At 43.3% G+C, this 139427-nt stretch overlaps 1 protein-coding gene across 5 annotated transcripts; it reads left to right on the top strand.

Moving 5' to 3' along the window:
- The first annotated feature begins 69661 nt into the window (after window positions 1–69661).
- Window positions 69662–134437, top strand: GLS (glutaminase). 5 transcript variants are annotated; one of them, XM_054723271.1, is made up of 18 exons: window positions 69662–70290; window positions 81240–81336; window positions 81681–81802; window positions 85558–85687; window positions 87689–87768; window positions 90127–90290; window positions 93434–93492; window positions 101269–101301; window positions 101389–101447; window positions 106396–106462; window positions 107281–107331; window positions 108950–109126; window positions 110985–111116; window positions 112057–112149; window positions 129012–129073; window positions 130084–130160; window positions 130243–130306; window positions 134008–134437. In XM_054723271.1, exons 1-18 carry the CDS (start codon window positions 69887–69889, stop codon window positions 134162–134164), a joined length of 2028 nt encoding a protein of 675 aa, XP_054579246.1. In that variant the 5' UTR covers window positions 69662–69886; the 3' UTR covers window positions 134165–134437. The 5 variants fall into 5 exon arrangements, with proteins under 5 accessions (XP_054579246.1, XP_054579248.1, XP_054579247.1 ...); XM_054723273.1 differs by lacking the exons at window positions 129012–129073; window positions 130084–130160; window positions 130243–130306; window positions 134008–134437 and adding an exon at window positions 119571–119782; XM_054723272.1 differs by lacking the exons at window positions 129012–129073; window positions 130084–130160; window positions 130243–130306; window positions 134008–134437 and adding an exon at window positions 113192–115596.
- Window positions 134438–139427: the final 4990 nt, after the last annotated feature.

Raw genomic sequence — 139427 nt, 5'->3', positions numbered from 1 at the left:
AACTAGCTAAGGAAAGAGGAGCTAAAATGGGTAAATTGAATAAGAAGAATTTTATCTGAAGCCATAACAAGATGATTTCTGATATACTCACCTACATTCAGTAATTGGACAGTACAGAGACGGAAAAATATAGGGAACTGGTGGTGTAATTTCTTGTCTGGTTTTGCCTGGGAGAGTCATGATGCTGGTGAAGTGGGATCTATGCATAGAAACTCCATTTAACAAAAAATTAACCAAAGAACTTGTATGCATAACCCATGGACACAGACAACAGCGAGGTGAAGGCCTGAGGGGGTTGTGGGGTGGAGGGGTCAATGGGGAAAAGGGGGGACATGGAAATACTTTCAACAATAGAGGTAAGTGTTTAAAAACTCACAGGTTATTACTGTTTTGGGCAATCCCATTGTTGCATCCCTGGACCCTGCCAAGTGTGCATTTATGGGCAAGTCTAGAGCCCACAAAGGTACTGGGGATATCACTTAAAATGAAAGCAAGTAATCCCTGAGTGAAAGAGATGATGGATCCATAAGCACAGGGTATAGAATGTAACGCACAGAGATGAGCCTCTATGTGGGGCTTTCCTACTGTGCTTGCTTCTAGAGTCACAGCCCCGCACTGCCCTCAGGGAACTTAGCTCTGAGGCAAACAGTTCCGGAAGCTGACGAACACTGTTCGTGCCAGGTGCTATGACATGGGCCCCGGGAGGAGCTATTATTAACTCTCCATCGACCAACCGTGATTTTTTCCAAAAGAGAAATAACTTTTTCTAATTATAAAAATAATACATGCGCCATATTTTAAAAATTCAGATATAGTAGAAATCTGTGTTGCTGTAAGAATTCATTTAAAGCCATTGGATACTAAGGACCACATTCCATATTCCCTCTTTGTACACTGACTCCCACTCTTTGCCATACATCACCTTTCATTAGTAACTGGCCTAGCAGGGCAAGAGGCCCCACTCACTCTTTGTTGTCACACCATTATTGGTTCTCACATATCGCAAGCATAATATAAATTTATTTCACTAGCTACTTGGGACTGGGGAAATTTTTAGAAACTATATTTGCCCTCTTTTTTTTTGCGTTAGTAAAATCACTCTTTTAAAATATATTTTTTAAAATTTGATTTTAGAGAGGAAGGGAGAGGGATAGAGAGATAGAAACATCAATGATGAGAAAGGAAAATCATCAGTCGGCTGCCTCCTGCATGCTCCCCCCTGGGGATAGGGCATGTGCCCTTCCTGGGAATCAAACAGCCATCTCCTGGTTCATGGTCGACACTCAACCACTGAGCCACCCCGGCTGGGCAGTAAGATCACTCTTGTACTCACAAGAAGGAGCTCTGACCTCTCTCTATTCTAAAGCCCTGATTCTTTCCCTCCCCTCTACCCTTCATAGCTAGGAGCTCATTCCATGTGGCCGGAGTGAGGGTGACGAATGGTGGCTTTGAGCTTCTGTGAGTATGGAGCTGTTTGTGTGGAGGATGAACAAAGTACAGAGAATGCGTGAGGGAAAGACAGGCTTATGCTGCGGCGGCCCAGTTCCCCTGAGCTCAGTGACTTAGCACAGGAAGGTCCCATTCTTGCCGGTGCTACGCGTCCGGTACAGCTAGGGAGGGCAGGATGCTGGAGGCTCGCCATCCGTGGCCGCACCAGCTCCTCAGCATTGCTGCAGGGACGCAGAGACACGGAGTCTCAGGTGGGCCTGTCGCTACCTCGGCCCCAAAGCAGCGCCTGTGGCTTCTGCTCACATTTCATTGGCTCACAGCAATCACATGGTCTTCCTAATTTCAAAGCAGCTGAGGAATTTGGAGAACAGATAAAATGATTTGTTAGAACTGGTCTCTCCTTCAAACCTAAGTGTACATTCTCTGACCATAGACTGACATCATTCCAAATCACGTCATGTGATTTACTTATGTCAATTTTCTACTCCTTTGACATGAAGATTTCAGTGTGAGATGTATGTAGAGAAGAATGTACCTTACCCCATAGACAGTTTTCTATACGTAAGATAATTACTAGGTACATAATAGCTTATTATTTTCCACAGCCAGTATTCCAGAAGGAGGAAGGTGATTATGGAAGAGAAAAGAATACCCAACCCTCATTTTAAAAAGTATATATATTTTTACTGATTTCAGAGAGGAAGGTAGAGGGAGAGAGAGATAGAAACATCAACGATGAGAGAGAATCATTGATCGGTTGCCTCCTGCACACCCCTCCACTGGGGATCAAGCCTGCAACCCGGGCATGTGCTCTTGACTGGAACTGAACCCAGGACCCTTCAGTCCACAGGCCGACACTCTATCCACTGAGCCAAACCAGCTAGGGCCCAGCCCTCATTTTTTACCACAAATTCTGACTAAAAGCAGCAAAATGCCTGGGTTTGTCAGGGCAGACTAATTTCTGTAACAAGTAGTTATCTCTGGTCTTTGGAATTCTGTCTAATATGCTTCTTTTGTTTATCTGCTTCTATAGTTTTTGTATAATCTCAGTGATTTAAGACAATGGATTTTAATGGCTTGTGTAACCACAGTTCAGTGTGGGTATTTGACTAGCGGCTTTCCTTGAAGTGACTCAGCGACCTGAGCTCCTCCTTCCTGAGATTCTGGCCCTCCAAGTCTGAGTCCTCTGCAGAATCCCCTGGACCAGTCAGACACACAAAGGGAGAGAAGGGCGGGGAGGGTTGTGTGTGTGTGTGGCGGGGTGGTGGGGGTGGGGGGGGGGGGTGGGGGGGGGTTGGAAACAGCATCTATCTTTTCTACCCACATTCTGTTGGCCAGGCCTCCTGATCACTGTGAACCCCAGGGGAGCCTGGGAAATGTAGTCTGGCTGTGTGCACAGAAGGAAAAGAAATAGGTTTGGTGACTGTCTCTACCTCCATGTCCCTCACATGACATACATACATACATACATACATAGGAAAAAAACAAAGGAATCTGACTAGATTTGGATGTGTCTGGGGAAAGAAACTTTTTTTCTGTGGCCAGGTTCTTATTTCCTTCATTTATGCTTATATGTTGCTTCTCTTCACGTTCTTTGTTTTACTTTCTTTTAAAACCAGTTTTTTTAATCAACAAATCAACAAACGACAAGTGCTGGCAAGGATGCGGAGAAAAAGGAACCCTCGTGCACTGCTGGTGGGAATGCAGACTGGCGCAGCCACTGTGGAGAACAGTATGGAGTTTCCTCAAAAAATTAAAAATGGAACTCCCATTTGACCCAGTAATCCCACGTCTAGGCATATATCCCAAGAAACTAGAAACACCAATCAGAAAGGATATATGCACCCCTATATTCATAGCAGCACAATTTACCATAGCTAAGATTTGGAAACAGCCCGGGTGCCCATCAGCAGATGAGTGGATAAAAAAGCTGTGGTACATCTACACAACAGAATATTACATAGCTGTAAAAAAGAAAGAACTCTTACCATTTGCAACAGCATGGATGGAACTGGACAGTATTGTGTTAAGCAAAATAAGCCAATCAGAGAAAGATAAGTATCACATGATCTCACTCATTTGTGGAATCTGATGAACAAAATAGATCCAGAGACATAGAAGCATGGAACAGAGTGATGAATTTCAGAGGGAAGGCGGGATGTGGAGAGATTAACCAGGGAACTTATATGCATATATGCACAGCCCAGGAACACAGACGATAGAGTGGTGAAGGCCTAGGAGAGGCAGGTGCGGGATGGAGGGGGCAATGGAAAAACAAACAAACAAATAAAGGGGACATCTGTAATATTTTCAACAATAAAGAAAAGTAATAATAAATTTTAAAAGAATTTAAAAATAGCTTCTAACAATAAAATAAAACCAGTTTTTAAGAATGTCTATACCCTGCTTTGTGGAGAAAATACAGAAATAAACACGATGGCATGCAGCTGGTTGGATGTAAACTGATATGACCTCATGAAGGGAAATTTGCCTATATTCAAAAACCTTAAAAGGAGTACAGTCAACAATTCTACTTCTAGAATTTCATACTGGAGAAATAAACAGAAAATGTGAACAGTTGTATGTACAAGCGTGAAACACTTTCATGACGTAAGTGTCCAGGAATTGAAGGTAAATTAATAATGCTACTTTTTAATAAAATATTATGTGGCCATGAGTAATGCCATAGATGTCTATTTAGCAATATCGAATAATGTTCCTTAACATTAAACAAAATTATCAATTTACAAATCTGTCTAAATATCCCATTTTGATTTTTCAAAATATGTATATATATATATATATACAAAATATATATATCAAATCAAATAAAAATAGGATATTCTAGATATAGAAGGTTTGTAAACTGATATTATATATATATATATATATATATATAATTTTTGGCTTATCTGTGTTTTCTATATAAACAAGTATATTCTTCTTACAAATTATTTTTTATTTTAAATAAAAAAATGAAAAACTCTAATGTTGTTTTTTATTTTTTAATATATTTTATTGATATTTTACAGAGAGGAAAGGAGAGGGATAGAGAGTTAGAAACATCGATGAGAGAGAAACATCGATCAGCTGCCTCCTGCACACCCCCCACTGGGGATGTGCCTGCAACCAAGGTACATGCCCTTGACCAGAATCGAACCTGGGACCTTTCAGTCCGCAGGCCGACGCTCTATCCACTGAGCCAAACCGGTTAGGGCGAAAAATTCTAATGTTAAAAACAAAAGCACAGAGTTTTAATCCATGGGCACTCAAAGGAAAAGACAACGAACACAAGACCACCTGGTTACTCGCACTGGCTCTAGTTTCCAGTGGCCTGGCACCTGGAGGCGTCCCTGCCCCCGGGTGGGGTGGGAGGGTGGAGTTGGGGCAGAGGAGCCAAGTTCTTGGTAGGACCTCGTCTCAGAGCCAGGCTTAAGCACATTATAGAGTCCACGCATAGCTGCTGCTCTCCATTCCTCACCTCCCTCACTCTGACAATGGCCCGCTTTCTTTTCTTTGAGTAGGAAACCTGCAGAGGCAGCTGGCTTGGGATATGTTGTGTAGGCATGTGAGTTCGATGCAAATCACATGCAAAGACTCTCAGAGTTCTTTCTCAGACGGTCCAAGTTAGGAACATTTGTCTTCGGTTTGTATTACACCTAAAAGAGGGCACATACTTCTGATATTTCTCTTGGTTAATTTCTTCAGAATAAGTCAAGCTGCTGTCAGAAGAGGTTTCTGCTTTTTAAGTGCTCTATTAATCTTGGAGTGACCCATGCATGCATACTTACAAAAGGTAAATTATTTTCAAAGATAGAATAATTTTTCCAGAATAATTAAAATCAAAGTGAAGAGCCAGAACATGATCATTTTATATAAGAATCAATACCCTTTATAGTTCAAACAACTTATAGCATGGGTTTATAACAACTGGATAATGAAAACAGTTTTAGTTGCTTTTGCTATTAATAGTGATTTTATGAACTGCAGACTTCACTCAGCAAAATCAAACATCTCTGTCACACATACATACACACCTCTCAAATTTTATTAACACCTGTTAAAATTATAGCCATTTAAAAGTTAACTCAAAGTAGTGTACTTTTAAAGAGATATTACCAAGAGCAGATGTTTGTGGATGACCTGCTGTTCTCCCACACCGCCAGCAGTATCGGCATAAACGCTCATATATGATTCAACCGTCTCTACTCAATTGGCTCAAGTCGTGACAGGCAGCACGGACCCACTGACTGTCCAATTACATATTCTGGCGACCACGAAAGGACATAAGCAGGAGACTCCGCTGGGTTCTTTTCCTAGGAGGACCAGATCTGCAGAAGTGCCCTCCAGCAGGCTAGAAATAGCAGTGGGGGCCGCTCCCTTTTTTGTAAGGAAAAATAAAATAAAATAGTACTTTCACATTAAAGCCAGGGAAGGCTGGTGGCAAGCCCTGCTCTCACCTAGGGAATACCACCTCTAGGTGCCACTGCCACCTCTTTCTGTGCCCGGGCCTCATCTTCCCTCTGACAGAGAGCAAGGATCTCTTGGCTCTGAAAGACAACTTGGTCCCTCCTTAGCATGAAGCAGTTACAGAAGAGACCCTGTGCCCCTTTTCTCAAAGAATTCAGAGCCCAGATACTTGAGGGAGGATGTGGTAGGAAGTTAGGCAATAGCAGAGCAAGGAGGATGGGCCAACTGGAGGAGAAATGGGCGGGGCCTGAGAGGTGCTTCTCACCACTCCAACTGCTCTGAAGCTGGCCATGGAGGAACCTGTGCAGAACTGACCTTTCCATTTGCTGAGCAGGAGTTGGGACACCTATTGATAGCATATAGAAGTATTCCATTCATTTTGGAAAGTCATATACAGGGACCTTTATATGTTGGGTCCCACTGTCTGGGAAAAGGATGGAGGGATATTTCCTCTAAAGCAAGCATGTCAAACTCGTGGCCTGCGGGCTGCTTGCAGCCCACAACGAATATTTTTGCGGCCCAGCCAATATAACGGTATGTAAGAAACGTTTTAATAAAAATTTTCGTAACTTAATTTTTACAATATCCTGTTACACATAATTATTAATATCGAACTGCAACGTTCGCTAATGACTGATTACTATAGTCGTGTGCAATCATTTCCTTTATGTGCCTTACTCTCAGGTGCACCATTTCTCTCCACTAACACTAGCAGCAAATATTTTAGCAGCCGATGGCCACGTCATTAGTCTTGGACTGACTTGTTTGGTGTGTGCAACGGGAAATATTTCGCTCTTGGAGAACAAGAAAAATAGGTTTATTTGCATTACTCTTATTAATTTGGGCAGTTATTCATTGTCTGGTAAGAAACTGTTCAAGAAAAATATTAATTTTTATTAAAATGTTCTATTATTTTATGTTAATGATGACTCATTTATTTCAGGCCTTTGTATTCAGCATGTCTCTATCGAAATAAACCTATGTTTCTATGAAAATTGAAGCTTTTGTTTTTTTGCGGCCACATAAGCTTAAACCTTTTTATTCGGCCTGTGTTAGCCTTTGAGTTCGATATGCTTGCTCTAAAGGTTAATGCAGTAGTTCCCTGTGGTGAATGTCTGACTTTTACCAGGTGTTCTAGGTATTGTCTTTAAGTATCTAATAACTACACTATGAATTGTTCTGATAATTTTACCCTCCCTTATAGTAACGGACATATTAAGCCGCCGGGTGATTGGTTTCGGATATGTGGGGTAACTGTTTATTCATATGTCCCTGCCAACAGCACGGGGGCTGGGGGAGAGGAGCCTTGTTCCTTGGGATGACTGATATCTTTGAGCCCCAGAAACATCACAGGTTGGAACCGAAAGAGACTGTCTCACGGCTGTTGCACTGGACTGCAACGACATCTCCACCTGTGGAGCCCTGCTGAATACATTGTTTTATCCAGTTTTGTTCTGCTGGTACTGGTAGGCTCCCTTAAAGGAGAAGTGACCCAGCTGGCTTGGAGCATGGTAAAAGCCCTGAGCTATACATGGGATAAATTAAGAGCTGAGCCAGGTCAGGAAGGCAGTTCTAGAGAATCGGGCAGCAATAGATTGTTTGCTGTTTGTGGCATGACCACAGTTGTGAGGAATTCAAAGGAAAGTGCTGTTTTAATCTTCCTGACAATTCTCAGTAGATAGAAAACATATACAAGATCCTGCATTTGGTGTATTCCATCCCTGGGAACTGCTTTCAAGGCAGAAGCAAATGCAGTCCAGCAAGATGAGACTTTTCATGTAAAAGGAATCTATAGATATGAGATGATAGAAATAGCAGTGGGGAAATGTTAGGGGCAAAAATAGAATATTGGGGGCTAGCTATGGTTATGGGAAATATTAATCATGCTCTGTTATCCATGATTGCCTTGTGTTGGTTAAAGGACATTCTGGCCTGGCTGGGAGTTGTACGCCCCGGGGCCTGGGAGTCAACCTTGGAATATGGCCCATTCTCATTCAAGAGCTGCCTATTATCATGGAAAGATTAACAATCTTGTTGCCCAAACACGGAGCTCCACCCCAGACCACACTGCCCACTTCCCATGCCTGTAATCCCTACTCTCCGTGTAATCCTGGTCTTACCCTGCAGAAGCAGCTGGCGTATGGGGCGCTGCAGAGCAGATTTTTGTGGATGACCTGCTGCTCTCCCATACTGCCGGCAGTATTGGAATAAACACTCATATATGATTCAAATAAATAAATAAATAAATAAATAAATAGATATTACCTACAATTAAAAATCATAACCAATCTTGGTTCTCTATTAAAATACCGATTTTTAGTCAATAACTATACTTTCTTCAGGAAACTATTGTGAAACTCAGAGAAAAAACAGAACACACCAAGACAATTTATTTGCTAAATTATAAGACTCTATACTAGCGTAGGCTGCTGTTTGGATTTCCAAAGCAGGTTGAAAAGAGGAAATACCAGCAATGACATGTAACTCACTGTGATTTTACTGATTAGCAGTAAACTGAGAATTCTCTTGCTGACAGAAAAGGGTAAGATGTTAACTCTCAGTCATTCTGCCTATGGGGCCCTGATGGCTGCCGGTGGGCGTGGCACTTTTCCACAGCTGAACTCAGACTGTGTGTGAGGGGTTCACTGTGTTGGGCAGAAAGAAGCTACCATCTCACCTGAGGACTACCCTAGACTAACGTTGGGCCAGTGGGAGGGGCTAAGAAATTATAAAGGTAACTGCCCGTACAGCTTGTCCTCGGTTACCAGAGGTCAGAGAGTAACAGGTCAGATAAAAGAGTAAAATTTGGCAACTCAAGTTTATTTTGGTTTGAATCTCTTTGACAAAGAGGCTGTTTGATGGTTTCTGTATGATATGAACACCCACTCATCTTCCCACTCCCCCATCTGACCCATCCTTCAATCTCTCCTCCCTGTCCTCCAACATCTCAGTACCCTGATTCTCCCATCTACCAATCAGCGAACCCATGTCCATGGTCTAGAGCCCTTTCACTGTTATATCAGGCATCATGGTTCTCTGTGTGACGTGCAAGCATTGGTTACCTTCCACCTCTAGAACATGCTTTCTTTATAAGCAGGTCCTCTGGCTAACTTGTGTGCCTATACTGTGACATGACGTAATGAGGTGTGTGCACCCTATCGAGCAATGGGTGAATCCGGAAGGTGGTTTAAATCAACCATCCTTTTATACAAAGTACAGATTGCATGTATGTAGATATGTGCATACCAAGAGGTGTGTAACTCTTGTGTTTATCTGGGTACCTGGGTTGTTTTTTGTGTGCATAAATCTACATCTGTATACATCTGTATGTGTGTCACAAGGTGCAGCCAATAGCTTCCTATAAAGCATGACCATCTGTCTCCAAATCTCCCTGGCTCACAGTATATTTCTCATTTTGGGGGGGAAATGTGATAAAATATATGTAACATAAAATTTAACATTTTAACTGTACAATTCAGATGCATTAATTACATTCACAATATTGGGCAAACAATTACAACTATCTGTTCCCAAATTTTTTCAACACCAAACAGAAACTCTGTACCCATTAAGCCATAACTCCCTACTCCCCTCTTCTCTCAATTCCTCCTAACCTCTAATATACTTTCTGTCTCTATGAATTTTCCTATCTAGATAATTCATATAATAATTGTCCTTTTGGTGTCAGGCTTATTTCACTTAGCATGTGTTTAAGGTTCATCCATGTTGGAGCATGTAGCAGAATTTTATTCTTTTTCATGGCTGAATAATATTCCACTGTGTGTATATACCACATTTTATTTCTCCACTCATTTGTTGATGGACAATTGAGTTATTTCTACTTTTTAAACATTGTGAGTAATGCTTCAATAAATACTGGCATACAAGTATCTGCTCCAGTCCCTGTTTTAAATTCTTTTGTATATATACCTAGAAGTAGAATTACTGAGTCATATAGTCATTTTATGTTTAGCTTTTTGAAGAACCACTGGATTGTTTCCATGGTGGCTGCATCCGTTTAGCTGAGTTAATGATGATTTGGAGATGTGTACCTATGAGGGCATCATATATGCAATCTTCGTGTGTGTGTGTGTGTGTGTGTGTGTGTGTGTGTGTGTGTGTTAGATGAGATGCTGAGGGTCATTCTGAAAATCATTCAGCCCACTAGCTCTTCCCATGCTGAGAGCAGAAGGTCCTGCACTAGATTCTACCTCCTGAAGAACTCACTTCATGTAGAATTACTTCCATTTACACGAAGAGTGAGGAAAAGAGCAGAGAAGAGAATGGTGACCTTCTTTACAAACTGGGGGATTCCTAATGCGCTTTAGAAAGAGAATTGTTGTTTTTCGCTCCCTCTTGAGGTGAGGTCAATTGGCCCGGGACATTGTAGTGCTGCTTTATTTGGCCTTTTTCCATAGCTGCGCAGTCTCTCTGTCAGTCTCCTACCTTTCCTGATACAGGTTTCTCCCAAAGATGGTCCGTCCTCATGGGTCTGGGAATTGTCTGAGTCAACAGTGCCAGATCATCAGCTCTGGGGTTTGGGAGCTGTAGGGGAGAATTGCTAGTTGCTACTCAATACCCATTACTCTCCTTTCCCTTACTAATGGCTCCTCAATTTCATTGTAGGCAATAATCTACTTAAGAGAAACAAAACAAGAAAACCAACGAACAAAGACTACATTTCGCATTCGCCTTTGCAGCTACAAGTTGTCATTCACCCAGCTCTGGATAATCGGGGTGAGCAAACGTTTTTGGAGGAGGCTTTTAGGAAAAATCTTTAAAGTATAGCAGACAGCCGACAAGTGCCTTTTGCCCTTCACGCTCTGCCCTTCCTCATAGTTGGATTCTAGATGCAATGCTGGAGGTGGAGCAGCCTTTGGTAACTATGGTAACCATGAGGAAAGGTTTAAACAATAAAAAAGAAAAAAAATATTATCTCACTGGGAAAAAAAAGTCACAGAGATATCAACACTGACCTCACTATGCTACTGAATGGATGCCCACTACCACCTACCTCTCGTTACACAAGAAAAACACCCTCCTTTGTTTAAACCCCTATTTTCTGGGTCTCCTTAACCCATAGCTCAATTTCATTCTTAACTGACAGGAGCTTAAAGAACAAGGTGCAGTCATTTGAGTCAATGGACTCCAGGTGTCTTTTGGCAAAGGAGACAGGTTTAGGGTGACTATCAGGGAGGAATCCCAGGTAGCCAAGGTAATGGTGGGGCATCAATCGGAATCTCCCAACATACCCCCCCCCCCCAACAAACAATGTTGGCAACAACAACAACAAATCAAATAAAACTACATCAAACCCATGTCTTCAGCGTGAAAACAGAGGATGTCCCAGTTTCACATTCACTGGAAAGAGAAAACCACCCAACCCCAGCCAGCGGCCTCCGCCCAGTGACACAAGCCTCAGGAAACAGTCAGGTGGGGAGCCGCGGGGCGCAGACAAGGGGAGCTAGTGGTGAACTTGAGGAGACTGATTTCCAATCACGACCAGAAGGAGCAAGCTGCTGTGTTTGTGACAGTTGTCACACGGCAACAGACACCAACACAACGCTTTCCACGCACCTCTAAGCTGGCACTTGAAGCATCGCCTGTGACCGTGAAGGAAAGGCGCAGCCAGCCACAGCGGCCGGCCGACCTCTCCGCCTCCAAAGCGAGGCCGGCAGGCGCTTTTCCCCGAGCACGTTTCACACCAGGAGGAGAGACGTCTATTTGCACACGGCAATACCGACTAGCATGCTTTTCTTTTACTTGCGGTGAAAGCATTTCTAACTGATAAGCAGACCTCCAAAAGCAGCATGAACAAGTTCTTATTTATTCCCTGGCAAACATTTTTAAGGCATCTATAATGTTCCAGATAGGGAAAAACACCAACCCACCAAAAATAAAATGTTAAAATCTCTGCCCTCAATAAGCCTCGTGTTGGAAAGGGGCTGGGGGGACGGGAGCGGGAAGACGGGGCAATCAGGATACCCTTGCAGTAGAGCGGTTGGGCTGTGACAGGCATAAGCAGGTCTTGGGGAAGCTCAGAGAAAGGGCCCCGGTGCAGGCTTTAGGGCGGCCAGGACGGAAGACGGCTGGGTACGGAGGTTTGGTGTGGAACAGAATCACGAGGGAGGCGTGGGTCACTCAGGGGCAGTGGGGGAGGGAGCCCTGGCAGAGAGAGCAGAGGCCAGTCAGTAAGCCGTCGACAGCCACCACAGTGCCGAGAGCGAGGCCCGGGAACGTGCCAGATGCTCCAGGTGACAGAGCGGGGCAGGTTCTTATCATCACCCCACCCCCACCCCAGTGGAGCAACGCGAGTGCTCCCTGCCGGCTAGGCTAGGGAGATGCCACGGAACCAGCCACGCGGTTCTGAGGCCTGCTTTCCAGGTGAGCGCCTGGGCAGCTGCCCGACGGAACCACACCCAGAGAGCGGCTTCCCCACGGGACCATCTAGGCCGGATCCTCAGGGTCTTCAGGAATGTGCTGGGCACAGGAATTACAGAAAAGAGAAACAGACCTGACAGGGCAGACAAGCCCTTCGGCCTCTGAAGTAGAATCTTGAGGCCCTCCGGCTCTCCAACCATGGCATCTCTCCCCCGCCTTGTGAGTCTTAGAGCCTCGGATTTTGCTTGGAAATTGGAAAGCTCCTGTAAATCTCTTTTAAAGAAACAAAGAAACAAATACGTCAAAATGATAAACTGTGGCTTCTGAAGTAGGGCCTCGAGGAAAACCCTGGAGGTAAAAGACTGGGGCAGATGTGACTGCAGGAAGTTGAGAGCAACAACAAATCTTATTCCATCACTGACCTGTTTTGTCGTATTTGAGGAGTAAAGAATGTATGGAATGCTAAAAAGGGAGCGGTAGCTTAGGGCAGGGAACCCACACATCCTTCCTACCTCAGGGGCTTCTTATCCAGCCCCCTCGTTTCCCCAGAGGAGGCTGGGAACCTTTCTTCATGGCAGCCTGCAAGGAGCTTGCCCCAAAGCCTAGCGTTTTGTTTTGTTCTCCCCCCACCCCCCACCGCCGCCCCAATTTTTAAATATGTCGGTTTTACTGAGGTTGAATAAATAATACGGCGACATTCACCCTTTTTTAGTGTCCAATTTGATGAGGCCTGACAAATATGCCCAGCAGTGTAACGACACCAGGAGGAAGACGTGGGACACTGTCACCCCACAGCGCTCCCCCCCGCCCCTCTGTAAACTCAGCCCCAGCCCCACCCCCCAACACAGGGACTGACTTAATTTCTGCCTCTATCCTTTTGCCTTTTCCAGAATGTCCTATAAATGGGATCACACCGCAGATAGCCTCGTGTGTCTGCCTTCTTGCACTTAGTATAACACAAGGCCAATTTTTAAAAAATATGTTTTTATTGATTTCAGAGAGAGGAAGGGAAAGGGAGAGACAGAAACATCCATGATGAGAGAGAATCATTGATCAGCTGCCTCCTGCACTCCACTTGCCCCCCACACCCTCCCCGCCAGGGGATCCAGCCTGCAACCTGGGCATGTGCCCTGACGGAATCAAGCCATGACCTCCTGGTTCATACGTTGACGCTCAACCACTGAGCCATGCCAGCTGGGCACAAGGCCAATTTTTAAAAGCATTAATGTTGTCTGCCAAGGTCATCTTTCCTTGTGATCCAAGGCTAAGTGGGTGAGGATCAGTGTTCATGCTTGTCTTAACAAATCCTCTGGAGTGTGACTGTGGACCCTAAGTCAAACTCACTGAATATCAAGCAATTTCACTTTGTAATCTGTCCTGATATGCTGGCTCAAGTTACACTTGTACAGTGCAAACAATAGCATAGCGAATTTACACATGAATATAGTTGTATTTATTAGCATTTAGAAATGCATAATTGCATCTTAATCATCTAAGAGCATTTATAGGCCTATACTACTGCCCTCAAGGAAATTGCAAAGATAATTAAAAAGACAGCATACAATTAAATCATAAGGTTTTATTGCTGAAAGGGGTTTTAGGAAACCATCTAGTCATAGCATCATAGAATTTCAGAGCTGGCAGTGACCTTCAAAGATTATGGGACCTGCCTGTCATCTTAGATGTCAATTTCCTCCAGGCGTGGCAAACTTCAAGAGCAATGAGTGATGTGAGTGTGTGAAGCCTGCCAGTAGACAGTGATGGAGACATTGCATCCTGAAACCCTTGAGATTGTCTTGAGAAATCTCTGATCCATAGAAATATCTTTTCCTTACTGACATGAAAGTGTCTTTCTGGGTTGGTATCTAGAAGTTCCCTCTATGAGACCACATACTATTGTGTGAATTTGTCCAGAAATCTCCCTCTTTAGAAAGAACCATTCAACCCAATTCTTAAATTGCTTAATTATTCTTAAATATATCCTACATTTCACTCACATACTTATGCCCCCCAAAAATTGTTAGTTTGTACACAAAGCCAGTAGTGACAGTCTGGAGTTTAAAAAATGCCCAGGAGAAGAAAACCCCCCAGAAATGTGGGGGTTGGAGGGTGATACTGAAGTTCCTCATTATGTGAGATGGAAATGAGACCCATTTTTAGTTAAATGTTGAAAAAAGAAGGTTTCCTGGCCAGTGTAGCTCAGTGATTGAGCATGACCTATGAACCCGGAGGTCACAGTTCGATTACTAGTCAGGGTACATTCCCAGGTTTCGGGCTCGATCCCCAGTAGGGGGTGTGCAAGAGGTAGCCGATCAGTGATTCTCTCTCGTCATTGTTGTTTCTATCCCTCTCTCCCTCTTCCTTCCTCTTTGAAATCAATAAAAATATATTTTTTTAAAGAAGGGTCAATACAGAAGACTACAGAACATGGAATTATGTCGTTTACATCTATAATATATGTATTATCTGTATAATTTATGGTCTAAGTTTTTCACTTTGGGAAAGAACATGCAAAAATATGCTATGTCTTAGTTTCAGCTTGACAGTTTTCAAGGGGATTTTTTTGTTTCCCTGTCAAGTGTATAATATTTGTTCTAGTGTATACTACCTAATAGGGCTTCAAACACTTTGTAAGGGTGCTGGTAGGGTATTAAATTCTCAGCTTCTTTCCAAGACATGTATTTTGGGTATACTGCATACAAACTATACATAAATATTTTTTTAAAACACACAATAGAAAGGTTCTGAATGGTCTGATCAGTGTCCTGAGAGCATCTCCTACCTATCCCTCCCCATCTTAAGGAGAGTTTCAAGAGACCAAAAATTTGGGTAAAATGAAGCACAAACTAGAGTAAGGGTTAGATTTCCAAGGCGTTATGAACATGCCTTCTGACACTGAAATAAAGCACTTGTTGGGGACTTAGATGTACTGGTTTCTAAATTTTGAAAGCACTTTGAGGACATCTATGGCCATTTTTTACAATCTGTTTCTGGGACATGCTGAAAGAACTTATTACTTGCTAATATGCCATAGTGCCCTCTTGTGGACATTCTGAGAACAGCACCCTAGTAAGGGAGGAGTTGCAGTAGTGCCCTCTTGTGGACAGTCTCATGTGGACGAAAAGGGGCCACTTGCTAACCTAACTCAGGGAAGGCCCGCATTGCGGCTTTGCAAACTCAAAAGAGTCCTAAATGAACCACAAAGGATGGTCTGAAATCAAAACCTTTAGTTTAAAAAAGCAGTTTATAGTGGGTAGTTATGTCCTGTATCTTTCCTGACAAAGATCAACTTTGGTCTTTACTGAGCCTATTGTCTTTTTGCATCTAACATAACATACCTGTGAAATGTCAGCTTGCAACTTCCTTTTCTCTGGACCCCTAAAGGCACAATTAATGGCACCAGGGCAGAAACCACACATTCCCTCATCGTTATTGTTATCATGTTAATTGTCGCCTGTTAACTATCCTGTACCCACCTATGTAAAAGAAGCATATGTCCATCATTTCACTTTTTATCCAGTCGCAGAGGTTTCCCCGCTTTGCTTTCTCCCACCTCCCTAATTTATTACCAATGGATTTCATGTAACCCCCTTACGTCTCCTCCTTTGATGGAAATTTATAAAACAAAGTGAAAAGTCGCCATTTTTCAGAGCACTATCTCAATACATTGAGATTCTGCTTCCCAGCAATTGTTGACGGTTTGGCTCAAATAAACTCACAAAAATTCTTTACAGGTTTGAATGGGTTGTTTTGTTTTGTTTTTACCTTAACATTACTTAGCATAGTTGGCAGGATTCCAAAGCCGCTCACCCAGGACCACCCTCCCTATCCGGTCTTAGTGCTAGGATCCAGCAAAGGGCCCGTTGAGCCTGCCGATTCCCTGCCCATTGGGTGAACTTGGATGAGTTGTCTCTTGGATCCAGGACCTTCCCTTGCTTTTGGTAGAAGGTCTGACTTTATCTGAGCTGTATTTTAAAATCCTCAAGGTGGAACTAAGGTTAAGAGTTAACAGAAACCAGGCTATAAGGTGAGACTGGAGGGAAAAATGGGTGCCTGGTTTTGATTTAGGCTTTTCAATTGGAATTGCTTTCTGAGAATCTGAGCAAAAACCTCCGCCATTTGAAAGAGAGCTGAGCTCCTTCAGCTCCAAAGATAAAGGGGCACATCCTCCCTCCTGCCTGATTCTCGGGTGTTCTTAGGCAACTAAGAATCTTTGTGGAGGTGTCAGAGGTTATTCCTCATGACATGCAGGAGACCCATAGGGAAGTCCCAACTCAACTGTAATTAACAGACTGGCTTGTCCAGGGGGCCCCCATAAGGTTTGGTCTGCCAGGGCCCAAGCCCTTCTAGTTGTTTTAGACATCTGAGAGAGAAACTGATAAAAGGGTTGAATTGCAACTCAAAGGGTGAGAGCCTCATGGAGCTCAACCCATAAGCAGCACCCTTCAATGTACTACATAACACCCCTAGAAAATTTGCTCAGACTGTGCAGATATAAAAAAAAGAGTGAGAGAGAGAGAGAGATGGGAAATTGTACCTCTAAGGTTGATAAATCCCCAAGAATCCCAGCCCCCATTAATACTCCAGCAGGGTACATGTACAATTCATACAGAATTTCAACTTGAAAGTATCTACAAAAATGGGAAAATTTAAAAATGATATCAGCTTTAATGGCCAAAGTGGGGAACTTTTGACATCTCCAAACTGATTTTTCTGTGCGCTCAATTAGAAAAAGCCATTAGGACGAATCCCCTACTAAGGTACTGTTCTCAGAATGCCCACAAGAGGGCGCCATTGTGCCTAATCCCTTAATAAGGTGTTGTTCTCAGAATGCCCTCAAGACTGAATCCAGTCTGCAGGCAGAAGCGGTCTCTGGAGGCTTTGAGTCTTTGCCTGATCTAGTTAGTCAAAAACAGCGTTTGACATTGTCCTGCACTAGAGATTGAGAGATGTAGCAGATCTTTCTAATACACAGTCACTAATCCAAACAGTCAAAATGGGGAGACAAAAAAACAACCCCCAAATGAAAGAACCAGAGAATTCTCCAGAAGAGATTAATGAAATGGAGATAAGAAACTTATCTGATATAGAGTTCAGAATAATGACAGTAAATATGCTCAACAGCATGAGAAAAGATACAGTAACTATGAAAAAAAAGCAGTCGGAAATAAAGAATGACATAGCGCTAATAAAGAACACATTGGAAGGGATACATAGCCGATTAGGGGAAGCTGAGGATCAGATCAGTGAATTAGAAGACAGGGTAAAAAAAATCACTCAATCGGAGAACCCAAAAGAAAAAACAATTTAAAAACAGGAGGACAGCTTAAGGGAGCTGTGGGACAAGGTTTTATTTTCAGCCTCACCCAGCACCCTAACTCACCCACGTCCATCTCCCTTCCTTAATCATTAAGCTCTCAGGACAATGAGGTCTGGTCAGCATCCAATAGTCTTAGGAACAAGATCTTGGGTCTATCGACCATAGAGACAGAGTTTTCCATCAAACTAAGGATAATATCTCAGTTGTGTTTCAGCTCCAACGCAGGAAAGTGGAATGACCCCACTGAACAAATTCTTGTGAAATTAGACAGAACAATGCCATGGCCGACATCAGGACCAGATGCGATGGTCAATGACCCCCACCCTAGCACCCACCAGTCAGCAGAGACAATGACCCTAACTCCTTCAGGCATCATGAGTAATGCTTTCCCTATATAATCCATTCCCTGGAAGTCATCAGGGAGCCAGGTCTTTACGCATTAGCTCACCTGTGACCCAGGGCGTGGCCCCATCTCCTCCACTAACAAACCCTCTCTTTCCTGGTTGTAAACTCTTGTTTGTGTCTTACAGGGCTTTGGTGCACACAGGCAAATGGGCCTCTTCCGTCTGGTAATGATGCTCTAAACATGGTTTTCTCCGAGTGCATCGTCACTGAAGCACCAACTCAGATAACAGAATTAGTCATTAACTTTTCAGGCAGCCTTTACATTTTCTTTATGTAGTGTTTTCTATACTCATCGTAATATTGTGCCATTTTTATCAACTAGTTAAGATTTCATTGTATAAACAGTAGCTGAATATATTCTTGTCAAAGATAATCATTCCTTTAAAAGGTTTCTTTGTCAGGTATTCATTAAAGTAGGTTTCACATCAAAATGATAGTCACGAATAGAAGGCAAACATCTTACCCATCTGGCAGGCTTTTAAAAAAATTTTAATTTTATTAGCACTGTATCAAATCCTCAGCCTATATTATGTGTGCTTAACAGCACAAAGATGTGTTTTATGAATGCACACAATTGGTGGGCATGCAAAGTGAAATAATCTGTGTATCGTTTAAAAATATAGGAAACCACAATAGAGAAGATGTTCATGGATGCAGCAGAAATTAATTACTGCTCTTTGCACTGATGCTATGCTTTGTAAACAGTGCTTTTACTTTCTTAATATTGGTCTCCAGAAATTCACTGTGTGATGAAAAGGCTTCTTCCAGCTGATGTCCCCACCTCCAGGCTGCATGGAGCACTGGCAGCCTGCTTCAGGCGGGAGGCCACAGGAATAAATAAAGCGCGGCCACACTTCCTCCGGTCAGACCTGTGAACGCTGCGAGCGTTGTAATGGGGAGCGTGGGGGACACAGAACCTCACAGAAGCGCCCACACAAAGAGCGGCCCTTCTTCAGGGGCACGGCTGCCCCGTTTTGTCTCATGTCAGCCGAAACCGGTTTGGCTCAGTGGAGAGAGTGTCGGCCTGAGGACTGAAAGGTCCCAGGTTCGATTCCGGTCAAGGGCATGTACCTTGGTTGCAGGCACATCCCCAGTGGGAGGTGTGCAGGAGGCAGCTGGTCGATGTTTCTAACTCTCTATCCCTCTCAATTCCTCTCTGAAAAAAATCAATAAAATATATATTTTTTAAAAAAACAACAGTTCACAACCTTCTCTGGTTTTCCAGGCACAACGTTTTTAACCTAAACCTGATGGGATGGGATGATTTTTTTTTGGAGGGCCATTGGATTTCTGGACAGTGAGGGGGGAATAGAAAAGGGCACACGTTAAGGTCACAGCTGTAAATATCTGAGTTCTCAGGAGTAAAAGTGAGAATAGACACTGGCAGTCACTAAATTAATGCCAGTATAAAAAACCTACATTCCCAGTTACTTCATAGGAGAGACCCATATTTGTCCTGGGGGCTCAGTGGTCGGGGTCAGGGAGGGGTAAGTCATGAACCCCACATGCCATGCCTTATGCTTTCTGGGGAGTCCTGAGAGAAACCAGCGGGGGACTGCTGCTGAGGAAGCCCCGCCCACTGCGCTGACCTCTGGAGACCCCGACTGGCTTGACTGTGCGTGTATCAATCACAACTGTGTGTGCAGCGCTGCAGCTGTTTGTTGGGAGATGGTAAGTGAACTTTGGAGTTGTTTGCTTAAAACATTTTGGGGTATATCTTTCAGATTTCCATTCAACCCCAGTGGCATATTCTTTTCTATGTCCTGAGTACTATCAATCCTCATCCTTTGAGGGGAGATTTTGTTTCATTCTATTTTTTGTATGTAGTTTTTTTACTGTGGTAAAATACACGTAACCTAAAAACGCATACCATTGCCATTTCAAAGTGCACAATTCAGTGGTGTTTCGACATTCACAATGTTCTGCAGCCATCACCACGATCTAGTTCCAGAACATAGGCCCCACTCTAACAGGAAGCTCCCCACTCATTAAGCAGTCACTCCACAGGACCCTCCTCCAGCCCCTGGCAACCAATAATCTGCTTCCTGTTTCCATGGACATTTCACACAAAGGGAACCCTCCAATGTGTGTTGTTTCTATGTCTGGTTTCTTTCCCATCATGTTTTCAAGGGTCACCCACATTGACGGAAGCAACAGGAACTCATGGAGCCAGGCCCACCATGCACTGATCATTCTCGCTGGGTAAGTGGAATACCAGTTATGACTGCCAGGGGGCACTGCGGGTCAGGTAAGTGTTCTTTCCATTCTAGTGTTGCAAACTATAGAGGCTTATGAGGACCTTACTTCAGTGAAAGAGGTTATTGAAGGCGACATATTCCTGTCTCCTTACCTGCTGCCACCTTCTGGAGTCAGTGTCTCAGCTAGCTCAAGGGCCATCGGAGTGCTGCACAAAGAAGGCACCCAGTGCACGCGTGTGAACGGGAACCCTTGTGGTGTATACTCCCAGAGACATCAAGGACCAGGCTTTCATAGGAAGATGTATTCTCTTAGTTTGTATTCGTGATCACGCAGTCATTCCAAGCATTGGGCACCCATCCACTGCAGCTTTACTCCAGGACACTCAGAGCTACAGTTCTAGGAACCGTGAGTCCCGGTGTGCCGGAAAGGAAGGTGAACTTACTTATCAAGGTCACATAGTAGTTCCCCCTTCTAATCAGTAAAAACCAACTGCTTCCTTTTATTGCTTTGTAAGATCTGCAGGTGGTGTGTGACAGTGCCTGGTCTTCCAGGGTCACAGTAATACAGAATCAGTCACTTGTATTTTCCTTCCCAAGTCAGCAATCTGTGTGCTTCACATCACTCTAAACCCTGAGCTGGGCTCCCCAAGAACCCACTTGGAAAAATATTAGTCTAGGAAAATAAAGAATGAGTGAAAAAAACAGTTTGATGAAAAAAAGAATGGTCTTAATCTATTTTATGAAGAGTTTGATAAACGTTCACCATATTCTCCTATTTACAGTCCATTTTAAGGCACCATGAATTTTATTATCTACTAAAATAAACCACTGCTAAAGAAGACATATAATTACAGAGATATTATTTCTAGAGTTTTTGCTTTTAAAAGAAAATACTCAGAGTCATGTAACCAAAGAAGCAGAACCCTCTTTTTATCAAGCCTCGTGGGAATGCTGCCATCCTAGGTTCTTCTCATGCCATCCAGTGGGGGACTAAATGGCTTTATCAGTTTTGTGTCGATGATTTACCATCCATTTTTCCAGCGCCTCACCTGTAGCAAATCAACTACATTATACCTCGTACATGTTCACGTCAAATTATATGTCAAAAATACAACTGAAGCACAAAACAAAGTGCCAACCCTGCCTTACGTTACAAATAACTTTATGACAGGATATGCTCAAGTTTCCAACTCCCATCACTAGTAACACCAATGAAAGAGTTCATACCTAAACTATAGGCCATTTCTGCTATTGGTAAATTATTACATTATGGTATGATGACACATACTGATTTATTCCGTCAAGAATATCCTAAGGACAGATTTCTAGATTTTAAATAGAATGTAAGGCCTTTTCTCGTGCTGTTTCCCGTCATTCTTCTCCTCTGCCCTTTCCTCTTCTCTGTATGGTGAAATCATACTCATCTTTCCAGAGTCCTCTAATATGTCCTCTGTGAACCTTGCTTTTGTCACAGTCTGCCTGCATAACACACAAACACCACTAATTGGTCCCTCCTCATTGCATTTAGAGTGCTTTGCTCTCCACTTCAGTTAGCACATTAACTCACATGATGGTTTTCACAGAGCTGCTTGAGGACAAGTGCTGTGCCATCTTCACCTTTGGATAAGAAAGAAAGGAGAGAGAGAGAGAGAGAGAGAGAGAGAGAGAGAGAGAGAGAGAGAGAGAGAGAGAGAGAGAGAGAAAGGTCTCTATACAGTATATGATGAGCTTCCCCTTCCTGAGCTTCCCCTTCCTGATCCTTCCCCCCTTTGTCTGCAGCCCCTTCTCCCCAAAGGCTAGAGATAAAAAAAAAAAAAAACTAAAGAGACAAACCATCTCACAGCTGGGGATCTGGCTCAATCCCACTCATGCAGCTCATGGAGAGCAGGGATAGTCACAAAGGATTCAGGTGCTAATAGTGACAGCGCAGTTGGAAGTGAAGGGGAAAACTGTAGGGCTTCCCCTTTGCATGCATATTCATATGCAAAGCCTGTCCCTTGAGTCCAGCTCCAGGTACCTGACCTTACTGACCTCGGGTCAACACTAGGGCTCCTCCCATGATCATATTCCAGAAGAAATGGCCACCACCCCTGTGGACCATGGGAAGAACCATCAGCAACTGACCACTCCGCCTGAGAAAGCAGCTTCTCCAAACTACAGCACTGACAGGTGCTTGGTCCTGGTGGGAAACATTACAATAGCCCATTCTGTTAAAGGGGCACATCCAAGTGTCAGAACATTATATTAAGCAAAATCTGCCTCCCTCTAACTTTCCTTGGACCTACTATCCTCTTTTGAGCAATGTAGAGCCACTCGAGACCTTCCTTCCTCACGGCAGACCTACAGATATCTGAGGAGAGCCGCCGTTTCTCACACCCTGGAGTCATGAATGACCCATGGTTCATCAATTCTCCTATGCAAGTACAGTAACCAAAATGGTCCTAATACTGCAGGGAGACTCTTGTTTGGCATAGCCATACAACACTCAACTGAGTTGTACTCCTTCTACTTCCCGTCTCTCAACAAATATTTCTCTTATTTCTGAGACACATTTAAAATTAATCCTTTCTCTTCACACCCAGAACCGCCACCTCCTTTAACTACCCTAAAAGTACCTCTTACATTATTTCCTATTTAAAATGTCCCTTTTATAGCTACCTGTGATTTTTTCCACCGGGTTCAAGTTTCTTGATTTTACTGCTACCATCTGACCCCAATCATTATTTTTACTGCTTCCTGATTTTCTTGTTCACCTTTCTCCTCCACAACTTTGTTCCCGGTCACCTGTACTGAGTACACTGCTGATCTCACACTGAACTTTGAAATGTTCAGCCCATTTTCATTGTTTCCTCTTCTAGAAGTCCCTTTTATATAACCACTTTATATTTATACATGCACACATACACACACAATCCAAGTGATATTTTCTCCTTCAAAGTTCACAAGTATCCCCATTTTAGTGCTTTGGTCTCATTCTCTGACTTTCTCTGAATTAAGTACTAGTGTTAAGGATAAACTGTTAGTACCAAAATCATAGCTTACAATGTTTCATGAAAATGATATGCCCTGTATAATTATGTAAAATCTATAGAACTTGAAGTACATTGGAAATAACACTTGAAATAATATTGGTTGACAATCACTTCACTGAAAGATGTATCTTATCATGTTGATCATTCAAATGATGTGTAATGCTCTCATTAGAATATTTGTCACACGGGACTCACACTTAGCTCTACTCATTGTGAGGAAGCCTAAAATTCAGGTCTCTGAGCTTTGATGAAAATCTCCTGGAGCTCCGATTTTAAAAGATGATATCAAGTTAAATATGCAGTACTGAGTGAGCATTTTCTATCTATATCTGGACATAAGCCAAGTTAAAAAACAACAACTCACATTTACCCTGCCAGAGGGGCTCAGTTGGTTGAGCAGCATCCTGTGCACCAAAGGGTTGAGGGTTTGATTCCCAGTCAGGGCACATATCTGGGTTGTGATCCCTGGTTGGGGCACATACAGAAGGCAACCAATCAATGTTTCTCTCTCTCTCTCTCTCTCTCTCTCTCTCTCTCTCTCTCTCTCTCTCTCTCTCTCCCTCCCCCCTCAGGTGAGGATTAAAAACAACAGCAAAAACAATGAACAAAACATCTGAATGTAGATATAAATTCTGATATACAATATCATAATGTTGAGTCACCAGAATGCCTTTGCTTATATTTACACAACATTTCTACTGAAGAAGCTTCAAGTCCTCCTTAGATGCTATCTTTAGAGCCCTCACAGCATTCTCTTTAAGCACACAGAAACCAGAACAGTCCTTCAAGTGGAGGCAGCGGCGCCTTCCCCTGGGCCATTCCTCTTGACAGACTGATGGTTTGCCTTAGGTCAAGGTCACACATAAGGTATTAGTGTGCCAAGAAAAGAATTCTAGTTTAATGATCCACCCAGGAGACCTGGCTGACTTCCATAAGTACAAAGTCAGCCCTAAGACACTGCGGAGTAGGACACTGACTAAGGCACGGTCTACATAAACTCACTGTTTTCTGATAAAACATTTCTGGAAGAAGAATACCAACATACAAGTAACATATGAATGCATTCACATGGTCATGATCTCTCAGGCCCCATCCTTTCTTGATATCATGATAGAAGACTAGCTTGGCCAGCAAGCCCTAATGGATTTATTCCCTTGCCCCAACCTGCTTTTCAGTTCCTGCCCTAGACCCTGTCCTCATTCTTTTCTTTTTTTTAATTTACTCTTTATTGTTAATGTTTCTAATAGGCAACTAGTTAGCCTGCTGTTGCCCCTCTCCTGGAATAAAAAAAAAAAAAAAAGCCAGTAAATTTACACACTAAGCCTCTTTAACCCCACAAATCAGTGGGCTTTGAAAACAGTCATGCTAGACAGTGACTTTGTTGAGCAGCAGCCTTCACCTACCCTGACATCCCCACGGGAAGGGTAAGCCACCTCTTGGGCGTCTTCTGCAGGGTTTTCTCTGTCTTCCTTAAGGTCACAGGTAGGAAGGGGCCCTTTGTTTTTCTGAGTCCATTTCCCATTTCTGGTGCCTCTGGTTGGATCTTCCTCTTCTTCCCTCCTGTCCTGTATCCTCAGAGATTTCCTGGAAATACCCTGGATTGCTGGAACCTTCTACCCTCTCTGCTCTAGACTTCTGAAGAGGTACCCTCATCTTACCATTCCATCCATTTGGACTGAGCCTTTCCTTGGACTGCCAATGTTTACCCAGAGTGGGTCTCACTTTGCTCTGCTCTTATTAGAACTTGCTCTCCGAAAGCTAACCTTCTTTATACATACTGCAGCCACCATTCCCAGTTGCTCCAAGTTCCTATTAGTTTCTTACCAATCCCCTCTTTCTCTCAATTGACTGCCTCTTCCTCCTTGCTCCCCACATGCCTTGTGGCCATTGCCATAAACGGGTGTTCTATTCCCTGCTGATGACCACATTGACACTGCCTTCCTCTTCACATCCTTGCTTTCCTTTGAGATTGTCACCCGTCCTGTGCGCAGCGGGCTGTTCATGCACAGCAGGTGGTTCTTCCCTAACCAGAAGCATTAAAACCAAAACACAAACAAACAGCCATGGCTAGGACAGACCTTCTGCTTCAGGGTGAGGTTCATCATTCAGTTCTATCAGCCTGACATGTTGACCTGGGTCACTCAACTGCCTGCATTTAGGACACTGTCTCCCAGAACTTACAAGTTCCCTGCTTAAGAACTGCTTCTTAACTGGGAAAAACAATTTGCAAAATATATTTCTGATAAATGATTTTTATCCAGGACATACAAAGAATTACAGCTTAATAAGGCAAACAACCCAATTACAAAATGGACAAAAGAAATGAACAGATTTCACAAAAGAATATAATCAAATAGAATAGAAATAAATTTTTTTAAAAGATGCTACAGCATTAATCATTAGGGAAATGCAAATTAAAACCAAAATGAGATACCACTATACATGTGTCAGAATGCCCAAGTTAAAAGGACAACATCAGCCCTAACCGGTTTGGCTCAGTGGATAGAGCGTCGGCCTGGGAACTGAAAGGTCCCAGGTTCGATTCTGGTCAAGGGCATGTACCTTGGTTGCGGGCACATCCCAGGTAGGAGGTGTGCAGGAGGCAGCTGATCTATGTTTCTCTCTCATCAATGTTTCTAACTCTCTACCCCTCTCCCTTCCTCTCTGTAAAAAATCAATAAAATATATTTTAAAAAAAAGAAAGGACAACATCAGGTCTTGTCTGTTAGCATTCAGGCTAGTGTCACATGCATTCTGCTAAAAATCAATACTTAATTAAGGGTAGTTTCCTGACACCTAATGATGGAATAATGTTTAATTGTAAGCAATTCCTTAAAGTCACTCATTTTTTTTAAAAATATATTTTATTGATTTTCCACAGAGAGGAAGGAAGAGGGATAGAGAGCTAGAAACATTGATGAGAGAGAAACATCGACCAGCTGCCTCCTGCACACCCCCCACCGGGGATGTGCCCGCAACCAATGTACATGCCCTTGACCGGAATCGAACCTGGGACCTTTCAGTCTGCAGACCGACGCTCTATCCACTGAGCCAAACCGGTTTCGGCAGTCACTCATTTTTAAAATAAATTTTGTTGATTTTTAGGGAGAGAGAGGAAGGGAGAGAGAAACATCAATCTGCTGCCTCCTGCACACCCCCTACTGGGAATCGAGCCTGCACCCCGGGCATTTGCCCTGACCAGGAATCGAACCAGCAACCTTTCTGCACACCAGAAGACACCCAAACAACTGAGCCACACTGGCCAGGGCTGAAGTCACTCATTTCTAAGAGAACTTTAGTTATCTTTCTATTTTTCATATAACAATATTTCAGTTAATAGATCAAACAGCATTACGTTTCACCAGTTAAACCTTAAGCTCTTTTCATTAAAGACAAATTTGCACAGTATGATCCTGCTGTGGTTAAAAGATTTTGCTAATGCCTGAAGCGAAGGCACACCATAGTCTGTTGCGTAGTTAACTCTAGTGCGCAAGGCTGTAATGTCTTGTGTTTAAGCCTCATGGACTCTGGCTGCCTGTGGCCTGGGTTCACATCCGGTTCCCGGTCTCAGTTTTGCAAGCTTTATAGTCTACTTAGCTTCTCTGACTCAATTTCCTCCTGTTTAAAATAGACATAATAATAGCCCGTCACGTGCACTACAGATTAATGGAGTTTAGGTAGCTAAAGTTCCTGGAACAGTGCCTGGAGCACAGTAAACACCACGTGAGTTATTAAGGCAGATCAGTGGCTCAGCCCTGGGAAGTCTTATTGCAGTATCTCTCCCCTAAGTCCTTTTAATTCTTTATGACATCTCTGGTCAAAGCACTGTGCTCCCCCAAGATCAAGTTTCTGTCCAGAGAGAGCAGAACTGCAGTGTCAAATAACAGACGATAAGCCTCCCTGGCCTATCACCTTCCCGATCTCCGGTGACTTCCCATTGCAGTTATTTCTCCATTAGCAACATCCTTATGGTTTAAGTGTAATCGGCAGGATCTTATAATACCCCAAGCATCCCCTCTATATAGCATTTGGCATATAAAGAGAAGCAAATTAATAGCGATATTAACTAACTCCTAAAAGACCAAATAAAGAAAAAGGTTTAGTCCCAGATTTGGAGGAAGAAGCAGCAGATGGCACCTGAGCTCCTCAGGCACAGGAGGGAAGGAGAACCCCTGATTTCTCCCGGTGACTTGTTTCCAGAGATGCCTGCCAGTGTTTCTCCATTTCTTGGCGCGCTCCTGTAAAATGTCGATTCCTAGGGCTCACCCATGCAAAAAAGGTTTTGGGGGGTGGAGGAGACCTAGCATTTCCATTTATAACATGTTCCCCCCTCCCCCCATGTTATTCTAATGCCCTCAGCTCACCTGCTGCTGCCTCATTTCTCATAGAGCGATAAGCAGGACACAAGGTGTTGGTCCCAGAATTTGGGATAAGAGGAGGCCTTACAGGCTATCCAGGATGCCTCCCCTTCATCCACAGGACAAGGAGGTCCATCGGTAGAAGCCGAAGGACTAGCCCAGGGTCACTCGGATTGAATAATTGAATAACCTGCTGAGAGGTTCCGGATCTAAAGAATTGCTCACCCACAAAACCTGCCTAAAGTGCAAGTTATTTGTTTTGCTAACACACAGCATCTCCCAAAATATCAAGGCAAGACAATAATGTTGTTTTAAAAGACTGCCATTGGCACACATATATCTACATAATTCAAACATCCATAACTAGTATATCTTGGGAGTTTTCTAATTAGCTTTCTTTTCTTTTTAAAAATCAACATCATGTTATGCTCTCTTGGTTTCTGTATATTAGAATTTCAGGAAGACTCAGTTCAGGATTAGGGGTCTGTCTTTTTATTTTATTTTATTTTTAATATATTTTATTGATTTTTTTTTTTTTACAGAGAGGAAGGGAGAGGGATAGAGAGTTAGAAACATCAATGAGAGACAAACATTGATTAGCTGCCTCCTACACACCCCCTACTGGGGATGTGCCTACAGCCAAGATACATGCCCCGGACCGGAATCGAATCTGGGACCCTTCAGTCCGCAGGCTGCCGCTCTATCCACTGACCCAAACCGGTCAGGGCAGAGGTCTGTCTTTTTTTAAAAAATATCTTTGTTGAAATATGATTCACATATCATTAAATTCACCCATTAAAAAAATAAAATAAAATAATGAATTCGCCCATTAAAGTATACAATTCAATGATTTCTAGTGTATCCACAAAGTTGTGCAATAATTACAATATAAGTTGACAACATTTTCAACCTCTCAAAACGAAATCCCATATCCACTGTCACACCCCTTTCTCCCCAGCCTATCCCATGCTCCCAACCCTACCACTGCTACTATCTTCTAAGAAACCACTAATAATATGAAACATTTGTTCATGTGCTTATTGGCTATTTTATCTTCTCTGGAGAAATGTTTATTCAAGTCCTTTGCCCATTTTTAAATTGAGTGTATTATTCTTTTTTAAAAAAAATATATTTTATTGATTTTCCACAGAGAGGAAGAGAGAGAGGGATAGAGAGTTAGAAACATCGATGAGAGAGAAACATCGATCAGCTGCCTCTTGCACACCCCCCACTGGGGATGTGCCCGCAACCAAGGTACATGCCCCTGACCGGAATCGAACCCGGGACCCTTGAGTCCGCAGGCCGACGCTCTATCCACTGAGCCAAACCGGTTTCGGCTGTATTATTCTTTATATATTCTGGAAACTAACCTTTAGCAGATACAGAATGTTAAAACATTTCCTCTCATTCTGTAAGCTGTCCTTTTACTTTTTGTTAATAGTCATTGATGCATAAAAGGTTTTAATTTTGCTGAAGGCCAATTTACTTTTTTTCTTTTGTTGCCTGTGCCTTCGGTGTCATATTTAAGAAATTACTGCCTAATTCAAAGTCACAAAAAGTAAAGTACACTTATGCTTCCTCCTAAGAGTTTTATCATTCTAGTGCCTTTATTCATATCTTTGGTCCACTTGGAGTTAATTTTATAGATATGTGAGGAAAAGATCCATATTCATTCTTTTGTATGTGAATACTCAGGTGATCCCAATATCATTCATTGAACTCTGTGTATTCTAATTCAACATTTTGCCCAGATTATATCATAGGTGAGGTTAGTTATTCCATGTTGAATCCCATCAGAAGATATTATCTGGAAGAACCATCATTACAGATAAGAAACATAACTATGCATTTAGCATGATGATTACTGGATACCTCCAGTATACAGTATTTTTCTTTGTGACTAGAAAATCATCTGTGTGGTATTAATCTGGCATATAGGAATGGCTAGTTATGCAAGACTCTTCTCTTAAGGATTTTAGCAAATAGTAAGTTTACTACTTATCATCATCAAATCAGGCATATGTTGTCTGGTCTACAAAATGAATAACTAAGACCAGATAGTCCTAAAAATCACTTTCCGTTCTAATATTTTATTCTCTTAGTCTAAATGTTGACTTTTTTGAATCAAGCCATATGTTATTTTCTTCTCCAGTAATAAAACGAGACTATTACTTCAAATGACTAAGGGAGTGGTCATACAACCCCAGGAAGAAGGTGCAATCCTTTGGTGAAATTTTCTCTTCCTAATACAAGCAAAAGTTTATTTAGAAAGTCACAGACACAGAAGAAGTGAGCCGGTGAAGAAGTGAGCCAGTTGGGCTGCGTGGGCTCAGGAAACAAGTTACAGAGGCAAAAGAAGGGCCCTTGGAGCTTGGGAGAAAGAAAGCAAAGGTCTGCACCTTGAAAGAAGAAAAGGGGAAGGAAAGCACAGGTGTGCTCCAGAGAGAGAGCCAACCCTTTAGTGGATATTTTAAGGAGATGTACTATTTGCTCTCCAATATTTGTTTTGTCCTCCTGTTCTTTCATTGTGCTGCTCACGAGACTGACAGAACAGCCTCAGTTAGGGAGTTTCATATTTTAATGTCATGGCCCTAAACATTTGTGACACCAAGTCCAACCTCTGGAGAAATGTGAAAAGCTGCCTTTTACAGAAGTCAGCATTATGACTATGGAGATTTTGTTGGGATTTTCCTGAAGCCTTGGGAATGTATTAAGGGAAGAAGAATGGAGAAGACTAAAGAGAGACAAAACTGCGGTTTCTAAGAATCTAAACGGCTCAGATCTAAACGTAGGAAAGCAGAACTAGTCTTTGTAGAATTGAGACCAATGGATGGACTTATAAGGGCAGACAGACCTGAGGTCAATGTAAAGAAGCTCTCTCTCAAACCCAAGCTGTCCAGGAGAAAGCAGGCTGCTGCCTTGGGAAGCAGACAGCTCCCACCCTGGACGGGTCTCAACAGAGGCTAGTGGGCCACCATTTGGGAATGCTATGGACAATACTCCTGCATTGGGTCAAAAGTGGGACTAAATAATACCTACACTCCTCCCACACTTAGAGACCTGGGAGTCATCCATGCCTTGTTCTTCCACATTATTGAACTCTACTTGAATGAATTTCACACTCAAGGCCAACTTTACTCAAGTCGTCGCTCCTGCCTCCTTCTTCATTCTGAATGTCAACTCTCCTCCTCAGGAAAGCCTCTTCTTACCCAGCCAAGCAGAATTTTTAACTACCTCCATTGAAGAACAAAAACTTCCTCCATTGAAGAACAAAAAAGTACACACTTCCATTATGCACTTATCGTCCTATATTGCAGTTTTGTGTTTACACATCTGGCTCCCTACTTAGATGATAACCTCCACGAGGGCAAGGACCATGCTTTATCTTTGTATTAGCAGAATCTAGAGAAGCATTTCTTATAAACATTGCTCAACAAATATTTGGTAAGTAAATAAATCAATGAATGGAATGAATCACTGGGATTTCACTATTGCATTCAGCTGATTTTTTTGTAGCAAGACTTTCTTGATTTCTATTAACAGTTCTTTTAATCATATGACTGGCATCTTTGGGGATGAGACTGGAGTGCTTGGTGACTGATACCAGTATTTTTATATCTAGAGTAGTACTTCTTAGCTTTAAATTTTTATTTTTTATTGAATTTATTGGGGTGACATTGGTTAATAAAATTATATTGGTTTCGCCCTAACCGGTTTGGCTCAGTGGATAGAGCGTCGGTCTGTGGGTCCCAGGTTCGATTCCGGTCAAAGGCATGTACCTTGGTTGCAGGCACATCCCCAGTGGGGAGTGTGCAGGAGGCAGCTGATCAATGTTTCTCTCTCATCGATGTTTCTAACTCTCTATCCCTCTCCCTTCCTCTCTGTAAAAAAATCAATAAAAATATATTTTTTAAGAATTATATTGGTTTCAAGTGTACAGTTCTGTAATATATCATCTGTATATTGCATTGTGTGTTAACCAAAGTCAAGTCTCCTTCTGTCACCTTTTATCCCCCCTTCACCCTCTTCTACCTTCCCCCACCCCCTAGCTTTAAATTTTTTGTTCCCCATTTCTTCCTCTGAGAGGATGCTTTTACTACAGATGACTAAAAGTGTTGATTACAATAGTAAAAGGAAAGTGAAAAGTTATTGCCATCAGTTTTGGCTCTGAGAAGATCCCACCTGAACACTTCATTAATATTGATGAGAAAGAAGATAAAACAGGAAGTACAAAGGATACCATTTGATTGACAGGAGGGAGAATAGGAAAGCAGAAAAGAACACACATGGGCAGAAGAATGTAAACATCAGAGGAAAAAGTAGATGGACCACAATTTGGGGGGGAGGGGAAAATATATATATATATATATATATTCAGTGCCATTTTGACAATGTGATTAGAAAATGATGCTTAGAAGATCCTGGAAGTTTTCAATTTATGGTCAAGAATAGAGTACAAAGGGGCAGAGCACGGCTCCTGAAAAGGCTTTACGGAGATCAGCAGATAATGATCAGCCTAGAGATGTGTGTAAGGAAGGATGCTCAAACTGCTGACACAAGGTTTCTTCCCTTCCTGGCATAAGCAGAATCCCTTCACCCCTGTGCCAGGAGAGGTAATTTTAGGCTTTCTTGGCTAACACCAGCCTGAGGGAAATTTGAGAAGTAAACAAAGTTTAACATTTATTCATCCTTTTTGAACAGCTCCTTCCATTATCTCATTTTCTCTAATTTCCTCACCACCCCTTAATTTCGCTTGTTTTCCTGGCCCTCTCCCCAATCTGTGATAGCCCAGGGCATCCCAGCATTCCGTTCTCTGGGCTTATTCTCTCCTAACCTTCCTAGGTGACCACGGCACTCCATTCTTTCCGGCAAAAGTGCTTGGCCAGTCTCAGCTGAATTGTTAGGGACTGACTCTGGCTTTGGTTTCTACTGTGTTATTTTCACCACACATGCATCAGGCTAGAGATTTTCAGTGGCTTAATCAAAAGGTGGAATAATTGAATACTAAATAAAGGAAACCATTTGCAAAGCTAACACACACTAAACTTTTTATTTAAAATGGAAGTCTCATCTTTAAGGAGCTTAAGAGCCTTAAAAAATAGTTTCATATTTCATATTTTATTAAAATAAACAGGACACACAGTAGTTCATTTCTCTTTTTTGTTTCACTCTAAAAATTTTTATAGCAACTGTTGATAATTGGGGAGGAGTATATTTGTCAAAGCAGCTAATCATCTTGTATTAAAAAAACACAAGACAGAGTGTAATGGAAATTTGGAATCTGCCCAGGATGCCTTTTGAGAAGTGTTTGGCAATAGTTGACATCTTTTTTTTGTACCTCTTCCTGACACGCCCTCCCAGGGGCACACCCTTCCCATTCTCTGAGAAAATGTAAAGACGGATATTGTCTAATACTTCAATGACACAGAAATGTGTTGTCTTCAAGCTATACTGATGGAGCATCAAATGAGGCAACCATAAATTATTAACAGCTGCTCCTATAAACCTGCTCTTCAAGAATGTAATACTGGTTGTCTGGAAACTCTTTCCTGTGTGTTAAGAGAAAAAAAAATGCAAACAGGAAAAGAGGGAGAAAAAAAATGAGGGAAGTACCATCCCAGCTTCTTACTGTTAAGTAGTTCTGTATCTCTGAGATGTCAACATTTTGAGATGAAAGCTTCTTAGAATATTAATTTTTCCCAAGACTTAGCCAAAGTATTGATTAGCAATACTTGCTCACTGTATTTCTCATATATCTTTTAGTAATTATGTACATATTTCCATGTTTAATTTTATCCCTCAGAGTGACTCTGTGTTAAGACATTTGAAATCAGTATTTCAAGCATTTGTTTTTCCTCTCTCTAATGAAGGATATCTCCAATTCTCTTTTGCCTTTGCCTACATTCTTTTGACTTTAATTAAAAAAAGCATCTGGCCTGGCTGGTGTTGCTCAGTGGTTAAGCATCCACCTATGAACCAGGAGGTCATGGTTCGGTTCCTGGTCAGGGCACATGCCAGGTTGCAGGCTGGATCCCCAATAGGGGGCATGCAGGAGGCAGCTGATCAATGATTCTCCCTCATCATTGATGTTTCTCTCTCTCTCTCTTCCTTCCTCTCTCTCTGAAATCAATAATAAAAACAAACAAACCCAGAATTAAAAAAAATAGATCTGGCCCTGGCCCGTGTGGCTCAGTTGGTTGAGCACTGTCCCATGCACCAAGAGGTCGCCAATTCGATTTGGTGTGCAGGAGGCAGCTGATCAATTGTTTCTCTCTCATCAATGTTTCTCTCTTCTCTCTCTCTCTCTCTCTCTCTCTCTCTCTCTCTCTCTTCTCTCTCTCTCTCTCTTTCTCTCTTTCCCTCTCTTAAAATCAACTTTAAAAACATATTTAAAAAAAAATAGATCTGAGCCCTGGCTGATTTGGCTCAATGGATAGAGCAACAGCCTGTGAACTGAAGGGTCCTGGGTTTGATTCTGGTCAAGGGCTCATGCCCAGGTTTCGGGCTCTTTCCCCAGTGGGGGACGTGCGGGAGGCAGCTGATCAATGATTCTCTCTCATCATAATTGATGTTTCTATCTCTCTCTCCCTGTCCCTTCCTCCCTGAAATCAATAAAAAATATATTTTTTAAAAATAGATCTGATAATAAACTTTCCTGGGGATGAGCCTCAGAAATTGCTGAGGATTCGGGGGTCAGCATACTATGGCCCACAAACCACAGCATGTTTGCTGCCTGTTTTTAAAATAGTTTTATTGGAACACAGCCACACCCATTCATTTATATATTGTCTACAGCTGCTTCTTTGCTATAATGACAAAGTTGACAGAGATTGTATGGCCCTAACATTTTTACTATCTGGCTCTTAACAGAAAAAAAAGGTCATTGTCACCAAAAGCATGGTTTACAGACTATAATTGGTCTATGTACTATTTATTATCAAATTGTAGTAATATAAGGAGCTTTCATGAACAGTAAATAGAAACCAACTATATCATTATGCACACTATTGCATTCAGCTGATGTTTTCTGTAGTAAGACTTCCTTCCAGGACGCAGTGTATAGATTTACATTCTGTGGCAAAGTCTTTATCTCTCTGTTGATCAGCATTTTTAGTGCCAACAGGTTACAGGGCCTGCTTACACCTCCCCCCACATTGAGAGTTTTCTTTAGTACATTGCCCAAATGCCTAACGCCAAGAGAAAGACAACGTTTCTTCTTTATTATTTCCTAAAGAAATAATATTATTTCCTTTTCTTCTTTACTATAAAACTAGTAGCCCATATGCAGGAAGAATCCTACAAGCGGCCGCTGCGGCTGCGTGCGCTGCTGCGGCCACCGCCATTGTGGCCGCCGAGCCTGCACCCACGCGCCGCTGCCGCCTGCCCCGCCCCGCCCCGCCCAGGCTTTCCCTCTGGCAGCCACCTTGCTTTCCGTTTTTCCTCCCTCTTCCTTCTAAGTTGTCTTCAGTCTTCACTCCTCCCTCCCTCAGTGTATGCAAATTAACCACCATCTTTGTTGGGTAATTTGCATACTCGCCCTGATTGGCTGGTGGGTGTGGCTTTGGCTGGTGGGCGTGGCTTGGTCGTAGCGAAGGTGCGGTCAATTTGCATATTACTATTTTATTAGGTAGGATTCTCCAAAATTCCCTTTTCCCGTGATAGAACATTCAGGAGAGATGTATTAGCTTCAGAGGGCAGGGACTTTTTGTTATACATTTTGTCACTGACATATTCCAACTGTCTTAAATAATGCCTTGGCATACTAGGCCTTCAATAATAATTGGAGAATTGAATAACATGGCTTGCTTTTCTAAAAAAAATAATAATAATCAAGATGCAATAATGGGCACATTTCCAGAGTTCCGTTATTTCGGAACACCACCAGAAAACCCTGACCAGGAATCCAACCGTGACCTCCTGGTTCACAGGTTGATGCTCAACCTGAGCCATGCTGGCTGGGCTGTATTGAACTTCTTTGAGAGCAAAATTAAATATCTTAATGAGAGCACAACAATAAATGTAATGTTTTTAGGATTCTTTGATAAAATTCTAGACTAAAAATCACTATTAAAACCAAAGTCATCTCGGAAAATGACTTGTGAAAGAACTGCTCTAAAACCATTAACAAAGCATGAATAGAAGTGGGCAGGTGCACATTCAATCAGTGCACTGAACAAGCACTAACCTGTGGAATGTACTCAGAAAAACAACTTTATCTGTTCTCTTCCATTGTCCACTTACATCTGTCCAGTGGGTCTCATCCTTCCCCTGCTTGTCTGTAGAAACCTGGCTCTCCTTCCTGTCCTTAAACAATGAGTTCACAGTGCTTGTTCACTTTAGGACTCACTCTTTTTTTATTTTATTTTATTGATTTCTTACAGAGAGAAAGGGAGAGGGATAGAGAGTTAGAAACATCGATGAGAGAGAAACATCGGTCAGCTGCTTCCTGCACATCCCCCACTGGGGATGTGCCCGCAACCAAGGCACATGCCCTTGACTGGAATCGAACCTGGGACCTTTCAGTCCGCAGGCCGACGCTCTATCCACTGAGCCAAACCGGTTTCGGCTAGGACTCACTCTTGACTTGAGATAAAGTGGGAGGTGTTTTTTGTTTTTTAATCTCTCAAAAAAAATCAAAACACCTTACAAATGCCCAATAGAACTAACATTTATGCCCTTGATATAGGTAAGGGCTCTAAGAAGGTTGTAACTCTAAAATTCATTAATTCGTAATTCACTTAGGTATCTGATATGCTAGGATCTCGGCTGAAACTTCCACTTTAACATTCCATTCCACCTGAATAAGGAGGTTTAAACAGCAGGGTACACCAGGGATTGGCTCTAACACATTCTTATGAAATATTTGGTAAGTGATTCAGAGGTGAGTATGTGTGTGAAATATCCAAAGTGACATATGACATGAAACTTTCAGTTAGTAAAATGCCAAGTGCAGAATAAACTGCAGGAAGATGGTACCAGGCTGGATGAGTGGGCAGAGACATGGCAGATGAGTGTTCAAAGATACACTAGAAGATGCTTTCGGACAAATAATCCAAACACCGTTTTCAGGGTAATGGTCTCCAGGGCAGTAGTCATGACCACCTGAGAGGATGGGCCTCAGAAAGGTACAAAGCTGTTCACAAAATAAGGATCACTTGAGATACAATTAAAAGTCTTCAGGAGCCCAGCCAGTGTGGCTCAGTATTGACCTATGAACTAGGAGGTCATGGTTCAATTCCCAGTCAGGGCACATGCCCCGGTTGCGGGCTCCATCCCCAGTGTTCCTCTCTGAAATCAATAAAAATATATATTTTTTAAAAAGTCTTCAGGAGACTCTCAAGATTTTTTTTTCCCCATTGAAAAGATGAGCCATTGGATAGCTGGTACAATTCCCACTAATAAAAATAAATGCCCTTCAGACAGGAATCAGATAAGCAGCTTGTTTCTGCAAAAGCTGAACTGTAGCCAGTTCTCATACAAACTCATTTCATAAATACTTCCCTCTTCCAGAGAGAGAGAGAGAGAGAGAGAGAATAAATGGATTAAAAAATGTCCAGGAAGGTGCTGAGGATTCTGCTCAGGATTATCCCAGGGGGAAGGGTCCATCTGTTCCCTCTAATCATTTAACTTGCTCTACTCTCTTCCGTATTTCTTATTTATTTTTTTAATATATTTTATTGATTTTTTACAGAGAGGAAGGGAGAGGGATAGAGAGTTAGAAATATCGATCAGCTGCCTCCTGCACACCCCCTAACTGGGGATGTGCCTGCAACCAAGGTACATGCCCTTGACCGGAACCGAACCTGGGACCCTTTAGTCCACAGGTCAATGCTCTACCCACTGAGCCAAACCAGTTAGGGCTCTTCCGTATTTATTCATCAGGACTTTGGAGCTTCTGCATCTAAGTTCAAATATTTTTCTCACTTCCCCTTTTATATTATTAAAATACCACAATTATTTGAAAAATCATTACCCTGCTCTATTGTTTACAGTATTTATCTTAGGAGAGAGAAAATATTTTATCACAAAAGATTTCATGACATCTCTATAGCTAAATATTTATGTATCTTTGTAAATGCCTTGATTGATTGGTCTCATATTGTCTCAGATTCTATCTGATTTCAATCCCTGCTTCACTTCCTATTTAATCCTGCTTCCTAGGCCACAAAGGTCACCTTCAAAATATTATGACTTTTGCTTGACTGGTGTGGCTCAGTGGTTGAGCACTGACCTATGAACCAGAAGGTCATGGTTTGATTCCTGGTCAAGGCACATGCCCGGGATATGGGCTCGATCCCCAGTGTTGGGTGTGCAGGAGGCAGCCCATCAATGATTCTCTCTCATCATTGATGGTTCTCTCTTTCTCTTCCTCTCTGAAATCAATAAAAATATATATTTTTTAAATGTTATGACTTTTATGTCATGAAAACACAAAACATAACCATCACTTAAATGACTTCAATATGAGTAATTTTCAAGTAAATAGGACATAAAGATAATTCAAGAAGAGGAACTCCACAAATCTTAGCATTGGAACAAGCACATAACTTTTTTCTGCTGAATCTTTTCAATATATGTGCTGTAATATTTATTTACAAAATCATTAACACTTTTATATTCTCGCCTCATACTTGGTATTAATATGCTATACAGTATCTCATATTTGGAGTAAAACACTTACTTGTTTTAATGTATTCATGTAAATAGCACTCAGAAGAGGTAGATTTTAATTTTTAGTAGTGTCTTGTTTTTATTCATGACATTCTCAAATCTATAATAATAAAAGCATAATATGCTAATTAGACCAGATGTCCTTCCAGACATCCTTCTGGGACAAAGCCCAGGCTGCAGCCATAGGATTGAGGCAGCCGTTGTGGCTGTGAGGGAGGGATCAAGGCCTACTCTTGCATGAGTTTTGTGCATCGGGCCTCTAGTTTAATAATAAAATATATAAAAGTGGATGTCTATAAGATTTTTTTAATTGGAGGAGTTTCTTGTGTTATATTTGTTTCTTTAAAAACTCCTGGGGCCATTAATTCATGATTTTAAATTGTTTGTAACCTTAGGGACTTGTCTACTGCTTCATCTCTCAACTTAAAAAAAAAAAGTAAGCAAAGTCTACAGAAGGTACTTTCAACTCCCCGGTGAAGGGCAATACTTTGCAGTAACTCTTTTCTGGCAGGCTCCTGTAATTTTCCATCACAAATTAGTGCTCGCGCTTCTTTCAAGCAGACACACGTTCCATGTGCTCTAAATACGTGGTGACCTTGAAGTGGAAGTGGAAACCAGCCCAAATCACACTCTACTTTCCCCTTCCTGCTCCAAACATTTTTATGTGGGAACATCAGCTGAAGAGAAATCAACCTGGAACCAAAGAATGAGGAAGAGCCACACCCAGTCTGGGCAGAGGGTGTGCATGGGAGATAAGCCAGTCTGACCTGCCTGCCTTGCTGACCGAGGGGATGGCAGGAGGTTGGGCATTCATCAGTAAGAAATTTTCCCCCTAAAGGATGCTGAGGACATGGAGTTTTTATAGCCCTAGGAGACAGGTAGTATTCTTATCCTCATATTTTACAGATGGGAAAACTGTACTTCAGTTGTTTTTAGTACCATTTGGGGAATTGGCCAACTGCCTGAGTGAGTCAAGGTCCAGATGCTCAATCCTACAGCCATGAGGGCCTAATGTTCTTGGCACTACTTGCATTAGCTGTGCCCAGCACACACCCTGAATATTTGATAATATATGCTTAGAAAGTAACTCCATGTTGTACTGATTATCACACAAATATCAGTGTTCATGAATATTTATTTTCAGTATTTGAATCACTAACCCTCACTGCAGTACTGATTTTCACTTTGGCCGCTTGTGCCAATATAAGGAAGCATTGGCATGGATATTGGAAGTGGGCAATTCGCTCCCCCAGCAGGACCATGCTCCTCACACAAATGTGCCAAACTCTGAAATTTGCTGTCACCTCATTCCTCTACAATTCAAGCTAGAATGGAAGAAAACTACCACTAGGGGGCAATAAATATCTTATCATGTGGTCAGAACCAGAGATAAATTGGTGGCCAGCAGCCATATTTTGCTTGATTCAAATGGTTTGTTGGCTTGTTCACTTTAAATTTAAGTCCACATTTAATAATAAGGAGTGTTCACATAACAATAAAGATTTTTTTCAGTTTTTCTTGGAAAAAAAAAATCAGAAGATCTAGCAATTATTGGCTCTGCATTTCCTCACAATAACAATTGGCTGTCACCGAGTCCAACCGCCCCATTTAGACAGCGAGGCTGTCTCCAGTATTCCGTCATTCATATCATCCATGCACACGTGCTCCCCACAGCCTGCTACAGGTTACCTACCTGGCCTCTGTGGCATTTACGTTTGTGAACTTCTCATCCAAACAATTAGGCTAAGGCAGGAAGTATGGTTTTAAGAAAGATTGTATTCATTAAATTTTAGGCTTCCTTAAGTAAAATTTTAACTTGGTTTTAAAAACAACAACAACATTACATTATCAGGGATACAATAACTAAACATTACAGGGATCAACATGTTTGAAAATGACCAAATTTTAGGTATAATTGGATGTATTTATCACTAATGTTTAACTAGTTTATTCTAATTCTGTTCTTAAGCTCTGACTAAAACAGCAATTTGGAGAGTCATTTTAAATCCACACCTGGAGGCATCAGGACCCTGCTAGAGGGGCTATACATTTCGTTACTTCCAACCAATCTGGCATCTGGCCCTTCTCTTACTGCAGGAAAAAGCAAGACTTGCACAGCTGCATCAGCATCTTGCTTAGATGCAGCCTCCCAACTTCTCACCTATTTCACTCTCTCTCCAACAGGTAAGCTTACCCACAATCAGAACAGGCAGGGAGAGCAAGTGATGGCCTCCAAGGTCAAGAAGGGCTTTGGCAGGAATGTTTCTATTTCCAGACTCCTAGACTGTCCTCACTGTTTAGGGTCGAACTTTCTGGTTTCATGGAGAGATTTACTGAGGCACTTTGGAGTGGCAGGCAGAGATCTAGGTCTGAGAAAGGGGTGGTTTGAGTTCTGACTCTATCACTCACTGATGATCCATTTCTATTGTGCCCTGAGGCTCAATTTTCCTGACTATAAGGTGGATAATACTATTTGCCCTTACTATTTCCCCATGTTATTGTTAAAAATAAAATAATACAATGAAAACAAAGTGTAGAAATACAATGTATTAGAATTTGAAAAATGCTTGGGAGGCAAACTGACCTAAGATGCCTATTTTTCTTACCTAAAAGGTTTAACAATTAGGATGCAGGTGAGCAAGATCCTCATAGGGAAAGAGACTTTTAGGTCAGAGTGAGTGAGTCTTTGGGAAGGAGTAGGCAGAGGAGGCAGCACTAGGAGTCTGACTCCCCCTCAGGTAACACTTGTACTCAAATCTGCCTGACAGAACTATTGGAACTCTGGAGTCTATTAAAGGCTCCAAGCTTCCAGGAGAAGGCTTGGAGGGTAAATTGTGGTCATTTTTTACAATTTCAGCTCTGAGCATAGCAGCAACTACGCAGGCCCCCACCCCGTGGCAGGCAGCTGTGCTCTTGTTCCTGGGCAGCTTGCATGCAGCGTGTCAGAGCCAGCGGGGGCGGGAGAACACTGTCCTCCAAATACCCAGGATCTGCTCTCTGATTGCTGATTGCTGTTATGACCACGGAGGAGCAGACCAAGAGGCAGCTGCCATGTGGTACACCTGCCCTCATGCTGCAAGCCCCTCTGCCTCTGGCTTAGTTAACGTCCATGGGTTTAAAGGGCTTACCCTGCACTTTTCTCTTTTTTCCTTTCGGAAGGCATACATTAAAAACTAGGACATCAGAAGCAACCACATATTCAGGGGAAATTAATTAGAAAGTCACTGCACATATCCAGGCAAAGGCACAGGCTCAGAAAAGACCCGAGAAGACCTCAAGGTTACACCTCAGCCTGATTCTCAGTACAGAGACAGGCCTACAGCAATAAAAAAAACCAAACCCCAACATAAAAACAGAAAACCCTAGGGAAGGAAGAGAGTCTTATTTCCAGAGTTACCAAATTAATGGATTTAAATGTCCATTTTTTCAACAACAACAGCAAAAAATTACCAGGCATACAAAGAAACAGGAAAATATGGCCCATTCAAAGGAAAAACTAAACCAACAGAAACTGTCTAGGTGGTGAATCTACTTGACAAAGACATTGAAACAGCTGTCTTAAAGATGCTCAGAGAATTAAAGGAAGACATGGAAAAGATCAAGAAAATTATGTCTGAATAAAGAGTGTAGGCAAATATAAAGACTAACAGATAATGCAGGTGGACCTTAGAGGTGAGAAGTCTTGGACAATGAAATGCGAGTAGGGCTGCCACAGTCAGATTTATAGTCTGAGTGTTATGCAGACACTTGATGGAGCAATCAGGGGAACTGAAATTCAGACCCAATTTCACTTGTCAAACCTCATGCCCTGGGGAAGAGGGGAGAATAGACTTTACCCCTAAAAACGGGTACCTTTTTCTAATTCACAGAAAGACACTGCATAGGCTATCTGTGCCCCTGACTCCAAAGGTGTGCCTTTAAAACTGAAAATATTAAGGAGAGAGAGAGTTGGTGGTGCTGGTACTCTGTACTCAATCAAGGGTCTTCGTAACAATTTTCTCACATATTCGGAATTCAAGAGTATATTTTCAGGTATATATATCCTGGGCTTATAATAGTATGTAACAATAGATGTTTAAACGTGGTGCTTAAGTTCTTCCTCTATTTTAAGAGAATGCTTTAATACTATATGAGATAATCTATAATAATAAAAGCATAATATGCTAATTTGACCAGACAGCTGAACAACCTTCCAGACAAAGCCGGGCTGTGAAGGCTGAGGCAAGCTGCTGCAGCTGCGAGGGCTGAGCCCCTTGCACGAATTTTGTGCATTGGGCCTCTAGTATATTAAATAAAACAAAATACCAATGTCTTGTTTACCTTTATATTATGTTATAATGTTTTAAGAATCATCTTATTATTACCATTATCATAATACTTGAGAAAATCACCAGGCTCCAATGTAAAACATGGTCATTTATTATTTGAACAAGATTATTTTCATTTACATTGTTTCAAATCTTGAAGTTTGTGGCTCTACATAAAATAAAAGAAAGTGGCCTAATCTTTTCAAAATAGAGCGCTGATGTGGAGTTTAAAGTCCACTTCATTTTTATTCACTTTCATTTTCCTCTAAAACACCTGGAAGCATTCCTCATAATGAAAGAAAGCATCTGTGCATTCATGTTCATGCAAATTGTAGTGTGAATCTAAAACACAAAACCTTGTGTACATGTATATTTTATGAAACCTAAAGTTTTTTGTTTTTTGGGTTTTTTTAAATAAATATTTATTGTTCAGATTATTACAATTGTTCCTCTTTTTTTCCCCCCCATGGCTCCCCTCCACCCGGTTCCCACCCCACCCTCTGCCCTTACCACCCCCCACTGTCCTCATCCATAGGTGTATGATTTTTGTCCAGTCTCTTCCCGCACCTCCCACACCCCTTTCCCCCCCCGAGAATTGTCAGTCCACTCCTTCTATATCCCTGGTTCTATTATATTCACCAATTTATTCTGTTCATCAGATTTTTTTATTCACTTGATTTTTAGATTCACTTGTTGATAGATATGTATTTGTTGTTCATAATTTTTATCTTTACCTTTTTCTTCTCCTTCCTCTTCTTAAAGAATACCTTTCAGCATTTCATATAATACTGGTTTGATGTTGATGAACTCCTTTAGCTTTTTCTTATCTGTGAAACTCTTTACCTGACCTTCAATTCTGAATGATAGCTTTGCTGGGTAATCTTGGTTGTAGGTTCTTGCTATTCATCACTTTGAATATTTCTTGCCACTCCCATCTGGCCTGCATAGTTTCTGTTGAGAAATCAGCTGACAATCTTATGGGTGCTCCCTTGTAGGTAACTAACTGTTTTTCTCTTACTACTTTCAATATTCTCTCTTTGTCTTTTGCTCTTGGCATTTTAATTATGCTGTGTCTTGGTGTGGTCCTCTTTGGATTCCTCTTGTTTGGGGTTCTGTGTGCTTCCTGGACTTGTAAGTCTATTTCTTTCACCAGGTGGGGGAAGTTTTTGGGCATTATTTCTTCAAATAGGTTTTCAGCATCTTGCTCTCTCTCTTCTTCTGGCACCCCCATAATTCTGATGTTGGTAAGCTTGAAGTTGTCCCAGAGGCTTCTTACACTATCTTCATTTTTTTGGATTCTTTTTGCTTTTTGCTTTTCCAGTTGGGTGTTTTTTGCTTCTTCATATTTCAAATCTTTGACTTGATTCTTGCGATCCTCTAGTCTACTGTTGGATCTCTGTATATTATTTTTTATTTCAGTCAGTGTATGCTTAATTTCTAGTTGGTCCTTTTTCATATCCTCGAGGGTCTCGCTAAATTTATCGACCTTTTCTAGAAAATTATTGAAAAACCTTATAACTGTGGTTTTAAACTCTATATCCAGTCGTTTGCTTTCCTCCATTTCTTTCATTTGTGACCTGTTTCTTTGTCTCCGCATTTTGGCTGCTTCCCTGAGTTGACAGAGTGGCTTTGTGTGCTAGGTGTCCTATAGGACACTCTTGGTGCACCCCTTTGTGGGCTGTGTGCACAGTCTTGTTATAGTTAAGCCTTGATTGTTGTTGGTATCACTGGGAGGAATTGACCTCCAGGTCAATTGGCTGTGAGGTTTAGCTGTGTCTACGATGGGAGAACTTCTGTGCTGGAGACACCCTTATGAGGCAAGACTTGCTTCAGTGGGGCTTTGGTGCTCACTGAATCTGCCCCCTGAGTGTGTCCCTTATGGATCTGAGGAGTTGTAATCTGGATGGTCCCACTCTGACCTCTGGGTACATTGGCTCTTGGATCTCCAAGGAGGTGCTAATTTAGCCTCTGCCTGAGTCCACCCAGCAGGAGCTACAGAGAGATCTGCAGATTCCTCTTCTTTGTTTGGGTTTTGGAGGTGCCCAGATGAGGCCCAGCTGTGAAGCAAAGCAAGCTGCTGCGGGGCCTTGGGCCTTCTTTTGGATGTTCTGGGTCTCTCTGATTCAGCTGCAGTTTGTTAGGTAAGTTTAGAATTCAAAGGACCAAGCCATTCATATGCAAAAGCCTCTGCACTCAGCTTGGATGGGGCGGAATCTCAGGGCGGAGCAAGCAGCAATGGCTTCCTGTCAGTCCTGCCCTAAGAGGCCCCTGGGTCTCAGTGTCCCAAGGTAATTGCTGCAAGCACCTCTGAGAGAAAGCCGCCCTCGAGTTTCGCCCGCTGCCAGGCAGTCCAGTTTCTCCCCGTATGAGTCTGGGTCCCCAGAGTCTCGCCTGGAACTGGAGTTCAGCGTAGTCGGGAGCTTTTGTCTCCCTCCCGCTTGAGAAAGCCAGCCGTGTACTCAGTTTCCAGCCCTCTCCGCGTGCGCGTGCCTCCGTACCTCTGCCTTCTGCAGCTCCTGTGAGTCTCAGTGTGCTTTTCTCTTTCCTTCTAGTTGTAGAATTTCCACTCAGCCAGCCTTCCTGTGGCTCTGGATGATGTCCATTTTGTCTTTTAGTTGTAGTTTTGAAATTGTTGTGTAAGGCAGCAGTTCAGGTGTTTACCTATGCTGACATCTTGGTTTCTGACAGAAACCTAAAGTTTTATAGCTTTTTCATGTGCCTATCTAAGACATAGTGTTTTTGGTTCCATAAGTGTCAAAATTCATTAAGTGTGCAAAGGATTTCGGAATTAAGCAGAGAAATATACTATTTCTGCCTTAAAAGGGATAGGTTATTTTGGCATTAAAATACTACTTTTAATGAAGATTATAACACCAGGAAGATGGCTCGAATGTGGGCAAAACTGTACAGCTGTCGTCTACTGTTTTGATTTGTCTTTGAGGAAGGAAGAGGGGGAGAGAGAGGGGGAAAAGAGGAGAAAGAGAGAGGGAGAGAGGGGGAAAGGGAGAAGAGGAGGGAGAGGGAAAGGGAATTCTCCCCATGCCAGTTCCTTCTTCTATTAAGCCCATATCAAAATTACTTGCTTATATTTTCTTAGGGACTAGTTGCCAAGTGACAGCTAGCTAATCTGGGAAACGAATTCACACTAAGGTACATTCTAGTTTTATTCCTTTGAGCAATATACTTACACATTATGATCTTTTTAGAGGCAGTGTCTTAATGCATAATGGCTCCACATTTAGTGTCCCTCAAATAAATCATCTGAGGGGCTGCCAACATTGTTTCCCTGTCCTGAGACCGGGGGAGAATAGAAATGGGCCAAATAAGAGTTCCTAACAGCATCCTTGCCAAAGCCCACGAGGGGCTGGTGGTTTCATCCATACCTTTTCTAGGATCCTCCATTTCAATACGCCAAGCCAAATTTCCACAATTTCTATTAGAGGAAAATATACTTCTCACAAAGGTGGTATTTGGGGCAGGATAGTTTTTTGTTTTTTTAGAATGGTATTATACATGGCAGGAATTTTAGCATCCCTGGTCTCAACCAACTAAATTCTAATAGCACTTCCCCTGCACTATCACTGTGACAACCAACATTTTCAGATATAGAAGCTGGATCTTAAGAGAAATCAGTAGTCGCTTAGGATAGAAATGCAGATCCAGGTCTCTAAGACCTGGGTCTCTTTTGAGTGCCTGGTAGAGTAAGGCACTGTGCTAAGAGAGAAGGTCAGAGACTTCCATGACTCTCTCCCCTCCAGTGAGGGCCACGTACAGAAGTCATTGTGGGTGGTGGACACACAGGACAGCGTACAGACGATGTGTTATAGAATTGTGCACCTGAACCCTGTATAATTTTGTTAACCAATGTCATCCCAATAAATTCAATAAAAAGTGGAGGGGAAAGAAGTCATTGTGGCCCTGGCTGGGTAGCTCAGTTGGGTAGAGTGTTGTCCCAATACACCAGGGTTTGATCTCTGATCAGGGCACATACAAGAAATAAGCAATGAATGCATAAATAAGTGGAATAACAAATCGATGCCTCTCGCTGTGTCTCTCTCCCTCTCCCTCTCTCTCTCTCAAATAAAAATTTTAAAAAGTCATTGCATTCACTATTAAATGAGCTATAATGCAGGAAGTGACAAGGCAGCAGGGTAATATTTAAGGAGGGAGGAGCAATTACTGGCATGTAAGATATTGCTAATCCTCTGATGACAGGAGAATGACAGGAGTGGTATGCTGGCTCTCCAGATTCCCAGAGGCAAGCAATTTATGAAAGCTGAGCACACCATTGCCTTTGGGGGTCCAACCGTGCTGTGCCCAGGCCCCAGTTCTCTCCGCACAGCAGGCCGCCGGTGTATGCTGAGTAGTGCTGCGAGACCATACAATGCTCACTGAGAACGCTCCCCATACAGTTCTCCGTCATAGCTTGTTCCGTACACCACTCCCACCAACTTGAAAAGTGTCCCCTGTGGTTTCTGAGAGTCACCCAAAGGGTCCTCACATGCACAGAAAAACCAAGTCCTTCCTCTCCTGTTTGGGTTCCCGCTTGCCAGTGTCCACTGCACCTGACACTCAAGGACCCCGCTGCCCCCATGAAGGACTGTGAAGCAGCCTTGCTTGAGTCGGCCTGTACCCGGCAGAGCCTCGGAAGGGGAGCCGAAGCCCCTCTCTCCAGGCCGTGGGCTTCCAAGGCCCCCCGGCTGGCACCTAGTGTCTCTCAAAATAGAATGTCTTCCCTTCTTTACGCCTTTAAGCAAAAACCTGTCTCAACAAGAAGCAGTAACAGTTCTCTCTGTGTTCCCACTCCTGCAGACCTACATCCAAGAAAAATGTTTCCTTTCCCTACTACCGAAATGCAAGCAGACACGCACACACAGGCCGTCAGCACCAGAGACCTGGAGATGAAACCTCGCCCGCCACCCAGTCAGCCATTCCCTTCCCACCCCAGGGTGCTCACTACCCTGCTCAGGCGACTGGCACTTGCTTTATATTTGTGTAATTCTGGGCATGTTTTTTTTCTTTTAAACAGAGAAACAGTTTAAAGATGAATGAATATTTACTTGTGGAGACCAAAAACACACACACAAAAATTCACAAATTTTGAAGTTCAGTCTCAGCCAAGACCCTCTATTACTTGTAGGTGAAGAAATCAAGAGTCGGGAACATTAAGTTTGGTGGTTAAAGTCATCCAGGCAGCGGCCGAACCGGGTGAGAACCCAGGGTCTCTCACTCCCAGTCTAATGCTCTTCCTTGGGAGAGGGAGAGAAGGAGGCTAAGCGAGGTGTCGTTGGATACTTTTTCCTCTCAGGAGAAAGAAGAATGAATTTCTCTGTTCTCCTTCGCCTAGTTTTTTTTGGTCATCTGCTTGGTATGTGTCATTTCTGGCTCCTGCGTTTTCAACACAGCCGGCTCTTGTCTCCTGAGTGTGGCGGCTCGGTGGTTTTTCTGGAAAGCTCAGCCTGAGCCTCCTCCGAAGGGAGAGTGGGCACAGCCCTCCTCACCCTAAAAACACGCTCTCTGTTTCAGCTGAGGCGGTTAACATAAGATTAAGTCTCATTTTATTAGGACTTGAATTGTGTCTAAATTCCTTTCACTGGTTTTCTTTCCAACTTCCTGTGTTCTGGTCCACCGTTCCACTTTCCTATTTTTATCTTTTTAAATAAACTGATTGTGATGTGCTCCATGGAGCCTGGAATCATGGATTTGTGCCTCCTAATAAGTCAGTGTCTGCAGGCTGTCATTCACGTCCCAGCCTTCTCCTTCAGCATGGCTGCGTGGATGCGCTGCCAGAGGGCCCGATGGGGTCAGACCAGGTCCCAGGCCGGACTGACCTTCTGTGAGGCCCCCCTCCCTCTCCCTGGTCCAGGGAGGGGCTCCTTCCCTCAGCTTCACCAGGAACGTAGGCATGGGTCAGCTTCCTACCTCTCTAGGCTGCTCAGTGTCCTGGGAGAAAATATTGGGGGTAGGTTAGTGATGGCTGTTTCACCACATTCCTGTGAAAATGCCTGCAGACAGACGGCTCCACTCAAGGGCCAAAAAGCCTTCCTCCAGCCTGTCATCTGTGTGTGTGTGTGGGGGGGGGGGGGGGGGGGGGGGGGGGTAGGGATGTGGGGCCGGCCCTGCTAGAAGGCCTCAGTATCTAAAAGAAACCCCTGGGGGGGTGGGGGCGGCAAGATTCCTGGGACGTGTCTTTTTTGGGTAGAGCCCCAGGACCCTCCAGCAGCACCCACACCATCCTGTTGCAGGCTGTCTGCAGAGCATTCTTCGAGAAATGCTGATTACAGTTTCAGAATTAGGCTCCTTATTCTTTAAAAATAAAAATCCTCTTCTTTAAACTGTGGGTGGATAGTCAATTTTGAGGAATGCTAGAGGAGGTTAAAAAACAGATGGGGGAGCGGGCCAGATTCCTTCCTTCCCACCTCTACCATTCCATGCTTCTGCATTTTTTAGGCTGTTATAATACATCAGAACCCACGGAATTCAGGCTCAGTATGGAGAGCCATTGGCACCTTTTTTCCCTAACTGGAGAATCTGCCCGATGAAGGCTTACGTTAGTTAAACTGTAGATACTGTGTGTATAGAAGCAGCTTGGGTACCTTTCCGGAGTGACTCTGCTGATGAAATGAAACCCCAGACTGCAGTCCCCGGCCTGTCCCCATTCTCACCCTCTGGGCACAGTCGGCTTGGTCTTACAGGATTAGGACTAGAGTAAATAGTCTGTAAATAGGAGCAGAGGGGGAGTGCCCTGAGGAATTCGGTGAGCCTCAGAAGCTGAAAGGGCAGGCCGGAGCTTCGGGACAGGGCTGCTCACTCATGGTGGCACAGACAGGGCTCCAGTGGTGTGATTTTAGAGACCAGGACACTTGGGCATGTCACTTCTCTATAGGGGTTAAGGTGGCTGAGTGCCAAAGCCTCAATCTGTGTAAAGATAAAACTTAAAGGTATGTGCCTGGAAGATGATTTCTCATACTATTATAGATAAAGGATTTCCGTGAACTTTAAAGAAAGCTGTTTTGCCCTAGCCTGTTTGGCTCAGTGGATAGAGCATCAGCCTGTGAACTGAAAGAAAGCCTTTTCAATGTGGAGGGCGGAAATTGCCATAGTAAGTTGGAGTGGTGGGGGGAGGGAGGGTGGGGAAGGATGCAAATAAAAATAGATTATCACCATGACATGGTTCTTCTTTTTTTGTTCTGTTATAATGATGACTTATTTTATTTTATTTAAGATGGTTCAACTACTTTAATTTTTTTTTAATTTTTTGCATTTAAAAAAAATCATTATGGTTGAAAATAATATATATGTTCCCTTTTCCCCCTATTAATCCCCTCCAGCCCATCCCCACCCCCTGCCCCAGGCCCTCACCACCTACTGTCTGTGGCCATGGGCCATGCATCTTACCTTATAATAGACAAATATGAAAATTGACCGCACCTTCGATACGCCCAAGCCACGCCCACCAACCACGCCCACCAGGAAACCGTTGCAGGGACGTTGGGGTGCAGCGGAGCCCAAGGCCTTGGGCGCCAGCCGGGTGCCTGCTCCTTGGGCACCAGCCGGGTGCCTGCTCCGATCGGGTCGCAGGGACCCGGCTGGGGTGCGGCGGAGCCCAAGGCCCGGAAAGCCGCCCGGGGCTTTCCGGGCCTTGGGCACCAGCCGGGTGCCTGCTCCGATCGCAAGAGCGAGCTGACCTGGGGGGTGGGCTCGCTCCTTCGATCGGGTCACAGGGACACTGGGTGCAGCCGAGCCCAAGGCCACCGCCCAGGGCCAAGCCGGGACCCTGAAAGAAGGTAGAAGGCAGTGGCCACAGCCAAGGCCTGGGTCCCTGGTGCCGGCAGAAAACTGGTGCAGGCAGCCAGGTGAATGAAGGTCTATTGCACGAATCTTCGTGCAAACGGGCTACTAGTATATGCATACAAGGTCTTACCTCCCACTCACTGGCCCTCCCCTGCCTTCCCTCTGAGATTCAACACGCTGTTCCATGCTTCTAGGTCTCTGGATCCACTCCATTCATCAGTTTATTTTGTTCATTAGATTCTACATATGAGTGAGATCATGTGATACTTGTCTTTCTCTGACTGATTTATTTTACTTAGCATAATCTCTCCAGGTCCCTCCATGCTGTCTCAAAGGGTAAGAGATTCTTTTTTTACCGCTTCATAGTATTCCATGGTATAAATGTACCCCGGCTTTTTTATCCACTTTCATGGCGTGGTTCTTATTCTGTTAATGTTATCCAGTAGGCCAGGGGTCCTCAAACTTTTTAAACAGGGGCCAGTTCACTGTCCCTCAGACCATTGGAGGGCCGGACTATAGTTTAAAAAAAACTATGAACAAATTCCTATGCACACTGCACATATCTTATTTTGAAGTAAAAAAACAAAACGGCAAAAACACCCGCATGTGGCCCGCGGGCCGTAGTTTGAGGATGCCTTTAGTAGGCAATCCACAAAAGAGAATTCTGGAGAAAAATACCTGATTGTATGGCAACCTCAAATTGTTGTGGCAGAATGCACAGGAGAAGGATCAGCCAGCACTCTAAGGGAGGAAAGTTTAATCTTTATTTCGCAGATGGGCTAGTCCAGGGCAGTGGTTGGCAAACTCATTAGTCAACAGAGCCAAATATCAACAGTACAACGATTGAAATTTCTTTTGAGAGCCAAATTTTTTAAACTTAAACTTCTTCTAACGCCACTTCTTCAAAATAGACTCGCCCAGGCCGTGGTATTTTGTGGAAGAGCCACACTCAAGGGGCCAAAGAGCCGCATGTGGCTCGCGAGCCGAAGTTTGCCGACCACTGGCCCAGGGGATTCCGGATCCAAAGCCTGAACTGAACTCGTGGGGAGGCTCTGACCTATATATCTCCTCCTGTGGCGGCCCCTGAGGGTCCCCGAAGCTCCGCCTAAGTCAGTCAGAGTGGGGAAGTAAGACTGCAGTTTTAACCAGATACTGAACTAGAATGCAAGCCCCGGCCATTTTCTTTTTCAAAATAAGAGAGCAATAGAAATTCTAAGGAGCCCAAGCACAATGGGCCCTGACAAGGCAGATGCCATTGTGTTCTCCTACGTCAGAGGGAGGGCTTCAGGCCTGGCTGCTGCTGTGACGTGGTACATATACTCTGAGACACAGACATGGAAATCTCTCCAGGAGTTTCCCTATGAGCTGCCTTCCACATTGGGGGTTCCCAACAGAAATAATCCTGTGGACGAAAGGGGCCACATGCTAACCTGACAGCTCAGGGAAGGCCTGCATGGAAGTCTTGCAAAGTCAAAGACCTAAAGTCACCACAAGGATGGTCTGAAATTAAACTTTAACTAAAAGCAATTATGGGTCCCAGGTTCAATTCTAGTCAAGGGCACTTGCCCAGGTTGTGGGCTCAATCCCCAGTAGGGGGTGTGCAGGAGGCAGCCAATCAATGATTCTCTCTCATCATTGATGTTTCTCTCTCTCTTTCCCTCTCCCTTCCTCTCTGAAATCAATAAAAATTTATAAAATAAATAAATAAAATAAAAGCAATTATGGTGGGTAGTCACCTCCTAGGCGGGTCTTCCCTGACAAGGTCAACCTTTACCTTAACTGAGCCTATCTGTCTTTTTGTATCTACTTGTAACTTCCCTTTCTTCCGGACCCCTCAGGGCACAACCAAATGCCCTGGGCGCCAGGACAGAGACCACAAATTCCTTCATTGTTATTGTTATCGTGTTAATTGTTGACTTAATTGTCCTGTACCCACCTAAGTAAAAGAAGTGTCCATCATTCTAATCTTTATCCAACCCCAGAGGTTTCCCTGCTTTGCTTTCTCCGCCTCTCTTATCACCAGTGGACTTCATGTAACCCACCTACATCTCCTCCTTTGATTGCAATGCATAAAAATAGATGAAAACCCGCCAATCTGTTGAGATTCTGCTTCCTGGCAAGAGTCGACAGTTTAGCTCAAATACACTCACAAACTCTTTACAGGTTTGAATGTTTTTACATTAACATGTTAAGCGACTGACACTACTTTCCGTCCGACCTCGTCAGTCACTGGTGCCACCAGCGCATTGGTGAAATCGGATCTCTCGGGCTAAACGGAAAGGAAGACAAAACAGGCTTGGCGCTTAACGTGTTTAGTCTAAAGGATGATGCTCATGAGACCAGGATGGGAGAGGAACCTTAAAGAAAAATCAAAGCCTGATAGGGAGGAAGACTCAACGTGGCGGGGGCAGGCGGGGTGGGGTGGGGTGGAGAATGCAGGAAAGACTGTCAATCTAGACAGACAACCAGGCCAGAGAATGCAGAAGAGATGGTACCGAGCGTAGTGCTTGGCACTTAGGAACAGTCATAAATATTCATGAAGGAAGGGAGGAAAGACAGGCTTTCCCATAAAAGCTTCCTATATCATTGGAAGAGGTGATGGGCTATAAAATGTGCTGTCATGACTAAAACACAAATGGGACCAAGTCTAGAATCCAGCCAGAAAAGGGTATTAGTACTTCCTTTCGGAGACGGGTGCAGGAGCACAGCTCAGGAAACGAGAGCAGGTGACAGCCCACTGGTAAATGATTCAAAGGCTCATGTGATACAAACTAGAAGCGCGGTACAAAGATATGCTGCAGGGACATTTCCACCGAAAGCTCGGGAGAGGGAGTGCCTTGAGGTAGTACTTTTTGTTCATAGTTAGTGGCCCCTTCTCTTCCTCTTTATAAAGTCCCTCTTTTCACGTAAGTTTAGTTTTGCTCCAGAATCATTTGCAAATATTGAAATGCAGTGGCCGGGGTAAAAGCAAAGACGTTAGTTAAAGAGTAAGTAGGAGGAGGCCAACACACAAAGGCACAGTATTCGATGGAGGCATTTCCTTTCTCTTTTCCTCCTGGAGGTTGGCTCAAGAAGAACCCCCGAAGTCTGACATCAGGTTGCCTGGAGTACTGTTTTCCAATGTTTCATGGTATGGGAGGGAGATCTTTTGAAAGGGGCAGAAATAGAATATTGGGGACCAGTATAATTGTAAGAAATATTAATCAGACCCTGTGAACCGTGATGATTTTGTTCTGATTAAAGAAGGCACGTGCTAACCTGGCTGGGAGGTGCATGTGGGACCTGGGAGCTCACCTGGAAAGGCGGCCCATCCTGTCCATCAGGGAGTTGCCTATTATCATGGAAAGATGGACAACCTTGTTGCAGAAACCAGCGCTGCCAGCCCTTCGAAAGCCCCCAGCCCTTTTCATACCCACAGGCCTTTGCAAATCTCCAGCCCCATTACCTGTGAACTGCCCATTGGGCATTCCCTTTTGCCTACTTCCCCATGTAATCTTTGTCCTTCTACCTAATATAAACAGCTGGCTTATAGTGGGGGGCAGAGCAGATGTTTGTGGGTGACCTGCTGCTCTCCCATGCTGCTGGCAGTATTGGAATAAACGCGCATATGATTCAACCCTGTCTCTGCTTAAGTGGCTCAAGTAGCGACAGGCAGCACAGACCCATCGGTTGTCCAGTTACACTTTCACTACAGCCGCAGGTAGATTCTCCAGCAACAAGCACTCCCTGCACCCTTCCCTGGGCCAGCCTGTGGCCGTGAGAGAAGCAGGCCTACTATCCTGGCCTTCAGGCACCTCACAGTCCAGGAGGGGAGAAATGGTCACGTAGGATTATTCATTTGCTTGAAAGAAAAGAACAGGCGATAGAATTTTAACAGGGAAACACATTTGAGGAGGTGACATTTAAGCTGAGACCTGAAGAGTACGATTTTGCCAGCAACCAAAAGGTTAGATGAGGGTTCGGGCAAAGGGGACAGCGTGAGCAGAAGCAGTGACAGTCCCCAGTCACACTCAGAAGGGCCTCACCGGCAGCAATGTGGCTGAGCAGTGCAGTCAGGAGCTATTTTTGCATAGCATTTTACACAAGATTTATAGACTATCAATTGTGCATATTAAATGAGTTGGGGTTGATGCCTATTAGATAGGAGATAAAGCCCCCAAATCTCCCCTTGTGCTCCTACCATGCAGGAGCCATGAGGTAGGTCTGGGCCATCCGAAGACCTGGGAGAAGGCAATGCAGCCACAGCATAACCCTAAGGGGAGACTGGCTGACGCTGTAGCTCAGAATTTACTAGTAGGCAGAGCCCAGGAGGCCTTGTAGGGAAGGCTATGAATTTTTAACATTATCTCCACTGCAATGGGAAGCCATTAAGCCAGGGAGTAGTAACAAGATCTGACTTACAGCTTAAGAAGATCACCTGGGTTTCTTAATAGAAGTGGATTGCAAGGGACAAGGAGCTGACATCTGTTGAGCTCCTGGGCCTGTCCCTGAATAACACACACGCACTACTCATTTAATTCTCACCACAGTCCCCCAAAGAGGGTGCTATTATGTTTACCAGTGAAGAAACAGAGTCCCTTTGAGAAGCAAGGTAAGGATGCAATTTGTTTTATTATTGTGCAGTTAATGCATGGGGCAAACTATACACCCAATAAAATTATAATGATTGTTTTATCATAAAATTCTGTAGGTGGGTGATTATCATATCCAGAATGCAGTGACCATGGAAGGGTTAATATGTGTTTTTGCAGCAAGAAAGTACCTGACCCTGGCTGCTGATCTGAGAGATAATGAATACAGCCATGTTTGATTGAAGCTATTATAGCATTTTGCTCTTAAAACCTCCCTTATCATTGTTAAATGTGCAAAAGACCTCTTTTCACTGTTTTCATCTTTTTGTCAGGTTGTTTTCCAGGAAGTGGTTGCTAGGAGTGAAAGAGTTATTTAGAGATAAGTGGAGAATAGATATCCCACCCCCTTAAAAAGTACACCCCCCCCCCCAAATAAAAACCTACAGTAATTGACTTGAAAATGATTTTCCTGACACTGGTTTTACCAGTCCACCTGCTTTCTATTTACACTTGTGGTTATCTCCTTTTGCTAATGGCTCTCTAAAAGCACACACTAAGGTTTGCACCACTATACTGTGCTGGAGACTGTCAGAGGAGTCCGACTGTAGAGCTCTTTAGAGCCAACAGCTGCTTCTAAAGGCAGTGAGCATGTGCGTGCTGAGCGGCTACTGAGCCCCCTGTCGTGGGTCTGAGTGCCAGCGGCCAGTGTATGAATTACCCGCACACATGGTTGCCTTATATTCTGATCATGTCTACCCCCGGGGTAAACCCCACTGAGGCTGACATTATACCAACCAGGTTACAGTGATACTGTTCCACACACGGGGACAAGTTCCCACCCAGGCTCTGAGGTTCTTGGCTGTATATATCCCATTGCCATTTCTCGCATCATCCCTTAACAGTATCTTTAATTATTAATCTAAAGGTGCATGTACCCTTTATTGCTCTTGCAAAACTGCCATATGCTAGGCGTTTATAGCTTTTGTCTAGTCACTGGACTTACAACATTCTTTAACCTGTTTGATATTTATAGTGTGTCACCTGGAAAGTAATGCCATAGTATCTATTGGAAAAACAATAGACATGAGAATTCATCAGCAAGTGTCAACTAACCTCCAGACAAAAGCCACAACTGCATGTAACCCGTGCTCAGAATCACACTTGGGGCTCAGACAACACCTTTGAGGTCACTTAATTCAAGCCTCCATTTTAGAGGCGAGGGAACGGAGGCACTGACAAGTCAAGACCCTTGCCCAGGTCAACCTGCTAGGGCAGCGGCCGCCAACCGGTGGTCCGCAGACCACTGGTGGTCCGTGAGGTCCAAAAGGTTGGTGACCATTGTGCTGGGGAATGGCCAGCCTGGAGCTGGAACTCCAGTCGCCCGACTCTCAGTTCATAAAGCCTGTAGAGATCTATATATATTATTAAACTTTTTTTAAGTATATTTTTATTGATTTCAGAGAGGAAGAAAGAGGGAGAGATAGATAGAAACATCAATGATGAGAGAGAATCATTGATCAGCTGCCTCCTGCATGCCCCCCCACCCCCACTGGTGATCAAACCCACAACCTGGGCAATGTGCCCTGACTGGAAATTGAACTATGACCTCCTGGTTCATAGGTCGATGTTCAACCACTGAGCCATGCCAGCCGGGCTACATTCTTAAACATTTAAGTAAACAAATTTAGTCTTCAGAAATGGACTTAAAATTTATTTATTGGATTTCTCACTGTGCAAGGACTTGATTTTCCTCTCAACATCCGTGCAGACTCTAGAAAGTTACACACTTGAGGCACTTACCTTGGCCTACTTCACAACTTATTGAGAAAAAAACTACAATTATGAAGAGACAAAGTTTATCTCCATCTTTGTTCCACATCCCCTTGTCTTCTGTTGGTATTTCTTTCAGTGTTTCAGGTATCTTAAAATATGTATTCCAAGGTTCATAGACCCTTGACCTTACATGTTTACAATTTAGGACAACCCCTCGTGTCTAGACCTTTTCCTACCTCATTTCCTCCTCTGCCTACATAAGCTTACCTCTACGGAATCATCAAGCTCTTAGCTCCTCCTCTCAGGGAGGATGTTAGCAAAGCTCATGTGCTAATAATCAACACCAACGTTCTGTTTTCGCCTATCATGAGATGTCAAGTTCTTACCATTTCAGTCACATTCTCAGATTAAAACACTATTTCTAGAAACCCCGTTAAAATACAATGTTAGCTGGGAGGTAATAATCCATGAAGGAAAAAAAAAAAATCCATGAAGGCAGTACTGTGTGAAGGTAGTACAATCTACTGGAATTAAAATCTAAACCTGTCTCTCTCCAAATTGTAAGCATTTCCCTTTGTATCATGCCTCTTGCAGTAAAAATGTAATGACAGCTAGTGTTCAATACCAACGAGAGCTAATATAGACCAAGACTACAGATGTCTCTGGATACTTTTTTCTACCTGGAACACATGGGTCAGTGACTTTGTAATAAAGGTTGATTATGAAGACATCTTTTTCTTGACTTAAATTACATTGGTCAACTTTAGAGTTAGTTGTGCAATAAGAACAGCTAGTCAGAAATGGCATTCAATCGAAAAAGCATAAAATGTGTTTACTTGAATTCATGAATTCAAATATTTTGGCAACACACTTTTAGGTAAATGGTCATTTTATAAACTGACCTTTATATGCTGCCAATGGGACTGTCTCTCTCTATTCAATGATCTTCCTCCTACCTTCCTTGCATATTAGATGGGTCAATCAGAATAGAATGAGACAGTCCCCAAGTCACAGAAGTTTAAACTGACAAAGTTTCTCTCTCTGAACTTTAATACCCTGGTAGACAAAGCAGCCAACAGCTTTAAGCATTAACAATTATAGGGGCATAGGAAAAGAGAGATTAGGAAATTCTGCATTGCCCTAACCGGTTTGGCTCAGTGGATAGAGCGTCGGCCTGCAGACTTAAGGGTCCCAGGTTCAATTCTGGTTAAGGGCATGTACCTTGGTTGCAGTTACATACCCAGTGGGGAGTGTGCAGGAGGCAGCTGATCAATGTTTCTCTGTCATCGATGTTTCTAGCTCTCTATCCCTCTCCCTTCCTCTCTGTAAAAAATCAATAAAATATATTTCTAAAAAAATAAAATAAAATAAAATTCTGCATTGGCCTTTTAAGTTTATAATCATATTCCCCTGGCCAAAGCAAGTTGCTGGATCCATCCAACTTCAAGGGAGTATGGATGTGCAATCCTACACAGTAAGACACTGGAAATATTTAGTGGAGAGTACTAATAAAACTATACCAGATTATTTGTAGTTCCCTGAACCTACCATTTAACTTCATTCCTTTTTGTTCTTGAAAGAATGTCCTTGTCAATCTATACACTTGGATTTTTACCTACCAAATGCCACCTCCTTTCTAGATTATTCCATAATCTCCATCAAAAGAATTTATTTCTATATTATATTTATCCATCAAAATACATATATGTGTAAGGTTTATAGCATCCACAATACTGTATTTAATTAGGAGTTTATCTATCTGTGTTTTGTCTAACTCCTCAAAGCAAAACACAATGTTTTTTTAATTTATGTAATCTCCTTGGTGGTTGGCACAGGTAGACAGTCACTAAAAACAAGGGGTCCATAAAGCCCTTTTGCAATTTGATTTTTAAAATTTCCTCCTCTTTGTGAAATTTAATAAAGAATAAATTTACTCAAGATTCAAAAAATGTCTGAAAGGTTCATTTGTTCTTATATATTTCTTTTATTTTATAGTGAACTCCTATGTTACATTAAACAGCCTCAATTATGTGATTGAAAATGATGTTACTAAAAATGATGGTGGATATGTTTAAAGTTAAAAATACTAAATTCTCAAAAAAATCCAACAAACAAACAAACCAACACTAAATCCTCTTGTCTAGTTCGAAGACAGAGGCACACAGACTCCTGCAATAAATGAAGATATTACCAAGTGAACCCTGATACAGAGAGAAAGGACCCCTTAACTCTGCCTGGACAGGTCAGGGAAGACTTCTCAGAAGAAATGACATTTGAGCTGAATTCTTAGGAAAGAGGAATATCCAAATGGAAATGGTAAGGGACAATGGTAGTGGTAAAAGACATAAAGTCAAATATTTGGTACTTTTGAGGCAAGTTACTAAAATGTTGGACAGATTATTTAACATTTCTGTGTCAATTTTCACACCTGCAAAATGAGATGGTACCTACTGCCCATCTTAAAGGGCTGTTATGAGGGTACAGGCTGTTACCGGGTAAAGGGCTGTTACATAAGAAATTGCAGAGCACCGTGAAGATCTAGATGGGGACCTTGAAAGGTCAGAGGAATGTGATATGCAGAGAAAGGGGCTTAGGACGTACATGGTGATAAGAACGGCACAGCAAAGACTCCCAGGAGGCAAGGTGGTTAGGTAAAGAAAAATTGATCATTTTGGCAAGAATGAAGAATAGCAAGTTAAAGTCCAAACACTAACCAATCAGGCACAAGTATAGAATCTAGTTTAACAGAAGGGCAAAGCTGGTTGTCTCAATATGGCTTAATATTTTTTTTTGTTGGGAGAGAAGGGAAGCAAATCTAGAATTAAATGAAAAGGATTCTGGGTCCAAACTGAAGGTTAGGTGCTGGCTTCTTATGCTCACTATATCTCCAGCTCCATCATTTTAAAAAATATATTTTATTGATTTTTTTTTACAAAGAGGAAGGGAGCTGGAGAGAGTTAGAAACATTGATGAGAGAGAAACATCGATCAGCTGCCTCCTGCACCCCCCCTACTGGGGATGTGCCCGCAACCAAGGTACATTCCCTTGACCAGAATTGAACCTGGGACCCTTGAATCCGCAGGCTGATGCTCTATCCACTGAGCCAAACCAGCTAGGGCCCATCATTTTATTTTAAATCATGCAAGTCATATCATGTGTATATAGGTTAAAACATCTACACTAGTAAAAGAGAAACATGCAAATTACCATCACTCCACTACACCCAACAGCCAATCAGAGTGAGTATGCAAATTAACCTGAAAAGATGGCAGCAGCCCTGCCCCCCCAGCCACTCTGGGCCTGTGGGAGTCAGAGAAGTTGGGCGTCAGCGCCTGAGCCTGGCTGCAGCCAGGGAGACAAAGAAGCTGCCTGCCCCGTGATCCCAGGCCTCAGAAAGCAGCAGAAGCCTCACGTCCGCCTGCCCCACGACCTAGGGGAGACGGAGAAACCGGGCCCCAGCACCTGAGGCTGGGTGCAGCCCGGGAGATGAAGAAGCTGCCTGTCCCATGATCCCAGGCCGCAGCCAGCCGGAGAAGTCACCCACACTGCATCCCAGGGAAGACGGAGAAGTCACCCGCCTGCGGTCCAGGCGCCAGCACCTGCGGCTGGCTACAACCTGGTAGACGGAGAAGCTGCCCACCCCACAGTCCTGGGCACCAGTACCTGTGGCTGGCTGTGGCTCAGGAGATGGAGAAGCCGCCCACTCTGCGGTCCCGGGCACCAGCACTGTGGCTGCAGCCCAAGCGAAGCCACCTGCCCACCATCCCCTGAGGCTACAGCCGCCCTGGGCGCCTATGGCTGACCAGAGGGAGGGAAGCCCGGATCCCGGGTGCCTGTGGTCAGTTGGAGGAGGGAATCCTGGGTCCCGGATGCGGGGCCAAGGCAGAGGTGGTTAGGGGCAATCAGACTGGCAGGCAGAAGCAGTTAGGGGCAATCAGGCAGGCAGGTGAGCGGTTAGGAACCAGCAGTTCTGGATTGTGAGAGGGATGTCTGACTGCTGGTTATCCCCTGAGGGGTCCCAGATTGGAAAGAGTGCAGGCAGGGCTGAGGGACACCCTTCTCCCCTCCCCCCCCCCCACACAAATTTCATGCACCAGGCCACTAGTAGATATATAAGTAGGGTTAATAAATGAGAGTGAAAGTAGATGTCATAAATTGTTCTCAGGGCAATCAGTCAGAATGTCTTAATGGAAACCCAGATTCAAAATGATTTAAATATTAAAGAAATGTATCACATGTAACAAAGGAGAGCAGGCCCCTGAGTTGGTTGAGTAAGTAGCTCATGAATGTCATGGAGGTTACAGATTCCATCTCTCACTCCTTGTCCTGGGTGTGTTGGTTTGCTGGGAGACTAGTTCCTCTCCTGGTAGCCAGGTAGCTGCAGCAGTTTCACGGGGAATGGGATGTGCATGGCTGGCTGGGACTAAAGATCTGGAGTAGAATCTGTCAGGGAACAAACCTCATCATCTGACTGCTCAGTGCAGTCAAATTATTCTTGCAGATATTTTGTGTATAGTGTTTTAAAAATTGTAATGAGCTACTTATATTTAAAAATCAGCCATATAATTTTATTTATTCTTTAAAGTCATATTTCTTAATTGGATTATCTTAAAGAATCCAAGGGTCTGGTAACTGTGTCTATATTCCACGTAGCTAAAATGGGCCGGAATGGATTAGAAGGAGCATTCCAACTCCAACTTATTGGAGCCTCATCTTTCCCTAAAATATTACAACCTGTTCTTCTTTACTCAACTTGCCAATGGAGCCTCTCATTAGGGACATTACTCCCAGAGATTTTTATGACCCTTGTGGCATTTTTACATCCATAAACATGTCTCTTAAAGGCATTCGTCCAATGGTTCAAAAGAAATGAGGGCAAAGGCCACATTTAGCTTGAGGGTGTGTCATTGCCAACTTTATTATTAATTAGCTATGTGACCCTTATTAACTTATAATTTCTATAGCCATAAAGTTTAGCAATTGATACCATCCCTAACAGCAACATTACAAAGACAAATAGCTTCTTCTTTTTTTTTTAATCCTCACCTAAGGATATTTTTTTCATTGCTTTTTAGAGAGTGGAAGGGAGGGAGGCAGGAGAGAGGGGAAGAGAGGGAGGGAGAGAGAGGGATAAGGAAAAAGAGAGAAACATCAATGTCTCACATTGACTCATTAACTGGTTGCCTCCTGCACAAGGTCCGACTGGGAGTGGAGAGTGAACGTGCAACCCAGGTACATGCGCTTGATCAAGAATCAAACTCAAAACCCTTTGGTATGCGGGCTGATGCTTTACCACTGAGCCACACCGGCCAGGGCATAAACAGCTGTTTAACTTCAAAGGAAGGAAGGATATACATATAGATCCTCACTTGAGGATGTATTTTTATTAATTTTTGAGAGAGAGAGAGAGAGACATCAATGTGAGAGAGAAACATTGCTTGGTTGCCTCCCCCCATGCACCTTGACTGGGGATTGAAACAACCTAGGTACGTGCCCTGACCGGGAATTGAACCTGTAACCCTTTGGTGCACGGGTTGACACTCCAACCAACTGAGCAACCCAGCCAGGCCTGGAAGCATGTAATTTATGGTCATATTTGTTTAATGAAAGAATTACTTACATATTTATGCTTATAGCCAAGAACCAAGTAATCTTTTCTATAAGTTTCATTTAAATGTTAGTCATTCTTACCTTTTGTAAAGTCTTTAGTTCAAGGATAGTGTCTGTTGGTTGCACTCTTGAAATATATTTCTAGGGTAGCTACATTGCTTACTAGTTTTATCAACGAGTGTTGGTTAGGCAAAATTAAATAAAGTTTAAAAGGAAACTTAAAATTGAATATTGTATTTGTAATATTTTCTACACTTATATTAGAGAAAATTAGTGGCTTTCAACGTAATAGAACTTCTTCAAACATAGAGGAAAAGAGAAAATATAACGAACATCTATAATCAACTACCCAGGTGCCATATTTGCTTCAGATTGTGTTTTTAAAAATCAATCATTACAGATGAAGCTCTCTGTGTACATGTATGTCTTCAATCCCATTCGGCATTGTATATACACAGAGATAATAACCAAACACTGAATTTGATGTTTATCATTCCTTTGCACATTGGAAACTTTTAAACCATATGTGTATAAATCTATAAATAATATATTGTTTTGCATGCTTTACCATTTTATAATCATGGTATCATACTATACCCATCAATATTTAACTTTACTTTCTCCTTAACAGTGTTTTTGAGACTTATCTACTTTAATACTGGGGATCACTGATTCTAAATAAGTTATGTTATCCCACTCTATGGAAGTATCACATTATTTTATTCTATGCTCCTGCTCCACTTAGGCTGTTTCCACTACCTGGGCTGCATACGAATAAAATTCTGCCTTCCAACACACCACATGGCGTTGCTGCAGTGAGATGCAGCTCTATCATGAATCATGAGTCAACATTTCTGCTGTGGAGCTGCTTGTTGCGACTTATGACTGGACAGAGGGAATCACATGCTGACTATAAATGTCAGATGCTTGAAAAGTAAAGACAGAGTTTGAAGGAATCCAAGCTATACAGAGGATGGATATTGATTCCCTTTTACCCCAGAACATCAAAACACATTACTGTGGACTCGGGTGCTTTTTTTCAGATGTCTGAGTGTAGCTCTATAAATAATGGTTTCAGTGGAGTTTAGTAATTGGTTCCTGCATTGGTAATATGATCTTACCTTTGGATGAACATAAACAGCAAAAGTCCAGGCTCATTTTTCTTTTTCAGGGTTTAAAAATGTGACAAATGCCAGATGTTGAACCAACATTAGATTTCACAGCATAACGCCAACACAGCATAATTGATATAGAGCTCATACCTCAAACCATTGCAAATTTTCCCCAATTATAATGTCCAAATATGTATGACATGCTGAACTATCAATCAAACATCTCTTACCTAACCTTTGGTTTTAATCGATCCTGAAAGAGGTCTACTCTGACTTTCTCTCAGTGGTATTAAGATTCAACCGCTCTGGAGGTCTACTGCCTATCTTCCAGAGTTCTCTTTGTAACCCATACTGGTCTCAGGGCTGCTACGTCTTCTTCACTGAGTTGGATGATACATTGGTCAAGGTAAGTCAAGTCATCTGATGGTAATAACCCCCAAGTTAAAATTACTTACAGTCAGGTGTCTCTCTCTTCATGCTGTCAGTCGCAGTTATCTTCAGCTTTGTGCCATCATCCTGGGACCCAGCTGAAGGGCATCCTCTATGTGGGACATGCTGTTCTTGCCGCAAAAGAAAAATATGACAGAACCAAGCAATTACTCTTAAAGTTTACGCTCAGCAGTGGTATATATCACTTTCTTTCTCATTTCGTTGAACAAATGAAGGCATAAGGCCAACCCTGCCATTCAACAAGGTGGGGAGGTAAAATCCTACCACTGGGAGGGACAAAATTATTTGGGAACAGTAATACAATCTACCACAGAGGCTGTTTTCATTCTCAGACAGGTATGGTTTTAACTTTTGGATTATCCTATATAATCCTATATAATAAAAGCGTAATATGCTAAGTGTCCAATTGATCAGTCGACCATTCAGTCAACTGCTCGACCAGTCGCTATGATGTGCACTAACCACCAGGGGCCAGGCACTCTGACCAGTAGGTTAGCTTGCTGCTGGGGTCTGGTCAATCAGGACTGGGTGAGAGAGCTGGGCATGTCCTGGAACCCTCCCATGGTCCCTCCCCAGCCTGCTGGCTCCCATTGGCCCTGATCTGGACTGGGTGAGAGGGTCCCGATTGGCCCTGATCACCAGCCAGGCCAAGGGACCCCACTGGTGTACAAATTCATGCATTGGGCCTCTAGTTTACAAAATAAAAAATTTTTTTTTAAGTTTTGCTAATATACAAGTAAGACTTTCTTATCTCTGGGATGGGGGTTAATTCAATTTAATGCTTTCTATGAATTAAAAAAACACACACACCAAAAACAAGCCCTAGCCAGTTTGGCTCAGTGGATAGAGCCTTGGCCTGAGGACTGAAGGGTCCCAGGTTCAATTACAGTCAAGGGCACATGCCCCAGTTGTGTGCTCGATCCCCAGTGTGGGGCATGCAGGAGGCAGCCAATCCATGATTCTCTCCCATCATTGATGTTTCTATCTCTCTCTCCTTCTCCCTTCCTCTCTGAAATCAGTAAAGAAATATATTTAAAAAAAACCACACAAATAAAACACATCTAGAATTAAAATCATTTTGAAAAAATCAATAAGTATCTGGAGGCTCAATGCATATAATTTTGATCTAAGTATAAACAATATTAACATAAACTGAGCTAATTGAAATATTTACTGTATCACTCTGAATGAAGGAAAAATAACTGATTAACTGATTTCTACCCCACTCCTATTTCAGCTATGAGAGGATCCCTCAAAAAGAATTTAATGTATTTTATTTAAATATTTTTTTTTATTGATTTCAGAGAGTAAGGGAGGAAAGAGAGAGATAGAAAAATCAATAATGAAAGAATCATTAATTGGCTGCCTCCTGCACACCGACACTGGGGATCAAGCCCACAACCTGGCATGTACCCTGACCAGGAATCAAACCGTGACCTCCTGGTTCACAGGTCAACGCTCAACCACTGAGCCACGTCGGCTGGGCATAGTTAGTATTTTAAATGAGAACATTCAAATAGTTTCTTCAAATTTGATGAAAATTTCTCTCACCATTTTTGTGTAATGTCACAAGGAACAGAGGTTTAATTTATATAGGTCGCAAATGAAAATCTTTTTAGATTTAATGGTATATGACATATGTATCAAGGTCAGTTTTTGTTGTTGTTTGATTTTTGCTAGCAATTCTTTCTTTAGTACTTTTTAAAAGTTATTTGTCAATAGCTGGTACCTGGGCCAGCTTTGCTTAATCTGACTGCTTTTGCAGCAGTCTCTATTTCAAGATACTTTGGAAATTCTTTCTAAAAATGAAGTAAGTAATCTCATTTTGGGAAGCTAGCTTCTATTTAAGTGGTATTTCATGATTAGAGGTTTTAAAACAATTCCCAGTTTGGCTTTTCAGTAATAGACCTGACAACGAATCACATTGCACAACAAAATGTATTCACTCAGAGAATAATGAGAGTAATTATTATCATTGCTATTATTTTTTTAAAAAATATATATTTTATTGATTTTTTTTACAGACAGGAAGGGAGAGGGATAGAGAGTGAGAAACATCGATGAGAGAAACATCGATCAGCTGCCTCCTGCACACCCCCTACTGGGGATGTGCCCGCAACCAAGGTACATGCCCCTGACAGGAATCGAACCTGGGACCCTTCAGTCCGCAGGCCGACGCTCTATCCACTGAGCCAAACCAGTCAGGGCATCATTGCTATTAATTATTATTGCTGTTAATAATAATTATTATAGCAAACAGAGGGCTACTGCCATTGTTCTAAGTGCTTTACATGTGTTGCTTCATTTAATCTTCACAAGAATCCATGAGATGAGATACCAGTATTGTCCCCATCTTACAGAAGAGGGATTTATAATACTTACTTTAATGCAAATCTAAATTCAGCTTTGGAAAAATAAGTCACGTTTGGCAGGGCTTATCAGTGAGGCTAGGAAGTTGGCCAGTTCAAGTCGGAAACCAACAGAAGAAAGGGAAGTAGTAGCAGAAGCTTGTTTAGAGGTTTCCTGCTTACTCTTCTTTAAATAGAGGAATTTCAAACAAAAAATAAAAAACCTCAGGCAACTCTGATGGTAGTCAAAAGAGAATCATTGTCTATTTAGCTCTAGGTCAACAAATAGCCTTTTAGTTTTCGTGAAGGGCAAGATCTGGAACTTACATATAGGTTACATTATGATCTTGAGACATTGGCCATTTTTTAATCTTCAGAAGAACACAGAAGCTCAGGAGCGGTGCTTCTGGTTAGAAGAGAAACAAAGTGGGTGCATTCCAGCCTCTCCCGTGACGGCCAATTGCCTTCCCAATGGCTGCGAGCCCACAACCCGTTGCAGGTTAGCTGCCCTGAATCCAGTCGCAAAGAGGAAGTCTGAGAGTAGCTCTAAGGACCCAGCCACGTGCTAATCTGGAGAGCCACTTTCTGTTTGTTGATATCTTGGTGGACCATTGCACGTGTACCAAATGTTTTTATAGGGCTATCTTGTGTTTTATATGATGATACGATTGAGTAGGTGAATAATTAACCTCATGGAAATAGTAATTAACTGCAATTCATAGTTCCAAAGTTGTACTTATTAAAAAAACAATTAGTAAAGATTTAAAAAAAATTGTAGATGAAGAAAAGAATCAAATGAAAGCACTGAGTCACATTTTTATTCTATTTATGGTAATTTCAGTTTGCTGTCCATAACTTTTTCCTTGGTCTTCTCTAAGGAGGGGTTACATTTCATCAGACTCTTAAGTTTTTCTAAATGTTAGGAGTAATGTCTGTCTATTCTCACCAGTTTATTTTTGAAAGGAGAAACTCTAGAAAATAAGCTATTATAAGGTTTGCTTTTTATGTTTAAGTATCTATAAAGTATTTAAACCTTTAATCGTTGGAAAGCATTTTCATAGAAAAATTAGAGAAACTAAGAAAAAAGAACAGGGAGGAAAATAATAACTGGATTTGTCAGTAACCTGAATGTGGTTGAAAGGCATGCACCCACAAAATGCATTTAAAAAAGTTATACCTAAAAGATGGGAGAATATTCAGGTTTATGTCATTGATAAATCAGACAGGAAAGGTTAGGCAGAGGTAGTATTTATCTTTCTTACAAAATTTGATGTTCCTTTTCATGAGTATATTATTACTTTGATTCCTGTCAAATTTTAGTGACAGGTAACATGAAGTAGCAATAAAAGGCCTCTAAATAAATTGCAATTATCTTCACTTTTTTTTTTTTTTATGTGATTAAGTGCTTTACACAATAGCTTTTTCCACATTCTCTGGTTAAGGAGCAGGTGGAGCCCTGGCCGGTTTTGCTATGTGGTTAGAGGTCAGGCTCCCAGACTGAAGGGGGTGAGGTACCTTGATCCCGCCCGGATGGGGGTGCTTACAGGAGGCAGCCGCACTGATGTTTCCCTCTCGCTGTCTCTCCCTCCCTTCCATTCTCTCTCTCTAAAAAAAAAAAAAAAACATCAATGGAAAAAAATATCCTCGCCCAGCCGGGGTGGCTCGGCGGTTGAGCGCTGACCTATGAACCAGGAGGTCACAGGCCGATTCCCATCAGGGCCCATACCCAGGTTGCAGGCTCCATCCCCAGGGTGGGGCATGCAGGAGGCAGAAGATCAATGATTCTCTTTCATCATTGATGCTTCTATGTCTCTCTTCCTCTCTGAAATCAATAAAAACATATATATATATATATATATATACACACACACACATACACATATACATATATATACATACACACACACATATATACTGTATATATCCTCGGGTGAGGATTAACAACAGCAACAAAAAAAGAGCAGACAGAAAGAACTTAAACATGGCAAGCCTGTGACATGCCATAGGTTACTCATCCTGTAGGGACAGGCAGATTTCCTAATTATTAATCTGGTGCAATATTGTAAGATTCATTAGCTTTCTACGGTAAACCTGGTGATTAGTTCCTGACGCGCCTGACACACACCCTTCCTGTTTCATAAAAATCAGCCCATTAACCTTTGGGGAATCTGTGCATTTAAACCTACGGACTTGTTTCAAGAAATCATCTCTGGCCCTCGCCGGTGTGGCTCAGTGGATAGCGCAGGGGCCTGCGGACTGAGGGGTCCAGGGCACAGGCCCGGGTTGCGGGCTCGGTCCCCAGTAGGGACCATGCAGGAGGCAGCCCATCCATGAATTCTCTCTCATCGTTGAGGTTTCTCTCTCTCCCTCTCCCTTCCTCTCTGAAATCAATAAAAATATATTTTACAAAATTCATCTTAAAAAAAAAACAAGTCTAAACATATCTATTTTAGATGGTTGAGCGGAGTGAATGTGTAGGCTCAGAGAGGAACTCAGAGCTCCCGATCCCGGGCTGTTCGGCTGCAGGTCCAGGAGGGCGGGCGGATCAGCGGTACCGGGCTGAACCCCCGAGGGCCCCCGAACCGGAGGCGTCTGTTGGAAAGGGACGGGGCGGCTTTAAAACAGAAAAGCATCTCTCTCTCCAGCCAACGAGTGTCGAGGGGATCGCTGCTGTTCAGAAATTCTTTTTGGAGATACTGGTGTACATTCTTAAAAAAAAAAAGAAAAAAAAAGTCATTTTGGGCCAGGACAGCAGCCGCCTTCGGGGCCGGCCCCCCTCGCCGTCCGCCCGGCCCGACCGTCCGCCTAACAGAGGATTTGGCTCATTTTTTCCAAAACACTTCCCATCTGGGTAGGCGCCGGCCATGGAAACGTCCAAGTAAATGCCACACTGGGGAGAGGGACCAGGCTCGTCGGGGGCTGCCTTCGCGGGGCCGCGGCCCTCGGAGAGTCGCCGCACGCCCTTACCCGTCGCCGGGGTCCCGCCGCCAGCCCGGCCCGCCGGCCGCCGGCCCCTCGCGCCCGCCCGGTCTCCTCAGCAGCGGGAGTCCCCGAGCCCAGGAGCCTATCCGCTTCGTCCGTGACGACTCCTGGGCTCTCGGCTCCACAGCAGAGCAGCCTCGGGGTGCGCACAGTGAGAGCGGAGGGGGGCGGCTCCGGGGCCCGGCCGGGCTCCCCGCCTCACGCCTCCATTCCACTCCTCTCCCCGCCTCCGGCCGCTCCGCCGCCCGCCTCTGCGCGCACCCAACGCTGAGGGAAGTTTGACTGCTCCAGCCCCCAATCAGAAGAGAGGTCGGGAGCCTGAACCAATAGGAGCTGGCTAGGTGGGCGTGCCCTCGGCGCGGCCCCGCCCCCGGAGAGGGAGCGCGGTATGTCCCCGGCCCCCGCCTGCACTTCAGCCTCAGTGCGGAGCCCTCGCCGGCGGGAGCAGCGGCGGCGGAGTCGGAGGCGGCGGCGGAGTCGGGCTCGGAGGAGGCGGCGGCGGCTGCGGAGCGCCAACCCCACCCACACCCACGTCGCGGGCCCTGTCCTCACTTGTCCTCTCGCCGTCCCGCGGGAGGACGATCCCGGGAGGAGAGCGGCCGCCCACGCCCCGAGCATCTTTCCCCGTCGAGCCGGCGCGGGCTGAGCGGGCGGCATGATGCGGCTCCGAGGGTCGGCGCTGCTGCGGGACCTCCTGAGGCCGCCCGCCGCCGCCAGCGCGGCCCTGAGGCGGGCGCAGCCTCTCGCCACGTTCCGCCGGCGAGCCTGGGGCGGGGGGCCCGAGGCCGCGGGCCCCGCTGCCGCCGCGCGGCTCTGCCCGCGGTGGGGCGGGGGCGGCCGGCCGGCGGGGCCCGGCGCCCGGGGCCTGTCCAGCTCGCCCTCCGAGATCCTGCGGGAGCTGGGCAAGGCGGGCGCGCAGCAGCCGCAGGACCCGCAGGACCCGCAGCCCGGGGCGTCGCCGCCCGCGGCCCCGCCGGCGCCCAGCCCCAAGGACGGCCCCGCGGACACGGACGCGTTCGGCCACAGCGAGGGCAAGGAGCTGGCGGCCGCCGGCGAGAGGTGAGTGTCTCCGCGAGGCGGGGCCCGCTGCGGGGCGGGATGGGAGCGGAGGCTGGAGGAAGAGAAAGAAAGAGATGCCGGGCGGCCTGCGCCGTCTGCGCCATGTGATTAGGCCCGGCCGCGCCCCAGCCGTCGCCGCCGCCGGCGCCCCTTCGCCGGCCCCCACTTCCCTTCCCGGCCGGGGCGCGGGCCGCCCGCCCGCGTGGAGCCGCCGAGGGGCCGGGGGCCTGGCCTGGCGCTGCGTGTCCGCGCCCCGCGCCCCCCGCTCGGGCTGCGGCACCCGGGCTCCCGCCCAGCCCTCCGCGGGGGATGCCACCCGGACATCCCCGCCGACTGACGTGCCGGAGCCGGGCGTGGAGCGAAGCCTGCTCCTCCCTGACTCGTCGCTTTTCCAGGCTCGAGTGGCCGCCGTCTGCCCCCCTCCCATCCCCGCCACCGTCTCTCTGGAAACCTAACGTGGCCGAGGCTTCTCGCTGTTTCCAGAGTGGAAATATTCAGGGCTGCGTAGAGCCATCTGGGGCACCGGAAATAAGCTTTCCGAAAGGAGATGAGGGGCAAGAGGGTCACGTGGCCCAGGAGCCGGGGCTCGCGGTCCAGGCCACCTGTTCGCCCTGGGGACCACCGGCTTGGGCCTGTCGGTGTGCTGCGTGCGATGGGCGAGCTGTTTTTTTTGGAAAATAAAGGTTAGAGTAACGAAGATGAGATGTGGCCGGTAAAACGCTAACTGAAAAATGCGAGTTACAACAGGGATAGGATGTGAGCTCATCTCTGCCGCACAGCCGTTTAGTCTCCACATAAACCTGGTTTTCCTTCCCCAGTATGGGAAGCAGTTCCCTGGTGTTTTGTCCTGTGTAAGTGGACACAACCCATCTTTTCCCCGTGTGGTGACACATTTACCTGTCTGTTTTCTTCATGCCCTGCTGTCTTTCTGATACTGTACTGACATTCTCTCCAGCCCCATACTACCTTAAGTCAAACCGAAAGTGTGATTCTTAATACGTTCAATCTCAGGTCAGCTTAATGTTTCCTGTAATTGAAGCGGGCACCTTCTTAAAACATTCCAAGCTAAAGTTGTTTTCCCAGACTGGAAAAAAACACGTTATTTTTAAAAAAATCACTTGATGATGGGCAAAGTCTGGTATTTCGTGATGATGACGTGCTACAGAGTAGCCTTAGGCCCTTGGGCACATCATTTAATACCTTCAGTTAGATGACTCACTTCCCTTCAAGATCTAAAAAGCTAGACCTTTGTTAAATTTCCACCTCTTATGTTTTTTTAGGGACTAGAATGGGTATGCTTAATCTCATCTGATACCTTTGTCATCTGGTTTACCAGACGTGTAACTAGTTTAAATAGCTGTGCTCCAAGTCACAGAATTGCAAAATGCAATTACTGGCATTTAAAAGTTGTCCTTCAAGGCTATAGGACGGGACCTGCCTTCCATTGAAAACCCTTTTAGTCTGTCTCTTCAGTGGCTTTAGTATCCTTTTCCAGAAGCTTGTGCCTTCATTAAACCCTGGCAATGACTGAAACCCTATTTTGGCTAATTCTTACTGACAAACCTACACAAACAAATGTCCTCCTAGTCTCCCCAGACCTCAGAGAAAATCAGCCCAGGGATCCATCAAGATTATTTGCTCAGATGCCCAGGAGTTTGAGTGATCATTTGAGTGATCAGTAAGGTAGTCTCGTTTACCTCAATTAAAAGTTTGGAGAAATGGGCTAGACTGGTTCAGGTACTACAGTTACAGGCATACCTTGCAGACCACTGTAATAAAGCAAATATTGCAGTAACAAGCAAGTCATAATCTTTTTGTTGGGTGGAGAGTCTTGCCTTCAGTTTGTAAAAAACAACAACAAAAAAACACCTCAATACCTACCTAGTGCAATAAAGCTAAATGCAATAAAATGAGATATATATATATATATATATATATATATATATGATCCTGAGAGTTTTCCAATCAAGGATTTCAGGAGTGAACACCAGCTGTCTCCAGTTTTCATACAAAGTGAAGAGCACTGGCTTGAGATTGTGGAAAACATTTTTTTTATCTGGTGAAAGATCCTATTTTCTGAATGTTCTGGTTTCCAATTGTAGCTTTCCTCCTTTCCATTTGCCTTTATTCTGGGAGGTAAGCTTCCAGTTGATTTTGTTATTCTTTCTGTTGCTCAGCTTCCAAAGCATAGGTCATCCCTCCAGCCGCAAACCACCTGGAATGCCAGTCCTCACTCAGGACTGCCAGGTTTTATAGAGGGTTATTAAAAGAAATAGCCAAGTGAAAAGCGAGTTAACGTTTTGTCAAGGGCTTACTTAGAACAGTATTTGGCATGTGTTGTATACAACAACTGTTTATTAAACAGAATGAAATTGCTTGTTTATTGTAAAACCTGACAAGGACATTGGCCTTTGAATTTTAGGACTACTATTAAATATCTCATGGAAAAATGGAATGATCTTTGCGCAGTTTTCCATGTAGTGCTCTTATTTAATTTTGTTACTGTCATTCTCTCATTTTGAAAACCACTTTACTTGGCTCTCTCATTTTTTAAGTTGTTGTGTCTGCTTTCCTGACTCTCTTTGGGTTTGCTCACTGGGTAAACCCTGAGGCTGGGGCCTTTGCTGCTTTGCCATTTGTCTACCTTCTCAAGAACATACCTCTTTTCTCAGCTCTGACTCTCATCTTTGTGTAGGTAATATCTCTCCTCCAAGCTCTGTTCTCACATTTACCTCCACATAGCTGATGACTTCAGACTTAAAATCTGTACCCTCGTATCCATTCTTTTGTCTCATTTCAATCTGTTTTGCATACTGTTTTGAGATTAATTATAGACTTTTAATTTCAAAGAATCACTGTCCTTTCAGAAAACCAATATGGACTGGAATGAGCGTTACATAAAAGTCACAGAGCATGCTATCGCATTAATGATTCTTCATTAACCTTTATACCAGTGCTTGTCCAACATGGTCATTTTTATCACAGTGTTTCTTCCCTGTCAAGCATGCCATGCTTCGTTTCTATAAAGCCTGGAAGTGTGTATATTCTAGGTCCCTGGGAAGGATTTGCAGGTGGGAACAGGGCATTTTAAGTTACTTTTTGTTGAGCAATTTATTTTTTAATTAGAAAGGAAAAGAGATATAACAGAAGGACCAGGTTGGGAAAATATCACAAGTATGCTCTTTAGAAAATAGGTAATTCAGACAGGGTGCAACATTGAAAGTATTCCATTAAAATACCAGTGAGATCGTTTTTACTCTATCAGATTGGCAGACTTTGGTTAAATCAAGTGATGCAAAGGGTATGGGAAATGGGAACTCTTACGTTGCTGGTAGAAGTAAATTAATTCAGCTATTTAGGAGGGCAGTTTGGTAGTATCTGTTAAAAATTACGTACCCATGTGCAATAATTGCATGTTTGCTCATCTATACAAAGTCACGGCACTTGAAAAATATTTTTAAAATTAGAATAATTAAAAATACTAAGTTAAAAAGTGAAAATGACAGCAAAAGTGATTTCCTCTATCTTCAGATACTGTGATTTTGTTTTGGAAATTCATATTTTAAAAAAATATGTTGATTGATTTCAGAGAGAAAGCAACATCAATGATGAGGGAAAATCATTGATTGGCTGTCTCCTGCACGCCCCCTACTGGGGATCAAGCCAGCATCCTGGACTTGTGCCCTGACCAGAATCAAACAGATCTGGTTTATAGGTTGCCGCCACACCGGCCAGGCTGCAAGTTCATATTCTTAATAAATGGAAAGCAAAGGCCATAGAATCATTATATGCTATTGAGAATTGAATTTCGAAGTAAGGTTAAATACTTATGCATTGAATAAACATTGATTTAGGTCTATAGAACAGTACTGATAATAAAGTTGAGATGGTATTTAGCAGATATAGATAATATATTTTGGAATTTAAAAAACCCTCTGTTGACATAGATGACAAATTCTGTTATGATCTTTTAATTACTTGCTTTTTTGTAAAAGGGAACATATTTTCAGTTCACAAGCTAAAGTCAAATTGAAAGTACAGTTAATTTTGAGATAAAATATTTAATTTTTTTTCACTGAACCTCAGTCATTTTATTTGTGATTTACTCTACTAAAAATTTTTACTGGTATCAGTGAGTTTAAGTTTTGTTTTAATGGCATCATAACATTTTACATTTTTTGCTGCCTAATGTTTACATTAAACCACACATCCAGTTAGCCATGGATATGTCAGTATACAATCTGTAATTAACCAACTACATGTTACTAATTAATTTTTAGGTGAAGTTCACCGATAGAGCGTGAATTAGACCCTGAAATTTAGTCTCCTTGAGTTTTAACGTCTGGTTTCCAGGCTTGCTTTCCTGTTTTACAAAGAAGTCTGTGTACTTCAGAATCCAGTGATTCAGGATAGGGCTACCAAATAGCATTTAATCTTTTTTGTGTGTGAGGCAGTAGGTAGGGAAAGTAATGGGGAGTAGGGCATTATTTTAGTCTGGAAAAAATAGAGGTCACCTTGAAGGGAAATTTGTTGCAGATATTTGTGGGTTACTTTGAGATTTACAAAATTATTGGAAACCAGTAAAAAGCTTCACTACTACTTCCTTCTTACAGTATTGAGGTAAAGTAAAATTATATCTGTAGAAACTGAAAGTCTAATTGTAGAACTTGCATTCTTTAGGGAGCTCAATCTTTAAATCCTATATAAACCAAGGAGTTGCCTATCATTTTCTAAAAATTTATCTTTATTGTTGAAATTATTATAAATGTCCCTTTTTTCCCCAATGACCCCTTGTCTGTGTCTTTTCACCCTTTAAGTCATTTGCTATTAAGAGGAATGCTTACCCAGTCATCATGGCTTAGGGGTTGAGCCTATGAACCAGGAGGTCACAGTTCGATTCCTGGTTGGGGCACAGACCTACCTGGGTTGTGTACTGGATCCTCAGTGTGTGGCATGCAGGAGGCAGCTGATCAATGATTCTCTCTCATCATTGATGTTTTTATCTCTCTTTCCCTCTCTAAAATCAATAAAAATCTATTTTTTTTAAAAAGGAATTCTTAAGAAAGCCTAATGAAATTACATATTTACAAAAATAGTTAAAAATAATTGATATCTCTAAGTGAGGTAAAGCGCTTACAGGTAGAGAGACTGTTAGTACGATGTTATCCTGGAATCTACTAAGGTATAAAATTGCTTTGGTTATGAAACAGTGCATATGAGTCATCACTGCACTTGTGATTTTTCTGACCACCTACAATGTGGTAGAAGCAAAATGTTAATGTAAGTCTTGGCTTCCTTTGGGAAGTATCTCTGGTTGGTATGTAACATTATTGCTTACTAAAGAAATGTTTATAGTGAAAACGCTAATTTTAAAACAACTATTGATATTGCATAATGAACAAAAAGTTGGTAGCCTTCAGGATTTAGGAATATTTTTTGCATACTAATTTCTGGTGCGGGCCAAAGAAAATTTTAAAAGTTGTCATGTTGCTGAGGTTATTTTGAGTGACATAAATAGATTCTTCCTGGTTGGAGTTATTGAAAGAGTACAGACTTTCTGAACAATAGTTTTTAAACTGTATGAAGAACTTTAAATATATTCATACCTTTTTAGGAACTTATGGTAGCAAAGTAAGCTGAGGTATAGGAAGAATTATTTACTAATATTTTGGCACAGTATTATGCATATTAGAGAAATGCGGGGGGAAACCTGTGTTCAACGTTAGTGGAGTTAAATTATGGTACATCCACATGCCTTCCCTCTGCCCCTGCCACTGTTAGAGTTAAAGCTGTGCCGTTGGACAAATGGCCACCAGCTGATAGGAACAGCCTGGTTGGTTATGTCCTCACGGAAAGCTGGCTTTGGCGCTTCTTTGGCTTGCTCTTGAATACATTTCAGTAAAGTCCAATCAGAACAGCAGCTCTAATTGAATTTAATCTCATCCTCACTTTGTACAGGATGCAGTTTCAACAAGACAGAACAAAAATTTAATCATGTAACATTTCCAAGGGTAAAAATGGATTTTTGTCAAGGAAGCTGGAGGCTTAGGGTAGCTGCCCCCCATGGCCTGCTTTTCGTTAGGCCACCCCACGTGGTTCCTTCTGGACTGGCGAGGCCCACCTTGCGCCCCCCTGAGCCTGTCAGGCTTGGTGCGTGGCCCCTTTTTGTCCACACAGAGCAGGTAGAATCTAGGACTTTGAACCAAGGCCCCGCTTTGTAGGACTAATTCTGGCCGAACCACTTGAGGGTGTGATGTTGGACATGCTGCTTGACTTTGAGAGAGAGGAAAACATCAATGATGAGAGAGAATCATCAAACTGTTAATTGGGGACAGTTGTACCCAGCTTGCTTTACTGTTGAAGGGTTTTAAGATAAAATAACAGAGTCCTTTAAAAAAATCTATTGCATATTTATATTATTTTTTTTATCTCACCCAAGGATATGTTTTTATTGATTTTTAGAGAGAGGAAGGTGGAGAAATACCATCGGTTGTCTCCCATACATGCCCCAACCCGGGATTAAACCCGTAACCTTCTTTGGTGTACAGGACAGTACTCCACCAACTGAGCCCCTCTCTCTAAAATCAGTCAGTAAAAAAATTTTAAAATTAAATAAAGATCACTTGGGGGTGGTAGTTCCTTCTAACCCTGAAAATCAGGCATTTTAATGGACACAGATAGTGACAGCCACCGTAATTCATACATCCTATGCTCTGTTTGTTTACTGTTCTTTATAAACACCCAGTGAATGCTTACCTTCATTGCTTTGGTGATTCCATTTCCTTTGCCTGAAATTCCCATTTGTTGCCATGTTTCCAGCTGCTACCCATCTTGCAAGTGTAGCTCAAATTCCACGTCTTCTAAGAAAGCTTGACCTTACCAGGCCACAGTGAAGTACTTCTCAGTGATTCGATTCCGTAGTTTCTTTATTATAATTCCTCCGTATGTACGTGTTCTACTTCCCTTAGGTTGTAAGCAGCAATTAATAACACTGACATGTCATGGATGGCAGTTACATACATAGGGATTTTTTCACTTTTTAACAAAAATCATTTGTTATTTTAGGCAGGTATTTTGTGAGGGGAAAGTAGGGGAAGGAATGGGAAAAAGAAGGAGCAAAGGGATGGATGGTGAATGGATCTTAAAGGGAGTGAGGGAGAGTAGAAGAATAAAAAGGTATGAAACGGGCCTTTCTTTGGGTTTATTAATCTATGTATATCCTATTTTAGTTTCTGAGTATCATAACCATTTTATGTTTTTCCCTAGGGTATCTGGAGGGATCACTCGGGTTTATTAATAATTGATGTTAGTTTGAAAGCCTGCTATAATCTTTTTTTGTCATTAAAACTTAAAGAATTCTCAAGGATTTTCTACTTACTATATAAGTTACTGAAAACTATGTTTTTAACTTTTGAATTTTAATAGCAAAATATGTTATTATGAAGTGTTGCTACAAAGCCATGTTCAATTTGGGGAGAAAAAAGGGACAAGAAAGATATTTGTAGTAATTCAGTCTCTGATCAGAGTCTGAGCTTTTATTAGCACCACACTCTAACCAACTGAGCTAACCGGCCGCACAGAGTCTGAGCTTTTAAAGGCCTACGTAGATAATGAGGGAGAATAAAAGGAAAGGAATAAAAAGGTATGAAACAGGATTTTTCTTTGGATTTATTAATCTGTGTATCCTATTGTAGTTTCTGAGGGTCATAAACTAATTTTTATATTTTTATTAATTTTGACCATTTATTTTGTGAGAATATTTTTTAGAGTTGACAAATCTCTCCTGTGGATAAAAATTAGTCTCTTGTTCGAAAGCAAGTAAAAATTTACTTCTTTTGCTAGGGAATAACATGATCACACTAATTTTTTTGCACTATGGTACCATAAGGTAAGAAGTGTATTTCTATTTTATGTTATTTATGTAGCTTTTAGTGAAAGCAAAAAACCATTTACTGATGTGATAAATACATAGAAAGCTTATTCTGCAAGTTTTTTTTAAACTACCACTGTCATTTATTTGACAAACCATTTTCTGTAAATAATCGGTATGTTATTTTTCACTGACTTTTTTGACAGCTAGCTCAATTTTCCTTTAAATATTAAGTCATTAGTATTGTTGAACACTGTTTAATGGTTTTAGATCAGGCTAAGACCAAGAAACATTGTACCTTATAAAAGTAATAATAACTAGTAAGTTTGGTAGTCAGTATACTCTAGTGCAGTGATGGCGAACCTATGACACGCGTGTCAGCACTGACACGCGTAGCCATTTCTGATGACACGCGGCCGCATGCCGAGGATGAAACATTTGCGACTAGAGTCTTGGAGTTAGTTTTTTCCTCAAAGTGACACACTACCCGAGTTATGCTCAGTTTTTTGGCGAAGTTTGACACACCAAGCTCAAAAGGTTTGACACACCATCACTGCTCTAGTGGTTAATGGTTTGGAGTAAGAGAAACCCATCTCTGCCACTATGCAGTCTTGGGAAGTTTCATATGTCTGAGCCTCTATTTCCTCATCTGAAATGAGGGTAGAGCCATTCATCTTACCAACAAATAATAAATTTATTGAGCTTCTATGTACCCAGAACCATAATGTATTTTGGGTAATAATAGTACCTTCTGTCATAAAATTGTTGGAGGCATTCATTACATTAGACAGAATGCATGCTCTGAGAGTTTGTAACACAAAAGTGATTGGTAAATGTTAGCTCTTATTTTTAAAATATCGCAAATACATTTTTAAAAGTTCTCTAAGAGCCAAAATTGTTTCAGGGAATAATTATATATCCAGGATATGTCATTAAATTAGGGTATGTGTTAGGTTTCTTTTAAACATTGGCATGAAATTCGTATATTTTAAGGTTGACTTTAAAAACTAAAAGTTGTAACATCTTTGAACACAACTATAAATTAAAATCAACTTTAACATTTCAGGAAAAACTTTATAGTTGCATGTATAAATGTATATGCTATGTGGACCAACTCCATATTCTATTGTTTTTTAAGATAGAAATATGTGGATCACTAATAATAGGGAAGTAATTATGTTAAGTAATAACTAAATACATGTGGTCAGTCTTATTAAAGTATTGAGGACATATTTGGACACCTGGAAAAGCTCTTCTTCTTTTTTTAATATGTTTTTATTGGTTTTAGAGGGAGAGAGAAACATCGATGAGAGAGAACCATCAGTCGGCTGCCTCCGATATGCCCCCTACTGGAGGATGGAGCCCATAACCTGGGCATGTGCCCTGGAACGACGCTCAACCAACTGAGCCATAGCAGCCAGGGCGAAAAGCTCCTTTTAACAGTATAAAAACACAGTTTTAAACATCCTTATGCTGTGTGATAGTTTATTTTACAAATGTAATTATAGGATTTTCCTTTGAAAGTGGTCATTATACCATTGGCTAGTCCTGAACTGACTTAGTATTAAGGTCTGAATTTAAGAAAAGAACTATTCCCTCCTTCCTTTCTAATTTTCTCTCTTGCTTTCTTGAAATACAGGTAAAGTCCTTTCCAGAATATTTCATATATTCACACACACACACATATATGTATCTATACAAATGTATATGTTTCTCCCCCGTTTTGTTAAATAGTGATGGGTGGGGAATGGCTTAATCTGTCTTAGATCTATAATCCTTATAACATCACTATAATGCTTATGATAGTATTGTTGGACAGAATCATGAAACATGTTAATTTCAGTTTCAGGGCTCCCCCAAAAAGACATTTAATAGATTCATTGTAGTTTGTTTACTTGAAAGCTTTTCTTTTTTAACTTTATTATTGATTTGGGAGAGAGGGAGGGACACACACAGAGAGAAAACATCAGCTTGTTCCACTTATTGATGCACTGCTATGTTGCTTCTTGTATAGTTCCTGACGGGGACCAAACCTCAACCCTGGTGTATCAGGACAGTGTTCTAATCAACTGAGCTGCCCGGCCAAGGCCTACTTGAAAGCTTTTCAGTGATTAGGAAAAACTCCTTTCTTGTTTAAAAGTTTGATTAACCATAGCATCTTATTATACTAGCTAATTAGTTCATTAAGATTTTAATGTATATTTATGGGAAATTTTTATTCTAACAGTCTTTATGATTTGTGGCATTTGACCTGATATGTAAGCCTAGAACACTTTAGAACTAGTAACTGTAACTACTACCATCAGTTGAGTACTTACTCTCTGACAGGCAGTGTTCTAAAGGTATTGAATGGATGAGCCAACAATAACCCTGTGAGATCTCCTTTTCTCAGATGAGGAAACAGAATCACAGGAAGGTAACTCAGTTTAAGTATTATAGCCAGGATTCAAGAACTTTTGTGCTAATCTTTCCTATCCAATACATAATTTCTCTCCCTTAGATTTTACAATCAGGATAAATATTTGAATAACTAGTGGCCTGATGCACAAAATTCATGCAAGAGTAGGCCTTCCTTCCGCTGGCTGCCGCCACCGGCTTCCCTCTGGCACCCAGGACCTGGGCTTCACTCGCAGCCCCAGCTTCCTCTGGAAAGTTGTCCAGAAGGACGTCCGGTCTAATTAGCATATTACGCTTTTATTATAGATATGTAAATATAGTCATAATTTTTTAAAAAAGAGCCTGAACATTCGCTGAGCTCTGTAATTAATATTGGATGGTTGTATTAGATTGTGCAGGAAGGTACACCATAACAGATGGCTAGGCATTAGCACAACTAGGAATGGTCATCAAGATTTTAAAACCTGGGATTAAAAAGTATCTGTATTTAAGAATGAATAAATATTGTTTTTCAGTGTGGTTTCAGTAATACTGGTTTAATTTTGATAAATCGGCAGTTAATATTGTCTTGATGAGTAGATCAGTTCAGCCTGGTTCACTGAATATTTAATAATGGATGTAGCTAAAATCCTCTAGAATGTTCACATGAGGATTAATTTTCTCTTCTCTTTTTCCCCTTTAGTAAAATAAAACAGGGTCTGTTACCTAGCTTGGAAGACTTGCTGTTCTACACAATTGCAGAAGGACAAGAGAAAATACCTGTTCATAAATTTATTACAGTAAGTTTTTATACTTCTCTAAAACTTGTTAAAAATCAGCAGTACTGAATCAATACAGAAATATTGAAATGTAATCTTAAAGGTCATTTGACATTAGATTCTGACTGACACTATTTCTCTTATGTTTTCAAATTTTCATTATGCTCATTTCAAGGTAATCAGTGAAAGAAAAAGAATGAGAAACCTATCCACAAAGTGTGTAATAGTGACACTAAAATGTCGTATACTATATATTCAGGTCCTGGGTAGAAGTGTTTATGTACAGGAATAAAAACTTGTAGTTGGAAAAAGCATATACATTATTTGCACTATATATTTACAAACTCTTATTTTTTTAAAAACAGGCACTCAAATCTACAGGATTGCGAACATCTGATCCCAGGTTGAAAGAGTGTATGGATATGTTAAGATTAACTCTTCAAACAACATCAGATGGTGTCATGCTAGACAAAGATCTTTTTAAAAAGTAAAAATTTCTGCCAAACATTTAATGGTGATTGCTGTGCTATATGGTGATTTTTATTTTATAACAAAATTGCATCGTTTAAGGCCAGTGCTTCCTGTGTAATTGAAACAAAAAGGGGGGATTTATAAACATCAGTTGTTTGAAAAACTTGGTGCACATTAAGGTTTCCTAATACATTGGGGCTATTGTATACCTTCTGTGAAACTGCTCTAGAGAAATGTAGCCGTGGATGCTTCCAATGGATAGTACCTGGGGATTGCATTCACTTGACAGAGCCTCCGCTTTGTCCTGCTGTGGCTTACATTGATATCCACTTCACCTGATTGTCTTGAGGCTGTCTCAGCATGGTCTCTGCTTCCTTCTCACAAGGTGACTCAGAGGACATCATAAAATGAGAAGGCTTCAGACAGCCGGTATTCCTAAGGCTTACAGTTCTTCTTTGTCTGTTTCTCTCCTCTCTTCAGTTGTATTAATATATAGGCTTTTGACTATTTTCATTTTCCTCAAATATTTAAAAACTAAAGATGACTTTGGAGATGAATGCCTCCATTGGGTAGATTGAGCACATTTTTTGCTTCCCTATACATGCCTATGTATTATTTATCTTCATTAATGTGTCCCTACTAGTCTGGTTACTTAATGATTTAATGGACAGCATGGTGTAATAGTATTTTAAACTACTAATCAAGTGGAAAGCAGTATAAACTTGTCAACATTACTGTAAGACATTGGCTTTTTTTCAGACCATAGGATTAGGTTGAAATCCCAAAGAATTCCAGTATCGACCTTGAAAATTTATTTGTATGTCTATATGTATTTATCTTTTATTTTCTTATGGGGATTGGATGATTTGTTCTAGATGTCTCCTGGGAATATCCTGGAGTTTTAAGTTATCTAAAGGTGTGAGGATTTTTAACTGAGATCCTTCACAGTTTCCTGGCATGCTGTAAAGCATTGCTGACAGTTTGGGACTATCTTTTTACCACAAGGTTCATGATTCTATTAATTCAGCTGACCTAATAAAGTATAGACTTTGGCATATCTGAGAATGAAGTTGTCAGAGAGATGGTAGGTAGATCTATTGATAATAGCAATGAGGATTTGCTTTGAAATTTTAAGTGAAAGCAGCATTTCACACTTTTTTAGTACTGTTTAAAATTTTTTGTGCTCAATAAACATGTTGCTATGATTTAATCTGAAATTAAAAGTAATTTAACTACATTGATTATAAATCCAGGAAACATAATTATAAATTTTTCTGGCCGAAACCGGTTTGGCTCAGTGGATAGAGCGTCGGTCTGCGGACTGAAAGGTCCCAGGTTCGATTCCGGTCAAGGGCATGTACATTGGTTTCGGGCACATCCCCGGTGGGGGGTGTGCAGGAGGCAGCTGGTCGATGTTTCTCTCATCGATGTTTCTAGCTCTCTATCCTTCTCCCTTCCTCTCTGTAGAAAATCAATAAAATATATTTAAAAAAATAAAAAATAAAAAAATAAATAAATTTTTCTGCCCATAATTACATAAAAAACAACCACCATTATTTTAAACACTAATCCAATCATTTAACAAAATTGATTATTGTAATATAGGCAGTTCCCAATAGGACAAATGTGTACTAGTATGTAAGCAGGCAGGAAAGTCTTAAGTCTGTAGGCATAAGGGTTGCTCTTTCCAGCCCTAGAATGAGTTGATTTTAAACAGCTGAAAATTAACCTTTTCAAAAAAAGTTTTCTAGTTAGTGTTGCCAGAAATAAAACTACTTCACCTCCATGCAGGTAGAAATGAGATGGTATAGTGAAATTCATTTCCCCAGAAAATAATTTATAAAGATTTTATTGAAGTCAGTAATTTTGATGAAAATACATTTTTGGTTAACATATTTAGCCTTTGAGGATAATCTGAGAAACACCTATTATGTATGATTTTTTTTAAAAAAAATTGATTTCAGAGAAGAATGGAGAGGGAGAGAGTTAGAAACATCAATGATGAGAGAGTCATCAATCTGCTGCCTCCTGTACACTCCACACTGGGGATCAAGCCTGAAACCCAGGCATGTGCCCTGACTGGGAATCAAACCGTGATCTCCTGATTTATAGGACAATGCTTAATCACTGAGTTGTGCTGGCAGGCTGACTTTTTTTTTTAAATGGGAAAATTAGTTCTGAGCATATTGTTTGGAGTATAATCTATTTGAAAGTTGGAGACTGCCTGTTAAGTCAATTATTTTTAATGCTAATAACCCTTAAAATTAATAGAAGTAGGAAATTTATGTTGAAAATGAATGCCATATTCATGCATTTTTAACTATAAGTATTAGAATTAATTTTATGTGTAATAATTTTTGGTCTATTCTCTTTGGGGGGAAAATGAATGGTAATCTTTGCATTTGTATAATGTTTTAATTTTCTTTAAAAAATTCAGGGTTATTTTACTTTTGTAAAATACTGACTATACAGTTTTGTTAATTATAAAGCCTCCTTTTAAAAGTGCTGATAATTTTAAATAGTTAAAATAGTTGGTAGTAGGTTAATAATTTAAATTTGTTTGGCAGTTCTCATTTTCTCATGCATAATTTCTTAAAAATAAGGATGTGTATTTGTTTTGATACAGATACAGCGATTTAAGATCAGGAATTGTCTTAACTTTTCTGCGGAGTAATGTATTCAGTATATTTCTTGCAATTCTCATGTACAAATTGAATTGCTATTTGGAATATATTGCTTGTTACAAATGAATGCCAAAATTTAATATTTTTTTAGATTAACATTATGAAGGTATCAAAAAAATTTATCAAAATTTACTGAAGTAATGTTATCTCTGGAGTAGCAATTATTTCTACATATATAGGTTAATAATGGAAAATAGGACTAATTTTTTATGTTCTCATTGGGGCACATCATTATCACTGAAAACCTATTTTGTTTTATATCTTTTTAATTTTATGTTGATCAAGTGAGTATATATTCTGAGTTTGTATTAATAGTTAAAAGTGAGTAGAATAATGTAATTATTTTGGTGAGTCAAATAATATAAATCAAATTATACTACATTATGTATATAATTTCATTTAAAATTCATTATTTTTATAAGCATTTTAATGTTATTTAAGAGACATTAATCTGACTAAACAAAGTTGATTTTATCTACATTTTTTAGCTTAGAAATGCAAATTTTCCAAAGTGTAATTCAGGAAAAATATGTTAAAATACAAAACCAGCTTTTTGGAAATACTAGTAATAGTTTTATAGGAACTAAGAGATTAAAGTCTAATTATTGTTAACTAAATTCATCTTTAAAATAGTTTCATTCATTTTTAGAGAGAGAGGGAGAGAGAGAACATGGATGTGAGAGTGAAACATCAATTGGCTGCCTACTGCATGCCCCCTACCAGGGACTGAGCCTGAAACCAGGCCTGGGATAATGCCCAACCAACTGAGCCACACTGGCCAGGGCTAAAAACTTGTTTTTAGATGGTCTTGATATTTAACCTAATGAAATGTTCTGTTATTTTAATCTTTGATATAATTTTTTTGGCAATCTAATTTATTTTGTTATCTTGTTCAACAGCTTATAAGCAACTCCATGAAGGCTGCTTAAAGGAAAGAAACTATAGAAAGAATATAATTTCTAGAATTTAGTTTGTTGTATAAAATTATTAATTTCTCTGTTGTTTAAATATTCTCCTAATATTGTTATTACCAAGTACTCATATTTGAAGGGCATTCAGTCGACTTATTTTTTCTCACATTCCACAGATGTGTTCAAAGCAACATTGTTTTGTTGACGCAAGCCTTTAGAAGAAAGTTTGTCATTCCCGACTTTATGTCTTTTACTTCTCATATCGATGAGTTATATGAAAGCGCTAAAAAGCAGTCTGGAGGAAAGGTAACATTTTAATGTGAATATTTTCCTAAACCAATCACTTAATAAATTCAACTCAACTTGAGATATGGAGAGTCAAGTTGTTAGTTTTCTAGTGTTTTGCTAATTAACTTTAAATGAAGCCATTGGATAAAGTACTTTTAACATTTTAAATATTTGAGCTTGTTATTTTGGCTAACAAGTAATCTAAGTTTATGAATTCTTGATTTTCAAATGATTGAGATGGCTTTTAAATCTTTAATAAAAAGTAACTTTACTGGGAATTTCTGCAGATATGATATTCTCAAACATTAAATATTTTTAGTTTTAAAAATCCTCTAATACTAAGAGTTATTAATTTATTTCTTCATATTGAAAGGTTTTAGACAATGAAACTCTACTGGTATGACCCTGATTAAAGAAATTCTCTAGTTCTTTCCCATATTAAAAAATACTCAAATTCAAATTCCTCTTTTAGACTCTGTGCTTTCCTAGGAAGAGAGAGTACTTTGGAAAACAGACGGGATGGTGGAGACTGAGAGAAATGTAGATTTCACCTGTAATTCTCAAAGCTGTTGTGCCCTTAGTTATTATGAATCCTACCTAATAATAGACAAATATGCACATTGGCCATACCTCCGACACGCCCACCATCCAATCAGAGCGAGTATGCAAATTAACCCAACCAAGATGGCTATAGCCACAGAGACCAAGGTTTCCTAGGTAACAGAGGAAGCCAAGCTTTCTGCCTGCCCTTGCCAGGCCTAAGCCTCCACTCAAGCTACAAAGTTTCAATTATAGAAGGTAAACAAATTCAAACAGAAATGGCGGCAGAATGGAGCTTGAGAGAGCAGGCCAGGGTTGTCCCCGGCAACGGGAAGCAAAGCTTTCCGCACACCCTGGCCAGGCCCACCCGCTTAAGGCAACAAAGTTTCAATTATAACCCTGACAGAAATGGCTGCCGGCCGCGGAGGGAGCCCCAGGCTTGGCTCTGCTCCAGGCTACAAAGTTTCAATTGTAGAAGGAAAATAAATTCCAGATACCAGGGCCTCCGCTTGTGTTGCCAGGGGGCATGGCCTGCCTGCAAACCACCACAGGCCCCTCGCTCAGGCTGCCCCACGCCCCAAGGGAACCCCACCCTGATGAGGGACATCCTTCAGGGCAAACCAGCTGGCCCCCACCCCTGTACCAGGCCTCTATCCTATCTAATAAAAGAGTAATATGCAGATTGATCATCACTGCAACACACAATGTAGCTGCCCCCATGTGGTCAAAGATCCTGCCCCCAAGTGGACACAAGATGGCCTGCAAGGGAGGGCAGTTGGAGGCGATCAACCCTGCAGGAGAGGGCAGTTAGGGGTGACCAGGCTGGCAGAGGAGGGAAGTTGGGGGCAAACAGGCTGGCAGCAGAGTGGTTAGGGGGTGATTAGGCTGGCAGGCAGAAGCAGTTAGGGGCAATCAGGAAGGCAGGCAGGCAAGCAGTTGGGAGCCAGCAGTCCTGGATTGTGAGAGGGATGTCCGACTGCCCGTTAAGGCCCACTGGGATCGGGCCTAAACGGGCAGTCGGACATCCCTCGAGGGGTCCCAGATTGGAGCGGTTACAGGCTGGGCTGAGGGACAACCCCCCTTCCGTGCACGAATTTCGTGCACCGGGCCTCTAGTATTGTTACAAAAAACTACAAAGCCACTAAGTGCTATAAAATAAGTATTCATTGGTGGAAACTAAATTGAGATGAAATTTTTGGTAGACTAAAGCAGTGGTCGGCAAACTCGTCAACAGAGCCAAATATGAACAGAGCAACGATTGAAATTTCTTTTGAGAGCCAAAAACCGACTTCTGCGCATGGGCCACGAAGTTTCAATCGTACTGTATGTGCGCGCCCGCCCGCACGTGGCATTTTGTGGAAGAGCCACACTCAAGGGGCCAAAGAGTCACATGTGGCTCGTGAGCCGTAGTTTGCCGACCACGGGACTAAAGTATTATTTTCTTGTATTATATCTGTTAATTTCTAATATTTTGATTAGGTTGCAGACTATATTCCTCAACTAGCCAAGTTCAGTCCTGATTTGTGGGGTGTATCGGTTTGTACAGTAGATGGACAGAGGTAAGTTTCTTTCAAATCCATGAAAACCATCACTCATTTGTAAGTATGAAGTCATTTGCAAAACATGCAGGATTTCATGAAGTTTATGAAATTTGTCTTTGGGAAATGCTCACACTATAGGCACAGCCACTGACAGATGAGGGTCTAGCAGAATTATAGAAAGGATAATGATGTGAGGTTACTTCGGAGAGTGATTTGATTTTAAAAAACAAATGAATTAAGGAGAGGCCCTTGGAAAAATGGATGAAGTTGGCAATGTTTTTTTAAGAATGATTTTTTTATTGTGCTGTGAATCAGACATAAAGATTTAGTATCTTGTTGTAATTTGATTTTGTCAGTTAAAAAGAAAAACATTTTTTTCTTCATTTGAGGACTTAGCTCAGAGGTATCACCCAAGGTAATTCTTTTTTAAATTAAAATATAACATAAAATAAGGTATACAACACCTACGTGTATACAACTTTATTTATAGCATAGATGTAATTTACCCTAGATTTTGTGAAAACTGACAGGTCATTTAGCCTTATAATTTTAGGTTTATTTCTGAAGAAAATGTCCAATTAAAGCTTTCCTTTCCCATTTGTTAAATTCTGATCTGAAGTGCCTTTATTCTAATCTTTTCATTATTCTTATTTTCCTCAAGTATTTATAGTAAAAAAAAAAACACATAGTTTAGTTTATTCATTTTTGAGATAAGGAATCTCAAGCCCAGAGATCATATAATACTGGAAGAGCTGAAATTTGCACCTAGGTCTCTTATAGTGCATTTGAGTAAATGTTAATCTAGTCAAATAACATTTTATCCTCATTTGGGCCTGTAAAATATACTAAAATGCCATGAAAGGACACAAATCAAGGAGAAAATGTGGCTTTATCCTAATGGAGCACATTCCAGTAGGCAGTGAGGAAATGGTTTATCATGTAACGGAAATGTTTATATTTAGAGAATCATTACTATGTAATGCTTGCACATGGCTTTTCTTTTAAACATTGTGTGTAGAGGTGATTCTTTTAGTTTAGTTTTCTTATCTAGAGAATTTTAAAGACGACTTTGGACTATGTTTATTTTATTTTATTTATTTATTTTTTATTAATCCTCACCCAAGGATATTTTTCTATTGCTTTTTCTTTTCTTTGAGAGAGAGAGAGAGGAAGGCAAGGGGAGAGAGAGAAAGAGAGACATTGATGTGAGAGAGACACATCCATTGGTTGCCTTCTGCTCGTGAGCCTGCAACCATAGTATGTACCCTTGACTAGAATCTATATATGTAAAAGCCTAAGAGACAATTATGACTGTTTGCTATGACTCACACTGACCACCAGGGGGCAGATGCTCAAAGTAGGAACTGCCCCCTGGTAATCAGTGTGCTCCCACAGCCAATCTCTTGTGGTCTCTCCCCCCGGCCAGCCGGCCCCTGTAAGCCCTGATCGCCAGCCAGGCCGAGGGACACGACACGTGTACGAATTCGTGCACCGGAACTCTAGTCAAATATGATGCAAATATCTCTCTGTAATTAAGCTTATGTTATAATGGCGTCAGTGAGGATTTCTCTACTTCATGTGCATTCCAATTTGGTAATATATGAAGTTTTTTTTTTTTTTTTAAATATATTTTATTGATTTATTGCAGTGAGGAAGAGAGAGGGATAGAGAGTTAGAAACATCGATGAGAGAGAAACATCGATCAGCTGCCTTTTGCACGCCCCCTACTGGGGATGTGCCCGCAACCAAGGTACATGCCCTTGACCGGAATCGAACCTGGGACCTTTCAGTCCGCAGGCCGACCGACGCTCTATCTACTGAGCCAAACCGGTTTGGGCAATATATGAAGTTTTTTTTATTCGGTTTTTATCTACATGGTGATAAATGATTACTATTAGTGCTAGTTATACTGGATGCCATATATAATGGTGCTGGAATTGTAAGTAGATATGGTTGACAAGATGAAGCATTTATTGATAGGGTCTCAGAGAATGGTATTGAATCTAAATTGTGCTCCATTTAAAAATTAACCATGGTCTAGCCATGATTAAGGCTATGAGTAAAAAAACAAGTGACTAGTTTCTAAAAGGGCTAAGTGATTTTATATGATTGAATACAGGAGGGCCATACCTGCTTGCCCTGAGGAAAATTTTTACATTATTAAATTGTCTAATTTGGAATTATTTTATTACCCAAGTACTTTTAAGGTTTGGCTTTATTTGCACTGTTCCTCTTAAAATAAACATACATTTATTTTTTAATATCTAAACTTGTGGTTGAATTATGGGGAAACCATTGCAAATTAGCATTCACATGTAAAAATAACACCAGTGACTCCAGTTTATCCTAATTATTATTTAATCTTCTTTTAAATAGGCATTCTATTGGCGATACCAAAGTTCCATTTTGTCTTCAGTCCTGTGTAAAACCTTTGAAATACGCCATTGCAGTTAATGACCTTGGAACAGAATATGTGCATCGATATGTTGGGAAAGAGCCAAGTGGATTAAGATTCAACAAACTGTTTTTAAATGAAGATGGTAAGAATTATATAAAAGTTGGTCAGGAAAAAGATATCTTTACTATGTAAACCTAAGTGGGTCATTTTTTGGAGGAGAAAAGTAAAAGCATTCATAGTTTCATTTTTCATAGAATTCTGTGAAACCAGTGGAATGTTTTAATCACCTACTTTTTAAATGGTTATTTTAGGCATCTCATACCACTGGAAAGTGGAATAAGGATAAGGTAGGGGTGGGAGCAGGTTGAGATTTTTACTTTATAATCACATAGGGGAATAGCTTTATAGTAAAATCTCACACTATCTGGGATTTGCTATCAGAGAATTCATGGAGTGCAGATGGAGTGCTAGGTGTGACTGTTACTGTATGTTGGTAATTATTGAAGCTAAAGGATAGATATACATGGGTGTTCATATTTCTGCTTTTGTATATTGTACGAGGGGCCCAGTGCACGAATTCATGCACCTTGAAAGGAACTGTGGGCTCCGAGGCTGCAGTGGGCAAAGGGGCGGGTATCGGCCAATCCTCCGGGCCTCCCTGTCGCGGCTCCCCCTCCACCCCCCGTCCCCCGTCCCCTGTCTGCCTGCAGCCCCGCTCCTGCTGCCAGCCCCGCTTGCACCCACTGCTAGCGCAGAGCTGGCGCTGTCAGCAGGTACAAGTGGTGGCTGCTGCCCCCATCGCCCCGCAGGAGCCAGGGGGAGGTGGAGAAGACCTCAGCATGTGCGAGCGCCAGGTGGGACTGTGGCGCACGGGAGGAAAGAATTTTCAGTAACCCCCAGAGGCTCAACCCAATGACAGTGCCCCCCCCTGGTCTGGTGCCCCCACTCACCTGCAGCACCATCCCGCCGTGGCCGGCCATGTTCCGCGCCCGTCCCCTGGTTGTCAGCGCACGTCATAGTAACCAGTTGTTCAGTTGTTTGCCATTCAGTCTGTTTGCATATTAGCCTTTTATTATATAGGATAGGACAGGACAGGACAGGATAGGATATATTTGAAAACTTCCATATGTTTTAAGTGGTGGCCCTGATTGAGATAATGTTTTTGCTTTTTCTGTTTTGTAACATTTAATATTTGAAAGAAACATTTTACGTTAAATAGTTAGACAACTAACAAGCCTTATTACTTTGTAGGGATCCAAAAGAAAAGGGAAGACAAAGGTAGTTAGTACTTTTGATCCCTTAGCAGTTGGTGTTTTAAATCTACATATCAATGTGTAGATTTGTTTCTATCTTTCAGTCTTTCAGGCACATGCTAGGTTCCTCATTGTGTAAATTAAGATAATTGAAAAAAGTGAGAGTGAGGGAATTCAGTAGTTGCAGTAATGGTTTGGAGAAATACTTTTGTATTTTTTCTTTATTTTGGATAAAAATGAAATGTGATTTATAGTCATTGTTTTATTTTTTTTAGTGAAGTTAAAGGGTATTTTCTCAGGTTTCTTTTCCTATTTGAGAATGATTACATTTTATTCTTTTATCATAATCTTTCTAACCTGATGCTACATTTGACTTTATGGAGATTACCATAAACTCGTAACTTCAGTAAGGACAGTACATGCAGAAGTACTTTATTTATTAAATTCACTGAAATCAAGTTTTAATGTGGGGAAAAAGATTTAATACGGGAAGAAGAAAAATTAACATTTTTCTATGTAATGTAAAATAGAACAATCTAGGAGGTTCTGGTGAATTGATTGGTGGTGGTTGTTTTTTTAATCCTTACTTGAGGATTTGCTTTCATTGATTTGTCGAGAGAGGCGGGGAGAGAGAGAAAAATTGATCGGTTGCTTCCTGTACGTGCATGGGGCCTCGGGCAATCACCAGGGCGGGGTGAACAGTGATTGTCAGGTTGATGGGACTTGGATATGGTGCTTCCCTGCAGCAGCAGCAGCAGCAGGGCTCAGCAGTGAGAGCATGGCGCCTGCCAGCACTTGTGTCTGTGAGAAAGCTGCCCCAAAGCCAGACAACTCAGTTCCTCCCTGTAGGTCTTTCCCTGGTGCCTTTTGAGCTGCTGCCTCTGCCCTGGGGCTCGGAGTGAGTCCAATAAGTCCACATGCAGGCCCTTTCGTAGGAGTGCCCTCCCTCTTAACTATAATCCCTGCTGGTTTTCACAGCCAGAAGTTGTAGGGGTTTCTCTTCCTGGCACTGGAATCCTGGGCTGGGGAGCTTGGTGTGGGTCTGGGACCCCTCAGTTTTCAGGGGGCCTCTGAGCTGCGAGTTTCCCTCCTAATTTTTAACTTACACACACAAGCCTGTTCAAGTCTCTGCCCCTCCTACCAATCTCCATTTGGCTTCTTTATATTCTTAACTATAGAACTTCTGGTCAGTGTGAGCTCATGCTGTTCTCAGTTATGGCTGTAGTGTAGTTTAGTTTAATTTTGATGTGATCTTTGGAGGCTGCCAGTACCACCTTTACCTATTCTTCTGTCTTGACCAGAGTCCTCTATTTAAGCGTTATGACTTGCTGGGGTGCTGGTGCTATTGTTATCCTAGTTTACAGATGGGAAAACTGATGCAAGGTGAAGATCAGTCAGTTGTCCATAGTCAAATAGCTAGTAAATGGCAGAATTAGGACATTTGGATGCACTCTTAACACTACTAATCACTACCTTCTGTACATGAATTTTTGTTCACATATATAATTATTACTAGAGGCCCAGTGCGCGAAATTCGTGCACTCGGGGGCGGAGGGTCCCTCAGGTCGGGCCTGCGCCCTCTCGCAGTCCAGGAACCCTGAGGGGGGCGTGGAATGTCCAACTGATGGCTGGAGCAGGCCTAAGCACTGCTGTGGAGGCGGGAGAGGCTCCTGCCACTGCTGCTGTGCTTGCCAGCTGTGAGCCCAGCTTAGGGCTTCTGGCTGAGCGGCGCGCCCCCTGTGGGAGTGCCCTGACACCAGGGGGCAGCTCCTGTGTTGAACGTCTGCCCCCTGATGGTCAGTGCATGTCATAGCAACCGATCATTCCACAGTTCAGTTGATCTGCATCCTCTAGGATAGCAGCTTCCTAGAGGTGCATTACTAGTTTGATATGTAAGTGATTTTAAGTGCATTCCTCCACACTCCCCACCGTCCCCCCAAAGAAATAGATATATGTTCACAGGAAAAACCTATGCATTGCAGAAAATGATATCAGGTATTCGAAATAATGCTATTGCTTTTATGTGTTTCAGATAAGCCACATAATCCTATGGTAAATGCTGGAGCAATTGTTGTGACTTCATTAATTAAGGTAAAATGTTGACATTTCCTTTTTACCTAATACATTTTTTAAATAACTAAAGCATAATGTGAATTTTGGGTTATTTATGTAGAACTATATAAAAAGTTCTTTTGGTATAAAATTAGGATATCTATTAATGTAAAAATAAGTGATATAATTTGAAAACAGATGACTCATTATAAATTTCAACAGTTATTCTTGACCTGAAGATCTGGCAAAAATTCAAAAAGTCTCTGCTGAACAATAGGCACAAGTTTTTCTTAAAGTTTTGATATATTTTTCTTTCTGTTCCTTTTGGCTCTTTTAAAATGAACAGATGTAAACAGAGTTAAAAACATTTTATTGTTTAATGTTTGTCATCAACATATATAGGAACAAATGTTCTGGTACTTTGTGTTAAGGCAAAGTACGTTTACCCTTTAATCTCAAGTCTTTTACATTTTCATGAACTCTGATTATGATTTTCATTTGAACTTGTTTTATTTGGTTTACTTCAATCATACTAGTATAATAACTGAAATAATTAAGACTTATTCCAATTATTAAGTTACATTATTTTTATTATGCTTTGGTTTGCATTATATGTTTTAATTTTTTAAAAAAAATTTTAGTGTCTGGTTTGCCTTAATAATTGGAAGCTCTAATGTAATGCTTGAAATTAGTATTTGAAAATAGTTCTGTTGTGTGATATTGTTTAGATTTTAATTTTATAAATTTTATTTATATTCAAATAAATTTCATTTGTATTTGGAACATTTATGTGCTGTCTTAGTAAATCTGCCTGTGTGTTCCAAGCTTGAAAAAGTAAATGTCTGGCTTTGTAGGTGTGTGACTGAGGGTGGGCTATCTTGGCTAGACAAAGAATGTTTGAATGTAAATTATGCTCTTGGCCCAATTAATAAAAATTCATCTACTTTGTATGCTAGAAATCCTCTGTTTCATGAATTTTATATACTTATGAGAAGAGGCCTTTAAATTAGAAGACTAATCTTAAGAATATGTACGTTTAGCTGCTATTTTAGGGCAAATACTTTGAAACTATTGACCCACTTAATCCTTGTAACTCTAGTGAGGTAGCTACTATAGCCAAGTGTTATTTTTTAATGTAACTAATTCAGTAAGCTATGGAAATTTTCATTTTGTCCATTATCTAGTTATTTATGACTGTTTAGCATAAGAGAAAAGTTGTCATTTTGAGGCGAAAAGAAACTATTTGTCTGTTGTAGAAAAGTATAATATGAATATGTGCTAGGCACATCCCTGCCTTCAGGTGGCTTACATTATAGTGTGGAGTATACACAAATAAGTGGGCCCTTACCATGCAGTGCAGTAAGTACCGCAATGAGAGAAAAGCCTCATTAATAACAGTTAGATTTGAATAAGTAACTTGAATTAGAGGTGAGCAAATTTTTAATAATATATTATATGTGTTAATAATGCTTAATGAAAAAACTAGAATGGTTCTGAACCTTTTGTGAATCTTCCCAGAAAAAATGTTCACATGCCCTGATTTTATGTGACTTTTTGGGGAGTTCACAGACCCTTGAAGCTGATCCATGGATCCTAGTTTAAGAGCTCTAACAATAGTATCAAGAAAGGGCATATGCAGATGCCTTTCTTAACTGCATTCATCTTCTGTTTAATGATTCCTGGGTTTAATATACCACACTGCAAGGCCGCATGTGGGAAATGCATGTGTGGTCATACCATACCGTCACTTCATTAGTTTCACTTACCATGGTCATTCACAAGCCATGAACTTTACATTAAGCCATATTAATGTGAGCACTTAGAAACAGTTAAAACACACATACACAGTGTGGTTCAGCGTCCAACAGAGCAAAAATTTAACTGAGTCATCTTGTATTTGCAAATTTGATCAGTGATTTTAAACTTATAAAAGTTTCAAATTTACTGGAAATGAAGCATTAGGGTATGGTTTATATTTAAGTTCACTTTCTTTGAATTTTTATTTTGATTGGTTTTTAGAAAGTGTTTTACAAGGGTTTTTTTGTTGTTGTCGCTTTCTAAATGACCTTTATCTAAATCTAGAGGTACATCAGGGGTAAGCTTATAATACTTAGACTCTTCAAAAAAGGAATTGAAAACTCTTATGTTAATTGTATGTCATCTCTGCGAGTCATATGGTCATGTACTGTTTCTGAGTTGGTCATTGAAATTGGGGGAATGAAACCATAGCGGACAGGTTCTTCAAGCCCAGCCCTCGTCCTTGACATATGTGCAGCGAGGCAATGGCATGGGTTTTAACTGCAGCAGCATCGGGCTTGAGCTAAATCTCCTGATTTTTCTGTTTGCTGTTGCTCTTAATTACATCTGTTTCTTTACCTAACACAGTTATATTGTCCAAGAAGCAGACATTTTATTTTCTGAATTTTTATTTATACAAAAGATACAAATTTATTGGCTTAAAAGCACGTCTAATTTTCAGTGGTGCATAGTCATTCTTGAGACAGCAGTGTAGAGCTAGGCCTTTGCTCAAGGAGCACCAGAGTTTGGGTATTTTATCATGGCTACTAGATTAGTTAATGTCTTTCAAGCTATTTTTTTTTCTCGTTCAAATTCAAAACTGTATTATGATGCTATTAAAATAGTCTCTTCATGTTATTTCCATTCACACACACACACACACACACACACACACACACACACACACACTAAGTAGAGTCTTTAGTAAGACTCTTTATTTCATAATTTTGTAGTATTGATATTTTTTCCTTGTAGGATTGGTGGTGATCCTCAGGAAATGGGGCAAGAGGCAGAACAAGTGGTCAAAAGGATTAGCAGATTGTGGAAAAAGGAGGATTTGGACAGAAGGAACCTGTTGCATAAATTCTTAACTACTAAACTTTTAGGAAACCGCCAATATTTAACATTTTAAACAAAGCTATATAGGTAAATACCTTCATAAAAGAAATGTCATTTTGTACAGAAAAAGACCATAATAAATAAAACATAAAGGTATTATACCTCCTCTCTTTATTTCTATGTTAGCTACTAAATTTAAAGGAATACTTTTTGATATAGTTTGTTTTATTGGATGATGATGATGTGATCACTTGATTTAAAGAAAAGAGGAAAAGTAAATTTGAAAGGAGCACTGTTATTCTGGGTGGAATAGTAGTATTCTTATGTAATTTTTTTCTTTCCAGTGGTAAAAGTTTCGTGTAGTTGTAAAGTTAAGCCTGGAAATAATAACTTTTAATAAAGTTTTGAATTTGAAGGTTAGGGTACAAAAATGAGGATAACATATTACATGATTATTGCCACACTTCTGCTTTTTTATTTTAAAAGAGTTACATTGTCTTCTTTGTTTACGTATCTCTATTCTAGTGGTAGTTTCCTGTGTTTGTCATTTGAAGAAGCTGATTTTTAAAGTCAGAAGTATTTTCTAATTTAAAAAATCAGAAGTTGTTTTTCCTTCTTTCTCTTAAAAGGAGTTACTCATGCTCCATGAAAATCTGCCTGCTGTGAAGCTCGGTTTGCTTCTGTCAGCGATAACCTGTCAGGCTGGCTGGGAAGCCCCGTTTGTAAGGCAGTTTGTGGCTCTGGGGCGCAGTAGATGATGCCTTGGGCTTGCTGACATGCATAAGAAAGGGTGGTATTGGTTTATTACTCCATGTTTATATCAGTTGGTGTATTCAACGTTTCTTTTAAATGAAAAATAATTTATTGCCAAAGATTTCACTTTTTTTGTTGCTTTATTTTTAAGCAGATTTATTGGCTTAAGAGCACATCTAATTTTCAGTAGTGCATAGTCATTCTTGAGACAGCAGTTGGTGCTCACTTAGAGCTAGGCCTTTGCTCAAAGAGCACCAGAGTTTGGGTATTTTATCATGGCTACTAGGTGTGATTCTCTCTTTTAGCTTTTTAATTAATGTCCTTCAAGCTATGTTTTTTAATCTATGAAAAAAATAGTTTTTTAAAACATTATTTTTTTTATCTGTAACACCTATTAAAATACTCCATGTATTTAGCTTTTAAAGCATTCTCTATGGCAAGGTTAAACTTGAGAGTATTTTGTAAAATTTTTAGTTACTTTGTTTTGCCTTTCTTCCTGTTAACAGTGATATTTTCACCTGTTAAATTGTATAATACATGATTTAATTCATGAGTATGTTGTAAAAACAGGCTGTAAAAACACTCTTAAGTAATAATAGTTATATTTTATCAGCCAGTGTTAAAACTCACTGCCTCTTTATCAAATTTTCATTCATAAAATTTATTTAAAGGAATGTAAATTCTTTAATATCTTTGATAGGTATGTTTATAGAAAAATAAATATATATAATTTTCTAATCTCAGGGTCTGATTACTACCTTTTCAAACAAGCCATGTGGTTTGCTTTTTTAAAGTCATTTGGTCAGCCCTGGCTGGTTTGGCTCAGTGGATAGAGCGTCGGCCTTCGGGTCCCAGGTTCAATTCCTGGTCAGGACACATGCCCAGGTTGTGAGCTTGATCCCCAGCGTGGGGTGTGCACAAGGCAGCCAATCCACGATTCTCTCCCATCATTGATGTTTCTCTCGCTCCCTCTCCCTCCCTCTCTGAAATCAATAAAAACTTTTTTTTTTAAAGTCATTTGATCAGTGGATTAAGAATTTAGTGAATATATTTTGTCTAGTTTTTTTTTTTTTTTTTAAGTTTTCCTGCTATACTTAATGTAACTTTTCAAGATTAAAATAACACGATATCAGGCTGGTCCGAGTGCAGTGGTGTCTTACAAAAGAACACGATATCTCTAATAATGCTGCAGTGATTTAAAACTGGAATAAACATATTCCTGGTCATAGGGTTTTTTCCCCCAAGAGTAAAAGGCGTATTAATAGCTTTAGATTATTATCAGTTTTCAAATCTCAGTTTTCATATATGCTTTTTTAGAAGTTAATCTGCCTTTAATCCAGGTTTCCTCCCATTTTCCAAAAGAAAGGTATACTTCTCATGTGTCCCAAATGTTACTGTGGTGCACTGCTTCCGGTTCTGAAAACCTGCTGGGCACCAACAAAAGAGAACATTTTGAAATAACGGACTCGGCGGCAGTGAGGATGTGAAGCACTGTAGTGACTGGGAGCAGGTCCTCTTGTAATACCAGGTTGTTTCCCGCTCTTTGGTTTCAGCAAAATAGAAAGAGGATCTTAGTTTTTGTAGCAGCAATAAGCATAATTTTTGAGGATTACTGACTTTTGTATGTGATGAGATAGATGTGTAAAATTCTGTGACGTTGCTTTAAAACCTTTCCTGTTTTCTACCTACTCACTTGTTGTCAGGGATACTTCTCAACTTGTGCATCTATAAAAATTTAAAATAGTGAGAAAATTAAACTCGTCCTAGTAGTAGAAAATATCCACTGATACATGAACTAATTAAAAATCAAATACTATTTTAAGGGTAAAGAAAATATTCTCAAGGATGAATTTTGTAAATTAACATGAGAAATTATTCGCAAATAGTCTTTTTCCCTTTAATATTTAATGAGAATCCTCAAACATACACAAAATAAACAGAAGAGTCTAACCAGTCTCCCCCCCCGCACCCCGTATACCTATGACCATTTTTAATTTTCACACTGTTCCTCCACCGCGGTGCACTGCTTGATAACAATGATGGACTTTTTTAAAGTTCACGTTTGCTTATTTGTTTGGAGGTATTTACTCTATTTTGTATGTATTTTTTCTAATATCTTTACAAATAAATTTTACACAGTAATTTTTTCAAAAATAAAAATAACATAACATCTTACGATTGTTTGGGTTCATGAAGTCTTTCCAAGAGATACAGGGGCAAGTATATTTATTGAGTTAACATTAAATGCTATTTCCAGGATAGATCATAAGAATAAACATTAATTGAGTGCTTTTACATTTAAACAGAGAAGTTTTGGAAAGACTTTTTTGAGTCAACACCATCATTCAAATATTTTATTTTGATTTTTTGCATAATTTGTCTAGAATATTTCAAGTAGCTTACTCACATTTTTTATAATGATAGTCATTGGTAAATACCAAAGTTTCTTTAAAAAAGCATGGAGACCAAAGTCAGTCACACTTGATTTTGGTAAGCTACAAGAAGGTGGCCATAGTCTAGGATTGGAACGGTTTTTCTTTTTCTTTTTTCCTTCTATTAAATACAACAGCTAAATAAAGAAAATTTGTGTTAATTTCTTAGGGCACAGTTTAGGTGAGAGAATGAAAGTTCAATATAACTTGTTTCACATTGATTAATTGTATAACCAGTAATTATTCATGTGACATCACAATGCAAATGCTGACATCCAAAAGAGTTGTGGTTCTTTTTATTTGTTTTTTTTTTTTTTTTTTTGGTTGTTTTTATGCTTTTTCAAAGGTTAAAAAGGTTTTTGTGGTTTAAATGTTGTTACATATTTTACAGCATTAGGATCTATGGAATATTTTGACAACTGCAACAGTTCAATGAAGTTGGTAATTTCTTCTTTTAATTATTTTTTCATTGAACAGCTTTGGAGTTACAGTTCTACATTTTGATTTCTGGTGTCTTATAAGGAAAGAAAACTTAAAATATGTCAGAAGAACGCTATAGAGAAAAGACAGTGATTACAATATGGCTTTAGCTAAATTATTCTTGTTTAAGTTTGTTAATACCTAATTTGATGAATAAATATGTTGTTCTTTCTAGCTACTGATTGTATATGTGGATTGCACATCCTTTCTTAAATAAAGATTTTTAGGATTCCACAGATTGTCAGCCACATTCTAATCTGCTTATAAAGTGGAGAATGAACCTGGCTTTATTCAATTAAATAATACTCTCATATAGTCCCCCCCCCCCCCAATAATTTTAATTGTAATGTTTTGGATTTTTTTGAAGGTAAAATTAAAATTTTTCACTTTTGAAACTATAGTTGTCAAATTATTTTGAACCTGTTTTAAACTTAGAGATGTATTGTTTCTTTTGGGTGCACATCACCAATTAATACGTTTGATTTCAGATCTACAACTTACTGCTTTGTAAACTTCGCTGAGGTAAAATGCAACCGTTTGGCTACTTGAACTGATCTACATTACATAGGTTTTACCTATTGACATTTGCAGTAGCTAACATGTCAGAAATAGAAGCGATGAAACAATACATCTTCTATATTCTGAATTGGCACAATGCTAAATACAGACATAGCTAATTTTTTAGAGACTCTGAAATACGTTTTTTTAGTTCAGTGTTTATTATATAACAAGTGAGATATTAAAAGTAGAGCTTTCTCTACACTAGTAGAATCTATCCAGAATGTTTGCATATACTAGAATTAAAATATTAATTTTGCAACGTAACTCATTTTTCTAACTCTTATATATTGTTTTAAGGTTATTTTAAAAATATAAGTAGATTGTTCTTAATTTAAAACCATACTTACTTTTTCTCTAAGGGTGAAACTTTATTTTAAGTTTTTTAAAAATATGAAATTAACATTGTCTAGCAGATTATCTGTTGTCATGAAAGATATGGGATTTGGAGTAACTTGTATTTAAAATTCTATAACTTTGGGTTGGGTAAAGTTATACTTAAAATAAAGCATTCCCTTTGTAACTCAGATAATTTTCAACATATGGGTATTAATGAAAAAATATGTATATAATTTATGTAAATATTAGGTTATTTTAGAAGCATTTCCTAGATTTAAAAGTACTAATGCACAGTATATTAATTTTAGGATAGTTTGAAATTTTTATATTATATTCATTTAAAACTTAAATTGTGGTGGTACCTTCACTAATGTTTTCATGTCTCATTTCTTTGTAGCAAGGAGTGAATAATGCTGAAAAATTTGACTATGTAAGTGCAATATAGAATTTAGTTTTCATACTACATTCTTTATATGTTTGTTTTTTGATACTGATATTTTTAAATTTTGGTTTATAGGTGATGCAGTTTTTGAATAAGATGGCTGGTAATGAATATGTTGGATTCAGTAATGCAACGTGAGTCTGCTTTATGACTTAGGATTTTATAATGGGCCATTCCTCTTACATGCTTTTTATCAACCTCTCTCCTTAGTAAAAAATATATGTGTATACACACACACACACACACACACACACACACACACACATACATACTAGTGGCTTGGTGCATGAAATTCCTGCACGTGGGGGTCTGGGTGGAGGTTGGTTCCTCAGCCCTTCTGCACCCTCTCACAATCTGGGACCCCTCCGGGGGATGTCTGCCTGCTGGCTGGGGCCTTCCTTTATTCCGTGCCACCCTCTGGTGGTCAGCGCATGTCATAGTGAGTGATTGAACTACCAAGGAAACACTTTGCATATTAGCCTTTTATATATATATAGATATGTAAATGTACATTTATGTGGGTGGCTTTTATTCTGAACTGTTTGAAACATCACGACACTTCACTTTTAAATAACTTCGCCTGTGTATCCTAGGAATAAGGGCATTTTCCTACATAACTATAGTACCATCGACACTTGACATTAACATGTGATAGCCTATCTAATAAAAGAGTAATATGCAAATTGACCGTCACCCCAACACACAAGATGGCTGCCCCCATGTGGACACAAGATGGCCATGCCACAAGGTGGCCTGCAGGGGAGGGCAGTTGTGGGCATTTGGGCCAGCAGAGGAAGGCAGTTGGGGGAGATCAGGTCAGCAGGGGAAGGCAAGTTGGGAGGGACCACGCCTGCAGGGGAGGGCAGTTGGGGGGACCAGGCCTGCAAGGGAGGGCAGTTGGGGGTGACCAGGCTGGAAAGGGGGGGCAGTTAGGGGTTACCGGGCCAGCACCAGTCTTCTAGTTAATATATAAATGTCCTCTAAATGCCATAAACTAACCAAGGAACTAATTATGGTCTCTTGTCTTTTAAAAGTAAAACAGTCTACCTGCCTCAGGCTCTTGCTTTTAAAAATTTTATTAAATGGCTTTTTCTTTTTTTTTTAATGTGCCAATCACTTGCTTTCTCGTGCAGGAATTACCTAACTTTTTCTGTGGAGGACCAGGTAGTAAATATTTTAGACTAGTAGTCTCTGTTACAACTACTTAGTTCTACTCTGAATAGGAAAGTAGCCGTATAAATAAACCTTCTTTATAAAAACAAGAAGCAAGTTGGAACTAGCCCATGGGCTGTAGTGGATATTCCGTTTTTTATAGGTCTGGTTGTTTCCTTGTGATTAGATGAAGTTTAAATACTTTTAGCAGGAGTTCTAATTAGGTGATGGTTTGTATGTTTCAGAGGGCAAACATTTTCAGGTTGTCCGCCTTACCAACTTTTATTCATCAGCTTAAGTAACTTTCCCAGGAAGCTTTTTATTAATTTCATCTCATCCTTCTGTGCTCTCATATTTCATTGAACTATTTCTATATCTTGTCTTTGCCCCATTGTCACCATTAGACTCTGCCTTCCTTAAGACCTGGGTAGAGTGAATTCACACTATTTCTCTTTGTTCCTATCAAGTCTGAAGATTTGCACAACTGCTCTCATTTTTGGTCATACCTTTCCTTCCAGGTCTATCATCACTACCTCAATTTGGGCTTCCTGTACCTCTCATTACAGTAGTCACCTAATAACATCACTCATCCTTTCTTTTCCCCCTTTCCCAAACTGATGTCAGAGCCAGCCTTCTAAAATGTAGAGTTAACAAGGTAGCTTGTTTGAAAGCCTTTAAGCTTTCATTTTGTTGGCATTCAAGAGCTATTACATTTCTTAGCATTTATCAGTCTTGATAATTTGGTCCTAGTCTCCTTTGTTAAGTTTTTTTTAAAAATTAATCTTTATTGTTGAGATTATTTCAGAGGTTTCACCCCCATAGTTCCCCTCCACCCAGGCCCTTGCCACCTATTGTCTGTGTCCATAGGTAATGCATACATGCATATATAAGTTCTTTGTCTAATCTCTTTCCCCACACCCCCTTCCCTCTGAGAATCGTTAGTCTGTTCCATTTCCATGGCCCTGATTCTATTCCATTCACCAGTTTATTTTGTTCATATTTTTTATTCATTTGATTTTTTAGATTCAATTGTTGATAGATATGTATTTGTTGCTACTTTGTTCATATTTTTTATCTTTACCTTCTTCCTCTTCTTAAAGAATACCCTTCAGCATTTCATATAATCCTGGTTTGGTGGTGATGAACTTCTTTAGCCTTTTCTTGCTTTGCTGGGTAGAGTGATCTTGGTTGTAGGTTCTTGCTATTCATCACTTTGAATATTTCTTGCCACTCCCGTCTGGCCTGCATAGTTTCTGTTGAGAAATCAGCCGACAGTCGAATGGGCACTCCCTTGTAGGTAACTAACTGTTTTCCTCTTGCTGCTTTTAAGATTCTCTCTTTGTCTTTTGCTCTTGGCATTTTAATTATGATGTGTCTTGGTGTGGTCCTCTTTGGATGCCTCTTGTTTGGGGTTCTGTATGCTTCCTGGACTTGTAAGTCTATTTCTTTCACCAAGTAGGGGAAGTTTTCTGTCATTACTTCTTTATATAGGTTTTCAATATCTTTCTCTCTCTCTCTTCTTCTGGCACCCCATAATTCGGATGTTGGTAAGCTTGAAGTTGTCCCAGAGGCTGCTTACACTATCTTAATATTTTTGGATTATTTTTTCGTTTTGCTCTTCTGGTTGGGTGTTTTTTGCTTCCTCATATTTCAAATCATTGATTTGTTTCTTGGGATCCTCTAGTCCAGTGGTCGGCAAACTGCAGCTCGCGAGCCACATGCGGCTCTTTGGCCCCTTGAGTGTGGCTCTTCCACAAAATAACACGTGTGGGCGCACACGTACAGTGTGATGGAAACTTCATGGCCCATGCACAGAAGTCGGTTTTCGGCTCTCAAAAGAAATTTCAATCGTTGTACTGTTGATATTTGGCTCTGTTGACTAATGAGTTTGCCAAGCACTGCTGTAGTCTACTGTTGAATTCCTGTATATTATTCTTTATTTCAGTCAGTGTATGCTTAATTTCTGACTGGTCCTTTTCCATCTTCTTGGCATTCTCACAAAGATCCTTGAAAGTCTCACTAAGTCCCTTGGAGGTTTCTAGAAGATTCTTGAGTAACCTTACAACGTGGTTTTGAACTCTGTATCCAGTAGTTTGATTTCTTTCATTTGTGACATGTTTCTTTGTCTCTGCATTTTGGCTGCTTCCCTGTGTTTGTTTCTGTGTATTGGATAGAGCTGCTGTCTCCTTGAGTTGATCGAGTGGCCTTGTATAGTAGGTGTCCTATAGGGCCCAGTGGCTCAGCCTCCCCAGTCATCTGATGTGGACACTCTAGGTGCACCCCTTTGTGGGCTGTGTGCACAGTCTTGTTGTAGTTGAGCCCTGATTGCTGTTGGTGTCACTGGGAGGAATTGACCTCCAGGCCAATTGGCTGTGAGGACCAGCTGCAACTACAATGGGTGAGCTGCTGTGCAGGCGATACCCCTATGGAGCAGGACTTGCTGCAGTGGGGCTTTGGTGCTCACTGAATCTGCCCCTTGAGTGTGTCGCTTATAGATGTAAAAGTTGTAATCTGGTATGGTCTGACACTGACCACTGGGTACACTGGCTCTTGGGTCTCCAGAGGTGTAAAGTCAACCACTGCCTGGGGCCACCTAGCAGGAGCTACAGAGAGATATGCAGATTCCTCCTCTTTGTATGGGGTTTGGAAGTGCCCAGATGAGGCCCAGCTGTGAAGCAAGGCAGGCTGATACTTGTGCTGGGTCTTGGGCCTTTTGATAGGTTTGTGGCTCCCTTTCCCAGCTGCAGCTTTGTAGCCTGAGCAAGGACAGGCCATTCATATGCAAAAGCTGTGGGGTTGTAAAATGGGTGGGGTGGGGTCTCAGGGAATCACCAGGGCAGAGCAAACAGAAATGTCTGGCAGTCAGCCCTGCAATCGGGGAGGCATCTCCGCCTGGAAGATAGCCACCCTCATGTTCCTGCCCCGATGCAGACAGTCAAGTTTCTCCCCATATGTGTCTGGGTCCCCCAGAGTCTCGCCCGGCACTGGAGCTCAGAGCAAGCGGGAGCTTGTATGTAGTTCAGTTCAGGGTGCCAGCCTTTGAACCAGCCTGTAGTTCTTATTGCCCTTAGGGACACCCTTCCCCAGCTCTGGGGCCCTGGGCTGGGCTTGTGGTGTGGGCTTGGGACCCCTTGGTCCTCCCAGTGGCCTCCACGGAGGCTGTCTCCCTCCCGAGTACAGAAGCGCAGCCCACACGGGTGCTGGACCAGCCCATTCTGCGTCTCCACACCTACCAGTGTCAGTGCGCTTTCTTCTTGACTTCTCTCCCTGGATGATGGTGGTTCTGCAGTTTAGTTGTAATGTTGATGTGGTTGTGGGAGTACAGGCATTTCCCCACACCGCCATCTTGGTTCTCTCCTCCGTTGTTAGTTTGATGTTTCTCCACTCTTCTCCATAAATCCCATTCCCCAGATACGGCAGAATATTTGCTGTGTTTCAGTGAAATGCTGTATTTTATACCTTTATAACTTGGTTCGTGCTGCTGCCTGGGCTGCCACCTGAAATCCGTAATCCCGTGAATGCTGTAAGGCCCATTCCATGTCTCCCCTCCCCCTCAGTGTAATTTCCATGTGTTCCCTTAGTTGGAATTGACTGTTTATTGTACTTTCGAGGGAGCTAGAAAATTCTGCATTTTTTAGTATATTTTAGTGGTGGAATATTTGGTAATTAGCTTCTTTATTCAAAAAATATGAGGATTAGAAAGGGCCTAGCTCATTTTAACCTTTTTACAGTTGAGAAATTTAAGATAGGAGGTGTCACTGAAATGACTTGCCGAAGGCCACATAGCTAGCAAGCCTATACACAGAACTGGGACAGACCCAGCATCTTGACCATGAGGTCCATGTTCTTTATACTGCACTTGCGTATACAAATTAAGCTGCGGAACCATACTTTTACAGAAATAAAGCAAATGTTATTTTTTTCTTCTAGGTTTCAGTCTGAAAGAGAAAGTGGAGATCGAAATTTTGCAATAGGATATTACTTAAAAGAAAAAAAGGTTTTTAACTTTTTTGTTCTATTTCAAGTTATTCTTTTACTTAATAAAATGTATGAAGATACATGCTAAGAACTCAACAGTCGATTTTAAACAATTACTTACTATTTAAGATTCAGAAGTTTTTACAAAATAGCCTTGAGTTATGCTATCAAAGTGTTCATGTTATTAAATTGATTTGTATCTTAGTTGTCACGTTGTATTTGTGTTCACCTTCTGATTCAAGTATCTCAGGTGTATCAGCCACTAAAGCACTGTGGACTAATCGCTAAAGCGAAGCAACGGGGGCGGGGGAAGGGTGTGATCACGTGTACCCACTGTTTGGTCATAGCACTATGATTTGCTTTTGATGTTTGTCTCTAGTGGTGTGTTGTCTGTTGGCATGCTTAAGCACATGTCCATTAAAATTCATTTTGTTCCTTTAAAAAAAAAAATTTGGTTTGTATCTGGCAGTATTCAAATATTTGACTAGTTATGTTAATGCAAATTTTGTGTAAGGATTCACCCATTTACTTAAATGCCTGACTATTGTTGATTACACTTGATTTTTAAAATTTTAAGTGGCTCGTCCAGTAACTTGGCTTATGAATTATGAATCAGTTTATATTTTTCAGTTAAATTAGAATCTAGAAGTCTATACGTGATATAATTTTGTTTTATTGTTCTTTGTGATTTCATGTTTATACCCTTTTATAGGTAATGTGCTATTTTGTTTTCAATTAAAATAAAACATCATTGTACATTTTTAAAATTTAATCTTAATATCTGCATTTCCCCCCCTGTGTTTATATGTTTTTAATTGCCTTTCTATTTTTTTCCAGTGTTTTCCAGAAGGCACAGACATGGTTGGTATATTAGACTTCTATTTCCAGGTAATTTACTTTAAATATATGAATTGTGTATACAAATAAATGGGTATATCGTTTTGCACAATATAGATATATCTGAAATCTTGCCTTGGAGCCAAGAGAAAATACATTTCCCATTGACATTCGTAACAATATACTCATGAAAGACACTCTCGTGTGTGTATCTCCTACAAAGTCATGACTCGGGGTGTAATAGGGAAAATTCACTTCTGTAAATACATTCTTATTTAAGAGGTGTCAGAAACAATTGATGACTTCTTGTTAAAAATGGAACCCTGTTTTCTTAGCTTCTACATTTTGTTTGGAGGAGTTAACGGAGGGTTCATGGTGGCAGTTTCTCATTTCGTTTCTGCGGTCACATAGTGGGTTTTCTTTTTAAGTTAGAATAGCAAGCTCCACTCGCTTCAGACTCATCATCTGTTGTGGTATAGACTCCATTAAAGATAGTCTTCCTGGACATCCCTCCCCCCATGCTGTCAGCTCATATTAGGAGTGTATTGCCTTAGGACACACAACTCCAATTAATACTAAGTATAAATTAAGAAATGGCTGTTAGAATTTAAATTTCATGTATTTTAGAAAGGCTTTCATGATTACATCAACCTTTGTCAGTGTTGTAGTAACTAGATTCTGTAGTTTTGGGGGAATTGGGAAGAGGCTTTAATAGAAATAGGCAAAAGTGAAAGTCAGTAAAAAAGTGGCTTCCAGTCACTAAGTAATTACTCTTTTTGCGCCTCTTGCATGTAGATCTTGAGGTGTGAGTGAGAGGTTTCTAAGTGGAGAACTCAGTTTTTTTCTTTCTCTTCCCCAGGCCCTCTTTCCCCCGTTTTGTTTGCTGTTAATGAAAAATAAAATAGACCATATTTATTGTTTTAGTTTTATGGGTACATTTGGGTTTGGTATGGTAAACTTTTCCCATTAGTTTGATTATATTTAACTACAAAAAATTTACTCTACATTGTAACTGGGCTTTGCTTTTCTACATTCATTATAGTATATCCAGCACCCAGGGTCAATAGTAAATAAATGTTTGAATGTTAGTTGATGGTTAAAAGGAAGCACTTTGCTTTAGGCACACATGTATGCAGGCTAGACTGTCTTAGATTCTTCTTCACTGAGTCCTTTGCATGTTGCCATATGGGGATGCTGAGCTTTGTTATAGGCGAAACGTCAGGCAGTTAAGCATTTTTTCTCTAAAGCGGGGATTTCTCATACAGATGTACCTATTATTCTGCTTTATCTAAAAACTATGTCATGGCTCCTTTTTTCCTGTTGAGTTAATAATTATGTTTGTGTATCTTACAGAAGCATTAAATCCTAAGCAGTTCTGAACATCACATGGAGCAATTACAAATACTAGTGCTTAGGGCATGGCTCTTCCTAGCCTAGTTCTGCCATTAAAAGACTGAATAACTGGGGAAATCAGAATAACCTTAAAGGGGCTAGAACTTTGTCCAAATTAAAATCTTGAGAATGTCAAGCTATATTAAAATGACCCCTTTGGGATCATTTCAGATCTATATGAAATGCCAGATAAAATAGATTATCTTAGAAGTCAAATGCAATACTAAAAATAATGTGAACCTAGATTTTTCAGAATTCGTTTTTTGCTTCCTCTTAGTTATGCTCCATTGAGGTAACGTGTGAATCGGCTAGTGTGATGGCTGCAACACTGGCTAATGGCGGCTTCTGCCCAATTACTGGTGAACGAGTACTGAGCCCAGAAGCCGTTCGAAACACACTGAGCTTGATGCATTCCTGTGGCATGTATGACTTCTCGGGGCAGTTTGCTTTCCATGTAAGTTATTATTTAATCTTAATTTTCTGTCAAGAAACTAGTCTGGACTAGTTCTTTTAAAATGGCAGTTTGAACTTTGCTTCTCAAATTGTACATTAATTTTTAAGAGAGGCTTGTTTTCAAGGTTAATTTGTTACAGAATTGGTAAGGAATAGAGTTACTAGTAAGCAGTCTACCAGATGTTCTTTAGAACCTGAAGTTTTATTTATAGAACCTCATCACTTCTTTTAAGGCATCCCCAATATACAAGGTTAGTATAGACTACTTAAGTTTTAAAGAACTTAATCTTTAATATCATAAAAATATTTAATCACTGTTCAGTCATCTGGACTGTCTTATAAATTATTATTTTTCTCTTTGATTTGGGCTGCAAATAGTGCCTTACAATTATGATTGGTTGTATCCCCTTTATTTTTCTTTAATCTATAGTCTTCCACGCTGCCTTCTCTCTTTTTTCTTGTTATTTTGGGTTGAAAAAACTGGGTCATTTATCCTGTATAGTTTCTCACAGTTTAGATTTGGCTGATGCCTTCACTGTCCCTGTATTCCTTGTGAGTCGGTAGATCCCATTCAGGTGATTTTTGTTTGTTTGTTTAGTTTAATTTTATACAAGACTAGAGGCCTGGTGCACGAAATTCGTGCACAGGGGTCCCTCAGCCCAAACTGCACCCTCTACAATCCAGGAGCTCTCAGGGGATGTCCTACAGATGGCTTAGGCCCACTCCCTGTGGTTCTCTGCTCTCTGCGGGGCCTGGAGGTTTCGCTGCAGCCATGGAGATGAAGTCCCTATGCCCTGATGTCCGCTCTCTGCCTGCCGCCGCCATGCGCCATGCGAAGGAAGCCCCAATGCCCTGCAGTGTGCTCTGTCTGCCAGGCCTGGGGGCTTCGCTGACACCACCGCACTAAGAAAGCTCCCAAGCCCTGCTGTCCGGGCTCTGTCTGCTGTGTCTGGGGACTTCCCCGCTGCCACCGCGCTAAGGAAGCCCACAAGCCCTGCTGTCTGGGCTCTGTCTGCTGTGTCTGGGGGCGGATCCAGCCTCGCTGCTTGGTCCCCGCGAACCCCGGCGGGGCTGACGGGCCCAGACACTGCAGCAGCGGTGGAGCGGGGAGGCTGGATCCGCCCCCTCCAGAGGTGAATCCAGCCTCGCTGCTCTGGTGGACAGGCCTGGGCATCTTGTGGCTATGGGGGCCGCCATTTTGTCGTTGAGTGACAGTTAATTTGCATATTACTCTTTTATTAGATAGGATTACTTGTAGCAGGAGGAGCTCATTGTTTGAATGTTAGTAAGCCATTAAAGAACACTGTCCTGATGGTATTAACTTTGTCTTTTATCATAATTATTATCAAGTTTTGCATAATGTAAAGGTAAATGTCTTGAAGAGAATTAACTTGAATTACCACCTTATCTCTATTCCTCAAAATGTCTCTGACATTATACCACAGAGAATCTTTTTTTTTTCAGAGAATCTTTTAAGAAGATACAAGTTCTCATTATTTTCTAGTCAAAATATTTGTTGAAAATCATTTTTTGTACTTAAAAGCAATACATGTTTATAATAAAAACAATTAGAAAATATAGGCACAAAGAATAAAATAAAAATATAAGCCTAGGAATTAGAATATCTTTCAAAATTTTTCTATATTTAAATACATCCCAACTGTTGTATATATCTCTCTTTCATTTACCATATTATAAGCATGTTAGTAAATACCCTCAACATTTTTAAAGTTGGAATTCTGTATAGGAATAAATATGCCATGACTTTTAAGCCATTTATGCTATTGTTGGACATAATAACTTGTCTTATTTTAAAACGTTAACATAAATGTTTCTTTTTCTTTTCCAATTATTTTCAGGTTGGTCTTCCTGCAAAATCTGGAGTTGCTGGGGGCATTCTTTTAGTCGTCCCCAACGTCATGGGCATGATGTGCTGGTCTCCCCCTCTGGACAAGATGGGCAACAGTGTTAAGGGAATTCACTTCTGTCACGTAAGCATGCTTTCTCAACGAAAATAACGATCATATAACATGAGCCATCCAATGACTATTTTTTTTTTTTTTACTCATTTTCATAGTTTATTGGTTGTTGGCACTCTACTCATAGAGGGCTCTCATAGAAACATCCTCACAGAAAATTCCTTGTTTGATGCTTGTGTTTTCATATTTATGATTGTAATTACTTTTTGGTTTCCAAAAGCTCAGTAAAATATACTAACTTGGAGGAGTAATTTGAAATGCAATATAAATTAAGATTATTATAGTTCATTGTATCATCTTTAATCTTACATGGTTGAAAAACTTCATCCATAAAAGTTTTTTTTGTTGTTGTTTATTTGTTTGTTTTTGAGGAAACCAGCACTACAATTTAAAATTATCACACTTCTTGCCTAGATCAGAATTTTATGTTGTGACCCAACTCTTGCTAATACTTTAGCTTCTGGCTTATTTACATTTATTACTTCCCAGAGTCTTCATTTTTTCTCCACTTTATTAATTATCTGATTTATCTTCAGTTTTTTATTTTCTATAAAAATTAGAGAATGACACTAGATTGCTTGCAGGTTATAATAGACTGTAATCAGAATATTTATTTGTATTTTTGTGGTGTTTCATTTTATGGTTATTTGAAAGAATTCTTTCATATGCCCTGTTAGTATAATGCTCACTTTATAGGAAATGAAAGGTAAACAATTTGAGTTTCTGAGTCCTAAGATCATGCTAGTAAGCAGTGATCTCAAAACGTGTATCCATATCTTCTTCTTTAGGTTCCAGTCCTCTTCCTGATGGGTCGTGTTGCTTTAGCAACATGCATAAGTGCTTTGTATGAGATAGTAGTTAAATGGGGCTGCATCGTATAATTTATTCAGTTATGAAGAAACAGTTGCCAATGAATAGCTAATTTCTTATACCTGACTCTGTTTATTTACAGGATCTTGTTTCTCTGTGTAATTTCCATAACTATGATAATTTGAGACACTTTGCAAAAAAACTTGATCCTCGAAGAGAAGGTGGAGATCAAAGGGTAAGCTAAATTCTTATTTCGATTGTTATGCAATATTTTTTTTAAGAGAGAGAAAATGAGATTCACCAGTTTAAATAAAAATCAGTTTAATTGGCAATGGCCTCATATCTATACTGATCGCAAATGAGTGTAAAACAAGTTGTTCACATTTTTATCCTAGACCAGTACTTCATAGATACTAAGTAATTTATTTATTTAAATTGAAACTGGTTAGCCCAACAGCAGGGTTTCCTCTCCCATTTTTTCCTATTTTAAGCAATATTTTAAAGAATTGATTCTGTTAAGACACATTAGAAAGCTGTACATGCTGTAAAAAGAAAGCCTGTTTTTACTCTTAATACTTGTCTAGAATTCTATAGTCTTGGAATGAAGTTTACTTTGACGTGGATGGATATGTAAATGGAAAGGGATTATGTATGGTATTATAGTATTAGTGAGACACCAACAAAGCCTCATAAGTTTTATGACCCACTATTTGTTGAAATATTTTTCTACATGAAGTGTTTAATGCAGTGTCCCTGGTACTCGTAAGTACCATTTTCTTATTAGTGTGCTTGGCTTCATGTCCCACACACACACTAGTTGTGTAGAGTTAGTATTAGGAGTCAGGACTTATATTTCAGGAACAAGATATGTTTTGTTTTCATTGTTGTTCACTGAACTAAGGAACTTGTTTTGAGTTTTAATTAAATTCCTTTACAACCCTATGGAAAATGTATGTGATAGAATTACCTAATTAGACTTGAAGCTCATATGAAGCACTTATAGGTAGAAAGAAAATATTTTAATGCATAAACGAAGTAAATTTTCATGTCATTAGTTCCAATCAAAGTCACTTACAATAATAGGAAAATTATGCAGAGCCAACCCAGTAGAAACTCCCATGAGAGTCAACATGAGCAACATGGAGCTAACATCAAATGGTGGTGGGTGAAAATGTGAGCAGATTTTAATAACATTCACTGAAAAATACCATTTTATAGCTCGGACCTTTCTTCACTCAAGTGCACTAATAAATTATGTATGTTGCTTGAACAACTAGCATTCCTTGGGACCATTGGACTGTGAAAGTCTCCAACAAGAACTTGCTTTAAAAGAGACAGTGTGGAAAAAAGTGTCACCTGAGTCCAATGAGGACATCTCGACAACTGTAGTGTATAGAATGGAGAGTCTGGGCGAGAAAAGCTAAAGCAGTGGCGCTAGTTTCAGAGTTCTTCAGTACCTTCCACACATTGTTAGTGTTTTTACATACTATAAATATTTATTTGAGTTTTTTCTGTTCTCAACCTTTGCTGCTGGAGCCATAAAGCTTTTCCTCTTTTTATTCTTTGTGTAAAGATAATCAATTAAAAAGTAGATTTTGCCAGTTTTTAAAAAGTGATTTATAAGTAAGTAAAGCAAATTTGCTTTATTTTAAAAAATGCTTAAAAGGATTTAAAATTTTTCCTGGTGTAATTAAAAATTTAATTATAGAGTCAACCCCATTTAAAATAGTAATAGAAATTTGTAATTTGTTGGTTCTAAAACCCACACATTGAACTTACAAGTTTCATTACATTTTGTTCTTTTCCAGTTTTAAAATTGACATGATGTCTTTAGTGGCAATAAAAAGTATTTCTAAGCTAAAAAGAAAACTTAAAAAGGTAAAATAATGAATCCCAAATTATTTAATATAGCAGATTATAAAATTAGCTTGTGTTTACACGTCATGCCATTTTTAGTGATAGATTGGCTTTAAATTTTTAAAAATTCATTTAAAATTTTATCAAACACTTTATAAGTCATGTCTTTGCTTTTTTACTTTGCAACTCCTATGTTCTGTCAGAATTGTCATGTACAGGAGTGTCTTATGTTACTAAACATTCCAGCCAAAGAATTGCAGGTACAAGATAGTGGCATGCCCTCTGCTAAGAAGCTGTGGTCACCAGAAGCAGCGGTAGTGAGTGTCTTCAAGTGAAATGTTTACCTAAACAGTTTTATTTTCTATTATACACGTAGCCTTTTCTGTTATATTTAAATAAAATTGGTGAATCTTGGTTTAACTTTTAGTAATTTTATTCTTAGAGTTTTACAAATGCTAATGAATCTTTTATGACAAATTATAGCATCTCATAAAGTTTGTTCTATTGGAACTCTTTTAGAGTACTTGGGACATTGAGTTTGAAGGTAGTGAGTATTCTACTAAAATACCTATTAGATCTGAATCCTTTTGTTTGGTTATAAAAATGGAATATTGAGAATCAAAACTTGTTTTTAAGAGAAGAACTATAGGTTCTACACAGTCTGATTTCAAAGAATTCAAAGTGTTTAAAGTCTGTCTTGGCAAAGTGATGATAACATTCTGTAGGACCTATTCACTCTCCCTCCTTCCTCCATGCACCTCTGTTCTCTCCACAGTTTCTCACAGCTTCCAGGTGCTTCTTGTTAATTCATTTTTAAACTTGTAGATTTTGAAGGTGCCAGGGTGGGATCTAGAAGGAGAACTTGATAGTTTTCTTGTGTCATGGCATATATTTATATGTTATGTGAAGTTTTAGAGGATTTTGCCAAGGGCTTTATGGTGGTTTGAATGTTCCTCTAATGTACAGATGCATATTCTAACCGGATGCTTCTGGTGTGGCCGTCCACAGGAGAGTAGTGTGTGTGAAGGCCTCACCTCTGCTGGACCTTGGGACAGTATACATTTCACCAGAGCCATTTGTGGTTTGGGGAACTGAATGCCTTAATTCACAGTTTGCAAAAAAGGCGTTATCTCCCTCCCCCCCCATGTCCTCTAAATTCTTACATTTTACTATTTTATTTGTAGGTTAGTTTTACTTTGTAAATGGAAATTTAGTGTTTCATACTGTTTTCATATTTGTATAGATTTCAAAATGGGTAATTTGTGGCACCTTTTTATGTTGGTAAGGCTAAATACACACTTACCAGCAGAGTAGGCTCTGTCCTCTGCTGTATTTATAGACTCTTGTTAAGGAAGGGCATCCAGAGATTTGTAGGAAGGCATAAATGGAAGACAGGGAGGGGTATTGTGAATAGGCCCTCCAACTTTACTTTGCAAAAAAGGGGGAAATCTTTGCCAGATTTAACGACATTATTTTAATCCCTTCTGTGTTTTAACACCTTTTCAAATATAGTTCTTGAAAAGTCCCCAGTACTGTACTGTTGGATTTAATGTTTCATTCCATTACTGATTCTTGATATTCAAGCACTTAAAGTCAACGTATTTGTTTTTCTTTTCATTCATCATTAACATTTCATTTGAAATGTATATCCTTCTTGAAATACTTTATTTTTAGCATAAATGTTGTGCATTTTAATCTTCATGTTTGGATTAAAACATTTGTGTTATTTAGCTTTCTTTCATTTGCTTTGTATATTTAAGAATGTATCTTTTATTTTCTAGTATGCTTACTTTTTGTATTGTACAATAAATTTATTTTAAGCTGATTTTATTGGTTTTTTTTTTTTTTAATGACAACAACTCCAGCATTTATATACAACTAATATTTGGAATTTTAACTTCAAAAAATTATCCTTTATGAAGATACTATTGAAATGTTTTATATTCTTAATTATTTCTGAGGCTGCTGTGAAGAAAAAATTAGAAATACTCCAAAAGGGATTCTTCCTTTTCTTTCTCTCTCTCTTCACAGCACAGTTAAAATTATATTTTAACAAGTTTCCGTGCATTGTGGAACAAATACAGCACTTAAAATTTTCCTGTTTGATGAAATTTGCCATTCATGTAACAGCTTATGATCACTTGTTCTAAAAGATCCATTGGTTTTTGTTTGTGTGTTTAACTCATTTGATGCAAAGGAAAAGGTAACCCAAAGAGCTTAATTGTCTTGGCTCACAATGTAGAGTCTCATAGGCATGTATGTATGTGGAAAGAATCATTGATATAGACTGATATGTCAATCTATATCATGTTAATCTATATACGATGTATGTGTTATACGTGCAAGTGTTTATGTGTATATCTGTATGAACGTCTATCTTGCCAGCCAGCCATCTCTCCACATTCTGAAACCAGCAGCAGTTCTTTCCACGTCGTTTGTTGTGTATAAATGATTCATTGAGCTCTTCCGATTCCAAGTTTTGTCATAAAAGAAACTCTAATACTTTTGCTGCCCCAGAATTTATTTATTGTTCAGTGTAACTTGTTGAAGGCTCCGTGGTTTCTGCTGCTCCCATTCACTGCCACGCTATCGGGGTGAGAGCCACCCGTATCGGGGAGTCCACAGCAGGGAGCAGGGCCATCAGCGTGCAGCCGTCTGCAGGGCTTGTGACACAGGAAGATTGCTTTCAACCTAAATAGTGTGCTTCTCAGTTTGGGCAGATCACTTTATGGAACAGTTGTTTAAAAATTATGCACTATTTTTAGTTTCAAGACTGTTTTACTATTCATTTGTAAAAATTTGGTTTTTCTCCTAGAGGTCTTGAAGATGCTAGAATGCATTTTTTTAAAACCAAGTAATGTAATTTCTGCTCAGCATCTTCGCCATTTTATATTAAGTGTAATACTTATATTGTATAATAAAAACCAAATCCAGATCTTGGAGATGCAACTAGCTCTGCTGCATCATGGCACGTCCCTCAGTTGTTCACTTAGATTTACTCAGAATAAACTGGACCCGAAGACCATGTTCTGTCATGGCAAAACCATACATGAGCATATATCCAAGCATGTCAGTTCAACCACATTTATTTCAAATGGTAACACAGGTACAGTCTTTGTTTCTTACACTGCTTAGAAACGGAAGCAATATATTGGACTGGGGAGGTTCTTTATTCCCTCTTCTCCCAGGCCCCACAGAAAGTTTACTAATGAGAATACCATACATTGCCCATGACTTGAAGAAATTTAGAAATTATAATCTTAGTCTGGACTTAGGTTTTTAAAACTACCATAAGGCATTTAGGGCAAAAATCTATCCAACAGATGATTAAAATTATCTTGGAAAGCTTAACTTTGGAAAGGCAAAATTCTTACCTGAAACAATTTTAAAACTTTTGTTTTCATATTCCACTCTTGGGCAACTTTTGTCTCTATAATGAAAATCTCCTCTGCCAAGCAATTCCACTTGGAAGGAACCCTGAGTTATAATTTTAAGTCATATTCTGTAAACAGCTGAAGAATTTGTTTTATTTCTAAAATATAGTTCAATCTTCCTAGATCTTTGATCTCCTGTTTACCGTAATCTTATAGTTTATTAGAATCACATAATTGGGCTTGAAAATAATCTTAAAGGCTATCTGCTATAAACTCCCACTCCATTCAACCCCCTTTTCCAGGTTTCTCTCACCTTCCTTTCTCAGTTAACATCTTCATCATCTTCTTTATGGGTCGGTCTGTTTTATGTGTTGTTGGGACAGCCTGCTGCGTGTGGGCTGCTCATTTTTGATGAGAAGTGGTGGGCAGTATTGAGTGGACTGTTATCCGGCAGACGGATTGTCCCATCCGTGTTCACTTAAACTGCTTGTGTTTTGCTAGTGAGCAGTCGTCTACCGCAGTGTATACAGACGGGTCAAGTTAGAAGTGAATGTTACACTTCTACAGAAGTCCTAAAAATAAACATTACCCGGAACCTTTGAAAGTGAGTGTAGCAGAAATGTGACTCTAAAAATAAATGCACCATTGGCTTTTAAAACAAACTCCTTTGGAGTTAGGCTAAATGCGCAAGTAACGATTTTAAACAAGCAAAGGCTGTTAAAGTTCTAGACAGATATTTCTGTAAAAGATTTTTTTTCCTTTTTCTTTACAAGTTAGCTCTTCCAGCATCTACTATGCAAAACATATAGCTACTTCCCCGTTTTTACTTTAGCTATTTGGATCTCATAGTGTCTTCAGAGCAAGGGCCCTGTTTTCTGTTTATTACTCCACTGTGTTAATTGTCCTCAGTACCAATCTGATTCAGAATTCTGGGCTTCTTATTTTTTACTCGTGAAGGAAATGTATATTGCTTTTGTTAAAATGCATTAATTTTTTTTTAAAAAATTGGTTGATTTGATTAATTTTTTAATCAATTGGTTGATTAAATGCTAAAACGTAAATCCTGTTACTCTAAAAAAAAGTCCTGTTCCTTAACTCTCAAAACTGAACCTGGTCTAGGGAGCTCTTCTCCCCGCAGGTTCATGCCGGGAGCCTGAGCATGCAGCAGCCTGGCACCGAGCCGGCGGGGGCTCCACTTCCCAGAGAGCCCTGTTACAGTTAGAATGACGCGGAAGCCGTAGCTAGCATCAGTGATGAAAGTGTACTCAGATTCGGACCATACCATTGTGAAATCCAAACTAAAATGATTTTTAGCCTATTAGACTTCCTTATGTTAAAGTTAGTAGTTTTCATTATTTTGTGTGTGCTTCACAAATTATCATGAAGGGACACTTACAAATAGTCCTTTGAGAGGATAGCATAAAACATAAGTCTTTCCTTCATTAAATGAGATTGATGGTATATTAGTAATCGAACTACATTCGAGATCTGTTGTTTTATTCTTTCGGTCATTCAAAATTAAAAGTTCTAATTGGAAATCTTGAAATATGTTTATTTCAAGTAGTCTTTTTCATCTTTTCCTATCATGATTCATTTTTGGCTGAAAAATCAGGTATTTTAAAAAATTATATCAAAGTTGTTCATAAAATGGGTTTTCATTTTCAGATCGTCATATTGCTTGTATATTTGCTACCAAATTTTTTAGTATTATTGACACTTGGCATTCTAGTTTTATTTTCTTTCTTTAAAAACATTTTTTATTGATTTTTAGAGAGGAAGGGAGAGGGAGAGAATTAGAAACCAACTGGTGAGAGGAATCATTGATTGGCTGCCCCTGCACGCCCCACACCAGGAATCAAGCCCGCAACCCAGGCATGTACCCTGACTAGGAATTGAACCATGACCTCCTGGTTCATGGGTTGAAGCTCAACCACTGAGCCACACTGGCTGGGCTAGTTTTATTTTCTTTCAAAAGTTTTTAAAAAGTGTCAAAATCCAAACTTCTTGATTGGTCTTTGAGATGGGAGTCTGCCATCTTCCTAGGTTGTGTGATTGACTCCTGAATAAAACCTCTTTCCTTTCACACCAAAAAATAAAAATAAAGAAATGCAAACTTTTTTCAATATACTACAGCTTACTGTTGATCATTTATTTTACACTCAACTTCAAATACATGCATCTGTGGGTTTGATTATATGCACAAGATTTATGATTTTAAATCATCTAAATCATTGCTTCTGCTTTGAATTGAGAAATAAATGTCACATTTTCTGCATTATGAAACTCCATTAACATCTCCATGAAATACAGAAGTGATTTTGTTAAAATTTGGTGGTAACTAATACTATTTAACCCTCTTTGATCATGCCAATAAAATATTTCTTTCTTAATGTCTCTCTTTTGTTTTTTGTTTTTTACCTGAAAGACAACTAGAGAAGGAACGGTTTTAAGGAGTGGAATAAGAGCTTAACTTTCTATTTGCCTGTTGGTGAAGTGTTTCAGCTAAAATGCTATTACAGCCGAGTTTGGAGCATGAGTGACTTCTCTTTCACCTTAAGGAGAAACAGGAGCACAAAAACTCATTTGCTATGTTTTTAAGCCAAGAAATAAAAACCTGAGAAACTTTAATTTTGATTTGGTCACGGTTGTGCGATTTTGTTTCACTTCCACTGTGTGTGTCTGCCACAGATGGCCCCTCCCCTGCCGGCTCGGCCCTGGAGAGGCCTCCTGCTCACGGGCTCACTCAGCTCGCGCTCGGCTCTGGCTGGAGGCTGATGCGCTGCGGCTTGTCTTTGCAGTGATCCGTATGCAGCGCCCTGTGAGGCTGGAGTTCTGTGTTCAGAACCTGGTATCTTTCGCAAAAGTTCTGAATGGATTGGAACTTTGTTTCATCTTTGTTTTGCATTTTGGGTTTAAATAGCAACTGTGCGTGCTGGGCGCTTGCGCGTAAGATCTGGATGGGTAGCCCGATGTGAGTTACCAGAGACATGAACTTCCGAGGTTTGTTAAAGTCCGTGTAATTTTTTTAAATGTCCCAATACCCGGTTTAATGTTTGATAACAATGATACCAGTTCTATGACTAACCTTTCCTTCTCCAGAGGTGGAGTGAGGATTGTCTTCAGGAAGATGTGCCATTCTAGTTCATTCTGACAGGACAGCAAACCATAAGAATTAATCCCTTAAAAACCGGCCTCGGGTGGGAATGACCACACAGACCTAAGCTGACCGCGATCTAAAGTGGAGGGGAGTGCCCGTCGGCTGCTCCCTGGGGGCCTGGGCTGCTTGGTCAGCCCCTGGCGCAGGAGGCGCAGTGTGTGGCCTGGAACCGAGGTACAGGGGCGAGTCCTCCAGAGCGTGGCCCTCAGCCCAGGCAGGCAGGCTTGCCAACAAAAGCCTGACACTTTTTGTACATTTCTACCCAGTCTCGACAATTTCAGTTCACTCCAGCAACAATGCATGCCCAGTACACCATCTTCAGAAACTGAGTGACATCAAAATTTGAATAGCACGGCTTTTAGGGTCATTGGTAACAACTAGGACTTCCTGTGGGCCAGCCATGAGGGCAAAGCATGCTTTGTTGGGCCTTAAGATCTTCATAAAGTCTGCGAAACGTACCCCCCAACCGCCCTCCCGGCCCCAGGGCTGCCCCGGAGCTCGGGTCTAGGAGCTGCTGGGGGGCCAGGCAGGGGGTCCGAGCACTTGGCGGAAACTGCTTTTAACGGGGCTTTGGAGTCTACTGCAGACCCAACCTACGGGGAAGAACCCTGTTGGTTTTTCCTTTCAGAGTGGTTCTGCTCAGAGTCTCCCACTCACTGAGCATTGCACCAGGGATGAAGTGCGTCTTGTGTAGAATTCCGGGTCTCCATCCTTGCTTCTCGGAATGAGCCCTGATGGGAATGACAGAGGTTAGCGGCAGGTGTGAGCAGTCCAGTGCGAAGGCCCTGGGGATGGGCTGAGTGCGTTCCTTCAATAGTTCCCTCAGATGTCACAGTGCTTCATGTGAAGGGTCTTAAAAGACCCTGCTCTCCACCTGCTGCCTGCATCCTGGGCGGGAGGGACGGCTGTAACGTGAGCAGCAGTCACCTGGGCCGTCCAGGAGGGCACAGCGCAGAGGCGGCCGCTCCGGGCCGCTGGGGGTGGGGGGGCTGAAGCACACACCTCGACTTCCCAGTGCACGTGCGGGACAAACGGCGCGTAGGCCCCGGACACCAGTGGGAATGGGGGTTCTTTCCTGAATCAGTCGGGACGTGCTCAGATGCCGTGCGCGATGGCCGTGCTGGTGTTCAGGGCGGCCAGAGAGGGGCCCTTAAGTGAGACCGGGGTTCGGCCTCTCAGTGTCCAAACTGGTTTGTTTCCCGGCGGCAAGGGAGCCCACCTCTTCAGGGAACTTGCTCGTGTTAAGTTTTCACCAGACTCGGAATCTCTGTTCCTGTGGCCCTGCTCCTGGTTTTTTATTTTATTTTTTGAAGTAATACAGGCCTTTGGTGACCCGTTAGTGCTTGTAAACAAACGTGACGTTCCATCATGACGGCGGGCGCCTCGTTCTCTTGAGCGCTGATGTTTGGCGGGCGCCTGTGGGGGAGGAGGGCCGGGAAGATGGGGCGCGGGAGGGCAGCTGTGGGTGGACACCAGCCCCGCTGCGCTGGGGGAGCGCTGGTCCTGGGGCAGCCGGCCTGCTCGCTCCTGTTTGCCCGTCGGCTGGGAGCACTGGCCACACAAAGACGTGGCTGTTCCCTCTGACACTCGTGCCTCCAGCCCCGGGTGTCCTTGGAGACGGTCCACTGGCGTTGACGGGACAGGAGGCTCGGATCGGTGGTTCGCCTGCTGCCAGGCCCAGCACGTGCCGTTCGCCTTGACCCCAAGCTCCCGTCCCACCGAGGCGAGGCGCCAGCGCGGGAGCCACCTTCCTGTCCCCTTCGTCCTCGTCAGTGAGAACACGCACGCCCTGGTTCGCAGCTCAGGAGGAAGCGGGTGTCTGGTTTTTCTGTGCGTTCTTTCTTTGTGGCTTCTGTTTCCCACCACAAGGTTCAGCCTTGGCATGGGATGGAGGTCCCAGCTCGGGTTTTCTTAGGCGTCTCGGCCCGGTAGATCCTGGATCCTGGTGGGAGCCCGCGCCCCGCCTCCCAGCCGCGTCGCCTGGCTCGGGTGCTGAGCGTGCTGTCCTCCCGTGTCGACCTTTTATGATGGAACCAGGGATGACAGTTCTAAAGCACGGTGCTTAGCGCAGGCAGGGCAGTGCTTCCTGTTAACCACCTTGTCAATAAAAGACCACTTTTGTCAACATGGGTTGTCATGTTTCTTTGATGTAATTGTGACTTAGTTTAAGAAAAGTTATTTTCGTTGAGAAATGTTGAAAATGGTATGCTTACGAGATTTATCACTTAGCTGATCGAGAGCAGAATCGAGTGTTGGGGCTGACCCTTGGAAGGTGGTTTTGTAAATGAAGTCTCTGCACTCCTGTTCAGAGTACAATTGACGCATCCGCTCTCTTAAAACGACCATCTGAGAGCCTGCATTGGTGCAGAAATTCTGAAATGTGGTCATGAAATTGCCGAGCTGGTATTCCCACAACGGGGTTTCTCTAATCCTCGGGTCATGTGTGTGGATTAATGTCGGCTGCAGCATATCAATTACTGTGTCTGAATGAGTCACCAGAAAGCGTGGGGACGTGGCCTCGTGCCGATCTTAGACCGTGGGACCGTGAAAGCACGCTAGTCCTGCTTTACACGCCCCGTGAGCAGGGAGAGGAAACACCTGTGGTCACATGCACATTCTCGGGCTTATGGTTACACCCTGGCCGTTGGCTGGCAGTGAACATGACCTTGGGCTGTGCGGCAGCAGGCTCGCCCTTTTAACCGGCCTGTGAGCAGTTTGTGAGAGAAGGCTCTGCAAGGGCCAAGTGGCAGTGTAGCTTCTTAAACAGCGATCTGGGGAGACGACGGTTCATTGAACAGATGGGTATCTATTCCCCGGCAACAGATACGCCCGAGCTGGAAACCGGAGCCGCCAGGGCAGCCTGGAGAAGGCGGTTCTGCTGGTCGGTGCCAGGGCAGCGACCTCGTGAACTGTGACCCTGTTGTCCTCCGTTCAGACTGCAGATCAGTTCAGGCCGTCGGTCCGGGCTGAGGGAGAGCTGATGGGAGGCAGCAGCGCTGGAAAGGGCCGCAGCCGGAGAGCTGCACTGCGTTTATAGGCCGCAGTCCCCCTGCCCAAGTGCAGTTCCTCTCCTGTGCAGGGGCACCCATGAGCGGAGGGGCACCCATGAGGGGAGGGGCACCCAGGAGGGGAGGGGCACCCATGAGCGGAGGGGCACCCATCAGCGGAGGGGCACCCATGAGCGGAGGGGCACCCATGAGCGGAGGGGCACCCATCAGCGGAGGGGCACCCATGAGGGGAGGGGCACCCATGAGCGGAGGGGCACCCATGAGGGGAGGGGCTCCCATGAGCGGAGGGGCACCCATGAGGGGAGGGCACCCATGAGGGGAGGGGCTCCCATGAGGGGAGGGGCTCCCATGAGCGGAGGGGCACCCATGAGGGGAGGGGCACCCATGAGGGGAGGGGCACCCATGAGCGGAGGGGCACCCATGAGCGGAGGGGCTCCCATGAGCGGAGGGGCTCCCATGAGCGGAGGGGCACCCATGAGGGGAGGGGCACCCATGAGCGGAGGGGCACCCATGAGCGGAGGGGCACCCATGAGCGGAGGGGCACCCATGAGCGGAGGGGCACCCATCAGGGGAGGGGCACCCATGAGCGGAGGGGCACCCATGAGCGGAGGGGCACCCATGAGCGGAGGGGCTCCCAGGAGCGGAGGGGCACCCATGAGCGGAGGGGCACCCATGAGGGGAGGGGCACCCATGAGCGGAGGGGCACCCATGAGGGGAGGGCACCCATGAGGGGAGGGGCACCCATGAGCGGAGGGGCTCCCATGAGCGGAGGGGCACCCATGAGCGGAGGGGCTCCCATGAGCGGAGGGGCTCCCATGAGCGGAGGGGCTCCCATGAGCGGAGGGGCTCCCATGAGCGGAGGGGCTCCCATGAGCGGAGGGGCACCCATGAGGGGAGGGGCACCCATGAGGGGAGGGGCACCCATGAGCGGAGGGGCACCCATGAGGGGAGGGGCACCCATGAGGGGAGGGGCACCCATGAGGGGAGGGGCACCCATGAGCGGAGGGGCACCCATGAGGGGAGGGGCACCCATGAGGGGAGGGGCACCCATGAGCGGAGGGGCTAAGAGCACGCACTCGCAGGCTGCGGCCCACGCCTGCCCTTCCACGGGAGTGAGTCATCGGAACTGGCTCGCCTGCTGGCAGCTGCTGTTCGCTCGTGGCTTGCCAGGCCCTGGCCTTGACAGGTGTTTTAAACTCACCTGACTCAAGTGAGCACTGGGGAGTGGGGACGGGCGGGCAGTGGTTAGTGCACTCCCTCCTTTGCCAGTCGGCTTGGCGCTGGGTGAGTCCTCTTCAGGGTGTCTCCCCCCCCCCCCACCATGTGGTTTGCGTGGGCCTCGTGGCAGAGGGCGTGCCCCGGCACGGGGATCCCTGTGGAACTCGGCAGAGCAGGAGGCGGCCTGAGTGCGGGGCCTCACTGCTGTCCCAGCCCCGCTCAGTTCCCTGGCCCCGGCCGCCACGCCTGGCGCACCCCTCGACGTGCGCAAACCTTCGGAGGGGGCTGTGCCCGCCTCCCTGGGCGTCTGATTGGGACTAAATGCACCCGTGGCAGCCTTGTGTTCTCACGGGGAGAATCCCAACCCCCGAGTTACGTTTTAGTGTGTGTGTGTGCGTGCGTGTGTGTGTGTGTACGTGTGTGTAGTGTGTGTGTGCGTGTGTGTGTGTGTGTGTGTGTGTGTGTGTGTACGTGTGTGTGTGTGTGTGTGTGTGCGTGTGTGTGCGTGTATGTGTGAGTGTGTGTGTGTGTGTGTGTGTGTGTGTGTGTGTGTGTAGACAAGCTCGTGGTTTCCCCCACCCCCGGTTAGCCGCTGACCCTTCTAAAGTGCAGTGTATTTTTCTGACATCCTCCTCTTACATTTATCTCTCGGAACGGAAGCGTGCTTATGAATAAAGTATTAGCATACTCTCAGTGACCCGATTATATTCCCAAATCAGCCTTTCATGGGCTTTATTGATAAGAATGTACTCTTAGATTTGGAAATATTGAATAATTGGTGATACATACTATATGTAATAAAATCTCTTGGAACTAGCGTGGTCTAAATTCGGAATTTGAAAAAAGGGGTAGGTGTACATACAGTCACAAACAGGCCGAGGGCTTACTGCTGATCACGCTGTGAAGAATGGGAACCGGGTTTAAGGTTAACATTCATGTTGCGCCCGTCGGAAGTCAGGGAGGAGATGCACGCGTGGGAGCAAGGCATGGCTTCTGATGTGGGAGATGGCGTACGGCTCACGGGAGGCGCTGAGAACAGCATTGCAGTGGGAGAGGGGGGAGAAACGGTCATTTTAGGGAATAATTAGCACGTTCTGGGCCTGGGAGGAGCGGAAGGTACACTCAGGGTCGTCCTGGGAAGAAGGGGTCTCCTTGAGGGCCCTGAGCACCACGGGGACAACGGGGATTGTGAGTGCTGGGTGAGGCGTTGGAGGCGTGGCAGCCAGGGGACTCGGCCGGAGGGGATGGAGAGAGCGGACCGGAACCCAGGTGCTCCCAGAGGAGAGGAAGGGGCACAGCCGAGAGCAAGGGCGGGAGGACCAGTGCTGCCGTCGGGGTTGAGAGGGTGGCAGGCTGAGGAGTCCGATCAGGAAGGACTCGGGATGTGCTGACACTCCCTTGTGAGAATCGGTGACCCGAGCACTGCTTTGTGGAGACGGTGAGAGGATGTGGAAGGTTCTGGAGGGTGGGAGGAGGACGGACATGGCCCCAGTGAGGAGAAGCGGACGAGTTGGGTAACGCTGTTGGAAGAAGTTCAGGGAGGGAGAACCAATCATGATGCTAACGGAACCCCCACATGGTGCTGACAATTGAGTATTTGATGGCTTGGGAGAAAGGACTTAGTGAACACTTGTTTTAATTGAGATGTAGTCGACAAAGAACTAAGCGTAAGGCGCACAGTGTGTTAATATGAGTCATTTAATGAGCATCGGTTAGAACGGGAGCCACGCGGTCAGGGGAGAGCGAGGCCCAGTCTGCCCACACGGGGTAACTACCTCCCAAGTGCCTGGAGCCCGAGGGGGGAGAGCGAGGCAGGGGATGAAGAAGAGGGCAGTGCTTCAGAGCTGCCTGGGCGTGAGACCGGGCCGAGGGACGGGGCGCCCCTCACGGCTGGGGGACAGCGCCCGGCAGCAGGGCAGCCCTGGGTGCCGGGACCACAGGACAACTGCCTGGCTGGGCAGAGCCGCACGGGCAGAGGGTGAGGACGGAGACAGGGTGACGGCGTGGGCAGTCGGTGTCCTGAAGGCCACGGTGGACGGTTCCCCTTTAGTCCGGGTGTGAGGGAGCCCCCGGGAGCGCCAGGATGCACGTTTTAAAGAGATGCTTGTAAGCCCGGCCGGCGTGGCTCCGTGGTTGAGCATCGGCCTATGAACCAGGGGGCCCTGGTGCCATTCCCGGGCAGGGCACAGGCCCGGGTTGTGGGCTCCATCCCTGGTGTGGTACATGCAGGAGGCAGCCGAGCCATGATTCTCTCTCATCATTGAGGTCCCTGTCCCTCTCCCTCTCCCTTCCTCTCTGAAATAAACAAAAATATATTTAAAAAATAGAAATAACAAGCTGTCTGCGGCAGCGGAATCGATCAGAGGAACACAGCCATGCGCCACCTCACCAGGGCAATGTGTCGTCGGGTGACCTCATTGTGCAAATGTCACAGCGCACACCTGTGCACACCTAGCCGGCAGGCCGTCGCCCCTGGGCTCTGGGACCCCCCCTGGGCCACAGCCCCTCGGACCCACACGTCGTGATGCGAGCGTGAGGTAGCCGGAGGCTGTCGCAGGCCCCCGGGTGGAGGGGGCGCAGTCCGAGGGGGTGAGAAGTGGGCGCTGACCACCCTGGAGGTGGAGCCTCTTTGTTGACTTGGCGTTCGGCCTGCGCCACCGCCACCGGGGGAGCCAGCCGTGCCCTTCCACATGGGGCGCTGGGAGAGGAGCTGCGAGGTGGGGGTGGGGTGGGGGAGGCGGTGGAGACGGAGATTCCTGTTAAACATCTGGAGGCAGCGGCCAGCAGGGGGTCGGATATGGGCTTTCGGAGCCTGGGTGGGGAGCCCTAGCCTATGGAGAGCTGTGCTGTTTTTAAATAGATTAAATAAATAAATATAATTTCATTGATTTCAGAGAGAGGAAGGGAGAGAGAGATTGTAACACCCATGATGAGAGAGAATCATGGACCGGCTGCCTCCTGCACGCCCCACATTGGGGATCGAGCCCATAACCCGGGCATGTGCCCTGAGCGGGAATCAAGCCCTGACCTGGTTCATAGGTCAATGCCCAACCCCTGAGCCACACTGGCCAGGCTCAGGTTAAAATCTTGGAAGAGTCCCCAGGGCTGTGGCTTTGTCTGTGGACAGCTGGGTTACTTTCCACCGCTCCACTTCAACTTCTCTCTTCCACCAGTAAGTCCAATGTCAGTGGCTGAAGTTGCAAAATAGAAGATAGGGGATTGACGAAGTGTTTACAGATCGTGTATGTTCAGTAATTTAGCTTCTCAAAAGCGGGGCTGGCTGATGGCTTCGTGACGGCTGCCGGAACCCGGTGGCCTTTGGGATAAGCCAGCCTGTCCTCATCGTAAGGCTGGACGGTGGGTGTTGTCAGTAGCAGGGACCTACTGTGTGGGGAGGGTCCCGCCACCTGAGAGCAGTGTTGGGGGCTGAGCCGCTGGGCTCGCGTGGAAGATGGTCTTCCCGTGAAACAGCCTCGTCCCGGCTCCAGGTGCCCGTGCTGAGCGCGGCCTCGGGAGGTCTGAGAGGAGCCGTGGTGGTGGTGGTGGTGGTGGTGGTGATGGTGGTGGTGGTGATGGTGATGGTGGTGATGGTGGAGGTGATGGTGATGGTGGTGATGGTGGTGGTGATGGTGATGGTGGTGATGGTGGTGGTGGTGATGGTGATGGTGGTGATGGTGGTGGTGATGGTGGTGGTGATGGTGATGGTGGTGGTGGTGGTGATGGTGGTGATAGTGATGATGGTGATGGTGGTGATGGTGATGGTGATAATGGTGGTGATGGTGATGGTGGTGGTGGTGATGGTGGTGGTGGTGGTGGTGGTGATGGTGGTGGTGGTGATGGTTGTGGTGGTGGTGGTGGTGGTGATGGTGGTAGTGGTGGTGATGGTGGTGGTGGTGGTGGTGATGATGATGGTGGTGGAGGTGATGGTGATGGTGGTGGTGGTGGTGGTGATGGTGATGGTGGTGGTGGTGATGGTAATGGTGGTGATGGTGGTGATGGTGGTGGTGGTGGTAGTGGTGGTGGTGGTGATGGTGATGGTAATGGTGGTGATGGTGGTGATAGTGATGATGGTGATGGTGAGGACGGTGACAGGCAGGGCCTCGGCGCTGGTACGGCATGACTTCGTTTCCAGTAATGATGAGACGTGCATGCTGTGAGCACACAGTCAGCTCACAGCCCAGGGGGAAGGCTCTGAACACGTCTCCGAGGCCCCGCCCTGTGTCTCGCGCACACGTTACAGGTGCCCATCCCTTCGGGCCGGTGGCATCATTCCCTTCCTCCCTCCCGCGTCTCATCTTCAGGTTGGATTTCCCAGAATCCTCTGGGGAGACAGGAAAAGAGCACCCATATGCCCGCCTCAGGGTGGACGTGCATGCAGGTGGGGTAACTGCGCGACCGGCTGAGGCGTCCCCCGCTCACGGGAGCCCCGGTGCCGGTTCCGCTCTGTGTCTCCCCGTGAAGCCTGACTTTCCTTGTCTTCCAGGTGAAGTCGGTGATTAACCTCCTGTTTGCGGCCTACACTGGAGACGTGTCTGCACTTCGGAGGTACGTTCCCGGCGGTTAGCGAGTGGCTCACAGGTGTTCACGAAGTAGCTCCTGGGCAAACGGCCATCTCAAGGCTAAAACCCCACTTGCATTTCCCTCCGATAACAAGGACCCAAACAATGCATATCAGTGTCCCCTGCCAGGGCGCCAGGCTTGCGGTGCCGTCTCGTCCCTTCCTGCCTCCAGCAAAGCCCAGGCCCGTTTTCCTAAGGGTGGCGGTCCAAACGCCTTCTCCACCCCCTGGCACCCTCCACTGCCCTCTCTGGGCGGAGGGGGAGGGGGAGAGGGGGGGGGAGGGGCCGCAGAGGCCGCATGGCGCTGTGCACTTCACGTCAGGCCTTTGTGTAGAGCTGCAGCTCCAGTGTGATCGAGTCTGTGCTAACTCCATCTTTCACGTCTGTCGGTCCTCGTGTCCGTGCTGTGCCGTGCACTTGAGAGCTGCTGAGCGGCTGGCTCTTCATGGCTCTCACCACAAAAACAGTTACGCGGGCCGACAGAGGTGTTGGCTCACCAGCACTTGGCTGGTCGTTCTATTGCAATGTATCAGTGTGTGCAGTCAACACACTGCACACCTGAAACATGCATCAACTCACAGGTACTTATATCTCAATGAACTTGTGCTCTTCAAAGACCTTGAAGGAAAGGAAAGTCCGACTGGTTCTCGTACACGGCGGCCTGTAGCCTGCCTGGGGGACACCTGAGTGAGGTGCTAGCTGCTCGCTCTGACGCACACATTCGTCGGGTGGGGTCCTGCTCCTGAGTTGGAGTAACAAGGGAACGACGCCACATCCTGTGCGAGAGGGCGGACGCTGCCTCTTACCCAACAAGAGCCAAGCTGAGGAGGGGGCGAGGTGGCCGTGGCCCAGACGCTGGTCCCGGCTGGACCGGGCCTCGAGCTCCCGGTGCGGAGCCTGGTGGAGGCCCTGCCTCCGGACCTTAGCCGGAACCCGGCGGTGCCGGGAGTGTGAGTTTAATGTTTTGTAAACACAGATGTGCCTCCACATTTTCAGGTTTGCCCTGTCGGCCATGGACATGGAGCAGCGAGACTACGACTCGAGGACGGCCCTCCACGTGGCGGCTGCTGAGGGTGAGGACGGTCCCGCGCCCGCTTCCTTTTCAGGCTTGATCTCCACTCGGCACTGAACCTGCCTGCTCTGTGTTGGCTACAGGTCACGTCGAAGTCGTGAAGTTTTTGCTGGAGGCCTGCAAAGTCAACCCTTTCCCCAAGGACAGGTGAGCCCAGCGCGGCCTCTGCATACCGTGCAGGTTGGGGTTTGATCACGCAGGTCAAGGGCAGGCCAGCTGAGGGGGGCACCCCTTCGCCCACCACGTTTATGTGGGAGACGTTCTTGAACTGGGTGTGGTGCCTGCTGGGGCGGGTCCTCTCTGCCTATTCTATTTCTTTTTTTTTTAAATTTCTTTATTGATTAAGGTGTCACATATTTGTCCTCATCCCCCCATTCCCATCCCACACCCCTCCCCACGCATGCCCCCACCCCCCTGTTGTCCTTAACCATTGGTTAGGCTCATATGCATGCACACAAGTCCTTTGGTTGATCTCTCCCCTTTACCCCCATCCTCCCCTACCCTCCCTCTGAGGCCTGACAGTCCGATCGATGCTTCCTTGTTTCTGGTTCTGTTCTTGTTCATCAGTCTCTGTTGTTCATCATTTCCCCTAGATGAGTGCGATCATGTGTCACTAGATATATACTTATAAGAACCGAATGTGAGATGAGCAATAATAGTTATGCTGACAGGCAAATGAATCAGTCTGTAGTGAGTTTCTTTCTGGACCAACAGTTCTTTTGAGACCCAATTTCAATGTCCACCAGTTCCTTATGTGTACATGTTGGCACTGACCCCTCAGCTCTGGATGGTGGACAAAAGGTGGTAACGGAGGTCCAACTCCCTCTGGTTTGGTCTCGCCCGGACCCAGGGGCACGGCTTCACCCGGACTCAGGGGCGCGTGGCCTCACCCGGTCCCGGGCTCCAGCCTCACCCGGACCCAGGGGCTGCCTATTCTATTTCCTACCCAAGGTGGTCTCTTGTCCAGAATTTTTCATGTTCGTGTGGCTGTCGGTCAGCACTCCGTACGGGGAAACAATTCTTTGCCCTTGGAAAGAGGGAGTGGGAATTGTGTCCTCGGGGTTTTTCACCTACGCAGCGTGGACTGTTTAGAAGGCGTGTGAATGCTGCTGTTCTGGGGCTCCCCAGCGAGTGCCTGGGGGTTCTGAAAGTCCCGGGTGGGTCCGAGTCCCCTCGGAAGGCTTCGAGGAAGTAGGATGTCAGTCCGTGCCCTGGGGAGACGGCTGGGAGGCCGGGAGAGAAGGCGCTGCTTCAGCGGGAGAAACGGGCCTGGACACACTTCGCTCCCTCCCGGCCCGGGGGGCGCGCTGCCACTGACCCCGCAGGGGACGTGTCCACAGAGGACGCCCCGGAGGGGCAAGTGCAGCGCGTGGAGATGCCGACTTCTACCCATGGCCCGCACACGTCAGAAGTGCACGTGTGCTTCTGCGCCCGCACACGTCAGAACTGCACGTGTGCTTATGCGCCCGCACGTGCCAGAACTGCACGTGTGCTTATGCGCCCGCACATGTCAGACGTGCACGTGTGCTTATGCGACCGCACATGTCAGAACTGCACGTGTGCTTATGCGCCCACATGTCAGAACTGCACGTGTGCTTATGCGCCCGCACATGTCAGAAGTGCACGTGTGCTTATGCGCCCGCACACGTCAGAAGTGCACGTGTGCTTATGCGACCGCACATGTCAGAAGTGCACGTGTGCTTATGCGCCCGCACATGTCAGAAGTGCACGTGTGCTTATGCGCCCGCACACGTCAGAAGTGCACGTGTGCTTTACGGACTTAGCTCCCCCCGTGTTGGGCGCCCGGATGTTTACAAGGGTTACGTCCTGTTGGGCTGATCCCTTTATCATCATGGAGTGTCCGTCTTTGTCCTTCTCGCAGCCTTTTAGCCTTGGCTTTTAAAGTGTAGTTGGTCTGGTATGAGTATTTCTACCCCAGCTCCTTTTCCCCTTTGCATGAAATGTTTTTTCCATCCCTTTACTTTCAATCTGTATTTTCCATTCTGAGGTGGATCCCTTGTAGACAGCTTGCGTAGGAGTCTTGTTATCCATTTTGCTACCCTATGTCTTCTGATCCATGATCAGTGAGGAGGAGAATAAAGGGTTAGAAGAACGGAGGAAGGAGAGATGTGATGCTGGGTTTGGGTGGGAGACTGGAGGACTGCATTAAGTTTGGAGTATGCTGATTATTCCCTAGTTATTAAGGTTTTACGGCTTTTTTTAAATGAGAGCTTTGGCTTTTCTTTGCTCAGCTTGCAAGAAATGCAGGACAGTTATGGCGTCAGGGTCTGAAAACTGAACAACTCTGTACGTGCGGCAGCACGTTGGTTCTCTAGGCCATAACCTCTATTAGCAGCATCCCAAAACCTCCCTTTTGTCCCCAGATGTAATGCCCACGCCGGCTCGTTCCTTAGCAAGAAACTGAACAGCGCCCCCTCACCCCGATTGATAATCCCAGCCCAAACATCACTCCCCCCGTGTGGAGACCGTTGCTGTGCTTGCACATTTAGGGACTGGGATGTGTTGTGGCTTTTTGTCCTAATTGAACAGTAGGAACGTGGAAGTGGAGTGCCCAGCTGATGGCAAAGGTTAGCTACACAAGTACCTGGGTAACTAGGTATTCAGCTATTTGAGATTGTAAATTAAACCAAGACAGTGCTTTCTTCTACTCCACAGAGTCAGCGTCACCTCAGCATGAACAGGCCTGAGCAAATGTAGTGTGTTCTGTAAAGTTGATATTCTGCATTATTTCATGGGAAAAGTTGTAAAAAAGGTAACTTGCAGTTAACAGTCAATCCCCCCTCCCAGAAAGACAGGTAATTATATGCTGTAGGGACTGAAATCTGTCCGCACCCCCCATCTAAGGCCAGTGACTCCCTAAATAAGTGAAGGCCAGTAAAGAAGTAAAAGCAACTTAATTCAGCTGGGACTTTTGAGGGGAAAAATACACGTAAAATGTTACTTACCTGATTTTAAAAATTAAGAACAGGTTACCAAACTTTATCCAGAAATATTTTTCAAATGAAACGGAATATACAAAACCTCTTGGGTCCATGCAAGTCGTGGCCTCCTTCAGAGGGTAAAGGTCAAGGACCGCGATGGGAGAGAGGAGGAAGGAAAGCCAGAAGGCGGTGCGTGGCACAGGAGCCCGAGAGCCGGGTGCCAAGGACCGGCGCCATCCGCGAGGAGGCAGGAGGCTTCGTCGGTTGTGAGGGTTAGGGAACCACCGTCTCCCTCTGTCCCTTCCTTGGGTTGTGTGTCACTGACTGTCTCATTTCTTAAGAGGCGGGTGAGCCGGTTCACCGCTGCTGGCCACTCCTCCCCTGTCACCCTAAGAGCACAGCCCCAGGAACACGTGGGAAGGGCAGGGGCCGCCCTCCTGCCCGTGCGCTGGCCCTGGGTCCCACCTTCACCAGAGAAGGTGAATACGTCCAGTCCTTGGGGTCCATCTTGCCCCTACGATGTGCGCTTGTGCCCTAATGAGGTCGCGGTTATTTCCAGGCCCTTGAGGTTCACTCTGAATTCATAGGAACATAATTTTTCTAGCAAAGGCTAGGGGGTGGGTGCTACAAACCTGCATTTCCTTTGGACGTTTTATTGGGAGAGAGATCCCTGGAGCTTTTCATGGAGTCCCAACTCAGGGACCTAGACGAGTCTCCTGTGCCCGCCAGCCAGGACCCCCCCTCCGGAGCACTTCCTCCCCAAGGCTGCCTCCCAGGCCACTTTTTGAACCATGAGTCCCTCCTGTTTACTCCTCCCACTAATGGTTACCAGTCACACGGCTCAGCTGGCACGGCCCTGCCCTGCCCCCGAGGCGCCTCACGCCCTGTCCCGTGTGCCGCCTGCAGGTGGAACAACACGCCCATGGACGAGGCGCTGCACTTCGGCCACCACGACGTGTTCAAGATCCTCCAGGAGTACCAGGGCCAGTACACGCCACAGGGCGACGCCGACGACGGGAAGGAGAACCAGACCGTGCACAAGAACCTCGACGGCCTCCTGTAACGCGCGGGAGCCCAGCGCAGCCGCTTACCCGTGTCACCGTGGACGTGATCGTGGAGCGCGCGTGTCTTTCTGCCTGGGGGCGTGTCCCACAGCGTGGGTCAGCTCAGCGCGACTGGCAGTCTCTTCGCTGTAGCCCAGGACAAACCCCATCTCTTTGGGGACAAAATAGAAATAAAACCACCTCCCCCGCAATGTGAGCACTGTGGCCTGGTGCACTGTAGAGTCCGATGCAGAAGTAGTCCCAGTGCTGGCTTAGCTGTGAGGTCCTCCTGATTCTTGTGTGTGTTTTGTGGACTTTCAGTTTTACGCATCAATAGAAATTGAGCTGTTATATATACGGCCTGTCCGCAGAGGCGAGGCTGCCTGTAGAAGCAACGTAGTGTGATTCCCAGGACTTCCTACATAGACTTAGTCTGAGCGTTTGAACAACTGCGTGCACTTATGGTTGTGTGTTTAAGATTTCTCCCACCCCCGAGCTTCATGATGTGACTTTAAAAATTATAATAGTTAACAACTGTTAGTAGGATAGACCAATTCTGATCAGACTTTATCAGGGAATCTGTTCAAGATACGTTTGGTGACCAAAAAAATGTGTCGATGTAGCTAGACTACTTTTGGAGATGTTTCCTTTTTCTACGTCCCCTTGGCCCAGCCTCTTCCCAGACGCAGCCACGTGTCTATCGGGCCCTTTAGCTGGGAGTGGGGGTGTGGCACGCCCCTCCCCATGTCCCCGCGTCAGTCAGAAAGCTCCTCCCAGATCTGGCCTCTGAGCTGTAAGGAGGCTGGCTGTCTATAGACCAACCAGACGACTGGGTACGAATTGGCCCAGTTTCTCGGCCCACAGAGGGGATGTGCTGCTGCGGCTCTTTAAGAAGCAGTTCAGCGTCCAGGCTCAATTCAGAAGCGCCCCGGTCCCGAGCGGAACCACCGCGGAGGTCTGCACTGACGTCCTTCTGTGGGTCCCCGAGGCCCCGCGGCTCCCTCGCTTCCCTGCGGACCACGGGGGGGGGGGGGGGGTGGGTGGGCTGCAGCGTTCAGAACAAGGCCAGTTCGTTGTAACTTGAGCCCCAGCATTTTCGGGGAAGGGACTGCACATACACTTTATCAGACCTCAGAGGTGAAGGGGTGTGCTAGTGAGAATGTCTGATAGGAAGCGCGCGCGCGCACACACACACACACACCCCTGACTTCTTTGAAGCCGTTTAGTGAAGCGAGCAGAAACCTCCCCCCAGACATGCCGGTGGTCACATTATACGGCAAATCCTTTCCCCTTTTCTATGGCAACACGCTGCTTCCGAGCTTCATGGTGCCCGACAGCCCGCTGACCCGCTCGCGGCCTCCACGTGTTTCGGTTTTTGCTTCCATCTAAGCCGGCGGCTCGGCCTCGCCGGGTCCCTGACAGCGTGTCCGTGAGGACACGTGGCCGTGGCCGTGGAGGACTGAGCCGCCAGGCACCAGGCCGGCCTGTGTCTGTGGGAACGAGGCGGTGGGCTCCTGCCCCGGAGCCAGGGGGTCGGGAGTGGCGTTGCCCCGGGCAGACCACCCCCCCCACCCGACCCCAGGGGTCCCCGCTTGAAGCAACGCTGTGTGCTGTGGGCCCTCAGATGGCTCCCGTGGCGGAAGGGTCACCGATGGCCTGGGCGCTTGGCTTTAATGAAGAGGTTCCCGTGCTTTGGGCGGGGTTAGGACTCGTGTAACGGCCTGTGGCTCAGCTCTCCGTGCCCTTCCTGCCCACGAGGTTACGATCCCGCCCCCGGGCTCCTGCTGTGGCCGCGGCTGTGCTGTGGGCGGTGCTGCTAATGGACGCCACCTGTATACCCCAAAGATGTGTTTGGCGTGAGGCTCCTCTGCCCGGAGGCTGGTGGTTTCCTCCAGCTTTGTGCTCGCTGCCGTTGGCTGCTCCGGGTTCTGTGCTCTCATCACGGGCGTAAGGTGCTGCCCCCACACCGCCCCCTGCCCCCAACCGGGGCGCTGGGCGAGCGGCCGGCCGGGGGGGCTGCTGTCTGGCCGGGCCTGGGTGCCCGCGTGTAGGGTTAGACTCCTCCCGGGGATGCTCAGCTATGAATGTATTTGCCGCCAGGACCTCCGGGAACCTAATCGAACACTGTTCTGTTGTACGTGTTCTGAAGTCGGGAAGTGTTCATTTTAAATGAAATCGGGTAGTGTTGCTTTCCACCGCGTAATAAATACATGTATCCAAAAAACTGTGACAGTGAAGTTTTTAAAAAAACAGCCCTGGGGCGGGCATGCCCCGGGCACGCCGCGCTTGGCTGGTCAGAGCCATTCCTGACGCCCGCGGAGAGCCGGGCGCCGGGCGCCGGGCGCCGTGTCGGTGCGGCCGCCGTGCGGGTGCCGGTGAGCACGTGTGTGGACTCTTCTCTGACAGCGACGGGCGGGGCCGGGGTGGTCTTCCCGCTCTCACCTGCTGACCTCACAGTAACGCAGACCGGACGGCAGGCGGCACTCAAACCGAAGGCCGTGTGTGTGTGTGTGTGTGTGTGTGTGTGTGTGTGTGAGTGTGAGTGTGTGTGTGGGGGGGGGTACAGTTACAGATGGAAAGGACGGGGTGGAGGAGACGACTTGGGAAGGCATATGTGTTTTCAGACGGGGAGGTGAGAGAAGGAAGTCAGCTGTTAAAAGGGGCAGAGACTGGGTGTTTTGTTCTGTTCCAGAGCCCGAGCCCAGGCCTGTGTGCGCCCAGGATCCGCCCCCCCCCACTCCCCCCGGAGTCAGTGAGGGCTGCTAGGAAGTGAGTCCAACAAGCAGAACTGGCAGCGGCTGTGACGGACGCCCGCCCGGCCGGCGCTCAGGCTGCAGCGGGTCAGCCCGGGATGGAGACAGCGGGCGTGCGGCCCTTCCCGTGCCGGTGCCGGCGCTTCCCGTGCCTGTGCTCTGTGCTCTGTGCGCCACACCGACGTAATGGAGGTGCTTAACCTGCGGCCCGGGCTGGTCCCTTTCTCCGAGGGAGGCACAGCCTGCCGCTGAGGCCAAGTCCGTCTCACTGAGGAGCTGCCCGTTCACAACCTCCAAGGAGACCCTGGACAGAAGCGGCCTCAGTTCCCTACAGCCGTCAGGGCCGCTTCCGGAAACGGTGGGCACCTTTATGGAACTTCCCCAGTCCCGTGCTTTGGGCGGGGTCTGCTTCAGACTGTCTCCCGTTTTATGAGTGAGATGGTGCCAGAGCGGGTGACCAGGGCCTCATTACCTCCCCCCCAAGCCGGGCTCTCCCACTGTGTTCCCGAGTCTCCCACACCCAGAGGGCGCCGGCTCAGCAGGTGCTCAGGGTCTAGGTGATGAGCCAATAAACGGAAGAAGAACCAGAAGCAGCCGTTGGAGTGAGGGCCCTGCCCGTGGGCACAGCTCCCCAGTTCTGACATAGGTACCAGGATCTTCAAAAACCATTTCTAGTTTTCCTCCCGTTCCCTGGGGTAGCCGAAGGCGGAAGCAGCACTCTGGTCCTCAGATTCTCACATCCCACTTCAGCTTCCAGCCAGGGAGCAGATGGGCTGCTGCATGCCAGGTCAACAGCAAGATGTCACCGCCATCTCGGGAAGCCCTCTGCCCATGAGGAGGCATCCTCCCACGTGCCACCTGGGAGCGTGCGGACACCCAGACACCGCACCCAACACGCCTACTCACACGCCCGAGCCACCCTCACCGTGACTCGGTGGCGGACGGGAAGCACACGGGAGGAAGCTCACTCCGGCGTGTGGGCCCGGCAGGGACGGCGGGAGGGAGGCTCAGGTCCTGGGGCCTCGTCTGCCTCCAGAGCGCCGCTGCTCCCGCCGCCTCACACCCAGGGAGGTCGCTGCCGGTGCCGTGCCCGTGACTGTCCTCGCCCTCCTTCCCAGCACACGCCTCTGTTCGAGGTCACGGCTTCCTGGCGGAGAGCACCTTTGGGGAAAGGGCACCTCTTCGCGTGGGTGCGGGGACAGCTCACGGGTCATGCAGGGGAGGGACTTGGAGACGAGACAAAGTCCCACTTCACAGGCATTTCAACATGAGGCCTGTATCAGCAGCGCAATCCTCTAGAACCATGGTCAGCAAACCGCGGGTCGCGAGCCACATGCGGCTCTTTGGCCCCTTGAGTGTGGCTCTTCCACAAAATACCACGGCCTGGGCGAGTCTATTTTGAAGACGTGGTGTTAGAAGAAGTTTAAGTTTAAAAAATTTGGCTCTCAAAAGAAATTTCAATTGTTGTGCTGTTGGTATTTGGCTCTGTTGACTAATGAGTTTGCCGACCACTGGTCTAGAACAAGGGCCACATGATTTGTGCGTATGGGGGCAGCCATGGTCGTGAGGCCACGGGACTCTCACTTGCTCTTCAGGGCGCCAGCACAGCCTCCCTCACATGTCCTCTCTGAACGCTGCCCTTTGTGACCGCTGTCCTCCCTGACCGCTGTCCTCTGACCGCTGTCCTCTGACCGCTGCCCTCTGACCGCTGTCCTCTCTGAACGCTGCCCTTTGTGACTGCTGTCCTCCCTGACGCTGCCCGGACCGCCTCGCCTGCACAGCGACTGAGGGTGAGCAGCTGAGGGAGCGAACACCAAGGAAGACGACGTTGTTAATCTGATTTAAAGCGGCCGTGGGACCCTTTTTCCTGCCAGGGGCCGTTGGGTATTTGTAACATCATTCTCGGGCCAAACAGAAGCATCCACTTAAAAAGTAGCCTGCTGGTGTGGCTCAGTGGATAGAGTGTCGGCCTGCGGACTGACCGGTTCCATTCCAGTCAAGAGCACATTCCTGGGTTATGGGCTCGATCCCCAGGAGGGGGCCTGCAGGAGACAGCCGATCAATGTTTCTCTCTCTCCCTCTCCGAGTTAAATAAAAATATATTTTAAAAAATTAGCCTGCTCTATTTGGTCAAATATGTAATTAGCTCACCCCTCATGCCTTGGCAGGGCCAGACCAAAGGGCCTAATACAGCCCCCGGGGCAGACGTTCCCCACCTGTTTTAAAGGACTGATCATTGCCCTGGCTGGTGTGGCTCAGTGGATAGAGCGTCAGCCTGGGGACTGAAGGGTCCCAGGTTCGATTCCAGCCAAGGGCACATGCCCGGGTTGTGGGCTCGATCCTCAGTGGGGGGTGTGCGGGAGGCAGCTGACGAATGATTCTCTCTCATCATTGATGTTTCTATCTCTCCTTCTCCCTTCCTCTCTGAAATCAATAAAGAAACGTTAAAAAAAATAAAAATAAAGGACTGATCATTGTTCCATGAAAAACAACAGCAGCAAGAACAAAAAAAGTAAAACAAACTTACCCA

Source organism: Eptesicus fuscus, chromosome 11 (genome assembly GCF_027574615.1).
Source record: "Eptesicus fuscus isolate TK198812 chromosome 11, DD_ASM_mEF_20220401, whole genome shotgun sequence".
Classification (NCBI taxonomy): Eukaryota; Metazoa; Chordata; class Mammalia; order Chiroptera; family Vespertilionidae; genus Eptesicus; species Eptesicus fuscus.
The sequence above is the reverse complement of the archived record's forward strand: the minus strand, read 5'-3'. Positions and strand labels throughout refer to the sequence as shown.

Bases quoted from the DNA above. Each gene is read 5' to 3' on its own strand.
- GLS (XM_054723271.1), top strand. From the start codon at position 69,887: ATGATGCGGCTCCGAGGGTCGGCGCTGCTGCGGGACCTCCTGAGGCCG. The intron at 90,291-93,433 runs GTAAGAATTATA...TATGTGTTTCAG, and splicing joins ACTGTTTTTAAATGAAGATG to ATAAGCCACATAATCCTATG. The intron at 109,127-110,984 runs GTAAGTTATTAT...AATTATTTTCAG, and splicing joins CGGGGCAGTTTGCTTTCCAT to GTTGGTCTTCCTGCAAAATC.